The sequence below is a fragment of the Xenia sp. Carnegie-2017 genome, unplaced genomic scaffold, assembly GCF_021976095.1.
Source record: "Xenia sp. Carnegie-2017 unplaced genomic scaffold, XeniaSp_v1 HiC_scaffold_14, whole genome shotgun sequence".
In the NCBI taxonomy this organism is placed as follows: Eukaryota; Metazoa; Cnidaria; class Anthozoa; order Malacalcyonacea; family Xeniidae; genus Xenia; species Xenia sp. Carnegie-2017.
The window spans coordinates 6450443-6580111 of NW_025813447.1; the positions used below are offsets into that span (position 1 = coordinate 6450443).

General features: G+C 35.9%; 10 protein-coding genes and 7 long non-coding RNA genes across 18 annotated transcripts; 5 read left to right on the forward strand and 12 right to left on the reverse strand.

The window, feature by feature from the left end:
* Window positions 1-6398: 6398 nt before the first annotated feature.
* Window positions 6399-6783, reverse strand: LOC124434685. The gene is made up of 2 exons (XR_006944861.1): window positions 6657-6783; window positions 6399-6567 (listed from the first exon to the last, which is right to left on the reverse strand). It is a non-coding gene; the product is annotated as an uncharacterized LOC124434685 (long non-coding RNA).
* A 15441-nt stretch (window positions 6784-22224) lies between these two features.
* LOC124434512 lies at window positions 22225-23641 on the forward strand. The gene is made up of 3 exons (XR_006944805.1): window positions 22225-22390; window positions 22476-22689; window positions 23238-23641. It is a non-coding gene; the product is annotated as an uncharacterized LOC124434512 (long non-coding RNA).
* On the reverse strand, window positions 22529-22926 carry LOC124434513. Its single transcript, XR_006944806.1, has 2 exons — window positions 22714-22926; window positions 22529-22637 (listed from the first exon to the last, which is right to left on the reverse strand). It is a non-coding gene; the product is annotated as an uncharacterized LOC124434513 (long non-coding RNA).
* Window positions 23642-32104: 8463 nt separating the features above from the next.
* On the forward strand, window positions 32105-46588 carry LOC124434511. Its single transcript, XM_046984402.1, has 11 exons — window positions 32105-32202; window positions 32349-32418; window positions 34447-35586; window positions 37041-37208; window positions 37330-37409; window positions 37543-37615; window positions 37931-38070; window positions 44001-44187; window positions 44641-44833; window positions 44903-45078; window positions 45308-46588. The coding sequence occupies exons 3-11, from the start codon at window positions 34480-34482 to the stop codon at window positions 45464-45466; spliced, it is 2283 nt and encodes a 760-aa protein (XP_046840358.1). The 5' UTR covers window positions 32105-32202; window positions 32349-32418; window positions 34447-34479; the 3' UTR covers window positions 45467-46588.
* Window positions 46589-48246: 1658 nt separating this feature from the next.
* LOC124435374 lies at window positions 48247-49515 on the forward strand. Its single transcript, XM_046985313.1, has 4 exons — window positions 48247-48320; window positions 48411-48584; window positions 48686-48899; window positions 49046-49515. Exons 1-4 carry the CDS (start codon window positions 48275-48277, stop codon window positions 49347-49349), a joined length of 738 nt encoding a protein of 245 aa, XP_046841269.1. The 5' UTR covers window positions 48247-48274; the 3' UTR covers window positions 49350-49515.
* A 12357-nt stretch (window positions 49516-61872) lies between these two features.
* Window positions 61873-62155, reverse strand: LOC124434472. The gene is made up of 2 exons (XR_006944777.1): window positions 62057-62155; window positions 61873-61928 (listed from the first exon to the last, which is right to left on the reverse strand). It is a non-coding gene; the product is annotated as an uncharacterized LOC124434472 (long non-coding RNA).
* Window positions 62156-68013: 5858 nt separating this feature from the next.
* LOC124434754 lies at window positions 68014-68835 on the reverse strand. The gene is made up of 3 exons (XR_006944877.1): window positions 68825-68835; window positions 68348-68470; window positions 68014-68107 (listed from the first exon to the last, which is right to left on the reverse strand). It is a non-coding gene; the product is annotated as an uncharacterized LOC124434754 (long non-coding RNA).
* Window positions 68836-72215: 3380 nt separating this feature from the next.
* Window positions 72216-75690, reverse strand: LOC124435052. Of its 2 annotated transcripts, none has more exons than XR_006944978.1 (7): window positions 74863-75690; window positions 74722-74783; window positions 74245-74632; window positions 73994-74168; window positions 73645-73773; window positions 72858-73044; window positions 72216-72770 (listed from the first exon to the last, which is right to left on the reverse strand). XR_006944978.1 is itself a non-coding variant. In XM_046985002.1 (7 exons), the coding sequence occupies exons 3-7, from the start codon at window positions 74272-74274 to the stop codon at window positions 72596-72598; spliced, it is 696 nt and encodes a 231-aa protein (XP_046840958.1). In that variant the 5' UTR covers window positions 74275-74315; window positions 74661-74783; window positions 74863-75690; the 3' UTR covers window positions 72216-72595. The 2 variants fall into 2 exon arrangements, 1 of the variants encoding a protein (XP_046840958.1); XM_046985002.1 differs by having other exon boundaries at window positions 74245-74315; window positions 74661-74783.
* A 1091-nt stretch (window positions 75691-76781) lies between these two features.
* On the reverse strand, window positions 76782-79122 carry LOC124433832. Its single transcript, XM_046983630.1, has 2 exons — window positions 78679-79122; window positions 76782-77268 (listed from the first exon to the last, which is right to left on the reverse strand). The coding sequence occupies exons 1-2, from the start codon at window positions 78788-78790 to the stop codon at window positions 76841-76843; spliced, it is 540 nt and encodes a 179-aa protein (XP_046839586.1). The 5' UTR covers window positions 78791-79122; the 3' UTR covers window positions 76782-76840.
* Window positions 79123-79402: 280 nt separating this feature from the next.
* Window positions 79403-80516, reverse strand: LOC124433833. The gene is made up of 4 exons (XM_046983631.1): window positions 80290-80516; window positions 79928-80090; window positions 79854-79885; window positions 79403-79636 (listed from the first exon to the last, which is right to left on the reverse strand). The coding sequence occupies exons 1-4, from the start codon at window positions 80369-80371 to the stop codon at window positions 79410-79412; spliced, it is 504 nt and encodes a 167-aa protein (XP_046839587.1). The 5' UTR covers window positions 80372-80516; the 3' UTR covers window positions 79403-79409.
* A 2780-nt stretch (window positions 80517-83296) lies between these two features.
* Window positions 83297-92262, reverse strand: LOC124435139. Its single transcript, XM_046985087.1, has 2 exons — window positions 92136-92262; window positions 83297-83536 (listed from the first exon to the last, which is right to left on the reverse strand). Exons 1-2 carry the CDS (start codon window positions 92241-92243, stop codon window positions 83297-83299), a joined length of 348 nt encoding a protein of 115 aa, XP_046841043.1. The 5' UTR covers window positions 92244-92262.
* Window positions 92263-94126: 1864 nt separating this feature from the next.
* Window positions 94127-97702, reverse strand: LOC124435140 (kinesin-related protein 4-like). The gene is made up of 3 exons (XM_046985089.1): window positions 97577-97702; window positions 96016-96123; window positions 94127-95767 (listed from the first exon to the last, which is right to left on the reverse strand). The coding sequence occupies exons 1-3, from the start codon at window positions 97700-97702 to the stop codon at window positions 94127-94129; spliced, it is 1875 nt and encodes a 624-aa protein (XP_046841045.1).
* A 2355-nt stretch (window positions 97703-100057) lies between these two features.
* LOC124435141 lies at window positions 100058-101029 on the reverse strand. The gene has a single exon (XM_046985090.1). It carries the CDS (start codon window positions 101027-101029, stop codon window positions 100058-100060), a length of 972 nt encoding a protein of 323 aa, XP_046841046.1.
* Window positions 101030-101566: 537 nt separating this feature from the next.
* LOC124435142 lies at window positions 101567-102121 on the forward strand. Its single transcript, XM_046985091.1, has one exon. The coding sequence runs from the start codon at window positions 101567-101569 to the stop codon at window positions 102119-102121; it is 555 nt and encodes a 184-aa protein (XP_046841047.1).
* An 18485-nt stretch (window positions 102122-120606) lies between these two features.
* On the reverse strand, window positions 120607-121653 carry LOC124433834. The gene is made up of 2 exons (XR_006944625.1): window positions 121384-121653; window positions 120607-121067 (listed from the first exon to the last, which is right to left on the reverse strand). It is a non-coding gene; the product is annotated as an uncharacterized LOC124433834 (long non-coding RNA).
* Window positions 121654-123332: 1679 nt separating this feature from the next.
* LOC124433831 lies at window positions 123333-125713 on the reverse strand. Its single transcript, XM_046983628.1, has 6 exons — window positions 125340-125713; window positions 125100-125200; window positions 124878-125004; window positions 124241-124791; window positions 123936-124119; window positions 123333-123850 (listed from the first exon to the last, which is right to left on the reverse strand). Exons 1-6 carry the CDS (start codon window positions 125697-125699, stop codon window positions 123515-123517), a joined length of 1659 nt encoding a protein of 552 aa, XP_046839584.1. The 5' UTR covers window positions 125700-125713; the 3' UTR covers window positions 123333-123514.
* A 1166-nt stretch (window positions 125714-126879) lies between these two features.
* On the forward strand, window positions 126880-128554 carry LOC124434449. The gene is made up of 2 exons (XR_006944772.1): window positions 126880-127192; window positions 128396-128554. It is a non-coding gene; the product is annotated as an uncharacterized LOC124434449 (long non-coding RNA).
* The last annotated feature ends 1115 nt before the right edge of the window (window positions 128555-129669 follow it).

The window sequence follows — 129669 nt, forward strand, 5'->3', positions numbered from 1 at the left end:
ACGGGTTCCTGCTTAGACTTTATAGTTCCTTCTACGGTTGCAACTATTTGTACCAGGCCCAATTTTTGAGAACTTTTTCAGCTTATCAAGAAACCCGTATTCCCATTAACAACAAAAAATGTCTCCAACCCATATAGTTTATCGGTTTCGACCACACACTGACATTTTCCTTTAATTGATAATTGTTTTTTCGACCCATAAGGAAAGATTTTCTCATTTGCTTCCTGCAATATTGGCTTTTTCTTCAATTTGTTAAAATTCCCTTCATCCAAGAGATTTACGCTGGAACCGGTATCTGCCATGACTGACACAGGGTACCATTTATCTTAACTTTAAATTTCGGCAGCTTTTGTTGTGCCGTCAACGTTGAAAATACATATTCATCTTCCATACTTGTTCGGACGTTATTTCTTGCACCGTATTCACTTGACGAGGTCTTACTTGATTACGTTTTATCTGTCCGTTTCGCTTTGTTGATTCAGCGCGAGAACTTTGATAATTGTCTTCCATCCGCTCTTTGCCTCTTCGATTCTCATAGCAACAAACTTGAAAATGGTTCCACTTTAAACACTGTCGACATTTCTTTCCATATGCCGGGCAATTTGTTTTCCCTGGACGATATTCACGAGCACAAAATTTGCATTTGATCTTCAATGAATATTCGGAAGCATTTGAGGTTTTATCCGTGGGCGTCTTGAACTGCTTTCTTTTATGCCAAATTCGATTCGTGCTTTCGATGCATTCTGCTTGTGTTTTTGACATCTCCATTGTTTTTCCCATTTGTATTAATTTCTCCATCGTTATTTCGAAGTCTGCTAGCGCTTTTCTCCGCAATTTTGAAGACGAACCATTTTGTATGATCTGAGTTTTTATCTCTCTGCTTTCTTCATGAAATTCGCAGGATTTGGCAAATTGTTTCAATCTCGTATAGTTCGCGGATATGTTTTCTCCTGGGAGTTGTTTCGCTTGACAAAACTTATAAACGTTGAATTCTATATTCTTCTGTGGAGTGAAGTAATTTCGTAACGCTTTCTCCGCTTTTCTAAATACATCTTCTTCTCTATCTGGCTAGTCAATTTCTAAAGTTTCGAATATCTCATTAACTTCTTCACCGACATAGTGCAGGAGCATCGCCTTCTTTCTTGCGGCGCTTGTGATGTTCATTGCCAACAACAAATCTCCAATCTTGATACGTATTTCCCCCAAGCTTCTCTAAGGTCTGGTTCTTCTAAGTTGAACATCGGAAAGCTAGGCAAAGCTGTCATGTTCGAAATGTAGTATCTCTCTCAGGATCAAATCATATTTCTTCGTCTCTTCCTAATAACTATACTACAAACATAAAAAGAACTTTTACAAAAAAATCGAGTCCACCCCCCCTGAAAATGAAATTTTCATATTTTCATATATTCAACAAAAGACTAAAATTCATGCATTTGAACACATTTTCCACTTTAGAGAGGACTTTTACAAAAATAGGGATTCCAGCTCCCCTGAAAATAAGTTTTATCATAGTTTCATATTTTCATCAAAAGACTATAATTCATGAGTTGAACACCATTTCTACATCAAAAAGAACTTTTACGAAAAAATCAAGGCCACTCCCTCCTGAAAATTAATTTTCTCATATTTTCATATTTTCATCAAAAGACCATAATTCGTGCATTTGAACATATTTTCCACTTTAGAAAGAACTTTCACAAAAATAGGATTCCAACTCCCTTAAAATAAGTTTTATCATAGTTTCATATTTTCATCAAAAGACTATAATTCATGCATTTGAACACATTTTGCATATCAAAAAGAACTTTTACAAAAATAGGGATTCCACCACTCTGAAAATGAATTTTATCCAATTTTCATATTTTCACCAAAAGACAATAATTCATGAGTTGAACACCATTTCTACATCAAAAAGAACTTTTACGAAAAAATCAAGGCCACTCCCACCTGAAAATTAATTTTCTCATATTTTCATATTTTCACCAAAAGACTATAATTCATGCATATGAACACATTTTCCACAAAAAAAGAACTTTTACAAAAAATCGAGTCCCCCAACCCCCTGAAAATGAATTTTATCATATTTTCATATTTTTACCAAAAGACTAAAATTCATGCATTTAAAGACATTTTCCTTATCAAAAAAACTTTTACAAAAGTAGGGATTGCACTCCCACTGGAAATGAATTTTATCATATTTCCATATTTTCATCAAGACTATAATTCATGCATTTGAACACATTTTCCACATCAAAAAGAACTTTTACAAAAATAGGGATTCCACACCACTGAAGATAAATTTTATCATATTTTATATTTTCACCAAAAGACTAAAGTTCATGCATTTGAACATATTTTCCACAACAAAGAGAAATTTTACAAAAAAATCGAGTCCAACCCCCCGTGAAAATGAGTTTTATCATATTTATTCATATTTTCATCAAAAGAATATAATTCTTGCATTTGAACACATAAAAAGAACTTTACCACATAAAAGAACTTTTACAAAATCGAGTCCACCCCCCCCCCCTAAAAATGAAATTTTCACATTTTCATATTTTCACCAAAAGACTAAAATGCATGCATTTAAACACATTTTCCACTTTAGAAAGAACTTTCACAAAAATAGGGATTCCAACTCCCTTGAAAATAAGTTTTATCATAGTTTCATATTTTCATCAAAAGACTATAATTTATGCATTTGAACCCATTTTGCATATCAAAAAGAACTTTTTCAAAAATAGGGATTCCACCACCCTGAAAGTGAAGTTTATCATATTTCCATATTTTCATCAAAAGACTAAAATTCATGCATTTGAACACATTTTCCACATCAAAACGAACTTTTACTAAAATAGGGATTCCACTCCCCCTGAAAATGGATTTTATTATATTTTCATATTTTTACCAAAAGAATATAATTCATGCATTTGAACACATTTTCCACATCAAAAAGAACTTTTACAAAAAAATTGAGTCTACCCCCCTGAAAATGAATTTTATCTTACTTTTATATTTTCACCAAAAATCAAAATTCATGCATTTGAACCCATTTTCCACATCAAAAAGAAATTTTACAAAAATAGGGATTCCACTCCCCCTAAAATGGATTTTATCATATTTCCATATTTTTATCAAACGACTATAATTCATGTATTTTAACACATTTTCCACATCAAAAGGAACTTTTACAAAAAAATTGAGTCCATCCCCCCTGAAAACGAGTTTTATCATATTTTTTCATATTTTCACCAAAAGACTATAATTCATGCATTTGCACACTATTTCCACGTCAAAAAGAACTTTTACAAAAAAATCGAGTCCATCCCCCCTGAAAACGAGTTTTATCATATTTTTTCATATTTTCACCAAAAGACTACAACTCATGCATTTGCACACTATTTCCACATCAAAAAGAACTTTGAAAAAAATAGGGATTCCAACTCCACTAAAAATGAGTTTTATCATAGTTTTATATTTTCATCAAAAGAATATAATTCTTGCATTTGAACACATTTTCCATATCAAAAAGAACTTTTACAAAAATAGGGATTCCACTCCCCTTGAAAATGGATTTATCATATTTCCATATTTTCATCAAAGACTGTAATTCCTGCATTTGAACACATTTTCCACAAAAAAAAACTTTTACAAAAATAGGGATTCCACCCCCCTGAAAATGAGTTTTATCATATTTTTTCATATTTTCATCAAAAGAATATAATTCATGCATTTGAACACATTTTCCATTGAAAACCATTGAACACTATTGAAGAAGAAATCAACAACAGAATGAAATACATGGCTGCGTTGCCGCCGAAGGTAGCACAAATCTGGACTTTACAGTTATTGCTTGGTTTCATTTAACCATACAATGCTTCTCTCCATTGCAGTCGGTCTCATTGTCCAAGAAATTATGTCGCTCAACTGAGCTGGAGAAACTTCACGATGTGAATAATAAAGAATGCGAACTGCTTGCTCAAAGATGGCTTACGGATGAATGCGCGCAGGCAGTGATGACTTTTTTACAACGCAAATTAAAAATATAGTTGAAACATTAAGTCGATTTCTGTTTATGAAATGTTCGATGTATTTTCTTTCTGTGTATTTTATTCAGTTTGATAAAAACCATTTACACCAAAGTGTTAAGCGTACAAAATCATCTGCGCAAACATCTACTTGATGTCACGTGACAATTTTTTTCCTCCAAAGTAAAGATTTTAAAAAATCGTGGTTAAATGAACGAATAGGTTTTGTTATTCAACTCAAGTTACGAATGATTTACACCAACAACGCTACAAATTCCGCTGCGTAACGGTTACAAACGGATCATTGGGACACAATATCCTATTTGTACAATAAATATTAGCACGCGCCATAAATCTGATCGCAAGTATACCTGGATGGTAAGTCATTCCTGTAAGCTCGTCCATCATCTTCTTACGATGCCATCCAAAATATCATCGTTGCTGATGTACTTTTGAAACAAATCGCATTCCTCGTGATTTTTATCCTCAAGTTCTTGTATATTACCGCTGACCGTCAACGTCTTTGTGTCTCGCAGGCACTACAATATTAAATATGCTGCTTTACTATTTTCTCACATAGATTTTTTAAAAGTTCGAAACTGTAAGAGTAATTGAAGTGAATGACAGAGGTGGTAAAGGGACTTTCACAACTCCATCCATGTGGGATCTACAATATGAGAAAATATGAAATAGTGATATGCAAAGTAACAATGCATCAGCAAAATTAATTTATCATGTAATCTCATGCATTTCTTTCATATTATATTACATTGAATCCCAAAGACTATAGTTCCTGCACTTAACACCATAAGATTAGAGTTGATGAACATAACTTCTGACTGTTATAGTCTATGCCCCTAAATCACAAATATTGTAATGAACCCACCTAACTCACTAACACTATACTTCCTGCACCTAACTCATAAAAACTATAATTCACACAATTAGCTTGCAAACACTATATTTCATGCACCTCACACTCAAAAACTATAGTTTATGCACATAACTCCAAAGATTACATTTCACACACCTAAGTACCAATACAATAGATTTTTATTAGATGACTTTTATCCCAATATATTTTTAGACGTATTCCTTACGTTAGCAAACGTGAAAATCAAGTTGTTGGTGACTATATCTGCTAAATATGATTGAAGAAAAACATCGAGCCAAGAATCATCTAAAGATATAGAAACATAACACAAACTTATCACATCGCTTTTAACTTCATTGAAAATGGCTTCTTCACCAAACCTCAACAAACGAATTGTGACCTTGCCGAAATATAAATAGCGTTATGTTGCAAAGGAAGCAAAACGAGAAATGTCCGACGTCAATACATCTCACATTTCAAATTTACTTTACACGATTTTCTGCCAAAGCTGCGAGTCGCTCTTTCTTTTCTTCATCTCATTAAGCAAACACTAATTATAATTTTGAAAACAGTAATTCTCAGTTTTCATGTGTGTCTTAAGGGAATAACAAACAAAGAAAGGGCATCCACCATGTCGCCTAATAGCAAAGGGAATCCAATGATATTACATCGTAAAGAGTCATCAGCATGACGCATATGAAAACCACCAATACTTTCCATAAACTAACAAATTCACAGTTTGAAAACGGATCGCTTTCTTCTATGCCAATTGCATGTTAAAAGTTCATTGCTAATGGCTGCTTCATCAAACTAAATATAAAAACTGTTATGTTCAAAGGAAGCCAAATGTGAGAAGTCATTATCTCACAGTCCAAATTTACTTTAATTTACATAGATATGATGCGAACTGTAGAGACAACGACACTTATTACTTTATTATAAAACACGTGTAATATAGACAAAAGAAACAGCCACCATGGGGTTGCTGCAAAATTGCAACGTCAATTTAAATTGATTGCAAAACCAATCAAATTCATTCATACTCATTACACTAGTATAAATTCTTCAATAAAATTTAAAATTTTTGATCCGTGCCACGCCTTAACAGCTTTCTCTAATCTTCCAAGTTGACTTTTTATAAAGCATTGATATGTGGTTAATCTCTTTTACAGCGAATTTTGTTGTAGATGGACAACTTTTCGCATTAGACAGAATATTTCACAATAAAAAAAACCGTCTGTGAAAAACTATACTTTTAAAATTGTAGTTGTTCATTCCTTTTTATGCAAGAGAAACCGCAAGTTATTAGTAGCCTTACAGATCTCCTTTCTCAATCAGTAAACCATAAATTTGCTTTTACTGCTCAACATTCTTTTAAAAAAAAAGGTGTGCGAACAGCAAGCAGTTTTAGATTATGTTCTTAAGCCATGAAAACCGCATGAAATCTTTGTGACTATCTATAAACATCTTCACACGTTTCTCAAGATCACATTCAGTTTCAGTTCCAAAATTTATATTTTTCTCGTTATTATAAAGCATCTTGTAAGTTGCGCTATTCATAACAGCTTAGCTTTCCGCTAATAAATAAGTGATAATGAGCAAAGTACATACAACATGTGACTTTCAGCTTCGTAACATTATTCTTCGTTTGTGGCGTTGACAAAACTAAAACGAGAATTTCTTCTTTTAAAGTACATATTATTACTCCATAAATCTATTTATTGAGGCTTAAATAATCGCAATGATTGTACTACCTTGAAGCAATTGAATGAAAATTGATGAGAAACGTGCGGCTTCTTTCGAGATGCGGCCCCTTGCTGCATAGTATTTGTCCTTTGTAGCATATTTCAAATGGTTTTGAATAAACGGAACTTTTAATAACTGAACCAGCAGCTGGTGGAAATGTCGAAGAAAATCTTCCACCAATAATTAAATACAATAGATTTTTGTGAGATGACTTTTATCCCAATATCTTTTTAGACGTATTCCTGACGTTAGCAAACGTGAAAATCAAGTTGTTGGTGATTATATCTGCTAAATATGATTGAAGAAAAACATCGAGCAAAGAATCATCTAAAGATATAGAAACATATTATAAACTTACCACATCAGTTTCAATTTCATTGATAATAGCTTCTTCAACAAACTTCAACGAACGAATTTTGACCTTGCCTAAATGTAAAAGGAGTAATGTTGCAAAGGAAGCAAAACGAGAAATGTCCGACGTCAATATATCTCACATTCCAAATATATTTTTCACGTTTTTCAACCAAAGCTGCGTGTCGCTCTTTTTTGTCTTCACCTCATCAGGCGAACATTAATAATAATTTTGAAACAGCAATTCTTGGTTTTCATGTGTGTCTTAAGGGAATAATCAACAAAGGAAGGGCATCCACCATGTCGCCTAATAGCAAAGGGAACCATTAATATTATTTTGTAAGGAGTCCATCAGCATGGTGCATATAAAAACCACCAATACTTTCCATAAATTAACAATTTCACAGTTTAGTTTGAAAACGGATAGCTTTCTTCTATTGCATGTTAAAAGTTCATTGCCAATGGCTGCTTCATCAAAGTAAATATAAAAAGTGTTATGTTCAAAGGAAGCAAAACGAGACATGTCGGACGTCATTCTCTTTAAGTCCAAATTACTTTACACGTTTTTCTGCAAAAGCTGCTAGTCATTCTTTCATGTTTGTTTATCTCGTCAAGCAAACATCAAAAAAACTTTTCTCCACGTTTTCCATAAAATTATAGATTCGTGGTTTTTACATTCAAATTGTAATTGTACTTCAATCTCAACCAAACATTAATGGTATCTTTTACAGTATATAGTTTTTGAATAGCATTTTTATTACGTATATGTATTTGATTATTATTTATCGTAGTTTTTATTTGAATTTTCTTGTTAACATGTTGCGAGGTTTTGTATTTTTTAGATATTACGCAGGTTACAAATAAGTTATTGTATAATTTTCTCGTCTATTTTATAGGCTTCCAAAGATCAGTTCTTACAAAACTGGAAACATTGGTCGATAAACAAGAAGAAGCGTTATCAATACGTTCAACTTTTGCGCTATGCAAAGCTCACCTTTATAGGTTCTGGTGACTTTGAAAAACAATCCATACAATGCGTAACCGTACATCCTGTGTCCCAAGTGCATGAGTCACCATTTTACTATGGTGATAGCCGGGATTGCACATTGTTATACACTTTATAAACAATATTTACCGCAATATATACATATATATATATATATAAAAGATAAAAGTTTCTCCGGATTTTAAGTGATTTTTATTGAGCTTTCGACTCGTTGCTTCGAGCCTTCATCAGAATGACGATATTTATTTACACGTGCTTTTAGCTTGGAGACGTTTAGAGTGTCTAATTGGATTAGTGGGTGGATTAATGCGATTGGATGGGGTGAAATGCGTTGCTATGGGTTTTGGTGTATTGTGAATATGATTGGTCTTAATAATACTAGAGTGTAGTGTTTTAGTTTTGGTGTTGTTTGTAGTTTTTTTGTCCTTTTTCTTTAGTTGTGAGTATATGATGGGTATGTTGATATGTCTGTTTATTGTGTCGTCGTCTTTACTGTACCAAGCTTCTTTAAATTCGCGTGCGTGTTTAGTCTGTGCGCGTCCGAGTACTTTAGTTTCTGTCCAGTCGAATGTGTGGTTGTTTCCGTGGGTATGTTTTGCCGGTAGTGAGTTCGGATCTTGTCGTTTTATGGCGTTTTTGTGTTCTGTGAGTCTTGTTTCAATTTTCTTAGATGTTTGTCCTATGTATTGCTTTGAGCAGTCTTTACATGGTATCATGTAGATCGCGTTAGTTGTATCATGAATTGTTGTTTTGTCTTTATGTTTGGTGAAGCATGATTCGAGTTTTTGTGTAGGTTTGTGGGCGACGTAATATTAAATGGTCGAAGAAGTCTGGCAGTCATTTCTGATGTTCCGTTTATGTATGGTAATGTGACGATTTTTACTGTTTCGTCCGGTTTTTTGTTGCTTTTGTCGGTTTGTGTTTTGTTTCGTATTTTGTATATAGCTTTGTTTATGACGTTTCTAGGGTAATTGTTTTTAATAAATGTGGAGTATAAGTAGTTGCGTTCTGCTTTTTTGGCTTCTTCAGTATTACAATGAGTGTTTATCCTGATGAAAAGTGTTCGAATGCAGCTTATTTTGTGTTGTGTTGGATGATTGCTGTTGAAATCGAGTATTTGGTCTGTGTGGGTGGTTTTGCGGTATACGTGTGTGTTTAGTGTGCCGTCATCTGTTCTGGTTAGTAGGATGTCGAGGAAAGTAAGTTGTTTGTCGTGCTCTTCGTCTTTAGTAAAGGTAATGTTCTTTGTGGTATTGTTTATGGTGTGTAGGATTTGTTCAGTTTTGTCTTTCTTGACTATGGCAAAGATGTCGTCGACATATCTTTTCCATAGTCTTATGTTAGTGTTGTTTGTGACTGATTGTGTTTCGAGGTGTCGCATGACAGCTTCTGCGAGGAAGGTGGATAGTGGTGATCCCATTGGTGTGCCTGAAATTTGTCTGTAGTATGTGTTTTGGAAGGTGAATTCAGTGGAGAGGCAAAGGTTGAGTAAGTCTAGGATGTCATTTTTGTCTAGTTGTGTTGTAGCTTGCCAAGTTTTGTCGTTTGTGAGTAGTTTGTTTGTAATTTGTTTGGCGATGTCTAGTGGTATGGATGTGAAGAGTAATACATAGGACAAACATCTAAGAAAATTGAAACAAGACTCACAGAACACAAAAACGCCATAAAACGACGAGATCCGAACTCACTACCGGCAGAACATACCCACGGAAACCACACATTCGACTGGACAGAAACTAAAGTACTCGGACGCGCACAGACTAAACACGCACGCGAATTTAAAGAAACTTGGTACAGTAAAGACGACGGCACAATAAACAGACATATCGACATACCCATCATATACTCACAACTAAAGAAAAAGGACAAAAAAACTACAAACAACACCAAAACTAAAACACTACACTCTAGTATTATTAAGACCAATCATATTCACAATACACCAAAACCCATAGCAACGCATTTCACCCCATCCAATCGCATTAATCCACCCACTAATCCAATTAGACGCTCTAAACGTCTCCAAGCTAAAAGCACGTGTAAATAAATATCGTCATTTTGATGAAGGCTCGAAGCAACGAGTCGAAAGCTCAATAGAAATCACTTAAAATCCGGAGAAACTTTTATCTTTTATGTATCAAATGCCTGGATTACAAATTTTCAAACTTATATATATATATATATATATAAAATGGTCAAATTTTTACTCTCGCAACTCGGAGTTTTCATTAGCGATACTAACTGTTTTTCAGTTTTTTAGATACCAAGGAATACGACACAAAATGGCGATGGTCTGTATAAAATAGAAAAGTAAAATATTTCTTCCCTTTCCCATTTTTTACTTTTTTACTACTAACTAACTTTTTTAAGTTTTTAGGAAGAAGAGGCGGACAATGATCGTGGTCAGGGGCGGATCTAGGATTTTTCAAACATCAGTCATAAAACGTCGAAGGCGCTCCGCACCTGGGGGGTCTGAGGCATTCTCCCCTGAGAAATTTTGAATTTCAGAGCCTTGAAAATGCCATTTTCAGCGTTTTAGAGCTATACAAAATGTATTTGTGGGCATCGTTTTTGCGTAAAAACAACACATTTTGCTTACGTTTTTTTCAAAAAAAAAAAAAATGAAGTGAACAATACTTGAATGTTTTGCCAAATAGTTAGGCTCATTATCATGCCAAATATATGGCTCATTAGCATGTCTAGGAACGTAAAATTTATTTTACAATAATGCTATTCAAAAACAGATATAGTCTTTAAAAATTTCTACCAAGTTGTCAGGCATAGACCCCCCTAGAGACCCCCATTCAAACCTCTATGTAACGAGTTTAGTTAAGTTAGAAATTTGGTACTACAAGTGACAGTTCATAGATATAGAAAAGCTCAGAATTCAAACCATGCAAGTTTATTGTAACCCTTTACCCATCTCCACATCAGTGCCAGCAAATTCACCTTTTGAGAAAAACTCAAAATTTTTTCTGCCAGGTTAAGCAAAATTATCAGAGTGAAAATTTGCAGTTAAGGACAGCTTAATGCCATAAATGTTTATTAGGCATTTCACTAGACTATTATCTCCTGTAAGTATATGCAAGGTGTGCTATATAGCACTAGTAGCATTGTATTTGCAAATACAAACAGAATGTAACCAACATGTCTTTAATTATATAATTACATGAATGTAAAAATTGGTTCATGTGTCATGCTTACTGGTTATGATAAATATCTTTTCATATGATCAAAGCTTGTTTAAATGTAAATCAGAAATAATTTAGTTTATAAATTATTGATCATCAGAAAAATTACCTAGTGATCATGAAAAATACTTTGCTGTTTTGCCAAATTTCAAGGTTTATCTGCATACATAGAAAGACATTTTACTTTATAGAAAATGCTTTTCATACATCAATAGCCCTTTGGAATTTATGGCAAACAATCTGGTATGAGCGATTAACACACCTTTACATCTCTACATGAGGTGTTCAGTTAGAAAAGGGACAATATGTGACATGGGACAACATTCCATGTATGTGAAATACTCAGGTTTAATACCATTCCAGTCAAATTGTCAAAATAAAAGCTTCATGGATCAGAAGACTCAAAATCACAGGTTATAGTAAACAGCTTCTCATGTAATCAATGTTAGTTTTCTCAAATCTTAAACAATATGTAGTATAACTGTCCAATGATTGAATGATCAATGATCATAAACTGAAAAACCCCAAACATTTGTTTATGATTAAGTAAATAATAGTATGGCGCCTTATGGCTACAGATTTTTTGTCCATTGAAATATATTTGCAGGAATGTAGGATTTCGCTGCCGTATAACGGCCACGATTCCCCAAGCACTAAAGAAATCATAGCTAAAAGTCTTTCGTCAACGACAATTGTAGAAGCATCGATCTGTTTACCATACGCCATATTGACATAAATCGCATCACACACTCGCATAATTGACTTTGATATATTACATTCATGCATACACTTCACTTGTCCTTTACTTACGATTTTGGATGTAAATTTCTGCTGATAAAACTCAAAACAATGTTGGCTTTCTTTTGAACATCAATGACTGAAATGTCGCTCGCGAGATCGTCTTTGCCAAGCATTTAAAATTTATCCATAAATTTCCACCCTTGAAAAATTCACATTTTGGACAGCAGCATTCATGTCAATATATGAATTTGTAAAGATTTCCATAAATTCCATCTGATTGTAGTTTAGTTTCTATCATGTAAAATTACTATAAAACGATCAAACATTCAATTCAGACAGTGAGCTTGACTATGTTAGTTCAGTTGGCTATCAGTCGAAATCCGTCAAACCAATCACAATAAAGCAAAATTCAAATGAACCAATTGTAAGATAGCAATTGGACTCCTTATACGTCCGGCCACCCTTATTATCAGTCGAGACCATTCCAGACTGTCCACTGATCTGGCTATTGACCAATAAAATAAGCGTTTTGACGTTCATAGACTCCTTTATCCGTCGAACCAGTCAAGCCACCCGCTTATCAGTCGGTTATTCCAGGTCAATTAAAATTCAACTGATCTGGTTACCAACGAGATATTCATTGGATTAGTCATTATTTCAATAATAAATAATGCGGATTTTTATCACGAAGTAAATGCGATAAGAAAATAAGAATAATTAATGAATTTTTAATTAATATGAATAGGTAATTTTTGAATTTCAAACATCAGTCGCGCGACGGATTTGACATACTCTAGATCCGCCCCTGATCGTGGTTGTCTGGATGAACAAGTCTCGTTTCCCAATCATGTCTCCATTTGCCAAACGAACTCTTTTTACTTATCCAGATGACGACAAGGCAGTTCCTCGTGGCGTGGATGAACAGCAAAACTGAGGCATTTTTTAATTTGTGCGGTTGTAGATGATCAGTAATGTCGGCGATGAAATTTATTTACACACTTCGTACAAAATATGTTTTTATATATTATGCATGTAAATTTACTTTTCATTATTGGAAAATCGTTTAAATGGATTCGCGCTCAGTTACAATTGGTTTTCTATGAAAATTAGATTGTCCCCCGCTTTCTAATTTGAATTAGAATTTTATTGTGAAGTTGTTTCAAAGTAGTTTGCCACGTACTTCGAACTTGAGCACAAAGTATTTTGCTATGACTGTTCATGCGTCTATTTCCATAATACTATCGTTCATGCGACTTAAACGATCTCATGACACCGTTGAAATAAATGAAAATGGCAATCGAGTTTCATCGGTTCTAATCGCTAATAAAGCGCTCGTAAGAAAAATGTTTCGTTGGATCATAGTGTGTGTGTGTGTGTCATCGTGGGGGTAACTTCATATGCTGAAAAGACAGTTAAATTTTCCTAACTCCCAAAGACTATATTTCACGCACGTAATTCGCAAAGACTATAAGATCATGCGCCTATTTCCCAAAGAGTTTAGTTCATGCAACTAACTTCAAAGAGAATAGTTAATGTATCTAATTCCCAAAGACTGTAGTTCATGCAACTTACTCCGAAGGACCATAGATCATGAAAGAGCTCCCAAAGACTTATTGTTCATGCACCTAACTTCCAAAGACTATAGTTTATGCACCTAACCTTTAAAGACTATAGTTAAAGCACTTAAATTCAAAAAATTATATTTCACGCACCTAAATCTCAAAGATTGTTCATGCGTTTATTTCCTACTTATTGAACTCACTTGATTGGTGAATTGTATTTTCCCATGTTTTCAAAAACTTTCTTAAAGGTCATACATTCCAATTCTTATTCTTAATTCCAGGATCACATACATATGAACTATCGACCAGACAAAATCATGATATCCAATTACAATGTGACATCACTCTTCACATCCATACCACTAGACATAGCAAAACAACACAACTAGACAAATGACATCCTAGACTTACTCAACCTTTGCCTCTCCACTGAATTGTTCTTCTAAAACTCATACTATCGACAACTTTCAGCGAATCAAATGGGTCACCACTATACACCTTCCTCGCAAAAGCTGTCGTGCAAAACCTCGAAACACAATCAGTCACCAACAGCACAGATGGTAGGTAGGTAGGTAGGTAGGTAGGTAGTTTATTAAAATATTAATTGCAGCCTTGCGGCTGAATTGCAAATATCTACATTAGTAAAATTATAATAGCAAATAAGTATCTAAAAATAAGTATCTAAAAATCTAAAAATAAGTATCTAAAAATGGTACTCGCTAACACCAACAGAGACAAAGAAAACTCCATACCTGGCCACTTTGTGTAACTTTATGTACACAAGGACAGGATGAACGAGTTCTTCGCTCTGTTGGTGCGAGCAAGCGGAACTATATATTTATGTTTACTTCTCAGGCTATATTTACAGTTATTTTTGTTTGGCAGTAAATTTCTTAATTTATGGCGTTCATTTGTTTCAATTGTCTGGAAATAACGTTTACATAAATCTTCATGGTGTAATTCTATTGGTGACATATCTAGCTTTTTCAGCCCAATTTTATAACTATTTTAAGGACATATTATTGATATCACTCTTTTTTCTACACGTTGGAATTCGTTTTTTAAGTAGTTTGGTAAGGAATTGTAAAAACTAACTACTCCATAATCCATAACCGATCTTATACAAGTTATATAAAAAGAGAGATCTTTAGGGATACCTTAGCTCTCTTTAATTGAATTAGAAAATAGATTCGTTTATTTACTTTTTTGATAATATTGTCAATATGAATGTTCCACGTCAAATCATTGCTGATCGTAATTCCAAGAAATTTTGCTGACTTAACAACCTCAACCTCGTTGCTGTTAATAACAAGTGGGTCAAAATTTGGTGTTTGTGTTGAGAAGGATATTCTCAGTTCTTTGCACTTGTCAGGATGTAATTGTACTCTGTTCTTTTTGGACCAATCATTTACATCGTCAGCTATATTTTGTGCATGACTCACACTGCCTTTAGGTACAATTTCGGAAGCAGTAGTGTCGTCGACAAATTTCCAAAAAGATGGTGCTCCGTGTTTTAGATCGTTTATCATCAATGCAAAAAGCCAGGGTCCTAGTTTGGTGCCTTGAGGAACCCCAGATGGAACAGAGCCCCAGTCTGAATAACAATCATTTGCTAATTTAACGCGTTGCAATCTGTCGCTCATTGGAATGTCCAGATTACACAGTTTGTCGACGAGTATGGAATGGTCTATATAATCAAATGCTTTTGGATAATCAAATAAAATCGACCTTACAGTAGACCCATTTCCATCTGTACCTAATGTCCAATTATGTAACATACTGATCAGTGCCATTGTTGTTGACGAGCTTGATACTACTCCATACTGGTTGGGATCGATCACCTTTGTTACTGCCGGTTTTATATAGTCTGATACTATAAAGTCTTCAGCTAACTTTGAGAGACATGGTGTGAGAGATATTGGTCTTAATTGTTTGGTAAGGTCTTGAACTGGTTTGGCTTTTGGGAGCGGTATAACATTAGCACTTTTCCACATTTTTGGGAGTTGTTGTTCTTTGTAAGATGCATTGATTATTAAGGTTATTGGTTGACCAACTATATCAGAAAAGTCTTTCAATAACCAGTTTGGAATCCCATCTGGGCCACACGCTTTGTGTACATTTAATGCGTTTAATGCCTTCTGGACACGTTCTACACTTACTGTAAGTATTTCAGGCGAACTTCGAGATGATGGTATTCCAAGGGACTGGTAAGTTTATACTCGTCGAGAGGATCCAAGAATGCAGCATTTATTAGGTCTGCTTGTACTTTGGGTGACAGTTCGGAGAAGCCATCGATGTCAATTTGGTTTACTAGATCACTGGTTTGGGCTTTCATTCCACTTAGGCGTTTAACCTCAGCCCACCATTGTTTAGGTTGTTCTCCCTTAAGGTGTTGAATCTTTGATTCATAATAATCAGATCTACATCTTTTCCTAACCCTGTTGACGAGATTCCGGTAGTATTTAAAGGACGCTGATTCGCTACCCTGGGTGTTAAAGGCCTTTTGTCTTTTCAGAATCAATGACTTCAGTTTTTGAGTCATCCATGGTGCATCAGCACTGCAGATTTTTGTCTTTTTGAGGGGCATTAGAATGTCTAAGCCTGTGTGTATTATCTTGCAGAATATATTCCACATATCCTCGCAGGAGTTTGAGGAGGGGCTTAGTAGGACATGCCAGTCAAAGGAACCTAGGAACTTCCTCATAGCTATTTTTGAGCTGTTCCTTAAGTCACGTCTCATAATGATCTTCTTCTCATTATCTGTACTTCGATCTCTAGTTTTAGGTGGTACTAGTATAGAATTGTGGTCAGATAAGCCAAAAGGAGGGTGTGCTTCGGGTTTGTTGTAAAATTCATGCATGTTGGTAAATACCAAATCCAAGGTTACATTCTTTCTAGTTGGTACTTTTACAATCTGCTTCAGTTTAAAATGGTTAGCTGCTTGTTTAATGTCTAATCTGTTAAAATCTCCCGTAATGAGAAAGCCACAATTTGGGTACTTTGTTTCTGCTTGTAGTAATGAAGTGAATAAGTGATCTCGTATTGACCCTTCGTCGGCACCGGGAGGGTGGTAAACAACAGCAGCAATAATACATGAAAAACCACGGGGCAATCTATTAGGTCTTAAATGGAGCCATAAAATTTCATGGCTTTTGCAGCACTGCAAATCTTTCAGTTCTTTGTACTTGCATATACCTTCCTTCACATAAGCACATACACCTCCATGGCTGTCTGATTGCCTGTCTTTTCGAATGACAGCAAAATCTGGGATAGAAATGACAACATCAGAAATTGACGGTCGTAGCCATGACTCTGTGATAAAAACGAGATGAATGTTGTTGCGTAAAGTGAATTCTCTGATCTCATCTATTTTAGGTACAAGAGATCTAACATTAGATAGTAATAGCTTTGGCACATTATAAGTATCTTCTGTAGGTTGTACATGAATTCCATTCGTAGAGTTGTTTATGTTGGCATCACAAAAGGTGTTATTTTGAATATATAATAAGTCGATTGAAGCATTATGCAAATGATTTCTTGTTTCTTGTATTTCTTCGATTTCTTGAGAAACCAAATAAATATCTGTATATTGAGATGTTGAAAGTAGATTAAGTGATGGAGCACTACTTCCCAAAGTATTGTTTGCAATTTGCCTTCCTGAACGGCAACCACGATGAGTTGGTCTTCCTTTATTTATCCCCAATTGAATAATGTAGCGCCATAATTCACAGCTGACACGACTGTTCGAAGATGAAGTTAAAACAGCTTTCAGAAACGTTCTTGAGTAACATATAGCCATAAAAGCCAAATTTAGTGATTTTAGAAAATAGATGTTGTAAATACTACCCAACAATTGAAAGTAAAATAGGTAAAATATAAAGTTTCTGAGGAGCATATTTTGGTGCTGCCGCTCAGGCGCACTCATGCGATTCTGATAAAACAGACAGACTATGTAATAGACGATATCTTTGCCTTAGTCAAGAAAGCCAAAACTGGACAAATGCTACACACCATAACAATACCACAAAGAAGATAACCTTCACTAAAGACAAAACACACAACAAAACTAAACAAACAAGTATACGGCATAAATACCCTTACAGACCAAATACTTGATTTCAACCGTAATCATTCCACACAAGACAAAATAAGCAACATTCGAACACTTTCAACAGAATTAATACTCACTGCAGCACCGAAGAAGCCAAAAAAACAGAACGCAACTACTTTTTCTCATTTATAAAAACTAGTTACCCTATAGAAACTTTATAGACGAAACTATAAGCAGATTCAGTCACACCTTTACTACTGACGGACACCTCCCGAAAGCAGACACAGCTATTAGGTCCCTGCCAATACTCTTACTATTAACTTATTTACAACCTCTCATAAGCAGACACCAAAACAATCTTGAAACAATTCTGTAGTGTTTATGGTGTTTCGAAAGTTCACTTTTATTCACTTTTAGGGATGGTCATGGGAGAAAAAATTTACATGAGTTTAAAGGGGAACTCCACCCTCACATAATGTTGGTTTTAAAACTTTGTCAGTCCCGTGAAAGTAAATATGCGGCAATTTTTTTGTTTGTTTGATTCAATATTTTCACAAAAAATTAGTTCAAATGCTGCAGCTAGGGCATCCGGTGCGTGGGAGCAGAAACATGTCAGCTTGTATTTGACGTCATATCGTCAATTGCTGCTCAAAGCTCTATGTAAAGTCATTGCACAGACAACAAACTTGCGTCAAAATGCTTCTCCTAATCACAAAATGTTTCTTTTCGAAACTTCAGAATTTTTTATTCAGAGGTATATACACAAGCAACTTTTATAGCTTACATGCAAGTATTGAGCTGGTTATTTGTATTCTGTTTTAATAGAACGGTTTCACATCCCTAAAGGCCATTATCGCACAGTTTCCGCACTACATTTAGAATTCAAATATCGATTAATATTATTTTTTAAAAAATACGAAGGTTTATTTGTGTGGAAACTGTGCTGTAATGCCGTTTGCTTCGTTTGCTTGTCCTCCGAATTCAACCTTAACAACAGTTTCTACTGATGTGAAACCAGTGTATTGCCATGAATAACATTGAATAATAATAAAACATGGTTGTGTAATTTAGATTCATTATGGTTAGAAAATAATCCTACATAAAACCATTGTAAAATTAGCCTTTCGTGTATAGAATTTAGGTGTAGTTTCCTTGACATAAAGTATGAACTTGTAGTTTCCTAATTATTTGTACATAATTTCCCTTTTTTAAGTCACATTTGGGACAAAAATTGCCAGTGCTATGAAAAACGAACACCCTCATATTGATCACCAATATGATGTGTGGCATTTGTCCAAATCTGTCACAAAAAAACTAACAAAGGCTAACATTAAGGGAAATGATGACTTGATCCATTGAATTAAGTCCATTTCTAATCATCTTTGGTGGTGCTCTGCAAGTTTTAACAAGAATGCAGAAGAATTGGTGGAAAAATGGAAGTCTATCCTTAACCAACAACAAGCATTTCTGGAGAGGAAACACATATTTACATCAATGTTGCTACCAACAATTAACAGAAAGACAAACAAGCAGAAGAAGTGGCTATCTCCTACTTCACAAGCATATATTGCTGCAGAGAAGGTGATTTGTGACAAGAGGCTTCTAAAAGACCTGTGGAAGCTATCTGAGTTTTGTCACACAGGAGAGTTGGAGGTTTACCATTCCCTTTTACTGAAATACTGCCCAAAGCGAGAGCATTTTTCATTTCCTGGAATGGTAGCCTGCACTCAGTTAGCAGCATTAGATCACAACAACAATATTAACCGTGATAAAGCAGTCATTAAGTCAGGGACAAACAAAGGGCAAGACCGTTACAAAATGATTTTTGCTAAAACAAGACGCAATGGGTTGTAAAAGCAATGAAAGAAAAGAAAGAATACCAGTACGTTGATATACTACTTCCCGAGGTTGTGAATGCATGCAAAACTGAGGAGATTGAACTTGTACATCATGGCGAGAATCTTCCAAAGAACATTTCTAAATCATGTCCACCCAGGAAAGAAGTACTTGTAAAGGAACATCAATCAGTGGTGAAGTTAGCTATGGCAATAGGTTTTGCCATGCACATATAATATGATGTTGCATCAGTGAAGACAACTTTTGTACATTATTCTTAAATATTAACATAGCAAAACCAACATAGTGGAAGCTTTCAAATTGAAATTCCTCCGCAGGGCCAGGTGGAGGAAATGTTTCTCTAATGCGAGTAACTGCACATGATGGCAAGACGACTCTTACTTCTCTACCCAAGATACCCCAGCACCATCTTGTCAACTGTCCATATGCAATATGGCGGTACAGTTTGTCTTCAGGCCTATCATATGCTACCTCATATTGCTGCTTGTACTGGTACCAAGCTGTTTGTAAAACCCACCTGTTAAGACAAACAGGCTCAAAACCAGGATGTTGTGTAATGCACAAAGGGACTTCGGTGATCTCATTCGTTTCTACTGCCTCTACATTTTTGTCACAAATATTGGAAATCTCTTTGCAGCTTAAACATTCCTCGTAATTGTCCATTATTTGGCAGTTACTACATTGACACTTGAATATGTTAAAAGAAAGGATCTTGAAAAGTAAATGTTAAAATTTCAATAAAGATTGTATCTTACAATAAAAACTTTAAAATCTGGGCCGGTTGTATAAAGCCCTTAACTACTTTTAAACTACTCTTTTTGCAGTTAAAAAGTAGTTAAATTTAACTATGCTATGGAGCATAGTTAACTTTTCAAAACACAGTTAAATATGGCGGCTTAGCTTCTCAAAGACAATTATGGGTAGATGTTGTTGATCAACAACGTTTTACCTTGAGTTTTTAATCACATGTGTATCTTCCATGGCAAAGGCTTTTAGAATAAGAGCTTTATGGACAATGTACTACATTCGTCAGTGCTGTAAAACATCCCAAGTTTTTTGTTGACGAAAAACAGCCAACAATTTATCCACGTAACAAATCCTTTTTTACACAATAGCAATTGCATTTTGTATTATCTTTCATGCGTCCGGTAGCTCTTTGCAACTTATAAGCGAGACTCTCGATTGAGATAGAGCCTCTTCTTTAAGATTAGTGCACATAACTCGCTGACATTGTCTTACAAATACGTACAATTCGTTCAATGACAAGAAAAACAAAGAATGTTATTCGAGCAATGAATCCTATAGCCTTGGATGTATCAAATATTCAAATTGCGGGTTTTTCCCTATGCATTTTGCTTGATTGAATATCATATGCATCATATAAACTCTTTGCTCTATGGAAAATAAGCTAGATTATGTTAAAACAAATAGGTACTACAGTATAAATGTTGTTCTAAGTATACCAATGATAATACATATAGATACATGACCTTTGCAACAGTTTTTATTCATGACTACTCTTTTGTGTATCAGCTGCATGAGATACAATGATTTTAATTTCTTAAATACATAAAACATTTCATCAGCATGCATGGTGAAGGTCCATGTTGCTTGATATATGTACATTATCCATTGCATATTGTTTATTACACAAGAAGAAAATATACATGACAGTCAATTAGTGGGTTTTATTGATATTTCATCAAGTATTTCCTATGTAAAAATTTTTATTTTCAATGTACATACAATCTTGCCTGCCACTAAAGATCTAGCTACTGTTTGATGATTTAAAAAGTAGAAAAAAATGAATAAAACTCCCAAGCTTTAGACAAAGATAGGCTAATAAATCACAAAGGCATAAATAAAAGTTTCATAGCTAAGGCTCATTAACAAATATACCCAATAGTTTTTATAACTCAGTTTTTGAAAGGTAGAATTAAGAACAAATAAGTATTTTGTGTATAGCTGTGAATATAACATGTCACAAGCCGATAAAAGAAAGTTGCTGGATTACATGGCTACTAACTATGACAACTCAAAGAAATGTTTTCTAATAATAAAAAAGTTCATCACTGTCATCTTTTACAAATATGTGTGACTTATGTCTGTACAAACACATTTCTTTCAAGCATTTTACTCAGCTGTTATAAAGAGAAACGAAACGACCTTTTCCTTTGTTACCCCCAATCTCTCAGTTTTAAATTCTGTAAAAGCGAGGCCATTCAATTATTTAAATCCTTGCACATAGAACACAATATGAATAATTTGAGAAGAGTTCATTGTTTCGTTTACCCAAGTCCGTTATATATAATTGGTATATGAAAGAAAGCAGTCCTTGCCGAGACTCATATCTTTCGTCAACATCGTACTGTATTACACAGAAGATAAGGGTCGATTTTCTTGAGAAAAGTCCAAAGTATATGCTACAATTTAATCCCGTTACCATGTCATCGTGAATCTTTTATTAAATTTTCTTTTCGCTTCATCAACATCCGTAAAAACGACAATAGTTTGCCATATTTTAAGATTTTTACATAAGCCAAGAGATTTTTCATGATTTTAAAGTCATTTTACAGTTCACTTGCCCGCCATTACAAAGCATAAATTGATGAAACTTTATGTCATTTAATGTAAACAAAACTCCACGCAATTTCCACGCAAGTTAACTACGCAGTTACTTAACTGTCCGACTAACTACGTTTTGTGCAACGCAGTTAAGTCGAGCAGTTAAGTTACTACAGTTAAGGAGTTAACTACGGTAGTTAGCGCTAACTATAGTTAAAGTTAACTACGTTTTTATACAACCGGCCCCAGAGCATTACGCTACACGGCGTACCGACAGTGGACGGCTTGGGTGCATGGCAGGTTGGGAAAAAAGTACCGACTACCCATACCTTCTTGTGCTGTGGACAAAATCCGGAAAGCATTTCCTTCGCCTTCTGGAGAATACAAAGGATTTGAATATGCTCAACACTACTGAATGGTAGGGCTTATGGCGTATGACAAAGTCTGTTCATTTGTAATTATGTTTATTTCATGTGGGACGTTATTTCTTTTATTTATTAAAGCGAGATTTATGTTGCTTAATGGCTTCAGCTTTGCTGATTTTGATTTGTGGTGAGTCAATGGGACAGGTATTTCTTTCACTCCAGCGACATCAAGAGCTTTGGAGAGTGTTGGATTAATGCGTCTGCAGTACAAAACTTCTTTCATCAAGTCCTTAACATATCCTGAAAAGCAAATCATTATTTATGTTGGCTTTGCATTGCACTTTGAGAAAAGGTAAGTTTATTTTTCTGTGCTAACCATAAGTGCTGTCAACTTTCACTGGTTTGATGACACCTTGTCCTTCTTTTGACTTTGAATAAGCCACTCTCCAAATCAATGCCTCTTCTGCTTGCCCATCATTTTTCGTTTTCTGAGGTTTATTTCCATTCTCATTGAAATGAAGAGCAGCAATAAACAATCTACAAATGAATGTTAAGTTTATGTTTACAATTATTGCAACTTATTGCTTTTGCAATGACTTTTTTAAGTAATCATACACTAGTCATAAATATATTACCTTGCTTCCATTGATCTGTAGAAAAAATGAGTATGTTTTTGTGCAAAAAGAATCACCACTCGGTGGAAACCTTCGATGGATGAAGTCTGCTTCTGATAACTGAGTTTTCCAATATCTCTCATGAGATACTTGGACTCAACAATCGAAGACAGCTCAACATAAGCTTTTGAACCTAAGATCAGAAGTTAGTTACCAAAAAGAAAAAGAATGTTGATGTTACTCTGAAATTTATTTGCTTACAATACCTTTTTTATCCACATTCTAGGCTCTAACATATCATGTTCACATTTTGGGAATACATCACTATGTCCCTCATGGATGTCACATATATGATTGAGAACTGACAACCACTTTGCCTTGACAAGTTCTTCATCACCATTGCTGGAAGCAGCACACCAGTATACATGGTTGGAAATTGATTGGGCCCAATTCGACAATAATTTGCAACCACTTTTTTTTGATGCTGCTAAAATTTTCTTTTTGATTCCTGTTGGATTTTGATTGTTGATGAAATGTGTAAAAGGTTGGTTTGTTATGACAATCTATACCTTTTGCTACATGCCATACATCAAAGTAGTGCTCGATTTTTGGTCTTTGTTTTGACATGTAGGATTATATAGCTTAGTTTTTGATAAATGTAAACAAATATTGCTGACTATAACTATAATATTCACCTCTTGCCTTCGTCTCTTCTCAAATGCAGTTCTAACATTTGTTGGCTGCTTCCTTTTAGATGCTACACTTGTGGGTTCCAAAGAGTATTCAAAAATCGTGGGTACAGCATCCTTCTTAAGGCGAAGCCGTCCTACTGTCCATCCTACTGATTGCATCGCTTCAAAATTTTGCACGAAGCACGAACTCTCGAAATGTTGCGAGCACAATTTTGAGCTCTTTGTTGGCTTCCAATTTTTGCGTCGGATTTTTTCAATCCAAATATCTCGCATACGCTTGTTTTCGGGAAACGAAAAAAAAGAAACCTTTTGCTGCGTTTCGTGGTTCTTAGAAGAACCGTTTTTACAATTAAATGGGGCACAATAAACCATATTTTCAATGCTAAATTGTCGTGTTGTTAAGAAGTTACCAATATATTTTGAACGAAGCGCGCAATTGACCGCGTTTAGCGAATGTCAACTATTACGTCACAACGACATCGGTAGCTGTCGCTAGCTCGTCGGGCATTTTCAATACGTTATCAGTAAAGCATCAACTTTAAACCTCCATATCTTCAAAAATATTTATCCCTTGAGTCTCAAACTTTGGTGAACTTTTAGTTGGAGCTATACCTTCATGTAAAGTACAAAAATAACAATCCGAATTTTATGTTGCATGTGTCCTTTAACTATAGTTAAAGTTAACTACGTTTTTATACAACCGGCCCCAGAAGTATTAGAGAGTTTACGTTCCACTGTTTTTCGCGACGGCGACGTCTTGTGTTTCACAACGCCGGTGCAAGCGTATTTTTAGTTTACGCAAATTTACAACGTCGCCTCAGCGGAAGAATAATTGGCGGGAATATAAATCAGAAAACATTGCTTTCAAAAACATTCAAAAACATGCCGAAGTGGAGAGCAATTCGAGAGCGTCTTTTTATGTCTTATTCGGATCAATCAATCGACAACGAAGAATTTATTTTGCTTTTCAACTTATATACTGCTAAAAGTCCGGATTTGCCTTATTGGAAATACGAAGAGTTTGATTAAGATAAATTAAGCGACGACGAGTGTAAAGCAGAATTTCGGTTTATGAAATCACACATTTATACTCTTGTGGATGCTTTGAGGCTGCCACAATTTATTACGTGTTGTAACGGCCTTAAGGTTGATAGAGTTGAGGCATTGTGCATATTTTTGAAACGTTTTGCCTACCCTTGTCGATACCTGGATATGTTGCCAAGATTTGGTAGACCAGTCCCTCAACTCTGTATGATCAGTAATGCTGTCATAAACTTTTTATACATGGAGTGGAACCGTTTGCTGTTAACATTTGATCAACCATGGTTATCTTCAGGCAACATTCAAGAATTTTGTAATGCAGTGTTTCAGAAGAGTGGTGCCTTAGAAAATTGTTTTGGTTTTGTCGATGGGACAGTACGCCCAATTTCTAAACCTGGTCAAAATCAAAGAGTTCTTTATAATGGCCATAAAAGAGTTCATGCCATAAAATTTCAGTCAGTTGCTGTTCCAAATGTTCTTGTGGCTAATCTCTTTGGTCCTGTGGAGGGTAGACGCCATGACAGCGCAATGCTTGCCCAATCCAGTTTATATAACAAGCTTCAGCAGCTGGATCATTTGTGCAACGAAACTCCTGTTTGCATTTATGGTGACCCTGCTTATCCTGATCGACCTCAACTACAATGCCCATTTAAAGGAGCAAGAATAACTCCTCAACAGCAACAATGGAACAAAGCAATGAGCAGTGTAAGAGTGTCTGTCGGATGGATTTTGGGGGACATAGTTAATTATTTTAAATTTCTTGACTTCAAAAAGAACCTAAAAATAAAACTTAGTGCAGTAGGGAAAATGTACACTTGTTGTACCTTACTTCATAATGCAAGATGCTGTTTTTATGGGTCTACAACCTCACAGTTTTTTGAACTTCAACCTCCATCTATACATGAATATTTTGTGTAAAAAGTTCAAAAATATTCAATTTTATCAAGTTGACTAATTGTTTTATGGATAACTTTATGAATGTTTCATCTATAATATCAATAACAGTAAATTGTATATGTGAAAAAAGTTTGGTCTACTCTCAAGCAAAAATATATGCACTGTTTTAATAAAACATTTCAGTCTTTTTTAACAATATTCTGCATCAATGTTAGTAAAGCAGTGTTTTTGAAGTCGCAGTTGATGCATTAGTTGCTCTTGCTGCCTTTGCTGAGCAGCAATGCTGTCAGTTAAGGCTTTAGTGAGAGCTTCCTGTTGAGAAATGATGTTCTTCTGTTGTTGTTTTCTTTCATCAGCTTCAGCTTTTTTCAACATCAATTCTTCTCTTTTAATTTCTGCATCAACTTTTGACTTTTGTTGTAAAAAGGCAATGATTTCACTTCCATTGGATGACATTCTTCTTTTAGGTTTTTCACCATCTTTACTTTGAGATTTTCTTTTGTAAGTTTCAGCTAATGTTTCCATTGACTGTTGTCTCATTTCCACAGCCTTTTCTACTTCTGCAACAGAGTTTTGTTTTTGTTTCTCTTCCAAAATTTTCTCTTCTTCATCTCTATTTCTGAACATTTGAATAATTTCCTCAATGGAAGTTTCTACTGCAGATGGCTCTGGAGAGGTCCCAGAAGCTTTTTCCTCCTCTCTTAATCTTTTCTTTTGTTGTTTTTGAAGTAAAGTGTAGTGGTCTCGAACAGACTTTTGCGTCACGTTAAACTTTGGGCTATCCATATCATTTAAGGAATCACTGATCATTTCCCATGCATTACCTCGTTGCTGTGATCCTTTTTTGAAGTTCCATGGTTGGAATAAATACATTTCACAAACTAGAATTTCATTATGTTCATTTGTCCAAGTCATTGCTTTTTTGCTAAAATTACAAAAATAATTAAGAATGCAAAGAAAACCAAACAAATAAACTATTTATAAATATATAATATTTCGTGCATATAAAAATATAATAAAATATTAGTTGAGTTGTAATATTTGAAAAAAACAATCAATTTAGTACTCTGTGTGTTAAATAATTTACCCTTATCTCAGTACAAACTGAACATAACAATAACTTATTGCTAAAAAAGGCTTTAAACACTTAAAACTGTTCGATTCCTACCTTTTTGTGTTTTGGTGTTCATCCGCCATCTTGAACATGCAGGACGCGTCCAAAGAAGACGATTTCACGGCGTCGTCGCCATTGAGTTTTTAAAGACCTGGAGGGGCAAAGGGGCCTGGGCCTCGTGGTCAAAAACATGGCGGTAATGGCGGATTTTGGTGGTCAAAACTTCCACTTTAAAATTTTTTTTCAATATTCACTCCCTCCTGATTTCTAATACTGTTTGTATGAACGAAAACAAGTGAGAAAAAAAAAACAATTACGATACCGACAGCATATCATGTGAAAATAATGCTTCAGCATTGCGTGAAAAACACAGTACAGACACACATCAAAATAAAGAAGATCGACGGTAGAGGAACGCATATTTTGGATGTAACATTTAAGTTATTTTATGACATTTTAGCCTTTTAAAAGTGAAAATCAAACGGCATTCTTTACTAGACCTGTCAATCTCGTCAAACTTATACATTATTTCATGCTTTTGTGTGTTTGACTGTTTGTCAACAGTTTGGTGCACCTATATATCTGATAAATCTGTGTAAAAATGCTCCTAAGGAAGCGAGAAAATGTTTGCTTCAGTCCTACGACATAAGTCAACTAAAAATTTACCATGGTTAAGTATCATAAGTGTATTGTCATTACCTGATAAATCTACTGAAAACTCATAAAGAAAGTATGTTGAACTAGAAGAGCTACAAAAAAGAAAAAAATTCAAAACACCATGACACTGTTGCTTGGTAATTTGTATTTTGTAAACAGCTTGGCAGAATCTTGGATCTATTACTGAACAGAACTACATTGATTTTCCATTGAAATTATAAACTTGGAAACTAAAGTGCATTGGTTTCTCTGACAAAAAAACTGTCTATTGCTGCATGAAAGCAAAATAGGTATTTGACAGTGTAGGTGAAGAAATTTATCAAGTTCTATAGATATTATTGTTCATCACTTACAGTTTTTTCGAATTGTGTAATATATGTCATGAACAAGATATAATTTTTCAAGAATGATAACCCCTTCGAGCACTACTACTCTTCTGTTTTGCTTAAACAACTTACAGCTACCAATACTAATTATTTATATGTACAAACTAACATTTGGGAATTAAATGATAAACAACTTGTTAAATCTTTGTATTTTACATCAAGCCTTTGAATTAGTTCCTTTTATCTCTTGGTAAAAAAATATTAATGAAAGACTTACAAATCAAGTTTCTCAAAAATAGTATTTTGTACAAAGAAACTAAATAATTGGAAAGGTCACATGTTGAAGACAGACTTTGCTTCTTTGACTAGGTTGCTTGACCATGAGCAAATTTAAATTTGTTTACAATTTGTTTAAAGAGTTCTTTTTATTGATTTCTACTAATTCTTCATAAGACACAAAGAATTTCTTCGCCATCTATTTTTGCTTCTTCTACATTCAACTTCATTGTAACCAATGCATCCAGGGGCGGATCTAGGATTTTTCAAACATCAGTCATAAAACGTCAGAGGCACTCCGCGCCGGGGGGGGTCTGAGGCATTCTCCCCTGAGAAATTTTGAATTTCAGAACCTCTAAAATGCCATTTTCAGCGTTTTAGAGCAATACAAGATGTATTTTGTGGGCATCGTTTTTCGGTAAAAACAACACATTTTGCTTACGTTTTTTTCAAAAAAAAAATGAAGTGAACAATACTTGAATGTTTTGCCAAATAATTAGGCTCATTATCATGCCAAATATATGGCTCATTAGCATGTCTAGGAACGTAAAATTTATTTTACAATAATGGTATTCAAAGACAGATATAGTCTTTAAAAATTTCTACCAAGTTGTCAGGCATAGACCCCCCTAGAGACCCCCATTCAAACCTCTATGTAATAAGTTAAGTTAGAAATTTGGTACTACAAGTGACAGTTCATAAATATAGAAAAGCTCAGACTTCAAACCATGCAAGTTTATTGTAACCCTTTACCCATCTCCACATCAGAGCCAGCAAATTCACTTTTTGAGAAAAAACTCAAAATTTCTGTCAAAGATTAAGAAAATTATCAAAGTGAAAAATTGCAGTTAAGGACAGCTTAATGCCATGAATGTTTCTTAGGCATTTCACTAGACTATTATCTTCTGTAAGTATATGCAAGGTGTGCTATATAGCAATCACTAGTAGCATTGTATTTGCAAATACAAACAGAATGTAACCAACATGTCTTTAATTATATAATTACATGAATGTTAAAATTGGTTCATGTGTCATGCTTACTGTTTATGATAAATATCTTTTCATATGATCAAAGCTCGTTTAAATGTAAATCTGAAATAATTTAGTTTAGAAATTATACTGATCATCAGAAAAATTACCTAGTGATCATGAAAAATACTTTGCTGTTTTGCCAAATTTCAAGGTTTATCTGCATACATTGGAAGACATTTTACTTTATAGAAAATGCTATTCATACATCAATAGCCCTTTGGAATTTATGGCAAACAATCTGGTATGAGCCGTAGATTAACACACCTTTACATCTCTACATGAGGTGTTCAGTTAGAAAAGGGGACAATATGTGACATGGGACAACATTCCATGTATGTGAAATACTCAGGTTTAATACCATTCCAGTCAAATTGTCAAAATAAAAAGCTTCATGGATCATAAGACTCAAAATCACAGGTTATAGTAAACAGCTTCTCATGTAATCAATGTTAGTTTTCTCAAATCTTAAACAATATGTAGTATAACTGTCCAATGATTGAATAATCAATGATCATAAACTGAAAAGCCCCAAACATTTGTTTACGATAAAGTAAATAATAGTATGGCACCTTATGGCTACAGATTTTTTGTCCATTGAAATATACTTGCAGAAATGTAGGCTTTCGCTGCCATATAACGGCCACGATTCCCCAAGCATTATAGAAATCATAGCTAAAAGTCCTTCGGCAACAACAATTTTAGAAGCATCAATCTGCTTACCATACGCCATATTAACATAAATCGCATCACACACTCGCATAAATTGACTTTGATATATTGCATTCATGCATACACTTCACTTGTCCTTTACTTACGATTTTGGATGTAAATTTCTGCTGATAAAACTCAAAACAATGTTGGCTTGCTTTTGAACATCAATGACTGAAATGTCGCTCGCGAGATCGTCTTTGCCAAGCATTTACAATTTATCCATAAATTTTTCACCCTCTTGAAAAAATTCCCAGTTTGGAAAGCAGCATTCATGTCAACATATGAATTTGTAAAAGATTTCCATAAATTTCATCTGATTGTAGTTTAGTTTCTATCATGCTTATAAAAATTACTATAAAACGATCAAACATTCAATTCAGACAGTGAGCTTGACTATGTTAGTTCAGTTGGCTATCAGTCGAAATCGGTCAAACCAATCACAGTAAGACAAAAATTCAAATGAACCAATTGTAAGATAGCAATTGGACTCCCTTATAGGTCCGGCCACCCCTATTATCGGTCGAGATTATTCCAGACTGTCCACTGATCTGGCCATTGACGAATAAAATAGCGTTTCTGGCGTTCATAAACTCCTTTATAAGTCGAACCAGTCAAGCCACCCCGCTTATCAGTCGGTTATTCCAGGTCAATTAAAATTCAACTGATCTGGTTACCAAGGAGATATTCGTTGCATAAGTCATTAGTTTTCAATAATAAATAAAGCTGGATTTTTATCACGAAGTAAATGCGATAATAAAGAATAATTAGTGATTTTTTAATTAATATGAATAGGTAATTTTTGAATTTCAAACATCAGTCGCGCGACGGATTTGACATACTCTAGATCCGCCCCTGAATGCATCCGATGTGAATTTGTGGATCATCTGGAATCATACCAAGTATGGATTTGATGAGATGAGACAATATTTCATTTATAGAAACGCTAAGTAGTACTTTAAAATTGTTTGCATAAATCCAACTTTCCAATCCCATTATAATTGTCTACACTATACAGTCAGTCAAATTGAGCATGCAAACAGTTTAATAGTTCTTTTTATTATACAACATATACCATAGTTCTCATTAATTTTGCATGGCACTGCATTCAATTTCAACACAACTCTGTTGTAAACTTTCCCTTCATCTTTTCAAAAAAAACATGAACAAATTATGCCCCATTTTTGGGAGGTAAACTCAATTCAAATCAGGAGAGTTTAGCTTGATGCCTTGATCATGATACAAGATGGATGCAAAACTCAATAAAAATTGACAGCCTCGACACGTCTGGCGAGCGATTAAATGAAGAACAAACAAGACTGGACCAAAATAACTTTAAATTAAAACTTAGTAGTAGAAACACTCTTCAAGTATCGTGTTAAAAACAAAATAGTAAAACTAATACTGTGCTACTTACCGGAGTCATGAAATGTTTCCTTTTCTGTCGCTATTTCAGCGTCCGCAAACCACAGAAGTTGGCAATTTAATAAATAAATTTTAAAAAAGTGTTTATGTTAGGAAAATAAAAAGTTTTGATATTTTCTATACTCGCAATTGTGGTGGTCAAATCCGGGTGGGCGACAAAAATTTTATTTCATGAGCCCGCGTCTCTCCGCTGACTTTGACCACCAAAATCCGCCATGTTTTTGACCACGCGGCCGCGCGCTAATAATTTATACTAATTTTGTTGACGTTTCCCCTCCAGTTATTATAGAACTCAATGGTCGTCGCCAAAGGAAGCAGCCAAAATGTTAAGAAGCATGCGCACTAGCATTAACTCCCGGCGTCGTCGTCAAAATGTGAAGTTTCGTAAACTCTCTATTATGTGTGTGTGGACGTGGTCAACTTCAAAAACGGCAAACGTTCTTTCGAGATCGAAACAATGGTCTAGAATAATATAACATTTTATTACTCACCATTCAAGATTGTCGCGCCGAGATTCATCGTCAATATACAAAAATTCCTGTTCTTCGTTATCCTCAAACTGGTGAGCTCTTCGTGTTCATCAGCCGGCCATTCGGGCTCAAACTGATATGGCCGAATATTGTTTGCTGGATTGTCTTCCATTTCATTATCGATTGGTGAATTAGGCCGAGGTTCTTCCAAAAAAGCCATTATTAGCGATTGTTTTGTTTTTTGTGCTTGGCTGTGCGTTATTGTTTCACTTTGTTGTAAACACAACTCCAAATCATTATAGAACTCAATGGTCCAGGCCCCTTTTCCCCTCCAGGTCTTATAGAACTCAATGCTTGAACATCAGCTGTGACGTCATGTGCAAAGGGCTATTGACTATTTTGTAAAACTTTTTTATTAGTAAACCAATAATATTTCTTTACATTGTCACGTGAAGAAGCATATCACATTACGGCCGATGGTTTTGGGTGGAAAATTTGAATTTGAAAATTGAAATGTTTGTTTTTGAAATTTTTCATGAATTACTGTAGTTTAGTACAGTTTCATGTTAGCTTTATTGTTTAATGGAAGAGTTAAAAGCCACCGTTCTTCCAGGTACGTCGATTAATAATCTAAACTTTTGAAATGCGAAAAAAGTTGAAATTTTGAGATTATTTAAGCCTAAAAATTCAAAACAGTTTACCACACCGACACTAAATTTTGATAGTTAATGTTTTTTTATTTGTTTTATTTTGTATCAGAATTTCACAATGATGTCCAAAATGAATTTGATGTGGTCTTATCACCAACAGTTGACGTGAATGAAATAAAGTAAGTGTAAACGAGATTATGAACGGAGTATTTTAAACGCATTCCACAATTTTCAATTGAGGAATTGCGAACTCGACAACGATATAAAGTGATCGGAGTGATACATTATTATTAACTGAACAATGCTTGAAGTTTCTTTAATTGTGTGATCGGAGATTGTGGAATCAACAAGATTTAATTTTGGATAATACTATTCGATCAATGTAGTGAAGACATGTTTGTTCTTTAAAGATGTTCCTCTTCCACAGTTCAGTCTTTAGAAGTGAGAAGGACTTTTGTTTTTAGAGTTGACTAACATCCTTTGCACAGTTCTTCTCAGGACTGCACTAATGTGGACGATCAACATCCACAAACATAATTATACTCCAAAGTTCAATTCACTGTTGTGAAAAGTGAAGACATGTTTAATTAACAATCTTTGCACAGGCTTTTGGAGAAAGTTGTCAAGTTTGATCCTGATAGACGTACAATATTATTTGGACTTATCAAATTGTCATGTGTATACAACATTGATGCCACATAATCTTGATGAATGTTTAATTTTTATTTTTAAAAAAATTATTCAAAAATTGCTTCAAAAATTGCTAGTTGTATAAAGAAGTTGTTCATTTTTAAGATCACAAATTCTATGGTGAATGGTAAAATTAGTAAGTTAATAGTTCTTCAAATATGTTTGTTGTCCTACAGGTAGCTTATGTAAGTGTTTGGTGTCTGTCCCATGATATGTGGTGAGATAAGCTTATATATTTATAGTAGAGCTTACATTTACATAAGCTTACATACATTTTTGCTTTTTCTTGTCTATGAACATATCTGTAAAGTTTGCCTTGCACAGCACTCAGTAACTATATGCAATGGACAAACAACGTTACTCTATGAACAATATATCATGAATCTTGTTCCAACCTTGATTATTGGAACACAAAGTTGCATTGCAGATCTTAAATTTAGATCTTAAAATGTTTTTGTTTGCATTAAATATGGGTACCACTTTTTCATCAACCTCAATAACCCGTCCTCTATTAATTAATGCAATTTTTGGGCATAGTTTGAAAGAGGAAGTATGACACCAGTGACTTAAATTAAATTTTTGCTAAAATTATTTGCAGTAGATACTTAAATGTAGTTCAAAAAGGAATAAGTACTCTGAACAAAAGCTCCATCCTGAAACAGTTATATCTTACTCCATCTTTGAGCTAAACAAGGGAATAGAACAAAGCTTTGTAAAGTAAGATTTTTATCTATTTGAAAATAGATCAATTTCTAATCATACATTAATCAATAAACTTTTTGATATTAGTTTTGACAAATGTGATAGCTAGACATAGTTGATTTAATGAAGAATGACATTTTCTAATGATATGTTTTGAGCATTAGCTTATTATGGCTCTATTTATGTAATGATTATTGTGACATCATCAAGAAGAATTGTCTTGTTAAAGAAGAATGAGATGGATAGTTCATTTGACAGGGAGGTCTGTGTTAAAAGACAACAGTTTTGTTGTTTCTGATTTGCAAATCTTTTATGAAAATGCTTCCACTTTGATTGAACAAAATATTTTGCATTTGTTTATAAACATATGAGGTCAGAGATGGGAGAATTCAACCTGTATCTGTGTGTTTTATGATGTTGTGTAGTTTTTTCTTCATGGATGGCCCAGAATTACTTTGTAGGAGGGATACTCTAGATCTTATTAGATTTAAATTGGTCAATTGAGTTTGAATTATATTTAGTTGGCTATTTTCTGGTTGTTGCCATGCCAAGTTTGGTCCTATGTTTGTAACTTTATAATTTGTACTCTAATTAATGCATTGCACATAAAACTTACTTTTTAGTTATGCGTTTTCATTGTGATACCTTTCCTCTGAGAGAGTGGTGAAGCCGGTCTGAATTTTTACTTTAGCTGTGTAGACCTTCAGCAAAATTATTATTGATCTCCTTAGAAAATGTAGCTACTTTTATTTATACTTCTATTCTTAGTTCATAATTTGAAGATAAAACAATGATTTATGTACATATTTTTATAGCGTCAAAAGGAACGAATAGATGATGACGAAGAAATGTTTTTTGCTCCGTTAAGCCTTCCCGAGAAGTGTGTTCCTACATCCCCAGGCTTGTCGGAAGAACATCGTATCAAAACATATAGCCCAGTAACTAAAGACCAATACGTTGAAATATTCCAAGAGGCGACAAAACTAGCATTACGCTTCAAAAAACTGTCGTCAAGCACAAGCACGTCTTGTACGTCTTCTCATCAAGATAACTCCCTTTCCTCTTCTATTCTGGAACTTTCAAGCACCGAATCCAATTCACCTACTTGCCTGACTGGAAAAGCGTCAAATGGAAGTAGCGAAAATTTGTATGTCTTTCAATTCAAAGACGATGCGACTCCCTCTACAATGACTATTCATGAAAATACAGAGACACAGTCACCGATATCACATGATGGGCAGCTAAGTGAAACCACTGATGACAAAATCCCCATCTTACCTCTCACAGGCAAAGAAAATTTAGAGCCTGGTTTTTTTGATGTCAAAAACACCGAGTTTGTGGAGAATCTGTTTCACGAATATGATGCTGATGATTTACCACACGTCCTAAAAGATCGTAGAAACTTGACCCCGAAAAGTTCGATAAAAAATCCGACGGGCTCGTTGCAAAATTGTGAAAAACATGCCAATGTCATTAAGAACAGCAGTATTTTGCGGTGTGGTAATCCATCAGACTGCCCCAACATTTTAAGAAAGTCTCGTAAAATTGGTGGAAAGTGCGATAAATCTAAAGACATGAATACCGCAATTGGTATAAATGTTGAGTTTGAAAGAAAGGATGGTATTTGTACTTCGGAGAGTATTTCCAAAGACAATTTGCTTACTGGCGAAAATGAAGGTTCCAATGAGTTGCGCCGAAAAACAGCTGCTGAAAATGGCGTGGAAAACGCTATTGTAAACAATTCAGAAGTTGAAAAAGTTTCGGTAGAGAAACCCGTCGAAGATACTGACATTATAAAAGCAGTCAATGTTGCTGTCAAAGCAGCTGGCGAGGCAAAGAATGCTTCACATGATCATGCAAATGAAGAAAAAGATGTGAAAAACCACTTCAAAATTCCTATCGCTGCTGCACCCAAGCCTGTTGCATCACTCAAATATGGGATGAAAAATGCAAAGGTGCGTAGCAAAAACCAATAATCTCACGTGGGGGCAACACTGCCACGATTTCTTTAATTAAGTGTGTATGCTATAAAGGAAATGGTTTGAACCCGTGAGTATCGTTACATGTTTGTAAATGTAGATCGTCCAGGTTGGTATAGTCCTGAGAAGGACTGTTTTTGTTGTTGTTGACTTACGTTTCGACAACCTTAGCAGTAGTCATCTCCAGAGTCAAAAATGAGTACCTTTGACTCTGAAGATGACTACCGCTGAGGTTGTCGAAACGTCAGTCAATAATAACAAAAACAGTCCTTCTCAGGACAATACCAACCTGGACGATCTACATTTACAGACATGTGTATGCTATAGTAGCTCTATCAATGAACAGTTAAACATCGAACGATTGGTTCTTCCTAGAACATGGGACTCAACATGTCAACTGTTTACCTTTCTCATTTAGTGGGTTATACTTGCCTTTCCTCGTTTAAAACTTCTAGAAACGATTAATTTAAGTGTTGGGTTGTCGTAAGTGAATCCTTGTGTGTTTAATTTTTCAACTTTCTTTGCGTCTTTACAAGTAAGATACGCACTTCTAAAATACACAATCATATGTATTAATTTATATTATAACCATAAGAATTTCACCAATTTCATTGGTCGAGATGTATGATCTATAAGAGAGAAGAAATTTCTTGTTTTTGAATTGCTGACGCACGGCGAAATTATTTCAATATTTTCCTGAACTTAGCCCTAAATGGGCAAATGAAGACATTAAGAACATGAAGCAGTTGACGCATTTAACCAAAAAGAAAACAAAAACAGGTTTTCAAACGTTGATTTGCATTTCGTCTTCAATAACACAATTTCAACATAATTGATCAGCCATTGCTTCTTTATTGTGTAAGCCAATAACATTTTACCACGTGACTTAAGATAGCCAATAGCATTTCTTCATTCCTATAGATCATGCACGCGTTATACTTGAAAAATATTGATTGTTTTAATTTTTAAAATGTTGGGGAGACCAAATACTACTTCATTGCCAATTCAAGGGGATTTTTTTTGGATTTAATATGTAAAACAAATAGATTACATTTAACTATTGTTCAGTTATAGATGCACAGGTAAGACGTCATTTGTGATAAGAAGAAAAAGTGATCAATCGCTTCGGCGGCTCGTGGCCACTTTTTTAGTTCTTATCACAAACGACGTCGTTCCCGTGTATCTATTACTGAACAGTCAACTCCTAAATGTTAACTTTGTTAACTTTGTAACAAACACATCAGAAGCATTGAAGGGATTATGGATATAAGTTATACTGAGTTTCTGACTCAAAGAAAGCGGAACCAACGGTCTCGGCGTTAACGTATATTGCGCGTATGTAAATGTATTCGATAAGAGACCTTTTATTAAGATCTCTCATTAAGAACTTATGCATGACGTTTTTTTTATCTAAGGTTGTCCTTGTTTAGATGTTTAAAAAGACAGAATCGAACATAAAGCACACTGAGGTGACTCGGTACGGGAACTCTCCTGTTGTGGAAAAAAAGAGTAAAATATTATATTCGACAGCACAAGAACAGCCTTGTCGTACTAAAGAAAAGTCCGATGACGCTAACAGGTCGCTCGATAGTAAATTAGTAAGTTCATTTTATGTTGCTACTTAAATCAATAGAATCTGCATGAAATATTGTGTCTATATAAAAGAAAATAAACAGATGGAAGAACGTTGCTAATGCATGTTTGCCCATGTCTTTTTAGCAAAGAATCGGGCTTGGGAAAATTGATAAATTGAAAGATGGCGAGGCGAATGGAGAAAGAGCCAAAACATTGGGTAAAAGGTGGAAGTACACTTCATTTTTTAAAACTTTATTGGCTTAAATTTTTTTCAGTAATTTTGGTGTGCAAAAATGTCCATGGTATAGCATGGTTCATACATTTACATCAATTACTGTTCTTTGTGCTTTTTTTCAGAAATATCTTCAGTCCGGAAGAATCCCTTACTACGTTAAGAGCGGAAAGATCTCGAAAAACTCAGAAACTAAAGGTTAACGTGCAAATATTTTGATTTATTAAGTTTTTGTCCTGCGGTTTTTGGTAAACTCTGTAGTTTAAATCTTAATCGTTATTACTACGTGATACCGTAGTTGATTTATATAAATAATATTGAAAATTTGTTTATCTTAATCCATGAACAAAGCTATGGGTCAAAACTTATTAAAGAATCGTATTTAATTTAAGGATGCAACGACAAGTATTGATACAATCGCACTTCACCACCAACACGTACCTTATGTTAACAATACGTAGTTTTAATTCTGTTCATTTTTTCAACGATCCCGGTTTTGCACTTTTATTATAGCTTGTAACGTCAAAGTTGAGTAAGATTCCTGGTCCCATTTGCCGTCTACGAAGAAGTAGTTCGTTGTCGTCTCTCGACTCGTACCAGTCCTCGTCGTCATCACAAAACTTGCAAGACGACTGCACCAGTACAAATATGGGGTACGGTGTCCACATACGTTATTAATAAATAATAATATTTCTGTTTACGTACTTTTTGTAATTAGCAATTCTCATCTTCTCTTTGACAAAAGTATGGCCGTAGCTAGAACGCTAGGGGTGTGGGTAAGGAGATTTATTTATATATTCTGTTTTGCTCGACCAATGTCTTTGAAAAATGATTGCCTTTTGAAGCAAATCAGTCGGGCACAACTGAATATATGATTTTTACCCCCTCTCCTCCCACTACAATCCCAATTTCTAGCTACGTACAGTACCGCTCGCGTATTTGTTAACATACGCTACGCGTATGATACGCGTATCATACGAAAAACATACGCGTATGATACGAGAACGATACGCGTATGATACGAGAACGATACGCGTACGATACGAAAACGATACGCGTGTGATACGAAAAGGATACGCGTATGATGAGCGTATAATGCGTGAACGATAAGCGTACGTATGATACGAGGATGAAACGCTGTGATACTTGATAGAACTTTGTTCATCGTAATGAGCGGCACTATGGTGACATATAGATGTCATCAATATACACTTAAGAAATTTTCACCATGAAGGAGTTAAAAGGAACAATAAAGCAATTGGGTTTTTATAAATGATACCATTCAAGTTCATGTATGTTATGCATCCATAAATTTTGGGTTGCTTTAGTTTCAATGAAATGTGTTTATCTCACGTCGTATAGTATACATATGACTCATCAATGACGTATATAGTTTGTGACACATCCTATGAAAACGGAAAGTCATTGTGATTAGTTTGTTTTGAGATTCATTCAAATTTGCGTGTGCTATAAACTACGGTGGCTCACAAGTACAAGCACACTTACAAATAACAGCATACGCGCACAAATTCGAGGATGCACACTTACACATAACAGCATACGCGCACAAAAATTGGAATACTAACAAACGTAAGTTCAAAATTAAAAAGGAAAAGCCGGCAGTCTATTACTTGACATTTCTTTCCGCTGCTAAACACTACTTTAATGACTTATGGAAGATATCATTCGCAACTATTTTACTAAAAACTACACGTATGATACAATCCTAAAGCTATTGCAAAAATATCATGGAATTCGCATCTCTAGAAGTACTTTGCTGAATAAGCTTAAGCTTTATGGATTGCAACGACGTGGAAATACCGTTGATAAAGACCACGTAAGAAGATGCATTGTTCGAGAACTAGGTGGAAGTGGTAAATTGTTGGGCTATAGAGCCATGTGGAGACGATTGCAGTCAAAATATGGCTTGCAAGTTCCTCGTTTGGTTGCTCAAACCACCCTTCGAGAAGTGGATCAAGAGGGATCGAAATGGAGACGGGCTAACCGTCTTCGTAGAAGAGCTTACATGAATCCGGGGCCAAATTATTGCTGGCATGCCGATGGTTACGACAAACTTAAACCGTATGGTTTCCCCATCCATGGGTGTATAGATGGATTTAGCAGGAAAATACTGTGGTTAAATATAGTTCCTTCAAATAATGATCCCCGCGTAGTGGGCAGGCTATTTTACGACTGCATATCTAATATGCAACTCTGTCCTAAATTCTTAGAACAGATAGGGGAACAGAAAATGGGATTATGGCATCAGCCCAGTGTTTCTTACGCCGAGATGGTACGGACACACATTCTGACGTCAATGCTCATCAATATGGATCATCACACAGCAATGAGCGAATAGAAGCATGGTGGGCCATGTTACGTCGCTCGTGGGCCTCGTGGTGGATGAATTTTTTTAAGGATTTGATAGCTAAAGGGGTTTTAGACACAAGCAACGTACTTCAACTTGAGTGTCTATGGTTTTGCTTTAGTCCTGTCTTAAAAAAAGGACTTGACCAAATCAAGGAATCGTGGAACAGTCACTATGTACGCAAATCCAGGTTTTACACTCATGCGGGGATTTCCAAAAAGGTTTTGAAAATTCTAGATGCCTCCCCCGAAAATGAGGCACAACGAAATGCATTTGATCATTTGGTGCGCTATATAAAGTCTTTAGGTGGCAACGTAACCGCGTTCCTTCAATTTACCACAGGTTCTGATATCATTTTAGAAGGTCAAAAGTTAAAAGTGTCATTTACAGAACTTAATGGTTTACAACGTCGTCCTGTAGCACACACATGTGGACCATTGCTAGAGATTCCCAGCACTTATCAATTTTATAATGAACTTGTAGAGGAATTTTCGTCGATCCTAAGAGAAAAAAGTGCCTGGTCGTTTGACATTGTATGAAAGTTCTATCACATGTTTTAGCACACTATTATGACATATTATATTGTGTTTTACATTGTAGAAACACTTTTTTTAGTTCACTTTTGTTAAAAAAGATTTTATCAATGGACAATGATGTGGTGTCATATGAAGATGGAGGTTATGGACCTTCCCTGAATATGAAATTATCTTATTTCTTTATAAGATTACCATATACGTTATCGTTTTGAGTTATTAATGTTAAATATGTTTTGTTCATTGCTATTTGCTTTAAGCTGCTTCTAGAAGTCTTTCATATGCCATTAAAGCTTCTTTCCATGTCTGGATCTGTCCTATTCGTAACACACCATCACTATACGAGAAGTATTTTTGATATGTAGAGACCTTTTCTGTCGACACATTAACTGAATTGCAAATCTCTATAAGATCTTCGTCGTCATATTTCTGAAAATCTTCAGCTCCAACTGCTTCAGGTAGAAGGTAAAGCTGATCAGGGATCCCCGCATGAGTGTAAAACCTGGATTTGCGTACATAGTGACTGTTCCACGATTCCTTGATTTGGTCAAGTCCTTTTTTTAAGACAGGACTAAAGCAAAACCATAGACACTCAAGTTGAAGTACGTTGCTTGTGTCTAAAACCCCTTTAGCTATCAAATCCTTAAAAAAATTCATCCACCACGAGGCCCACGAGCGACGTAACATGGCCCACCATGCTTCTATTCGCTCATTGCTGTGTGATGATCCATATTGATGAGCATTGACGTCAGAATGTGTGTCCGTACCATCTCGGCGTAAGAAACACTGGGCTGATGCCATAATCCCATTTTCTGTTCCCCTATCTGTTCTAAGAATTTAGGACAGAGTTGCATATTAGATATGCAGTCGTAAAATAGCCTGCCCACTACGCGGGGATCATTACTTGAAGGAACTATATTTAACCACAGTATTTTCCTGCTAAATCCATCTATACACCCATGGATGGGGAAACCATACGGTTTAAGTTTGTCGTAACCATCGGCATGCCAGCAATAATTTGGCCCGGATTCATGTAAGCTCTTCTACGAAGACGGTTAGCCCGTCTCCATTTCGATCCCTCTGGATCCACTTCTCGAAGGGTGGTTTGAGCAACCAAACGAGGAACTTGCAAGCCATATTTTGACTGCAATCGTCTCCGCATGGCTCTATAGCCCAACAATTTACCACTTCCATCTAGTTCTCGAACAATGCATCTTCTTACGGGGTCTTTATCAACGGTATTTCCACGTCGTTGCAATCCATAAAGCTTAAGCTTATTCAGCAAAGTACTTCTAGAGATGCGAATTCCATGATATTTTTGTAATAGCTTTAGGATTGTATCATACGTGTAGTTTTTAGTAAAATAGTTGCGAATGATATCTTCCATAAGTCATTAAAGTAGTGTTTAGCAGCGGAAAGAAATGTCAAGTAATAGACTGCCGGCTTTTCCTTTTTAATTTTGAACTTACGTTTGTTAGTATTCCAATTTTTGTGCGCGTATGCTGTTATGTGTAAGTGTGCATCCTCGAATTTGTGCGCGTATGCTGTTATTTGTAAGTGTGCATCCTCGAATTTGTGCGCGTATGCTGTTATTTGTAAGTGTGCTTGTACTTGTGGGCCACTCTCGAATTTGTGGGCGTATGCTGTTATGTGTAAGTGTGCATCCTCGAATTTGTGCGCGTATGCTGTTATGTGTAAGTGTGCATCCTCGAATTTGTGCGCGTATGCTGTTAAGTGTAAGTGTGCATCCTCGAATTTGTGCGCGTATGCTGTTATTTGTAAGTGTGCTTGTACTTGTGGGCCACCGTAATAAACATATAAAAAAACGACACACTAACAATTGCTTTGTAGCACAATGATGACATAAAAAAGTGTCAGTATACTCTTAAGATATTTTATTCACGAAATAGTTTAAAGGCACGATATAGCAAAAGAATTTTTTAATAGATGATCTTATATATACATGTATATGTTATGCATTAATAGATTTTGGGTTGCTTTTGCAATGAGCTGCTATTGTCTCACGTCGTTTCTAAGTATACATATGACTCATCAATGACATAGCTGCACAGCTTGTGACACATTCTTATATAAAAACGGAAACTAATTGTGATAACATAAGTCATGGTTTTTTGAAAAACTATATTGAAGAAAAACTTAAGCATCTAAAGGGTTAAGTTTAGGACATGGAAGCAACAACACTATCACAAATCGAAACCAAACTATATTGAAACCATATACGACAATATTAAGAAAGTAATACGGGTATGACACGAGAACGACATGCGTATAAAATGAAACGATACGCGTATGATACGAAAAGGATACGCATATGATACGAGAAGAATACGCGTATAATACGAGAGCGATACGCGTATGATACGAGAATGATACGCGTATGATACGAGAACGATACGCGTATGATACGAGAATGATACGCGTATCATACGCAAAATTATGTTTACAAATACGCGAGCGGTAGTGTACGATCTTGGATAAAACGACTTATCAGGTTTCTGTAATCCCCCCTCCCCATGTGTGTCTAAGAGTCATTTCAAATGACAAAGACTACTTGATTTTCGCAAATTGACAAACTTCTTTTGAGTTTGATAGTCAACTGACTGTTGAAATCCTTTGTTTGGCCTTCATATTCGTTCAAACTAAAACGATTCTACACATATATAGAGAGCTCACGAACGATCACTCCAACGTAACTTTTCTCCGTCGTGATATTGTTAGTGATGAATCCTCTTTTGAGAGCAAAAATCTATCAAATGCCATACTCTCTGTATCAAAATCAACTTATTCAGAAAATTCAATACTTGATAACTATGCTAAACCCACCCTGTTAGAAATTTTGAGTAGCTAAGATCCTGTAGGATTTATAGAAAAAAGTTTTGTGTGCCCGTGAGAAATAGATCTAATTTACCCACGTACCTGACAATGCTTTATGCATCTGTGGGTTGGTATAGTGATCAGACATTGAAATTATCACAATACGTACGTCAATTTCCAAAGGATTCCTTTTTTTATACACCCTCTAGAATATTATACATAATTGTGAAATTTTCAATGCCTGAAGTTATGCAAAGCCTACGGGTGCATTTTAGTACTTGCTGCTAGATGTCAAATTCCAGGGAGCAGAAAAACCTTTCTATCAAAGATATAAATGAAAAACATCCATGTAGCTGACAGTATTTTATTCACATTATGCTTAGCATAATGATGGGCATTGAAATTATAATACTACAACAATTTATAAACGTTGGCTGGTTTGATATAGATACGAAAAAGCTCGCCTCCTTGATAAAAGCTGACTTATTGCTTTTGTAGCCATAAATGATGATAGTAGCTATCATTTACTCTTTTCTCTAAACAATATTCAAAGTAAAGAAAAATCGAAAATATCGAGGAATTAAATTGATCATCGCTCTTACCTCCAGATGTTTTTAGCTCCACCTTTAAATTTTTAGGACAGTGAAAAAGTCAATAAATAACCTGTATATTAATTAGGTCAAACAACAACCTTTCTTTTTGAGTTGGTTTTTTTATAGCACTTTTAATCCAGCCATTGCCTTTTTAATGTAGTTTCACCAATATCCCATCTCTTTCCCAAAAACTTTGTGTTTTTGACAATCGATAGCAATGTATGAATATTGAAATACATATGTATGTTTTGCAGTCCGATGACAAAAATGCTTTCTTCAAAAGTTTGTCTTGCATCGTCATCTGGTCTTGCACGACGTTCCAAGTTACACGATCCAACTACTGACAATAAGAAAGCTACGTTCACGAAAGGAGGAATTCCTAAACCTGGCTTTAAGTCGAAAATGAAGAAAATGTCCGACACACAACTTTCTGTTAATCCGGTAGGTCATTCAAAATGATTTATTCGCGAAAAAATAAATCAAGCAGTTTATGGTTATCTTCAGTGTATCGTGCTATCTTCTGTGTATCGTTCTATCTTCTGTGTATCGTGCTATCTTCTGTGTATAGTACTATCTTCTTTGTATCGTGCTATCTTCTGTGTATCGTGCTATCTTCTGTGTATCGTACTATCTTCTGTGTATCGTGCTATCGAATTAAGCTAAAACAACTGTCAAGCAACAATTTCCCTGTATAACAAGTCAAACCAACAAAAATTTTGACATGTGAGTAGCATAACGACACCCATAGAAGAGTCGCCAAAATCTAATCCAAACTAGACTGACCAGACGACATCTTATAAAAACTAGAGCAACACCAACCACAAGAAGGAAATCGCCAAAAATTAGGTGTACACAATCTTTTTCTATATGACATTAATTCTTTTCACTTTACAGGGGAAAATAAAAGGAGAAACGTATGGCAAAGTTGATAATAGCACAATTGCAATGACAGCCACCCCTAGGTCATCGCAGCCTGTTACTTCACGAGGATCGAGCTTCAAATCGTCCTTCTGCAGTACCAGTTCTCGCGAAGACTCCAATCTGAAGTATGTAACTCCTCAAATGACAGGTGAATGTTTGCAACAAGGTAATCATTTACCATGTGCACTATTTAGAATGCTTTTTAGTACGCGTGTATCTTTTTTCTTCCGTTTAGATTTAAAAAGTAGCGAAAGGACAGTGACCAGAACAGCATCGACTTGTAAAAGACGATCAATAAATATTTCAACGACATCGCTAAAGGGGCCATCATCTTTACCAAGGAGGAGCTCAAAAAATTCTAACGATGATTCGAAATTATTTTTATCGTCGTCTGGTGTAAATCAAACCAAGGTAAGTACACTTGAATTGTATTGAGAGGGGTGTGTGTTGACCCACGTCCATTTCTCTGTGAAGTTCTTCCAAGGTCTTTGCAAATAGTGTGTCAGTTTGGGGAAATCGTGATTGTTTTAAGGCTTGTCTCTTGTTTCTTTTCTACATGGACTTTTCTTAACTGTAAATACAACAATTTTATGTTTATAACGTGTGATTGTACAAAACTCGTTTCTTCATCATCGTTTAGAGTTCAAGGACAACCAAGAGACAGTTGATCTCCAACGGTAAACTTTCCACCGGAGATAATCAAAGTGGAACACTGAGAGTAGATGATTTACTGGAGTGCAATGACTTTGGATTTGCCGACGTTGTTCCTATACAACCATTACACGTACAAAGAAATTAAGAGAACAAGGGCTGAGTAATAGAAGTGCTTTACTGTAAAAAATTCATCATTTATGAATTGACAGTAAGGAGGAGTAGTACTTAAGAATCCCCGAGACTTCACTTCCGGTTTCGGCCTGATGAGTCTGGCTTAGGCTTAAAAAATCCGCCTCGGCTAAAAAACTCCAACTTCTGATAAAACAAGCATCAGCTAGGTATTAATGTCACATGTCCAAAGATTCGTAAAATTTCAAAACATAAAAGAACTGTTTTTGTCGAAGTGGAAGAAATTTTTCTTTTGATTTCATTTGATTTCATCTTTTTGTTTTATGAATTGACGAAAATGTCGCATTATGCATAAAAATTACAGATGCAATTTCTTGTTAGATTAATAATTATTTTATGATAATTTCTGTTTTTGTATTTAGAAGGAATCTTGATAAAGGCAAACTTGCCGATGTTCATACCGTTTCTTATTAACAATATTAATGCTAGAGTCTCGTGCCGATGTCACTGATGATGGTGGACATGAGAAATTCTTGGTGTAAGTGTCGGCCATTTGTTGTTGTGATGGTCCAAATATTGTTCGGCCAAATATTGTCACAACGAAAATTGCAACTTTCACTTCAATTGAAGCAAAATTTTGATAAAAGACTTATGACATAAAAAAACTTATCACTTTAGGACAATCTCGACGGCAGAATTATTTTTGGGGAGGTGGAGGCAAAACACCCCCCAAATGTTACTTACATACATTATTATGTAACGGACATTTTCAAGTTACATATATAAAAACCTTATTGTAAGAAATATTGATGGGACAGTCCCCCTTTTTCCTGCGCTTCGGCTCGCTGTCAATACAACAAGGCATCATGTTGTCTGTCAACTTTCATAAAGCAACATGCTATACATTTCTGTTGAAGTTTTTTCTTTTTCTTATCAATAACTTCGGAAATTTGCTGTATTTTTTGTCATATTTAATGTACTTGGATGTGTAATGACCGGAGTTTTTGTTTTGACGTGAACTCGCGGCATTGTGCAGCCATGAGGAAGGAATTGAGAAATGTATCACGGTGAAAAATTCATCTTTATGCTGTGTGTATAAAAAGTGTCAAATTGTATAAATATGGTATCGTACATTGCATTTGATATTGTCTTCTACGCCTATATTTTTGGAAAGCAAACGAGGGGATCTCTTTAGCTTTCCAAATCACGATTTGTTTTCCTTTTCATAACATTAAAAAATGATCGAGTAAACTACTTAAATAGAAATTCTGTCTAAATAGAAAGTCCAAAAATGTATTTTTCTATGCAGTTTAGGAAATAAGTGAATTAAATTCGTCATTGTTGATTGAGAAAAAGAGAGAAATGAAAAATATTTCACAAGCAAAAAAATGATTAATGATTTAGATTGAAAATGATGAAGAAATTGAGATATACTTCATTTCTGAACATTTGTCATTAATTGAATGAGATAGAAAAGAAAGGCTGGAAATGCTTCATGATTATGAATTGATAATTTTTTAACTGAGAATGATGTTGACTGACGTTTCGACAACTAAGGCCCGTTTCTCACGTCGCATTCGACATGCGCCGAATGCATTAAAGACAAAAGAAAATCAGATAAAATTGCTCATGATCTTTTGTTTTAAATGCGCTCCACTCATGTAAAAAGCGACGTTTGAAACGGGCCTTAGCGGTGGTCATCTTCAAAGTCAAGTGAGGAGACAACTTGACTTTTACAGGCCCGTTTACACGGTAATCAATTTTGGCACGGTACTCCAAATTTTAGGTACGCGAACCTGTTTTCTTGAGTGCGGCTCTCCAAATTTTTCTCGTGTAAACGGGTAGCAGGCCTAAAATTTAAGGGCCGGGTGCCTTGAAATATTAGCGTGCCGGGACCTCCGAAAGAGGTAGTCTCGGCCCGTCAAAAAGCGGCACCGTGCCGAGTTTTTAGCTATATCAGCAAAATGAGCAATAATAAGCGCGAAAAGGAAATGGCGGGAATTAAAATAAACAAAGTTGGCGGCGACACCAAAATGCATGAAATGGAGTGATGATAAAACAAGAAGTCTAATAACTCTTTGGTGCGACGAAAATATACAAATTGCATTGGGTAATTCAAAAGGATCCAAAGGTAAAAGCAAGGTTTACAAGTCCTTACTGGTAAGCCATTTTATTGTGACATCAGACATATTGTATCAGCTTCGACTGTGAATCGACTCACGAGTATAGATTTTACATACGCTGTGCACTGGCGTTAGTGGAACGTTATTTGGCGGACCATATTCATGTATTCTGCTATGCCAAGCTCTTTTGAAAGTGGTATCCTATTCAAAAGAAATTAGCCAGGCATAGTAGAACATATGAATACTGCACCTTTCAATAGTTCATTGATGCCATTGAGGCTGTACGTTTGCGTAAATATAACCTTTATTGACAGTGCGTGTTATTGTAAGTTGTCCATTTACAACTTATATTTCCTACATAGTAGGAATAAATTGCCACGAACGCATTACTATTTTGCTTGGTTCAATGCATTATTGTTATTTAAAAAAGGTGCAACATGTTATTCATTTTAAAGGAGCAATTACAAGAAAGAGGCTATGAAGATATTACACTAAAAGAAGTAATTAATAAAATTAAGAAATTGAAGCAAAAATATAAAAGTGAAAAAGACAATGCTAAGAAAAGTGGAAATGGGAGAAAAAAGCCATGGAAATACTTTCAACAGTTGGATAGATTTTTATCCCAAAGACCTAATGTGACTCCAGTGGTTTTACTTGACATCATGGCAGAGGCTGATAGTCAAAAAAATAGTCAGTCGGACATGTTGAGAGATGATGTTGATTATGAAAATGATGACATCATTAATGGTATTATTTTGAAATGAAATGTTTTCACATTTTGCTTAATGATGATAATATGATCTTGTCACAAAACATTTTTTGCTTTTAATCTTAAAGATATTGTCAGTAAGTATGGTAGAGGTGATAAATCCATCAAAAAATGCCAGACATGTGATTATGAAAAAGTTATATATAGTGATGGAGCACACACAACAGAGAATGGATGTATGATGGTATACTGTGAAGAAGAACCATTTTCTTGCCCAAATTGTGACAGTTCAAATGAAACAGGTAATATTTGTATGGAAGACAATTTCTGTTTGTTATTTCATCAAAACAAGATATGTGCTCCAGCTATCTAGTAATTGTTTTTAAAATTAATTAAACATTAGTTAATGTGGAAGTAAATCAACAGACTGTAGCTGAGAATCGAGCTATTGAATATGATAAAAGGAATGACAAACCAAAGCCAGACTTAGGAGAAAAGAGTCTTGGAAACACTTACAAACTAGGAAAGAAACAAAAGAAAAAAAGGAGTTCTATTGAAAAGAGCATGGATGCTGTCCTGGAACAATTCAGGGCAATGTCAAATGATGATTTTGAAAGGTATATTCACCTTCTTTATATATTGCTTGTATGTTTTGCATTTTTGGTAAAAAATACCATAAACTTTTTATTTAGACATCTACCCTTCAGATGTATTCAGCTTTGACAATGTCTGTCACAATCATTATTTGATTAAAATTTTGTAGGTATAAAAAGCTTGAAGAATTTAAATTGGAAAAAGAGCAGCAATTTCAATTAGAACAAATGCGACTCGAGAATGAACGAAGAAACCAGGAAAGAGAGCATGAGCTAAAGATCTTCCAATTGTTATTTGGGAACCAGGCTACCCAGACCATCCAATCTACTGGCAGCTCATCACGAATGTTTGCCCAACCATATGTAAGTTTTCAACAACAGACATTTGGAAATGGCTGCACCAGTATCCAAACTCCAGGCTGTAGCTTCGTAGACAGCAATGATGATGAAGAAAAAACATATTTCAGGTTATGATTTAAAGTATTTGAAAAGTATTTATTTTTAAGTACTTATGGTCACTTGAGTCTTTTAGTTCTGTTTTGAAGTTATATTTGTGGAACTGTTTAATACTATCTGAACATTAAATACAATATTTGTACACTCATGAATCTTATGTTGTATGTTGCAATAATTAACTTAAATGTTTTGAATATTTCATTGTGAGTCAAAATAGTTAGCTAATATTTCTCGAATGTCTTCACCATCGTCCTCAATTACATCACTGGTTGGTACCACAAGTTCTTGGTCAACGTTTTCTTCCCATTGTGGCAGAAAGTTGTTATTTTGCACTTCACAAATATTATGCAAAATGCAAGATGCCAGCACAAGAATCACCAAATTCTTCACATTCATATCGACCCGCTTACTAAATCTGATAAATCTGATCATTCGTTTTGTAATAGCACGACTTACGTCTCTGATGCATATGCACACAAACGATCGAGAAACTCCAAATAAGCTTGCTATTGTTTTATATTCTGCTGTGGACGGAAGGTCGTACAACGTAAGCGCAAGTCGTCTCTTCGCCGTTATCGCATGGAAGTATTTTTGTGCAGTATGTTATGCCTAACTTCATTTAAAAGAAAATTGAATGTTTCTTTTGTTACTCTGAAATTTGCATACCAAAGGTCATCGTCAAAATCCGAATCAACCATATCAAACCAAGCAAGTGATCGTGGGTGCATCCATTGGAGTGTGCTTGTGTTAGTTGTGCTGGGAGTACGCGTATACGAGCGTGTTCCCGTTTATTTCTTCTTGAAGGAGTTTATTTTGGCATTGGCGATAAGCGCTAGAGTTTTGTAAACGACGACTAGCTACTTTGAACCACAGGAATCTAGGTATCACAAAGCGCTTTCTGCATGTCGTAAGAAAATCCAAGTCGAGTTTGCTTTTCCCAGCATGAGTTCAAGTCGTTTGAATTTTCTAAATGCTTCTAGTGCTCCATTATTATAGCGATGATTTAAAATAGTAGCGACAGACTTGCCGAGCGGAAATCGAATTCGTGTAATAAAAATTATCGCCCAACATAAAGTTCTGATTAGAGCCATAGAAATAGACAAAAAAAAATTGTAAGATTAAATTTATTGTAACGTTTCGTCTTTACTCAAGACATCTTCAGACAAATAATAAGTGGGATGTTAAGACAAGGTCACAATAGATACAACCAGAAGGGCCACTCCATTGAGTTCTATAAGACCTGGAGAGGAAACGTCAACCAAATTATAAATTATTAGCGCGCGGTCGCGTGGTCAAAAACATGGCGGATTTTGGTTGTCAAAGTCAGCGGAAAGACGCGGGCTCATAAAATGAAATTTTTTTCGCCCACCCGGATTTGACAACCACAATTGCGATTGTATAAAATTTCAATGCCAAGCACAAAAACTTTACAAATTTAATGTTTAAAACATGCTGCAAACTTGTTTGATATACGGATACTGAAGTAATGCCAGAAAAGGAAACATTTCATGACACCGGTAAGCAACCTAAGATTGTTTACTATTTAAACAGGGGCGGATCTAGAGTATGTCAAATCCGTCGCGCGACTGATGTTTGAAATTCAAAAATTACCAATTCATATTAATTAAAAATTCATTAATTATTCTTACTTTATTATCACATTTACTTCGTGATAAAAATCCAGCTTTATTTATTATTGAAAACTAATGACTAATGCAATGAATATCTCCTTGGTAACCAGATCAGTTGAATTTTAATTGACCTGGAATAACCGACTGATAAGCGGGGTGGCTTGACTGGTTCGACTTATAAAGGAGTCTATGAACGCCACAAACGCTATTTTATTGGTCAATGGCCAGATCAGTGGACAGTCTGGAATAATCTCGACCGATAATAAGGGTGGCCGGACCTATAAGGGAGTCCAATTGCTATCTTACAATTGGTTCATTTGAATTTTTGTCTTACTGTGATTGGTTTGACCGATTTCGACTGATAGCCAACTGAACTAACATAGTCAAGCTCAATGTCTGAATTGAATGTTTGATCGTTTCATAGTAATTTTTATAAGCATGATAGAAACTAAACTACAATCAGATGGAATTTATGGAAATCTTTTACAAATTCATATGTTGACATGAATGCTGCTTTCCAAACTGAGAATTTTTTCAAGAGGGTGAAAAATTTATGGATAAATTGTAAATGCTTGGCAAAGACGATCTCGCGAGCGACATTTCAGTCATTGATGTTCAAAAGCAAGCCAACATTGTTTTGAGTTTTATCAGCAGAAATTTACATCGAAAATCGTAAGTAAAGGACAAGTGAAGTGTATGCATGAATGCAATATATCAAAGTCAATTTATGCGAGTGTGTGATGCGATTTATGTTAATATGGCGTATGGTAAGCAGATTGATGCTTCTAAAATTGTTGTTGCCGAAGGACTTTTAGCTATGATTTCTATAATGCTTGGGGAATCGTGGCCGTTATATGGCAGCGAAAGCCTACATTTCTGCAAGTATATTTCAATGGACAAAAAATCTGTAGCCATAAGGTGCCATACTAGTATTTACTTTATCATAAACAAATGTTTGGGGCTTTTCAGTTTATGATCATTGATCATTCAATCATTGGACAGTTATACTACATATTGTTTTTAAGATTTGAGAAAACTAACATTGATTACATGAGAAGCTGTTTACTATAACCTGTGATTTTGAGTCTTATGATCCAAGAAGCTTTTTATTTTGACAATTTGACTGGAATGTTATTAAACCTGAGTATTTCACATACATGAAATGTTGTCCCATGTCACATATTGTCCCCTTTTCTAACTGAACACCTCATGTAGAGATGTAAAGGTGTGTTAATCTACGGCTCATACCAGATTGTTGCCATAAATTCCAAAGGGCTATTGATGTATGAAAAGCATTTTCTATAAAGTAAAAATGTCTTTCTATGTATGCAGATAAACCTTGAAATTTGGCAAAACAGCAAAGTATTTTTCATGATCACTAGGTAATTTTTCTGATGATCATTATAATTTCTAAACTAAATTATTTTAGATTTACATTTAAACAAGCTTTGATCATATGAAAAGATATTTATCATAACCAGTAAGCATTACACATAAACCATTTTTAACATTCGTGTAATTGTATAATTAAAGACATGTTGGTTACATTCTGTTTGTATTTGATAATACAATGCTACTAGTGATTGCTATATAGCACACCTTGCAGAAGATAATAGTCTAGTGAAATGCCTAATAAACATTTATGGCATTAAGCTAACCTTAACTGCAAATTTTCACTCTGATAATTTTGCTTAATCTTTGGCAGAAAAAATTTTGAGTTTTTCTCAAAGGGTGAATTTGCTGGCACTGATGTGGAGATGGGTAAAGAGTTACAATAAACTTGCATGGTTTGAAGTCTGAGCTTTTCTATATCTATGAACTGTCACTTGTAGTACCAAATTTCTAACTTAACGTATTACATAGAGGTTTGAATGGGGGTCTCTAGGGGGGTCTATGCCTGACAACTTGGTAGAAATTTTAAAGAATATATCTGTTTTTGAATAGCATTATTGTAAAATAAATTTACGTTCCTAGACATGCTAATGAGCCATATATTTGGCATGATAATGAGCCTAAATATTTGGCAAAACATTCAAGTATTGTTCACTTTTTTTTTTTGAAAAAAAAAACGTAAGAAAAATGTGTTGTTTTTACGCAAAAACGATGCCTACAAAATACATTTTGTATTGCTCTAAAACGCTGAAAATGGCATTTTCAAGACTCTGAAATTCAAAATTTCTCAGGGGAGAATGCCTCAGACCCCCCCAGGTGCGGAGCGCCTCCGACGTTTTATGACTGATGTTTGAAAAATCCTAGATCCGCCCCTGTATTTAAAGTGTTCAGTGTTTTGTTTTAAGTCAATACTTGAAGTGTGATGGTATATATTTTGTGAATGTTTTTACTCCTAAGTTATAATTTAAGTTATGTTTATCCAGTCTTATTTGTTCTTTACTTAATCGCTTGCTAGACGAGGCAAAGCAACCAGTTCTTATCGAGATATGCATATCGAAAAACTCCTTGTTTCAACTGAGTTGAAATGGAGGATTTTTTCATGATATTTTTCTGAAAATATGAAGCAAATATTAATGAAAGAGCTGTATTGAAATCAAATGCAGTGCAGGATTAATTAATGAGCTCTTTGGTACATGTCGTACAATAAAAAATACCTGTATTAAACAGCTAGCATGGACAATTTGACAGATTATGGACAATGATGATGATAGTGTGTAAAGGTTTGCTTTATGCTAAAAGTTTTATAAATGCCATCTGGTGTTTCTGTAAATGAATTGTTTGTTACACAGTGTAGTAAACAGGTTAGTACATCAAAATCAAGATAAAAACTACTTTGTTCAATAATGTGCCAAATTTTGCTCCTACCTTGAAATATTTGCTCAAGAAAAGCTTATCATGACATGCATGAAACATTAAATATAGTACTGCATCGTCTGACAAAATCCATGCGTTTTTCAATTCCAGGTGATTAAAAATTCACATAAGATGCATTGGTTGCAATGAAGTTGAATGTGGAAGAAGCAAACATTGATGGCAAAGAACTTTTTATGTCTTATGAAGAATTACGATATCATTTAAAAGAATAAGAGTTGCAAACTAGTAAAAGAAGCCACATCTGCCTTCAACATGAGACTTTTCCAATTAAGTATAATTACTTTGTACAAAATACTATTTTAGATAAACTTGATTTTTAAGTCATTCACTGATATTTTTAAGACAAAAAGAAAAATTCAAAGGCATAATGTAAAATTCAAAAATTTGTCAAGTTGTTTGAACCTAGAAAAAATTAGTATAGGTAACTGTAATTTGTAAGGACACAAAAGAAAAGTAGTGCAAGAAGGTTAGCATTTTTGAGAGTTAATAAGTTCTTGACATACATTACACAAGGCCATAATATTATAAATAATGTCTGTATAATAACAATTATACAACATGCTAAATATCTTCACCTACATTATAATTATTTAAACAGGTTTGCCTTCATGCAGCAATAAGAAAAGTGTTATGTCAGAGAAACCAATGCACTTTGATTTAAGAAATGGTATTTTCAATGGGAAATTAATGTAGTTCTGTTCAGTACTAGATCCATGGTTGTCAATAACAATCCAGTTTCTAATATCTTGGCTCAAAACAGAACCAGCAACATGATTATAGAATTTCTGAATTTTGTTCTTTTGCTCTCCTAGTTCAAGATATTTTCCTCATAAGTTCTCAGTAGATTTATCAGAATATCATAATACTTTATAAGACACCCAGAATCAATCCTACCAAAAAAAACTCAAAAAAATTACATACCTACTTATAATATATTTCCAGTCGACTTAAGTCGTAGGGGTAAGCTAACTTTTCTAACTCCTTTTTGGACATTTTAACTAAGATTTACCCATCAATTCAAGAAAGACAGTTGCACCAAGCTGTTTACAAACAGTCAAAAACAAGTAATGCGCATGGGATTATGCAACACATTACATAACATTACATTACATTGACAGTGTAAAGAATGCCGTTTGATATTTATTTCTAACATAGCTGAAGCATTACTTGAAAACATATACGTTATTTTACAGTAGATTTACCTCATTTAAATGTGTGTGTCTATTTCACAAAAACCTGAAGCATTATTTTCAATATTTTATGCTTACGGTATCGTGGTTGTTTTCGCTGGTTGTCATTACTATGAGCAGTAATAGAGATCCGTTTCGGGAGAGAGCGAATGTTAAAAATTTTTCTCAAAGTAGAAGTTTTGACAACCAAAATCCGCCATTACTGCCATGTTTTTGACCACGGGGTCCAGGCCATTGAGTTCTATAATAACTGGAGGGGAAACGTCAACCAAATTACTAGAGATTATTAGCGCGCGGCCGCGTGGTCAAAAACATGGCGGATTTTGGTTGTCAAAGTCGGAAGACGCGGGCTCATAAAATGAAATTTTTCGCCCACCCGGATTTGACAACCACAATAGCGATTATATAAAATATCAATGCCAAGCACAAAACTTTTAGAAATTTTATCTTTAAAACATGCTGCAAACTTGTTTGGTAGACGGATGCTGAAGTAATGCCAGAAAAGGAAACATTTCATGATACCGGTAAGCAACGTAAGATTGTTTACCATTTAAAGTGTTCAGTGTTTTGTTTTAAGTCAATACTTGAAGTGTGATGGTATATATTTTGTGAATGTTTTTACTCCTAAGTTATAATTTAAGTTATGTTTATCCATTCTTATTTGTTCTTTACTTAATCGCTTGCTAGACGAGGCAAAGCAACCAGTTCTTATCGAGATATGCATATCTTAAAACTCCTTGTTTCAACTGAGTTGAAATGGAGGATTTTTTCATGATATTTTTCTGAAAATATGAAGCAAATATTAAGGACAGAGCTGTATTGAAATCAAATGCAGTGCAAGATTAATTAATGAGCTCTTTGGTACATGTCGTACAATAAAAAATACCTGTATTAAACAGCTAGCCTGGACAATTTGACAGATTATGGACAATCATGATGGTGTGTAAAGGTTTGCTTTATGCTAAAAGTTTTATAAATGCCATCTGGTGTTTCTGTAAATGAATTGTTTGTTACACAGTGTAGTAAACAGGTTAGTACATCAAATCAAGATAAAAACTACTTTGTTCAATGATGTGCCAAATTTTGCTCCTACCTTGAAATATTTGCTCAAGAAAAGCTTATCATGACATGCATGAAACATTAAATACAGTACTGCATCATCTGACAAAGTCCATATGTTTTTCAATTCCAGGTGATTAAAAATTCACATAAGATGCATTGGTTGCAATGAAGTTGAATGTAAGAAGCAAAATTGATGGCAAAGAACTTTTATGTCTTTTGAAGAATTACGATATCATTTAAAAGAATAAGAGTAGCAATCTAGTAAAAGAAGCCACATCTGCCTTCAACATGAGACTTCCAATTATGTATAGTTACTTTGTACAAAATACTATTTTAGATAAACTTGATTTTAAGTCATTCACTGATATTTTTACCAAAAGACAAAAGAAAAATTCAAAGGCATAATGTAAAATTCAAAATTTGTCAAGTTGTTTGAACCTAGAAAAATTAGTATAGGTAACTGTAATTTGTAAGGACACAAGAGAAAATATGCAAGAAGGTTAGCATTTTGAGAATTAATAAGTTCTTGACATACATTACACAAGGCCATAATATTATAAATAATGTCTGTATAATAACAATTATACAACATGCTAAATATCTTCACCTACATTATAATTATTTAAACAGGTTTGCCTTCATGCAGCAATAAGAAAAGTGTTATGTCAGAGAAACCAATGCACTTTAATTTAAGAAATCGTATTTTCAATGGGAAATTAATGTAGTTCTGTTCAGTAGTAGATCCATGGTTGTCAATGACAATCCAGTTTCTAATATCTTGGCTCAAAACAGAACCAGCAACATGATTATAGAATTTCTGAATTTCGTTCTTTTGCTTTCCTAGTTCAAGATATTTTCTTCATAAGTTCTCAGTAGATTTATCAGAATATCATAATACCTTATAAGACACCCAGAATCAATCCTACAAAAAAAAACTCAAAAACAATTACATACCTACTTATAATATATTTCCAGTCGACTTAAGTCGTAGGTAAGCTAACTTTTTCTAACTCCTTTTGGACATTTTAACTAAGATTTACCCATCTATTCAAAAGACAGTTGCACCAAGCTATCAAACAGTCAAAACACAAGTATTGCGCATGGGATTATGCATTAAAGCTTAACGATACATTGACAGTGTAAAGAATGCCGTTTGATATTTATTAGATAGCTAAAGCATTACTTGACAAAATATACGTTATTTTACAGTAGATTTACCTCATTTAAATGTGTGTGTCTATTTCACAAAACCTGAAGCATTATTTTCAATATTTTATGCTTACGGTATCGTGGTTGTTTTCGCTGGTTGTCATTACATAAGCAGTAATAGAGTTCCGATTCGGGAGGAGCGAATGTTAAAAATTTTTCTCAAAGTGGAAGTTTTGACAACCAAAATCCGCCATTACCGCCATGTTTTTGACCACGAGGCCCAGGCCCCTTTGCCCCTCCAGGTCTTATAGAGCTCAATGGTCCAGGCCCCTTTGCCCCTCCAGGTCTTTTAGAGCTCAATGGGCCACTCTCGTCGGAGCCTTTGAAGATTTTGTTGTCAACTTTTAGCCCGCAATCAGGCATCGCCGCCATGTTGGCAGCAAGATAACTCCAGCAAGTTCGTAGTAGAAAATATAGTAATGAGAAACAGTTCGGCGCGTCCTCGATAATTATATGGCTATTCCATTTTTGTTTTGTGTATGCCATCACGAGCAATGTCAAAGAAGGTAATTTTGACAACTTAGGTCGAATCGCATCGTTAGAATACACGTTTTAGAGTCAAAATTTGTTATTGTGGTCTGATGCTTTTGCCAACTTGCCAACATTCAATCATGGTTATGCTTGTATTGCGAGTTACAATGAAAAGGATCATCAACTTTGTCTATGGCATTTTCCTTGTAGTAAGTTTGTAGAATGTTACAAATGCTTGACTTTAATGTACTTTCGCGATCTTTTATTAGAAGAAGAAAACTCGCGATTTGCAAATTTGATGCCGTAATAAATTCGCATTCTTAAAAAAAGTTTGACCAAATATTGCAGTGGAAACAGTGAACATGTACGGAATGGCACTGGTATCATGTTAAGACTCTTCAAGATGCTCTTTCCAACATTCAGCTTTTTGGTTGTGACTGAGATATAGTGAAATACCTAATTGACAATTACCTATTTCTTCCTTGTGAATTGCCCTTCGTTTCTGGCCAACAGCACGTGGTGGATTTGGAATATTAAATAATGTAGGCTTAGCCAGGACTTTTAATCGTGATTTTTCAAAGTTTAGAAACATACACTCTTCAAAGTGCTCTGCACACAGTTTGCAGTTATTATAGAGATAATTTGCAGTTTTATTTAACAAGTCCTGGCGTCTAGTGTTTTGAACCCATTCGTTTGATCTAAAGGCATGTGAATGTCATATAAATTTGTAAAAGTTTATCTTTACATTCAAAACTTACTACATTTACTATTTTACCTCAATGGATCTCGCGGAAAACGAAAGAAGCTTAAGTCAGGTCGAGTTCTTTTGCTGTTAATGCAGTTTACTGCTGAACAATGAGTCCTTGCTCCACCTTTTAACTTCTTTTTGTCAGCCATTAGTGCGAATAAGTAAATATCAAAGACTGACTATTATAAATGTAATTAGTTTAGCGAAAATATATTATTAGTTAACTAGTTAATGATCTTTGTAAAATGCCTTACTCATACATGCATGTGTATGATAACCACAATAACAGGAAAAGCTTACGTATAGGACGTGGTCAACGTACTGACTACAGACAACGTACAGGACGTGGTTAATCAACTGACCACAGTTTACGTCATTGTACGATCACTTATAAGTGATGAAACGAAAGCTGTAGTTATGTTGGTGCTTAGTAGAATTCCACATCAGAAGAAAGCCTCATGTAAAAGAAAACGAACTATTTACGAAAACAACCAAAGAATCCAGATATATATCCAATCCATCAACGAATGAGTCACTGAAAGCAGTTGTCTTAGATAAGTTTGAACATTTACACATTTATATTATAACGTTTATATCAAAATTATTAGTATATTAAATATCTTAAGAATTGACAACCACTTCTCCACAAGGTTTTACTCCTTTTGTTACGAGCAATTGAGCCAAAAGCGGCCATTTTATTGTTAGTCGGGACGTTCGTAGCACATGACAAATATAAGGAACATATAGTTAAGGAACATATAGTTAAGAGCATCAGGAAGTTAGCTACAATCATACAATATAGGAATTTTCCTAACACAATATGGCATTGGCATTAAATACAATTGCATAAGTTTGCAATTTCTCAATGAACATTTATCGAGTGTTCGGGATATGACTAAATTTGTCTGAATTCTAAAGCACCAAATCCAATGTCATACGAAATATCTTTTTTAGTGTAGCCCGTCCGTTGATAAATTTCACATTGTTCCTTCTTGTTTCTGATTTAAAGACGTTCGTAAAGCGCTTCTCCGCTTCCGTTCTTTACAAATAAATAAATACGAATAACCTTGACCACACGGCCACGGCACAGCATTTATCATACAGGTCTCGATAGAATTGTACACATTGGTTGTACATGAAAAAGCATAAAAAGATGTTGATTGTATGTTCCCATCTCAGCACAGCTTTCATTTGGTCGTCTCAGGATAAATATTTCAACTTTTCAAGTAATAACACCAAGATTTTTGAGTTGTACATTGCTACCCTTATTTAGTGTAGCAAGTTTATCTTGCTGCCAACATGGCGGAAGTGGCGCATGCGCATTGAAATTTAAGACCGCATTTTTCGCGAAGTGGCCCTTCTGGTTGTATCTATTCTGTGACAATGTATTATATTTACAAAAAGGTGTTAAATTACTACTAAAGGAGGCGGTGTCAAATGGATATATGATAAGCAAGTTAGGAAGTAAAATAAAGAGAAATTAAAAGAGGTTAAGTGGACTGGAGTTTCCTTGCACATTAAGTGAAGGCTTGTATTTATTGATTAGAAGGCTTTCATGAATGGAGAGTTCATAAGAATCGTTAGAAGAGGAGATTATTTTAAAGTCGTCTAAGTTGGGGTGTGTCCAGTTGCGTTAAAGTGCACATACAGCCTTTCCAAATTCGTTGAACTTTTAAAGTTTAGACTGTGGAAAATATGATTTCGAAGAAAATTTCGTAAAAAAAATAAAAACAAAGTTTTTTTGGCGGTTTGAATTAGCTTGCTTTTGAGAAATTTCCGCACCTCTTAGGGGACTTAAGACGAGAGGTTTGTGACGTCATTTAAGGAACGTATGAATGCGCTGCATACAAAACAACACAGTGTGAAATAACAATTCTTTATATATTGCTTTGAAATTAATATAAAAATTGTACGAAACATGTCGACATCCGCTTCTGAGTCGAGTACAGCAACAACAGCGGAAAATATTGAATTGAACAGTCGGGAATTCGATTTAGAAGACGAAGATCAATCGTCATCAAATGCGCTCCGAGAAACACCGATGGCGATTTTGAGTACGGCCAAGCTGCAGCATATGGAAACGAAACACTTGCTGATGATGAGTGGTTAGAAAACTATAATAGAGAGACAGAAGAACAAAGACGCCAAACAGAAGAGCTCGAACGCAGAATGCAGAATGAAGTTCCTCTTGATTCTTGGTAAGAAAAGTTGGAAAATTTGTTTATTTATTGTTGCCGAAGCTTTTGACAGATAACTTTCTTAGGTGCAATTGTGGTAACTGCCGTGCTCCTCTCTTGGTTAATCCAAAAGAATGTAGATGTTGCCACGAAATTATCAATTGCATGATTGAAATGCAAGATCATTCGGTGGTATCCGAATTAGGAAGGCAGCCAAAATGCATCACAGAGCATCCAAGATTTAATGCCATTTGCCTCAATCGATGGGTATTAAATTTAGCTGCCAATCTTTACCAAAGACGAGATGGGGTTAGATATCGTAAAGGATTCTTGGAGCAAAGGTTTGTTACAATTAATAGTTAATGCTTCTGTCTGGGTTATCTATGAATGCACACTTGCAAAATTTGTATTTTATGGACTCCTACCTCTTTTAATGGACCTTGTGTATTATGCCTTTTCAGGTTTTTTCGAGTTGTTGCATATAGGCAATTTACAAGAATGGTACATGGCATTCTTCGAGACAAAAGAATTCCACTTTCAGCTTGTGCTTACCATGTTATTCAAACAACTTTTAATTTAAAAAAAAAAATGAACACTTTGCAGGGTATGAAGAGGACAATTTGTAAAATAACATAACATTATATATTATTTTAGGTGTTGTGTGCATGAGCCCAGCTAGTAGGGATCCAGTGAAGTGTGGAATGATATTAGCCACTCTTGATGTATTGCATCTTTGATTCACACTTTTTCTTGTTATACAAAATGTACAAAATTACAATTCCTTTTCTTTTTATTCTTTCCATGCAGTCATTTCACACTTCACTGAATCCCAACTAACTGGGCTCATACCACCAGCTTCTAAAAAAGTGGTTACTTTTGGTTTTTTGGACAGTTAACTACATTTTTATGGCCTTTCATCCAATTCTTGCACACAATGCATCGAGGTGCTGCCCTCTCATTTCTCTGATCAGTGATTTTTTCTTGGACAGGTGATACTTCAGCTATATCAAACAATAAAATGAGTCAGTTCAAAAAATAAGATTCAAATTCACTCAAAGCAAGTAATGCCTTTTTGTTAAGCCTGGCTTAGTTGGGGGAAAATGTACAGCTGGCATGCTTTGTCTTCTTGCTTTTTTTGAGATAGCTTCACTTCTTCACTTGCTTGTCCAACATGGAATTCATTGGCAATGGAGTCATTTGTAAAAGATCACCTTTGGCTTTTCTCTATGTTTCCTCATCAATGAGTGCAGAGCACAACACTTGATATATATCTTCAACATACCCTGGAGGAGCAATGTGCAAATTATTCAAAATTTTATTTTATGGTAATCATTTCTTATTAAGGCTTTCATTATTATGGCATTTAACACATGATATCAGGCAGTAGGAGAAATATATTAAATTACCTTACCAAAATCCTGAGCAACTTTTACATTTCTTACAACAGCTTCACCATTTATAAATTTTGGATAATGCACTTTAACCTGGGGAACTCCATTAACCTCTTGATTATCCCCATCCAAATTGCTTTCGAAATGAGTTACAACAAGGATATGCCTTCATGAAATATAAAATTGCATTTAATTTCTTGAAAGAGTTTAAACATCTGATGCGCGATATATTTTTTGCTACTTTGGCTAGCAATATTGTGATACATCACACAACATCACACTATCACACATTGTGATGTAGTGTGATGGATTGTGGTGCAATGTGATGCATTGTGATGTAGTGTGATGCAATGTGATGTAGTGTGATGCATTGTGATGCATTGTGATGCATTGTAATACATTGTGATGTCGTGTGATACATTGTGATGCATTGTGATGTAGTGTGATGCATTGTGATCAGTGTCTGGCATTTATTAATATGTACTGTGATGCATTGTGATAAAAAACGATGACGAACGCTGTAGTGTGACGTTACGTAATGCATCACAAACTTTTATACTGTTTAGCCAAAAAATATATCGTGCATGGTATAGCGGACATTACGTCATTCGAGTGTGATAGTGTGATGTTGTGTGATGTATCACAATATTGCTAGCCAAAGTAGCAAAAAATATATCGCGCATCAGATGCATCACACTACATCACAATGCATCACAATGCATGACAATGCATCACACTACATCACAATGCATCACAATCCATCACACTACATCACAATGCATCACAATGCATCACAATGTATCACACTACATCACAATGTATGACAATCCATCACACTACATCACAATGCATCACAATCCATCACAATGTATCACACTACATCACAATGTATCATAATCCATCACACTACATGACAATGCATCACAATCCATCACACTACATCACAATGCATCACAATGCATCACAATTTATCACACTACATCACAATGTATCGTAATCCATCACACTACATCACACTACATCACAATGCATCACACTACATCACAATGTATCACACTACATCACAATGCATCACAATGTACCAAAATGTATCACAATCCATCACAATGCATCACAATGCATCACACTACATCACAATGTATCACAATGCATCACAATGTATCACAATCCATCACACTACATCACAATGCATCACAATCCATCATACTACATCACAATGCATCACAATGCATCACAATTCATCACACTACATCACAATGTATCACAATCCATCACACTACATCACACTACATCACAATGTATCACACTACATCACAATGCATCACAATGTATCAAAATGTATCACAATCCATCACAATGCATAACAATGCATCACACTACATCACAATGTATCACAATGCATCACAATGCATCACACTACATCACAATGCATCACAATGCATCACAATGCATCACACTACATCACAATGCATCACAATCCATCACACTACATCACAATCCATCACAATGCCTCACAATCCATCACAATGCCTCACAATGCATCACACTACATCACAATCCATCACACTACATCACAATCCATCACAATGCCTCACAATGCATCACACTACATCACAATGTATCGCAATGCATCACAATGCATCACCAGTGGCGTAGCTAGCGGTCCCGCTACTCCCGCCCGGCGGGAGTAGAAATTTCCCAAAAAAATAATAAATATTCTATTTGGACATAAGATATACATTATTTCACGAACAATTTGTAATATTATGTTTTATTCGTTCATATTTACGCTTTTATTAGGTGGTTCGTAATCGTAATACAGCAAAATCTCAAGATTTGTTATGTAACCTAGCAACTGCCTTTTCTCGCACATTGCATACTCGCGCGATTCTCCACGTATTCCGCCCATCTTCAGAGGGCGGAACATACAATATAATTCTATATAAGAAGTTTTGAATTCTGGTTGGTTAAGGGACTTGACGCATGCTCAAATCTGCTGTTTTTATAGTCGAACTCCCGCTATTTTAAATTGGCGGAGGTTGTAATTATTCGACCTTTTAATACGAGTACAGCGAGTCACAATGAGTCCGAAGGTAGCTTGAACAAAGGTAATTATAGAGAGTTGCTCGAATGTTTTGCTAAGTTTGATTCTGTATTTGAGCGTCGACTGCACAGTAGACTAGCAGAATCTGATATAGTTGGTGACAGAAGATTTACTGGAGTCTCCCCAGAAATTCAAAATGGTCTTATCAGCTGTCTTGATTCAATTATTGAAGATGAAATCAGAAAGGAAATAAATGATTGCACATTTATGAGTATTCAGGTTGATGAAGCATCTGATGTCTCCACCAAAGAGCAGCTAAGTGTTATTGCTTGGTTTGACAAAGCAAGTGAAATTATGGAGAGGCAATTAGGATTTGTGGATGTAAGTATGAACAGAAATGCCACAGCAATATCACAAGTTGTCAAAGATAAACTTGGTGAGTATTCCAATATAAAAGAAAAACTGGTTTTACAAACATATGATGGTGCTTCTGTCATGTCTGGCCATATCAATGGTGTTCAAGCATTGGTTCGACAAGAGTATCCTTTTGCTCATTTTTTTCATTGTGCAGCTCATAGATTAAACCTGGTCCTATGCCAGTCAGCCTCATCAATTTCTCCTGTTAAAATCTTTTTTATTAATATAGCTACATTCAGCACATTTACAAGCAATGCCCCAAAAAGAAAAGCTTTTCTCACATCTAACAACCTTGAGTTTCCTGCCCTGGTGAAACAAGATGGTATTATCGCTCTAGATTAATCAATGTATTGCACAAAACTATGAAAAACTTTTAGATATTTTTGAGGGGTACTTGAACAACCAGCTGGGTGGGATGATGAGTCATTAAGTAAAATAAGTGGCTTACTGCATTATCTTGATAGCTTTCTCTTTTGTTTTCTAGTGTGTGTTTTTTACAGGATTTTAGAACAGTCCACAATTTTATATTCCATTCTTCAAAATAGGGAAACCCATTTTAACTATGGCATAAGCAAGATTGACAATTTCAAGCAGTTTATTGTGTCACTTCGCACAGATCAAGCTTTCACCGAGTTTTACCAAACTGCACTAGAAAAAGTAGGCCCACCAGCAACTAGAGCAGATAGTAGATACAATTACAAACAGCTATATTTTGAGATCATTGATTCCATTAAAGGCATGTTAAGTGAACGATTTCAAGATATTAATCAGTTCGAGTTTTTAGACCTTGTAAATCCTAAACTATTTACTACATGGAGGGGCATAGTTCCACAGGAGAAGATCAATCTTCTCAAAGATAAGTATAGTCCTCTTTTTGACATCCAAACTTTGAAGAGTCAACTTTCCTTCATTTACAACGACAAGGACTTTCACAAAGAGTGCAGTAATGAGGTTCTTAAATACATCTTCAAATTTAATCTCCAGTCGAGTTTAGGTCAAGTGGTAAATTTGTTAAAATTGAATGGTGTGTTGGCAGTGGTAAGTGCTTCAGTAGAGAGGTCGTTTTCTTGCTTAAAAGGGTAAAAGCTATTTAAGAAATAGAATGGGTCAAGGTCGGCTTAGCTCTTTGTGTAGAATATCTATTCACAAAGATATCATTGAAAAGAAAGAGGAATCAGAGGTGTTGCATAACGAGGTGGTTGAAAAATTTGTAGAAAACCCAGGAGGCTGGCCTTTCTTTATAAATGATGAGTATAGTATGTGTTTTGATATTTGTTCGTATAATACATGGTACTTCATTGAGAAAATTAAGCATAACTTTAAAGAATAAAGCCATCCCTGTCTACTTGCCCCAATCTAAACAAGTTTAAACTAACAAGTAGAATGCTAAGAAAAATCTCTCTCTATGCACTTTAGAAGTGTCGTATACTATATTATTTTTGTGCTAATACAAATTTCTTCTGTTTATGCAGGGGCAGTGATGAGTAAATTATGTTTTAGGGACAATTGTCTCCTGCGTAACGTTTCTCTGAGCCACCTTTAGTACCTTTTTAACTAGTTGCAGTTTCAACGACTGCCACATTAAGAATGCAGCTAACAAAAATGGGTTTTTATAAATTATTGTACAACAAATAATTCGCCTTCGAAATCGCAGGAAATGCTGTTTCCAAGGCTCTAGATTTCAAAATTTTCCGGGGAGCATGCCCCCGGACCCCCCTAGTGGGGTCGCGCCTCCGGCGCGAGATGGATTGGCGGGAGTGACTATTTTTCCTAGCTACGCCACTGTGCATCACAATGCATCACAATGCATCACACTACATTACAATGCATCACAATGTATCACAATGTATCACAATCCATCACACTACATCACAATGTATCACAATCCATCACAATCCATCACACTACATCACAATGTATCACAATCCATCACAATGTATCATACTAGATCAAAATACATCACAATTTATCACAATGTATAACAACGCATCATCTTTATTATTGCAATGTATAACAACATTACAATGTATCGCATTACATCACAATGGACTGTAATAGCGCATCACATGAGAATACAATATTGTGACTGATCACAGAACCACACTCGAATGTCGTTATGTCTTGTCATGGAATAAGCATTGCGATAAATTCATAAAATAATTGACATATTTATTATCAGAAATCATAAAGATGGGAAACTACAGTCTCCTGCCTTTCTTCAACAAGATGAAATGTTCATGCTCTCTTATGTCAAAAGCTTTATATTAACTTTTGACATTGGAAATTGCTAGAACACGTCTGATTAACTCAGAAATTTTCAATGATTTTGGACCATTGTCGAGGTATTACAGTCCAGTCGTTAGAATTGATTACTTTTTAATTAAAAATTTCGTAAAATTTAAAAGAAACTCACTAAACTATATTTCAGTGTTCGTCAAAAGTTCACTAATCTATAAACTTAATTTACGATCTGGCAACTGAACACCAATTGTCAACACTGCCTTCCCAAAATGAAACCCCACATAGATCAATGGAAACACAATGGCTTTGACTGCTTGAACCATTGGCTCGAATAGACTTTTGTCGGGCTTACTAGATTCAAGAAAATACTGCGTGCTATAAAACAAATACACTGTTAGATGCTACAAGTGTGGTAAAAAACCCTTTTACCCCTCATTCATATGACAGAAAGCTAAAATCATTTACTTTTGAGTTAACGCATATTTCTTAACAATCGAATATTAGTCGTTTTTAACATTTTGAGTTTTGTGGTTAATTCTATTTTCATTACTTTAAAGTTTTGTTTTATCACTTGACATCGCGTTTCGATTAACCTGTTTTGAATATGCAGTATGTTCGTTTGAAATCCTCCCCCCCCCCTTCAAGTAAGGTATCGTCGATTAATCGAGTTGTCTCATCTTAATTGGGTTTTGAGGTGTAGTCTGTTGTGTTGAAGTGCATTCCTTTGAACAACTTCATCACAATTCTTAGTTTTTTCACCAATTTATATTAAATAGAAACACACATCATTAGTATTCCAAAATGAAGTTTTATTAAACGTTCAATTAAATTATGTACATATATGCCAGTTACTGATCACTTGCTGTTAGTTACTCGGCAGCTGAGACAGAACCTTAAAAAGAAATCACATTCAATCCATCAGTTTGAATACTGTCTTTCACTATACGTAACTAATGTCTAATTCTGTTACCAAGGATCGGTGTCTGGTACAACTTTAAGTTTCAAACAGACCATGTGGTAATAATTGTTTCCTGGACACTAAAATTAAAAGAATACTATACATGGTACATCTACTAAACAACTCCAATATTTTATCTTTAAACGCTTTGTATTTTTTATTGATATAAGGCCTGGCTTTACAAAAGGAGCAGGAGGCGAATCAATTAATGAAACGATAAAAAATATTGGACCTTTCTTGCTTTTCTTTTTCTGTTTTCGCAAACAATCATTTCGTCTTCTTTGTCCTTTGACCTTTCCTAACGAAATGTGAAAAGTATGATAGTATATTATGATCAAAAGTACACGTTTATTCTTAAAAAACGAATCATAATTTTTCAAACCTTTTTGCAATAGCAATACTTGTATTTGGCTGCAAAGAAAAAAAAACAATTGTTTAGAGATATGCTTGTTGTTTTCTTAGAGAACTTCTGCCTTGTTATCATATTTCATATAATGAATGATGAAGGCAAACTGTCACATATTTTGTTTTGCTAGCCAATTAGGTAATCTCATGGCAGGATAACTCATTTATACGGTGAGAAGTTATATTTTTCATAACCATTTTATTCTCAACACGTTACACAAAACACAATACTTTTTAATTATATACCTTTGTTCTTAAACTTTTTTGTTTCAAACATGTCTCGTTCGCTCCCTATTTGCTTGCATCTCTTCTTCTTTGATGCACTAACTGTGTTTAAAACATCCATTCTGTCCACTTCTCCCAGCTCCACTAATACAAACAAAAACAAACAAACAACATTTGTATACCGGCCAGTATTAATCCCCGCCAGGGGGGTTGACCGGTCCATGAATTTTTCCACGCCAAACGTCTCTATCTCTCGCCATATCTCTGGTTATACCCATCGCCTTCATATCACTGTTCACAGCATCCATCCATCTCTTTCTCGGTCGACCTCGTTTGCGGACTCCATCAACATTCATATGCAACGTTCTACGAATTTCAGCACTTTACTATTAGCTCCACTAATACGACAGTATAAAAACAAAATGTTAGTATGATAAAAATTTTTAGACATGAGACAAATAGAAGAATCTTTAGCATAAGATTCATCAGTGTATTTACCTTCCAGATTAATACCACTATCATCTAAATTTGTTGATTCAGCACCATATGTTGATTGTGTGTAAGGTCCGTCAGGTGTTGTGCCACCATGCTCAAAGGGTGAGTTTTGCGTGGTGTTTGCATTTACGTCACGTGATGTGTTTGTTTTTCCATTTTCATTGTCGGATGTAGACGGTGTGTTTGATTCGTATCTTCTGGTTCTAGATGCTGACGGTCTGCTGCGTTGACAAATTTCCATTTCAGACGTAGACGCTGTGTTTGAATCATTTATGCTGGTTTCGGCGGTGGATCCCAAGCTGTCTATTGCCATATTTGTATCTAAGATGTTGAAGGCTAAAAAATAATGACTATTATTATTTGGATTTTCAATAACAATCACACGTTTAGTCAATATGCACTTGAGATTTCTTTTCCAATAGCATCTGCTCTTAAATAAAATTTTAAAGAAACTGATAATGATAATACTTTGAAACTAACATAACATGACTAAAGAATAGCCAGTCTATTCCATTTGTAATCCTTTCGCACTTGCTTCCATCTGTATAAAATTAGTTGTTAAAAATGCTAACCTTCCGAAAAAACAATCCAATTCTCACTTCCAAATGCAGATTGTTTTATAATTACGCAGTTTCTGGAAGCAGTTTCTACTCCATCTGAGCCTCTGCTGATCTTTTCACCATTTGCATTTGCATTGAAATACTGGCTTCGCCCATTGACCACCCCAATGTCGAGAGACTTCATTTCTTGTCTCACTCTTCATTCGGAAACAAAATACCGTGATCTTTTAGCAAGGCAAAAATCCATTTCAGTGCCACTGCTACTCCATTTAGTCTTACTCCACTTGAGCTTGACTTAAATGTCACTTTTGGATTCACGCAAGTGAGTAACTGGAAATGAGAAATGTCACAATTACTTTATGAATTTGGTCTATGGGCTATGAATTTATTACAAACGTTTTTGCAAGATATTTTGTGCTCTATTGACTTCATTATTAAGTCCACAATAATTGGCTGTTCTGTTTGAAGCATTGCATGAGACACTTGCGCTTGGTTGGTCTGGAATCGCTTCATCCACACTGGCAGGTTTGTTTGTTTGAAAAAAGCGATGGCATTGCTTGCATAGAGATCATCAATACTTGCCAGCCGTATTACCTATGTTATAGTTGTGCAAGTAGTTATTGGCTATTGCTCAATTTTTTCATGTTATGTGGTTAATAAGGCAGTTACCTTCTCAGCAAATGCTACCAAAAGTGCATGATTTCTTAAACAGCGGTCATCGATGTTCGGTGCTTCAATGGTAAATTGTTGACAGAGCTCATTAGTTCTAGTTATGCAGAGGTATTCGACAGATCTGCTGATTGCCACCATGGTCCCAAAAGCACTAGACCCTCTTTCCATTATTGCATTGTTTTGGAATTCTGCGTTCCGTTGATTCTCGATTCCGAGAGGGCTTCTTGCTCCTTCTTGAAAGGGAATTAGGACAAGCCTTCCAAGTACTCTACAGCACGTGAAAAATTACATTAGTGCAATAAAAAGCAAACTTCTTCCATAAATACGGAAAAATCTACCTGGGGTCATTGTTTAATCCCTATAAAGTGTCCCAATTGACTGTGAACATCGGAATCGTTCGAGGAGCTGCTTCGAAAACACATTTCCCGTCTTTGCCAATGTTGTAGAAAGAGACCGCAACATTTTCAATAACTGTGGGGCTCTTAACGTCGTCGAGCACGGGAGGCAAAGTTGACAACTCGCCATCTCTCCACACGCATCAAAGAACACACACATTCCGACAAAAACTCACATATTTATAAACACCTTCACACTTCACCACATTGCAAATCAAAATACAACCATTCATGTTTTCGCATCTTAGACACCGCCAACTCGCCTTTTTCTCTTAAACTGAAAGAAGCGCTATAAATTCAAAAAACTCGAACCAGACCTCAACAAACAAATCTACCACATTAATACAATATTTAACCTGTAATATAATATCTAACACTAATTTTGTAATTTACTACACTTAACGATAGTCACATACACATATATATATATCATGTAAATAGCATAATCACCTTCAGTCGATGTGCTGAATATGGCATAAGCATGCCGAAACATGTTTACGATTAAAAAACTCGTCGTCCATTTAAAATGTCTGATATCCATCGTGCTTTTAAGAAATTATGGCATAAAATGTTCATGTCATTTATAGCTGGTGCATGTTTTTCGTCAACATGTGACACTTTTGCACTATGACCAATATAAAGGAAATTCAAATGGTACTTCACTTGATGGACGTTTAACACTCTCAGTGTAAAAGCATAAAAATACTTTCAGTGTTTTATTTGTGCACTTCAGATTTTGAAACAATTCCTACTTACACTCATCTATTTGTTCAACATTTACCCTCAGAGATTTCGTCTAATTTAAAAGAATGCTTTTTTATGCATGATATACTTATCAATTTGACTAGTTAAGCAATCAACATTAATGCTTCATATTCCTGCATTGATTTGCAAACATCTTTTTTGTACATTATCATAGTGCTAGCTTGGGTTTTAGCTAATATCAAAAATTTGATCAAAAGAAAATATTCATGTTAGAGCTTGTGTATGTTTTTGAAAGATATGTTCAAATTATGTGTAATATGACCAATATAAAAGAAATTTAATTCAGTCTGCCAATAATTTTGATTTTTCCTGTCAATTAAAAGAGAAAAGTATTCAGTATGTAATTCACTCTAAATAAGAAAGATTGCATCACAGTTTAAAATAAGCTATAAAGTTTTGTAAATTGCAGAAGTATATCAATTTGAGTTAAGGCACCATTGACATGTAGAAGGTATTCTTTCAATTTTTTAATGTCCAGGAAACAGTTATTACTACATGGTCTCTTGATTCTGTTTGAAACTTAAACCTGTACCAGACACCTATTAATTAGACATTAGTTACATATAGTAATAGTTAAGGTTCTGTAGAAGTTTCGGAGGAACTAACAGCAAGTGATCACTAACTGGCATATATGTACATATTTTAATTGAACGTTTAATAAAACTTGATTTTTTAATACTAATGTTGTATGTTTTTATTCAATATAACTTGTTGAAAAAACTAGGAATTGTGATGAAATTGTTCAAAGGAATGCTTGATTATTTTTAGAGATGAGACAATTCGATTAATCGATGATACCTAGCGGGGGGGAATGGGGGTGTGGGTGATTTTCGAATGAACATTAATAGTCAAAACAGGTTAATCGAAATGCAATAAAATGATAAAATAAAACATAACTTAACATAAAAATAAAATAAGAATAAAGTGATAAAATAATATTTTAAAGAAATGAAGTTTGAATGAACCACGCAATTCAATACTAGTAAAAATGACTATTATTCGTTTGTTGTAGATAATCGACCATGCATATATAATTGCTCATCTCCAATTACAGATGCGTAAATAAAAAGGGAATGAATTAGCTTTCCGTCTTACGAACGACTGGTAAAAGAGGTTTTTTACCAGTCTTATAGCATCTAACAGTATATTTGTTTCTGTGCTTTACCATTCTATGTAAATAAAACAAATGATGCACTTTGGGCATAGCACACAGAATCTTCTTAAACCTGGAAAGCCAGACGAAAGTCTGTTCAGCAGCCATTGTATTTCCATTTGGGATTTCAGTTTTTAAAGGCAAAGGATTGTATTTCTCCAGGCATTTCTCGTCTTTGTGATTTTTGATATGAAGGCTATCAATTATTTTACGAATTGACAGCCATGCTTTATCCCATGGTTGAGACCATGGCAAAACCTTTTTTCGCTGCTTGTAAGCCATCTAGGTGGCACATGTTGTCATATGAAAAAAAAACGGAACTCGAATTCATTGGGTTGATTTCCTTTAACATAATGCGCAGCCAAGAAAGAGTTATCAAAAACACTTGAGAAGGGCTTTCAGATCTGAAAAAAATTAATTGTTATGTAAATGTATAATAAATACAAAGTTTTTCTGAAGATGCGCTTTTGTCAAGCATTCTCTGTGCTTACCTATAAAGAGGACTCCATTTATCGATTATTCCTCCTCCTCTAACTATAAACAAATGCCCTCTTGACCACTTTTGAAGTCTTTGTTTTCCCCCAGTTTCCTTATTGCATTTTGTTTTTGTTGGTTCAACACAATCTCTTAAAATAGCTTTAATTGCATCTGGCTCATTATTAACGAACTCAGCATTGCCTATATGGTACAAATTAGCGTTAGCACTAGTTATCAATTGTGTTTAGAAACGACAAACAATACACAGCTTTGTTGTTCCATGCATTGTTCAAAAAGAATAAAACACCTACACAAGGCTTTCTAAGTTCTAACCGACAAGAAATTTGTCAAGAGATTTGGTTTTCATTTACAAAAGAATGACTTTGAGGCTTGAGACATTTGACGCTACACTTTTATAAACATTGAAAGTGCGAGAAGGCAAAGAAAAAGCACGCAAAATCAAAATAATCCAAAGTAACAATTTCCCCACCATCACGCGTGCATGTATAACTATAATCCAAATGCTGTCATAAAAAGTTATTTTTCTATCTTAAAAAAATAATAAGTTATTAATTATCGGTACCAATGTATTGAAATTTCATCATATATATAATATGGATGAGGTTAAAAAAATTCAAATTCATGCCGTCATTCACAAACCTGCTTTATAACACACTGTCATTAACGACCACTTTTACGTTAGTAGGAAAACTTAGGTTTCACATATATATATTACTATATTAGCTACAATGTAAAATTGTTTTTCATATTGCGAAGTAAAGAAATTTTAGACAAATATACCTTGTGACTCCACAACACTATTTCCTACTGGAAAAGTGTCGTCATCTTTATCAAGCTTTCCCAGTGTTTCGTCCATTTTTGACACGTCATTGTTAGAAAGCAGACCTGTGTCGTCAATCAATTCTTCACCTATAAAATGGAGTAATTCTTTGTAGTAATTTTCTGTCAGCTCTGTAATACACATATCATTGAGATAAATTTAGAGAAAGGGGTACCAATTTCCCTGCAAAATACTATATACCAAAGCAAGAGCAGTTGTGATTAAGTGTAAAAGCTCTGTTAATATATCTCGAATTGATCATAAAAAATCGGACTTTATTCTCAAGCATGACAATTTTGGAGTACATACCTATGTTACTTGGCTTCACACCACAATATCTTAAAAATCCACGCACACTAGTGGGTACATTAGGGAAGTTTTTTTCCAAATATTGCACATGCTGTTCGCAGAATGCCTTTCCATGCTGAGGCGACTCAGTGCATACATTGGGATAGTTCAGCAATGGAATACCTTTTACAAAATTCTGAAAACAATTTCATATAATATTATTAAGTTACGAAAAGCAAAGGAGTAATGTTATATCAAACTAAGATAAGTACCTTTCTACGCATCATGCAATGAGGAAACATTAATTTCCATATTCCATCGGCAACCCATAGCCTTCCACATCCTATAAGTTTGATTACGAAAATATCTTAGCCTGATGAGAATCACAGCTATTTTCCAATAGAATACATTTATAGCTTTTAAATTAATTTTAAAATACAATTGCATCTAACTTACCACGCTCTTTGCAAGAATCAGAACAATCGTCTGATGTATGCTCGTACAAACTTCTCGCCCTAATTTTGTCTATTTGTTCTAGAACCCTAGAAGAGTCCCCATCTTCTTTAAGCAAACCAAATAAGTCCAGTTGCCCCAATTCCCTCCACTCATTCTCCATCTCCCCGACCCAAAATGAAGCAGCAACTTGTTTCTCTCCAAAATCTTTATATAAAACGCAAATAATGCTTACCATCAAAAACTGTAACAACGTGATAACACTAATACAGATCTACAACATATCGTTCTCTTACTGCCATTGTATACTTCATTAAACGCTTCAGAAAAACCGTTAAATGATACCCACGAATGACAACTATAGAAAACATGTTTCATTTGTAAAATCTACTTGCTATTTTAACATTCATTAATCAAGTGATTATATTGTAACTTACGCGAGTGACAGCTGCCACTGAAGCAAAGTTGAATCAACAAAACAGACATCCGTAGCCTCGATCATTTTTCTTTGTTCGGGATATAACATCCAGCCATCTTTCCCATTACCGTACTTGGAATATCCATAAAGCAAATTACAGCGATTGCATCTAAGCGAAACTTTCACTCCATCGGTAGTTCCAGAAAGATCGTGTACCTGAACTTTTACTGGCTTATTGTAGCTCACAAGATCATGGTTGCACTTAATACATTTGGAGCATGGAGGTGTAAATACATGCAACTTCATATCGGTTGTACTAGGAACTTTTAATTTAGAAGCGGACTGTAAAAGAACATTTCCATCTTCTTCTTCTAAATTGGGACATACCAAAGCCAACACTTCTTTATGTACATTCACGGGGAGTACAAGCAAGGAAGACGCAACATTGGCAATAGAGCACACAAGTGACAACCCATATTTCAAAACAAGAACAAACAGAATTACATCAACATTTAGATCATTGCAGACTTTCAAATTAATAGATTGGATATCACTTAATATCCTCGACCCCACATATTCTTGATGTAGTTCCTCGTTGACATCTTTTCGCAAATCGTCAACCGATTGACAATTGTTACGCCTGCGCTTCGACATATTTTCAGCTTTTCCTACTCAGAAATGATTTCGGCTTTCCCCAGTGATCCAGTGAGAAATGACCTTTGGCTTTTCCCAATCAGAAGTCATGGGAAATACTATTATTATGCATATTATGCAATCTCGATTGCAATTGGCTAAGAACCTACCTACACTGCTATAGGTGACATATCATATATTTGTTCATGAAAAATTGAAAATAATAAAGTATAATGACAGACTCTTGCTCGATATTTGCAAGCGTTTTGCAAACTTTTTTCGCTCGAATTATTGAGTATTAAGACGTAAAAATAAACGGAATGGGTTAAATTGTCAGTGAGGAGAGTTTTCCTCGAATATTTTCGGGAGAAAGATGAATGCGACACTGCGGACATTACGTCATTCGAGTGTGATAGTGTGATGTTGTGTGATGTATCACAATATTGCTAGCCAAAGTAGCAAAAAATATATCGCGCATCAGATGCAGAGACAAGTCCATTGGTGAATATATATTCTTTAGAAAGTCAAAACCAATAGTGCTTTTCTAATTTAAAATTAAGCAGCTTCAATTTATTTTGCTTGCTGCTGCTCGCTGTGACTACCCCTAGATCCGCTACTGTTTTGCAGCACAAACGATTGATGCCGGAGTTTGCCGGAGAAGAAAAAAATCTGGCTCTAGAAGGCAAAAATAGCCGGAGCTCCGGCCTACCTCCGGTGCACAGCACTAGCTGGCAGGTAGATTTATCACAAGACAGGTTGACAATAGTTTGCTGGTGTTGTCTAAAAGCACTCCCTTGACCAAGTCTTCATGCCAGCAAAACGTAAACAAGGCAAGTCATCAATCTATTAAACGCTTGGAAATGCATTATAAATGAGGAGGGAAGGAAAAAACTCAAATGGAAGTTTTTTATCAAAATTTCCTTGTAGCATCCACGTTTTTTTTGACAACATGTTCCAGACCCTTTTCCGCAACCGGTAATTTAATAGAACTCAAAGGGCCCGTCTCATATGAACAGGCCTTAAAAGGTAGAAAAAAGAAGTGATCTCTTCATTTATCTCCCTCTTTAGTAAATTAATAAATCACCAGGAAGTTGATAAAATCATCTAAATGAATTTATAACAAACTAATTAAGCTCTATTCATTGATACCAGCGTTAATAAATTTGAGTTTACTAATGTAAAAAATCTTTTTAAATTCAAGCAAGTGTTGAGTATAATAGTATTCATTGGCAATTTTTCTAAAAATTTATGTCCCCCCCCTCCTCGTATAAGCCTCATCCTCAAATTATCTCCCACTTTATGGGAAGTAAAAAAATCCAGGGAGCTAAATAGAGGAAAAACGGTATGAATAAATGTGCAATAACTTACCTGGCTGCTTCACCATGCATTAAATCAAAAGTAGATTCGTGATCGCGATTTTTTAGAGCCCTTATCTCAGCTTTGAGCTCGCTGCTCTGTCTGGCAAACATACCTACGTCTTTTTCCAAAGCACGTATCTTTTTCACGGCGATGTCAAGATGCATCGTCTTTTCTCTATCGGCGTTCAGCAACTCCAACTCCCTTTCTTGAAACGATTTGTTAGTTTTCTCGAGCTCTCCGATTGCACGGCGATTACGTTCCACATCGCTTTCCAAAGCGTTGATTTTCGCGCGCAGTATTTCAATCTCACTGGTTTTATCTACAGCGACGATCGTAGTTGCAGGATTGCCGTCTGTGTTATCAAGCGAAGTCTTAAGTTCTTCGTGTTCATCTTGTAGATCACGGAACTCAAACTTTATATCTTGTAATTCGTCTAAAAATTAGTCACATCATTAACAGAGTTTATCGCCCGCATAACAAATGAACGAGTTTCGTGAAAGCCTTTCATGAAGTTCATTTAATCTCGTTTATAAGTCTTCGTTTGAAACATGCGTAACATCTAGTGATGGAGCTAGTGTAAGTTACATTAAATTATAGTTGGTCAATTTTGAATTGGACAAACCTTCTGAACAAAACAAATGGTTATGAGTTTTTAAAGATTATGAATAAAAACAATAAAACGCGTGCGGCGATTGGTCTATAGCTGTGTTTACACTTTTCATTAGCCTGTGCAAACCGATTTGAGCTCAACCATCAAATCAATCAAGCAAAGAGAATTTCCAAATAGACCATGAATACATGTTAGACGAAATATTAAACATTTCTTTTAAATATTTTAATCTTGCATTATTGCTATTTCATAAAAGACACGAAAGAAAATTTTCGTGTTTGCACTGGCTTATGCTAACCTCGGAGACATTGTGAGAACTCTCGAGTAGGTGCAACCTTGCGCTGATCTGCTCTGGTGTTCTCCCAAAGGTCGCCTCGGTTTGAATGAGCCTGTGCAAACCTAGTAAACACATTTTATTTCTTAAATAAAATTTTACAAATTAAACAGCCTCTAACGTATTTGGAAATGGAAATACATTGTAATTTATTTCGAAAACTGGCAACACCAATATTTTTATGAGTTTCTCGTTGCATCATTTGTACCATCAGTAAAAGGAAACGAAAAACCCTTGTGAACGAAATAATTATTGCACCGCAAGTAGCAAAATTTCAAAACACGTGTATCTATGTCTGAACAGACAATGTTTAAGTGTAATCTATTTGTTTTACGCAAAATCGAAGGAATTCAGGCAAACAGTTGTATTTGTTTCTTTCTTTCGACGTTGGCAAACCGTTTTTTTCATTTTCTTTTTGTTCAAATACGTCAACCGCCTCAAGTATGTTTATTTTCAAGAACTTCATTTGTCCAGGGATAAATTCTCGTATAATTATTCGTATAATAATATACTTTGAGATATTTCTCGACTGTGATTGGATGATGGCAGTGCAGTTTATCTGCAATAGCACTGTTAAAATTTGTAATTGCACTGCTGAAAATCTCTAATTGCACTGTGAGTACTGTTTCCTGTTTGGCTGAAGAGCTGTGAAAGCCAAACATACTTCTTTTTGATTAAAAAGACATGGTGCAAATTGTAAGTAAACAAGGCTTTCCACATTGCAATCGTTTGAAATTCAAGAATTGCAAAAGAATGCAAAGAATAAAAACAAAACAGCAAGTACTGTTTTTTTTGGTGAACATTCCGTGCCTCTTTAGTAGATAAAATAAAATTAATGCTTAAACTCTTGACGTTGTCCTCTACAATATGCTGAAACACAATATGTTTTTGGATTATACCTTCGCATTCTCTTAAACACATATTTAGTTTGTAATTTTCTTTCTTCAGTTTGGAAATTATCTTACACTGTTTGACTGTTACATGATAGCAACTACTATTATGTAATATCATTTTTATATCATATTATAATTTCATATATAATTAATTAGAACGTTATCTAGAAGCTTGCTTGCATGCGCTAGAAGCTTGCTTACATGCGTAAACACTTTAGAACCGCAACCGCATCTGTTGTTATTGTGGTTAACTATATCTTGCTGTAACATACTGTATTGCGTATGGGATGTAGGTCACAAAACCACAATACTTCCCATTAGATATTATATATATATGAGTAGTTTAGACCACTGAGTACAACCTACGAGGACAACCTACGAGCACAAGCTACGAGGACAAACTTAGGAGGCATAGCCTACCGAAGTAGGTTGACAAGATACAATCTACCAGACAACTATCTTGGCTTCTGTGCCATAACTATCTTTTGGCTTCTGTGCCTTTAATCTATTGGAAAACTATTGTGAGTCATTGTTGGACTCACGAACGCTCAAGAATAAAGACTCGCGGTTGTACTCAGACAGAGGAGATAAGTTTTGCTCATACTTATTGATATAATTATTAAGACACTTATCTACTTTTTATATTTACGCGTTGATTAATAAGTTGTTTGAGAAATATAACTGGTTCACACTATCTTTGTTGCGTGTGGAAATAGAACCAAAATTAATAGTTATTCTTACGGGACCACGCACGTAACATTGACAACTTCATTATTCAGCTCGGCGATTCTTGCATTTCCTTCATCGATTTGCAGACGGTATTTTTCTTCAAGCTCTTCCTCCCTATCTCGTTGCAGTTGAAGACATTTCGCCACCGAGTCGTCAAAAGCAGTGGCAGATTTTTTTAACTGCATTTTAAGTTCTTTGGTCTCGTCTTCAAAATCTGCGCATTTCATCTTCAAATCTTGAATCACGTCTGCATGATGAACACAAAATTAATCGAATTAATTTTTTTTAGACTCAAGAACGTTCAGTAATTTACGTTTCTAGTTACGTAATTCGAATGCTTTGATGACGTAATTCTAACGCTTGAAGGACTGTATTTTGACTAATGACATAAATAACCACTGATGGAGCTTCAAACATATGAAAGTTGGGAAAAAATAAAAACAGAGACTTACCTTCGAATTCCTTTAAACCAGTGTTCAGTTTTTGATTTTCGTTGTTCAGTTTTACATTTTCGTTGTTCAGTTTTAGATTTTCGCAGTTCAGTTTTTCATTTTCTCGGCGTTTCTGTTCAAGTAGAGCAATCTCTTTTGTCAATTTCTCTACACTGGCACGCAAATGTGCATTTTCACATATCACTTTTTCATAGTCGACGACATCAGATAACGAAAGACGACGTTTTTCATCATTGACTAAAGTTCAAAGAAACATAAAAGGACGTTTGATCTTTGACGCTTGAAGAAAGTCAATGCAGTTGACTTATTAGATGAAAAACTATGCAAAATGTAAAATTCACATGGACTTCGCTGTGCGCATGCCTTATTATGTTGTTACCCCAAGGAAAATGATAAGTACGTTGCACATAAGATACTTTTACATAGCTTTCTCTACCATGCTTTTCCTTCAGGTTTCTAATGCCAATGAGATCCACCATATCATCATGATGTTCTGTGTCCAAAGAACTGTTTTTCATCTGTTCATCAGCTACCTAAAATATTCGGTTACGCATAACTATTGACTTTAATTAAACAAGTAACAGCGTTGCAAGTAGTTTTTAACTATAGCAATTAACATGACTAGAAAGGTTAGCACTATTTTCCACCCAGCAAACCGCCCTTTACTTTACACAATCGGAAATAAATTAAAGATGGCGGCTAGTGGGAAAGAACAAAAAGCAAAAAGGAAACCATGCATGCACTGGTGCTAGGTCGTTTTGAGATGGCGAGTAATTTTATATTTTTATAATACAGTTTTTAATATCAACATATGAAAATATTTACAGATAAATGTTGCAGTATAAATTTTCATGCAACCACCTTAAGTTATAAACTTATAATCCAGGCTGGAAAATACGTCGTTTTTCGACGATTGTGTAAAATATTACATAAAATATTATATTGTGTAAAATATTAGATTGTGTAAAATATTATATTGTGTAAAATATTATATTTCAAAGTAAAGGGCGGTTTGCTGGGTGGAAAATAGTGCTAACCGACTAGAAACTGGACTAGAAAGAACAAAAAGTCGGGAAATTGGGTGGTAAAATACCCGGATCGCCACCCAAAAAATATCAGCCCGCAAGCCCATGACTTATCGTGAATTTTAAAAGCAGTTACTCGAGTCACTAGAAGCACCTCGTTCTCATAGAAGCGATAACGGAAACTACTATCTCTAAGAAATCCATTCCTAGTCCAAGGTCCAGTAGTTTCCGTTATCGCTTCAATGCAATGTGTAGCCTTCCAACTGTTGCTTGTGTTTTCTTCCAAACTATCCGTGAGCTTTTTCAAAAAGTTCTTGAAAATATATATTTTATATGTTGTATAGAATATAAACTGCTTTGTATATCATTAATATTCATTCTACAACGAAGGTAACTAAAACTCGATTGTGATTGCCTATGAGAATACATATAATTCTCAATGTCTTGCCGTCAGCAAAAGATGTATGTAGGTGACGTAATTTTTTATGTGACAACTGTAAACCCAAAAAGTTAAATGGCGGAATCTTCCTAGACGTTTGAGAATCTTCCTAGACATTTGCCAAGGTTTACCGACGGATTTGGCTGAAATTTTTAAGGTTAAGGACGCAAAAACCCGAAAACAGCAACACGATCAGAAGTGTTTTTAACGATTTTTACGTGTGAGAACACAAAAGCAAACCATTAAAACCTCGTGAATAAATAGACAACCACGTCTAACTCATTACTTCTTTGCGCATGTAGATCGTCCAAGTTAGCAGAGTCCTGACAAGGACTATTGGTGTTGATGTTGACTGAAGTTTTGATAACCTTAACGGTAGTCATCTTCAGAATCAAGTCACTTATACGATACAAATACAGAAACGCTTTATATGGATAACATTTATCAAATTCGTGATATCGTGTTACATCGTGGCGAATTTTCTCACCTGCTTTCGCGATTGCCAGAGGTGTAACTAGAACGTTAAATGGGGGGTAAATATTCTTATAGTCAGTTTCGCCCGACTGATTTCTTTTGAAACTCAATTCAATTTCATCAGTAAAGAACAACGGATTTTATGAATATGCACCCCATCCCCACACACAATTAACGTTCTAGTTACGCCTCTGGCGATCGCTGCAGATCTGCGACAATGCAACTAAAAGTGTTTAAGCCTGGCCTCACTGGCGAGATAAGGATAAGCATAAATGTGTCCTCACTTTCAAACTGCAATAAGCACAATTATCAATAAAAATAACAAGAACAAAGAGTTTTGACAATCTTGTGCGTATGCAGCATGAATAAAGCATCGCCTCTAACTGGCCGATGTGATCTTCTTGCTCCTTCAAAACTTGCTTCAATTCAGTCATGGTTACTGTATCCATGTCGCAGCGACCTTTAAGGGTTGTGATCTCGCCTAGTTGAGAATTAAACGGCATAGTCATGTTTTGAACAACAACAGCTTCCCCAGGAAGGAAATCTTGAATTCTATGACAAAGAGCTCTCGATGAGCTAACATTGAAATAAAAAATTTACCGCTTTCACCGTTAATACGAGTAAATAATTACTTAAATAATAAAATTAGCCTTATGGCCCTCGTTAAAACTCACTTTGCATCTTTCAGCTGTAGCTGCATTTATGTTTCTCAAGTTCCGCAATTCGGTCACAACTTACTTTAAGTTCATCATTGAGCGATGTAATTCGTTCTTTGTTTATATCGTTTTCCCCATCGTTGATCATTTCAAGAAGCGCGTTCTTCTCGACAGTCAGTTCATCCAGGGAGCGTTCACGCTCGACGTAATTTTGTTTCATTTCATCCTCTGAATCAAATGAATTTGTTGATTTGTAAATGCCACTCTTTAATATGATAAGAATCGTACCCGGAGAGAACAATGTCCTAAATTGCGGATAGGGATAGGGGGATAGCGGTTGTACTCCACAGCAAATACACATTTAAATAAAACAAAGGAAAAAAAGAGTCTATCATCATATGCATTGCACGCGTAATCAGCAATTTTTTGAAGCACAAAATGTACTGGCAAGAGTATATTTGCGATTTGATTCTTCGTAATTCCTGTAGTCATGTAGCAATTAGTATAGGTAGTAGTAGTTTCGAGTTCGAAGGACGAGCGCTATTTTCAGTCTTTAAAAACTCAAAAGTGCATGTTTAGACGTAATTGCACGGGTAACTATACTACAACTTATAAATAATAACATACTTTAAGATATATTGGCTTTCAGTGGTTTTTAGCCAATCAGGTTACGGTATTTACAGGGCAATTATGCTTTTCCACAGTGCAATTACAAATAAACTGCATTACTATCAACCAATAACAGTCGAAAAATATCTCAAAGTATGCCAATCATTACATTTTTTGTAAAAGAGGAAAGGCGAAATTAAATTTCGACTTAAATTCAACGACATTCAAGTTTTGTACAAACTATGACATACAATCACGGCGGGTCATACCTTTTTGTTTAAAATAGGTTATTTGACCATTGGAATCAGCTATGATTAATTCATATTTTTTGATCAAGTCAGCATTTTCCGTTTCCAGTCGAGCAATAGCTTCGTCTTTTGCGAGTATTTCTATCTCCTTCTCGTCCAAAACGAACTGCTTTTGCTCCAATACGTCTTGATCAGCGATCAACGCATGTCTTAACTCCTCCACAAGCTTATCCTGAATAAACAAATATAGGCACGTCAGATGTATGTATCCACTCGTGTTTAGCAAGGTAAAAGCCGAGATCTAGACAATGTTCTTCCATCGTCTCCTTTTAGATGTTAATATACTCATTGGCCGTTTTTATGCTTAAAACTGTTAATAGACGTCTGGACAGATGATATTTAATGATCGTTCGGAATATATGCTCACAAATCTTTGGACGGAATAAAAACAAGATGTTTTCGCCTTCGATATGTATATTTCACTGACATTTGATTGACATGTTTTTCTTCTATTATGCATTTATAATTACTACTCTGATCTTTCTTACACTCCCCAGTGTTGACATAATAAAATGTTGTCAACAAACAAAACAAAAAAAACAAAACTATTTTTAGCTAAGAATGTACAGTTATTTAGAACTTGTTTGTATTCTGCAATCTTCGCAATTGTCCTGTTATTCCCGCGCTGCGTTGTGGTCGATCAGTTGGACGAAGGACTTGTTCTTTTTCGCCTTTCTTATCGTTCTCTACTCTTTCGTTAATGTCTTCTTCCTGATGAACCTCAATTGGAATAAGTTGCCTGATAGAACGTCGTAACAAGTGTGAATGACTAGAGTCTCCACGAAGGACTCTGACTTGTGCAGCTCGTGTAATTCCATCGTCACCTTGTAACAATTGTTCAACTTTCGCCACCTTCCAAAAGATACGTTTTGTTTGATCGTTGCGAATAATGACGATATCTCCCACTGCTATTTCGGGATTTTGATTACCTCTTGATTTTGAAGTGTATTGCTCTCGTAAGGCTAAAAGATACTCGTTTCTCCATTGAAGAGTAAAACGTTGCAGTAAATTTTTGTGATGTTTCGCCTTTCTCGTCAAAGATTGATAGGTGCTCTGAATTTCAAAGTGCTCACTGTTTGGCATGGTCGTTATTCGTCTTCCATACACCAAGTGCGACGGGCTTAGCGGAAGAGATACAGCTTCTTCATCATCGTACACGTAGGTTAGGGGTCGTGCATTTATTACGCCCTCGATTTCAATCACAATAGTATGCAACTCGTCGTAGGTTAGATTGGTTCTACCAACTACCTTTCGCAACGGACGTTTCACGCTTCGAATCAAACGTTCCCAGAAGCCTCCCACCAAGGGGCCTTTTCGACGATAAATTGCCATGTAATCTGATGGTTTGCAAGATAGCGTAACACTTCCTCAGAACGACATAACTTGCGAATTTCTAAGCATGCAGCTCGGAAAGTCTTAGCATTATCGGATATAAGAAGAGCTGGCAGTGCTCGTCGACTAGCGTATCTGCGGAACGCGCGGAGAAAGGCTGGAACGCTTAAGGAAGGAGTGAGCTCCAGATGAATGGCTCTAGTAGACGCACACGTAAACAATAGAATATACACCTTTGTTGGATTATTGACAAATTATTCCTTTCACAACTCTCTCGTACGAACAAAGGTCCGGCAAAGTCCAAACCTACGTTTGTGAAAGGGGGATCATCCGACACTCTGCTAACAGGAAGATCTGGAGGAGGCGTTCCCCCATAAGGAAGACCTTCGGCTTTACGACAAACGACACATTTCCTGACGATTTTCTTTACTGCTTCTCGACCACGGATTATCCAAAAATGCTCTCTAATGGTTGTTAGTGTATCACGAATACCGCTGTGCTTCACATTGTGGTGAACCTCGCATATTAATAACTCCACAAATCTTGATTCCTTTGGAAGCAATACAGGATTTTTGCTCTCCAGATTCAGCGATGAATTCTTCAGTCTCCCATGGCACCGCAGCACGTGATCACCGTCAAGAAATAGCCCAAATTGCTTAACATAAATGGGTATTGAAGAATTCACCTTCTTTGACAGTAGGAATAATATTTCCTTTTCAAAAGATAGTTGTTGAATAGACCTTATCCACAGCAGCTGCGCCTTCCTTATTTCGTCTGAGCTTAGTTCTTCTGAGGTTGTGAGTTTGTTTGTTGTTCGCTCGCACCGTGGCATCTTCTTTAACATGTTGATGAATCTCATTACATAAGCAGTTGTTCGAAGAAGTTGCTTCATGGAGCTATAACGACATTCGGATGCTCTTTCACAATTTCCCTCAGAACTTCGTCACTTTGTGAGAGGTTGCCAACTGGACGTTTTGGTCACTCTTCTTCGCCCCTTGCCAAGAATTTGGGTCCATTGAACCATAAGGAAGAATTCGAAAGTAGTTGCCCAGAAATACCTCGTGAGGGTAAATCTGCAGGATTAAGTGATCCACGACAAAAGTTCCAAGATTCCGTCAACGAAATACTTCGAATCTTGTTCACTCGATGCTGCACGAATGGTTTCCATGCTCGATCGTTTCGTATCCAGTGAAGTCCTGTCATCGAGTCAACCCAATAAAAAACTTCCAGACTCCACTTGAGTGCCTTTAACAAAGACTCTACTAACTTCGCTAGTACAGTCGTTGCCACCAGCTCTAAACGGGGAATCGTTTGCTTTTTCACTGGTGCCACCTTTGTCTTTGAAGCGATTAATTTCACGTCGATGGTACCATTCTCATAGACTGTTCTTACATAGACAACAGCACCAATTGCACTTTCAGATGCATCACTGAATCCATGAACTTGTGCAGTAAAGTATTTCGGTTGGAGTAGATAATAGCACCTCGGTACACGAACATCATTTAGAAACCTTAACTCTGACAATAAAACGTTCCACTGTTCACGCAGATTGCCATGCAGTTCACAGTCCCATCCCAGTCTATCCAAGCACATGATTTGAAACAGAATTTTGAGCCTTATCGTAAAGGGAGACAAGAATCCAAGGGGATCGAAGATTTTAGATGACCATTTCAACAACGATCGCTTTGTAACAGGTAATGAATTGGCGTACTCGATTATTTCAGTCAAATTGAATAGAAATGTGTCCTCCACCGTATCCCACACCATTCCTAGTACTTTGACTTGAGTGGGTTCCGTGAGCAGTGACTCTTTTGCAATTGTGAACTTTGTAAAGGACTGATCATCTTGAGTAACGCTTGACTTGTCACTAATCAAGCTCAAATTCTTTTTACCTTCTAACGCTTCGATAGACTTCACTACGTTACTGGAATTCGAGTTCCATTTTCGCAAGTTGAATCCACCCTTGGCCATCAACTGCTTTGTTCCCTTGTATATTTGCAAAGCGGTTTCATCGGTTTCAGCACCGGACACAAAATCATCGACATACAGAGAATTTTTCAAGTGTTCAACAGTTTCTGGCTCCTGCTTCTCGTGTGTCTTCAAATGATAGTTGATAGTAGCTCCTAGAATTGCTGGCGAAGGTCGTAGACCAAAAACCAATCGACAAAACCTTAGCTTTAATACTTCTGAATGAGGATCCCTAGCGTCCCTTAGCCACAAAAAACGAAGCATGTCTCTATCTTCTTTGTCAATTCCAATCATTAAGAATGCTTTCTCAATGTCAGCAACTAGCCCAATCTTGTTGTGTCGAAATTTGACGAGCAAATCAAAGATTTGTGGAATGAGGTTCGGCCCGGTCAGTAAGCAATCGTTTAGTGAAAAGTTACGCAAGTTCGTTGTAGCAGATCCATCATATACAACGCGTAGCTTCGTAGTAACCTTATCCTTTCGTATGACACAATGATGGGGAAGATAGTGAATTTTACCACGATCCTTATCAGATGCCGGAACCCATTTGACTATTCCTGCTGCCAATTGTTCAGTAATACCATTATTAAAATTCTTCAAGATTTTGTGGATCCTTTAGCAATTTTCGATGCAATGATCTCAATCTATTATGACAGAGTTCGTAATCGTCATCAATTTGCACATGATCATTTTTCCACGGCAGACCAACTTCGTAGCGTGTTCCAGCGAATTGAATATTTCGCACAAAATCTTGTTCCTCGGGTGAGTTCTCCGAGTCAAAGGAGTCAATGCCAACGTTCTCAGTTTCCCAAAAACGCTTCAATGATATTGTTAACTCAACCCTATCGGTTACGACAGTAGAATTATCAAGGCAGTCGGCTGCTAAAATGAGGCTGTTCAGAGTATGTCCGTCTGATTTTTGTGATGACCATCCAGACAAAAGCCATCCCAATTTGCTGCTCATCGCTGTTGGACCATTTTCTCCTCGTACGACATCACCTGTGACTACGTCCCAATAATGATCACCTCCTATCAAGATGTCCATTGAATCACAGCTACCATTGTTATCAGAAGAATCAAAGTCTGCAAGTTCTAAACCATGGAGATGTGGATATTCGTCTATATTTATCCTTGTAGGAAGTGGTGCACATATTGTTGGAAATGCGATTGCTATCTCTACTACCTCACCTCCACTCTTGTTTGCAATGCTCACCTTGAACACTTCGCAGCTTTCACGTTTACTCTTGCTTTGGCCAAAGGTATTTAATTGAAGTGTCTCCTTACCAATTGAATTTAACCATAACCGGCCTTGAAGTGACCTTCGAATGTAAGACCTTTGGCTTCCAGTGTCAAAGAGAATTCGTGCTGGAACCGATTTTGATCCATTTGATACGAGAGCTCTGGCCGTCTGCAAAAGAACACTTCCCTTGACAGTTCGTGTGACAGCTGTTGTGGTTGGAGAGTTTACACCTTCTGATACTTTCTGTGGATTGGTGTCATCAATTGCTTTCTCATTTTGGACACCCTGACTGTTGGTAGCAGGATTGCTGCAAATAGATTGGTGATGCCTCCCGGAACAATGTCGACATTTTCTTGTGACGATACACTTGCTTGCTTGGTGTCCCTTTTTCAGGCAAATAAAGCAACGGTTGGAGTCCCTTAGAATTTTAACTCGGGCTTCCCTTCCCTTTACATCTTCACAAGATGCTGAATAATGTGATCCTTGACAGTATACGCATTTTACCTTGAAGCTACAGGCACCGTCTTTATCATTTTTTGTCACTACAAATGTTCCAGCTGTCGATGGCTTGTTGGGCTTATCTTTGTTCTGGGGTTTTTCAATCGAACGCGATGACTCGCTCATTTCACGTGCCTCAACTTCAAACTTTATGGTTTTGAGCAACTCGTCAATTTGCCAAACATCACCAGTAGCTTTTCGTGCTACCTGCAATCTTATTTCACTCGGTAGTTTGGACATAATAATTGGTATTAGCAGACTGCCGTACTGGTTTGCAGATACCCCAAGCGAATCAAGTCCTCGCACTTGAACACTTATTTGATCGAAAACATATCTCAATTGCCCGGTACGATTTTCAGAACATGCAGATATTTGTAGGATTTGATCCATATGTGCGGAAATGACCTGTTGGGTTGGACCAAATCTATCTTGCAGAATCGCAATTGCTGCGTCATAATTTGCGGATGTTAAGGTAAGTCCCTTAATCGAACGAGCTGCACTACCCTCAAGTAATGAGAATAGGTAATTGAATTTGTTTACCTTAGACATACTCTCGTTGCTGTGAGTCGTAGCATAGTATAAGTCCCAAAAGGCGTTCCATTCTGTGATCTTTCCACTGAATTTTGGCAATTGAAGTTTGGGAAGCTTTGGCATCATTATCGCTGGTGTTGTTCTGATAGGGGCATTCAAAATCGTAGAATTCGTATTAATCACTTCATTCGTAATCGTATCAATAGCATTCGTGTTCGTATAGACCGTATTCGTGTTCGTATAGACCGTATTCGTGTTCGTATTAACCGCATTCGTGTTCGTGTTCACCGCATTTCGTGTTCGTATTAACAGCATCCGTGTTCGTGTTATTCTCATCGTTGCTTATCGTTGTGTTACTCGTGCGTGCTGTTTCTACCACTAAAGGAATCTGTTCGACTTGTGGTGTAGGAATTTGCCTTCTTTTTATAGTTTCTTGACAAATCTCCGGTTTTCTTGCTGCTTCGATTTTACGTCTAGTGCTTAGAATTCTATCCGAGACGGCGGCTGCTTCTTCAATTTCGTGTTCAATATCCGTTACATCGCATATCCCAATGATTTCGTCGTTTATTTCGTCTAAGATCTTCATCTTACTCTCGAGTTGTTCAGCGATGACATTACATCGTTCGATGTCTACTTCAGTGGTATCCAGAAGCTCGAGTGCTTCTTTTACAAGCCTTGTACACACGCCACGATAACCGCCTCGTTTGGCGCGAAGTCGTTCAATATTATCCTTCGACATTTCTTTGGTTTTCGAATGAAGCTGTTCTATAATACCGTCGTATACTTACTTACCGGCCCCACGTTGGGCGCCATTTAATGATCGTTCGGAATATATGCTCACAAATCTTTGTACGGAATAAAAACAAGATTTTTCGCCTTCGATATGTATATTTCACTGACATTTGATTGACATGTTTTTCTTCTATTATGCATTTATAATTACTACTCTGATCTTTCTTACATGATACGTCCAGTTATGTCAACTGTCAAGAATGAAGACGGTTTGACTCGTCTTGTGACCGTTTTTATCGTTCCGACAAGTTTAAGCCACGCACCAAAGAAATCCGTCTTACGTCGTCCGTCTTAAGACGCATGATATTAACTGTCTTAAGCATAAAAACGGCCATTGATTTCTCTCGTGTTGTATGCACTGTTGACCGGATGTTAGTAGTATTTCTGCAGCGTAAAGATGAGATCTCAATGTATTGTTCCTGTTGGAAAACTCCTCTCCGCTTTCCAGTTGCTGGTTCAATAACACTCTGGAGACTGTATCTTTCGACAATTTTATTGGACATACTCACAACTCTCACTCAAAAACTCTCTAATTATTTACATGTCTTTATACTGATTGCTTCGGGCAAAGTTCACAGCACTCCATTCATTAGGAACTAAGCTTGTGGGTCTTAAGGAAATTATGAGTACATACTACACCTACCGGGACATACACCTAAAATAGCTGCACGTAAATCTGTTCTTTTCAATGGTTTTAATTTACATATTTTTTTTCGATGTCATGCAATCTGAATAACCCCAACCGTATCTGTATTCAAAAAGAATTCCTTAACAGTTTCTCTTTCAAAAAGGTAGCCCCCAGTCTCCTAGATGTTGTTTGGTAAAAGAAGATCCTGATTCCCGGAACCTGCGTTTTGTTGTACAGGACCCTTCGACATCTTGGTCTTCTACGCATTTATATGCGCTGTGTCCAACCTTCATTACTCAGAGCAATTAATAAGCCCTTAATAACCGAGCGCGAGGTCTTTACGGAGAAATATCGGACCGAAGTTTTTCCGTACAGACCGAGCACGTAGGGCGAGGTTTGTACAAATAGACAGAGGTCCCATATTTCTCAGTTAAGACCGAAAAAGCGAGGTTATTAAAAGGTTTATTATATGGCATTATTTGACGTGAAATGAAGCTTGCTTTCTTTCTCGTCCTTGCTGCTTCATACCGGTTGGCTTTCACTTTTCTGATTTTCGTCCATAAAAAATAAATCGTTTCAAATTATATCGTCTGGATAGTAAAACTGTTTTCCAAGTGTTTTTCCTTCGAATCACATTCGTAAATGTTTCTTTGTTTCGTTTATTTTGCGTTTTGCAGTTTGCATTACGAAGTTTGTTTACATTTGACTGTAAAATTACGCGTTTTAGACAGTGCTCGATTACGGGAAAATAATGGACCGGCAAAAATGTTTCTGAGCCAATCAAAGCATGCATTTTTCCGGAAGTGACGCTTGCCATGTAATAATTGACCTTTTATTTCTTCATTTTTCTCTTTTTATCATCTGTTTCGCCGTAACGTGTGCACGAAGTGATCTGGTTTGCTGCGGGTACTTTAACATCGTACGGCAAATAACTAGACAGAATGTGAGCGTCATTACCAATATGCAATGTAAATATTCAAATCTCTTAAATTTGTGCATTTTCGCAACTCATAAAACATTATTTATTGTAAACTCAAACGAAATATTGATTGGACTAAGACTTTTTATCCACGTTAGAATGATATGAAATTTGAAGAATACAGAAACAAGCATGCAGCTGGTGTATGTTGGACGTTGAAAAAATGAGAAATCTAAGTGCCTGTATTGAAGAGGAATAAATGCAATTCAATCAATCTTTGACTAACAGAGTTATAGCAGTTTCAAAAGCAAAAGGAGGTCATACAAAATTTTAGAATGATGTCAACTTGTTCTAAATCATATAAATTTAGTGCAAATACGTATTGCATGCCTTTATATTGCTTTGGCAATGACAATGGGTTGAATACCAACCAAAGGTTGGACATTACTCACGACATACACAACGCAGACTTACAAACATTATGAAACGCTTCTGCACAGATATTGACATTCGACTAATTTTCACATCATTCAAAATCGAAAACCTATTCTCATTCAAAGACCCAATCCCTGATTCAATTAAATCTATGGTGGTATATGAATTCAATTGCGCAGGATGCAACACCAGCACAGAGGCCGTGCAAAGTCGTACTACTTGTAATACGACTGTTGAATTTAAATAGCTGAATTTTAATTAGGTAAATACGTTGTCAATTCGTCTTACTGAAGCAATAGAAATTGATGCAACAATGGTACTACCATCGTATTTTTATAAGTAAAACAAGTTAGGCACAAGAAAAAGACTCGTGGCAAAGAGCAATTGTGGAACACAACGGTTAACATGCAGCAACATGGGTCACAAACCTTTGCAACATCGTCAGTTCCAATCTGTTCTTTGAAATCGCCGAGTATCGCTTTGAATATTTCACTATCCCGTCGCTCGTTCCCAGCCTTATCACGCGCGCGGCACATTGGACATGAAACCTGTGTAAGTGACGGTGAATTGAAATGAAATAAGTAAATGACACGAAACAGATAGAAATGTGAAAATTATTACAATGATCTCAAAAACGTTTTGACGCCTCACAATTTTTGTGGTTGAGACCACGCGTCTCAGAGATGGATTCTGGATGATTTCGTAGAAAAGGTACTCTGGTTTGACAATACAGTTTTTTTACAAGTTAATTCGATGGTTCCCTTCATTTACGAGGAAATCAGACAGGCTAATAAGATAAACTGAACTAGTAAAACGGTGGAAAAAAGGTTCATTTAATGTAAACGACGAGGTTTTGAAAATAGACATGTTTCGACACGTCATGATGCCATCTTTAGTATGAGTGAAGAATTACATAACTAATACAAAGTTTATATAAATGTAAAACGATACAGTAACATAAATATATAAATATGGATAACTTATAACAATAATAAGGAAATGAGATAAATCAATGGGGAGCGTGTAACAAACTAAATATTGTGTTGAGTCTAAAAACTTGAACATTGAGGTCAAGGGTTAGTTTTGTTAATGTGGAGTGCTTCTTTGATTTTAAGGGAGAAAGAGGTGTCTGCAGTGTCGATGATATTGAAGCAGGAGGGTGAATAGTTGGTTTTACATGAATGAGATTTGAGAAGGTGCCATTTATCCACCAGAATCAGGGAACATACCACAACAGGCAAAAACTCTCATATCTACCGTTACCTTCCTAAATCTCCTTCATAAAACCAACTTTTAACCCTCTTGCTTCATAATTATCGACACCGCAGACACCTCATTCTCCCTTAAAATCAAAAAAGCACTCCACATTAACAAAACTAACCATGACCTCAATGTTCAAGTTTTTAGATTCATCACAATATTTAGTTTGTGACACGCTACCCATTAATTCCTATCATTTCCTTATTATTGTTATAATTTATCCATATTTATGTCACTGTATCAAATTCCTTTTCTATAAACTTTGTATTATTTATGTAATTATTCACTCACACTGAACATGGCATCATGAGATGTCGAAACATGTCTGTTTTCAAAAAACTCGTCGTTTACATTACAATCAAACCAAATGTTGTGTTCCCCTGAACATTGTAACATACCGGTCACTTTAGCAATACTGATTGGCTGATTCCAAACGCAACTAGCTCTAGCGAACTGCACCTTTCTTGCGCTGAAGTAGCTAAACATTCTCTTGTAGAAGTAATGGAAAACAGGTTTCAGATAGTGTTACCGTAATTAGGCGGACGCTATACTAGTTTTTTTTTTCCGAGAAACCGTTTGCATTGTTTCATGAATTTATATGTAAGATAAAAGAAGCGATTCCGTACATTCAAAATTTACTGAATGCAAAAATAAGAGTTGCATACAAAGACGTAAATCTTGTTTTGTTCATCGCTGTTCCTCCTAACGACAATCTGGTCATCTACAAGGCATTTCGAAATGCGTACGATTGTGGGGCGGAAGCATTCAAAACAATCGAGCTCGAAGCTGTATTTTTTATAATTTTCGAGGCTGTTCTGTTTCATATTCCCAATTAGGAAGCAATGCTTTTGAATGTTTCGCCTTGCCCCGATAAATCAACAACACGTTCTCGATTTGGTAAAAAAAATTGTTTAATTTTTTTGTGTGAATTACATGATGAGAAGTATCAACAGTACAGCACGGGAAAAACTTCAAATTGCAATTGTGTTTGGAATAAGCTAATGAATATTGCTAAATTGACAGGTATGTTGCAACGTTCAGTGGAACACAACATCCGATTTGACTGTAAATGCACATTAGCGATGGTGCTTTTACGAAATTATGGTAAAAAAAGTTCATGGATTATTACTTCATACCGGGAGGTCGTGCATAACTACTTTCAAATACCTAGGTAATAGCAATCTTCGACGGGGTTACATACTGTCTCCGAGTGGTCTTTTGTTTTAAGTATTCTTGCTAATGTTTGCAAGCACAAGTAATCAGAATAGGCAAAGAAAAAGCTAAACTGAAACCGCGACCGTGCCTCTATTGACTGAGTATCCAAACTATCATTTTTCATCTCATTTTCATCAACAGTATCAGAAGTTTCTCGTTTATTCATTTCGTTCAAAAGCTCGTTTTTTTGACGACTCAACACCAATTCTTTCTCGACACCACCCTTCTGCAAGGTTATGCTTTCCAAATCTTTTTTCAAGACACAAATCCGATTATTCAGCTCATCAACTTCAATTGTATGTTTGCTATTCATGCTTTCGACAACATCTTCATTTTTCGAACGCAACTCCTCCCTTACGCAAACTAATTCGTTTTGTACACGAAGCAACTCCATCTGAAGCTCATCCTTTTCCGCCACGAGTGTATCTTTCTCGTCCGTCGCATCAGACTCACCAGCACTGCCAATTTCCATCTTCAATTTTGATTCCAAATCAACTATACGTGACTCTTTTACGTTCAAATCGTCGTTCAAACTTTCCATCACCGACTCCATTTGCGTAATTCGTTCATTCAACTCCACATTTTCATTTATAATATCCTCGTGCTTTTGGGTCTTCTCCGCGACACAGTCTTTAAGTTCGCAAATTTGCGACGCGTTTTCTCCGATCAATTTGTTCAGACGCATTCTTTCTCTCTCGTTACTCTCGCCTTCCTCTTGTTTGTCTTGTAATTTGAACAAAAGCGCGTTCACTTCATCTTGCTGAACACGACTCAACTCTTTTTCTTTCTCGTTCACTGCTTCGCGAATGAATTCGATCTGATTGTCAAACTCTTCTTTCAACCGTTGTTCGCAGAGTTCATGTTTTTTGATCAACTCCTTTTTTGATTCCACCAACGTTTCTAACTCCGCGGTCTGTTTTATAATTAAAGATGATTTCTCGTCTATGAGCGCATCCTTTTCTTTCAAATTTAACAGAAACGTCTCCTTCTCGTCTGAATAACTATCTGCAGTTTTTAAATTTTCTTCTAATCTTTGAAGTGCTTTGGTCTTCTCTTCTAAAGTTAGTTGCGCATCTTGTAAAGTTTTCATTGTTTCCTTCAGCACTGCTGTGGTCTGCTCATAGTTTATAGTAGCTTTAAGTAAATCTTCCTCAAGTCTTACCCCACTAGATATACTAGATATACGATCTTTGATGTTGGATTGCTTTTGAATAAGCTCCGTGGTCATTTCAGATAAATCGCTGCTTAAATTTTCCTTTTCTTTCAATTTCTTCTCGCATTCTGCTTCGAGTTTAAGTGCACGAGCTTCGCTGTCTTTCAACATGCACTCACTTGACCTTAACGTTTCCTTCAACAGACTCATCTCCGATTTACACGTTTTAATTTCGATTAAAAGTTTTTTATTTTCAATTATCATATTTTCCTTTTCCGAAATAACAGCTGCAAGACTGTCTTTTAAGACTTCAATTTCTTCGCCCATTTTTCTTTCAGTTACTTCACAGCGAATGTCACTTTTCTTCAGCAAATCTTCCACGTCTTCCTTACCAACATCTTTATCCAAACTACCAATTTCCTCTATTTGCAACTAGTTAACACGGGGGGGGGAGAGGAAATAAAAGCAAAACGCTAAGATTATTTCATGTCAAAAACATTGTGGTTTTCGTACAAAATAGCTTGAAGGCTTCTGCATTTATCATTGTATGATACAACAATTCTTGAATTCTGCTTTTGCATGATATCAAGAACTTTGCTTCAACAGATAACATTAACCTCGGGTCTGAGCAATTCTTGATATCATGCACAAAGTCGTCCAATAATTATCAATAAACATACCAATTTAATCTTTTCATCATGTTGTTCGACTTCATTAAGCAGTTTCCTTTTCTCCTCTTTGCATTTTTTCACCTCATCTTGCAAACTTGAGATTTCTTTTTCATCATTCTATAACGCAAATAAAAAAAATACAGTTTTGAAACTTCACAAGAGTTTGAACATTCCGCGAATGTCAGTGACGGGGGAAAAAAGAGTCAAAATTATTTCGGGTCATCTGAAATTAATGGAGGAAAAGCTCGCTTAGCATCGTTTCGATAGCTTTTTTAAAACTCTTGCAAAGAGAAATTAAAGCTGGCTTAGCACGAATATCGTCAAATCATTCAACAACAAAATATTTGTAGATTTTACACTTCAGGCAAAAAAAAGTTTATTTTGATCCAGCAACTTTAAGAAACAAGAAGCACACACGAAAATAAAATAATCCATACCTCGGCAGATGATCGTTTCTTTTCAATTACAGAGCAAGAAATGGCGCTATAAAAACAAAGCGTACGTCAAAAGCATTCACGGACCTGCATACCATTTACCTAATCGTCAGCTATATTAAAAAAATATCTCACCTAAAATTTGCCGTATTTTGTAAAGCGACATTGACTAAATTTCCATAAGACTATACGCGCTACAAAATGTAGTAAACTGAGTGAGATGATATGTGCTGATATTTACAGGTCAGTGATGTTAATAAACATCGTTGCATGTTGCAAGCACACCGGTTTCCAACGGCAACAAAGCTGTCATCTTTTTATCGAAGTGTCCCCATTTCTTTTCGTCCTAACGAGTTGAATTTCATTTTCGGAAGAAATGAATTACCGATAATGAGACAGGGCAAAGGTTAGGTTGGATGGTAAACGATGGCATTAGCGAGCTATGACACAAACTGTGACTCGTTGTCGTAGTGGTACTCTTGCTAAAGCTCTCCATTTTCTCCCTCACGGAGAGTGGAGTCTGAACAATTTTTTTTATCGCTCACGACTTCAAATTAAACATTGCAATGCCAGAAGCGTAATGGATCTATGTAAATTAGAGTCGGTGTTTCGGAGTTTAGACCAAAAACCATGACCAGCCGACAATTTAAAGAAGTATAATATAAAACAAATTCCGAAGAAACAAGACATCTTGAGATTGCATCATCCAGACATCATTCTGTCTGAGGATGACTTTGAAATAAAGTCGAAAATTTACAGTTTACTTCTCGTCTTGTTTTGATTCATATTTTGCAATCTCAAGATGTCTTATTTCTTCGGAATTTGTTTTTGTAATGGATCTAGTTATCTATATGGGAGACTGGGATGCATCTATGATGGCAATTGGTTTAAAAGATCCAGCTACGACACAGCCCTCTCACCAAAATTCTGACTGGTTAGAGCTAAAAGCCTACCAAAAACATATCAATGCGTTGAATGGCCACAACTTTTACTGGAATCACTAGTGCAAGATGAACCATAAAACTTAAGATACTTTTTAGTAAAAACGCAGCTTCCTTGTTTCAAGACTGAAGCTAATATCATGGCGATTGTCATTCTAATGATTCCCGATGAAGCGCGTTTTAACTTAAACCCACGTTAACTATGAAGTCGCTATTACACAGGTTCACTCCATTTGGAGCGAACAAAAGCACTGCTAAAGAGGCAAACAAACCAAACGAAAAACCTTTTTTTTGTCCTGTTGTATAGCCATGAGCTGTCATTTAAGAGAAAAGGCCCTAGCAATAGAAGTAATCGAGCCGTAGTTTTACATCCTTGTTTTTTTTTGCACGCCACGTACTTTATAACGAGGAAAGAGTGATTTTTGAGTCAATTCAAAAAGTTATAGCACATGCATCAATTGACATGACTTTGCGAAGTAAAAGCGATAAGACATTTATCATCTTTCAATTAGCTATTGTTATGTGTAAGCAAGATTCATAGATAACTCCGAATGACCCATACAATACAAAGAGCACAATATATTAATAGCTAAAACTTGATAAATATAATGTATATTTGGTGTTATGTACATGCGTCATAAATTAATCAGTTGCTGGATGAGACAAAACTGCAAATCGGAGATAAATGTTTGCTCAAATGGGATAATACGGTATACCGAATGCTCTTTGCACTTTCCATAAACGCAGCAAAATACTCAAATCTCAAATGAAATTAGCATCGGAGATATTTATACGGTCGAGGGCCATTTGAGCAATTCAAGGCGCTGTTGTCATGCTGCACATTCTTGTTGTTGACAAAACAAGCCAAAAATGAATGAATCTACAATCTTCTTCGTGGGAACGAGAATCGTAAAGCTTACTGCAAACGAGATAAAACTGAAAAACTTGATGCAAAACGCATAACCTTCCTCCTAATTCCAATTCTTAACGATTTCATTATCTTTGTTCCTTCACGACGCAAATTTGAATTCATCCAAAAGAGCACAATGCAACTGAACGTTGAGCCAAAGCACACAAAACTCATAGACAAAAGGCCTAAATTGATCAACAACGTATCCTTAAACAAAGGCGTATTCGACAGGGTTCGGTAAGCAACTAAAGCAATTTTCGGAGCGGAAGAAACAAAAAAGAGTAGAGCTGTCCAGAAACACGTGGAAAAAGCCTTGGTGGATGAAATCCTTTTAGATTTCGCATACTTTAACATTTCATTCTTCAAATAGCACAGAAGAAGTAACGTTAAAAGAACAAACATGCAGAAAACACCCCACACCTTTTTTTAAAATCGTGGCCAAAGATTTCCCAGGCGGAAAGCGAATTTTCAATATGAACATAATAGCCCAACATAATACTTTTAAAAAAGCCATCACAATAATAAAATAGAGAAGGATTTATTAATTACGTTTCGTCTTTAACTTAAGACATCTTCAGATTAATTGAGTTAATATATATACACGAGGTTTTAAATACAAACATATATTATGGGGTGTTAAATTACATGTGAGAGGAGTAGGAAGTTTAGATGACGGAGTTAAGTGAGAATGGCGGTATATTAAAGAAGGTGAAGGGGGATTGAGTTGCCTTGGGTGTTAAGAGAGGGTTTAAATTTGGATATAAGAAGGCTTTCATGAATCATAAGGTCATAATTGTGGGAGGAGGAAGAGAGAATTGAGAAATCATCAAAATCGGAAGGGTGAGATGTATTTCTTATATGAGAAAGAACTGCAGATGGTGGTGGACATAAGGAAGGCTTCCCTGTTAAGGGAGAGATTCCCAAGTGTTCTGATATTCTGGTGTGTAAATGACGCGTGGTTTGACCCACATATGATGCAGAGCAGCATCGAAACTTAAATGAGTATACAACACCAGATCTCAGGAGCATGGGAACCCTATCCTTAAAAGGAATGAAGGAGGAGAGACACCTGGAAGAACGAAAAACAAAGCGAACGTTGATATGAGGAAAGGCAGCATTGCAGAGTCGAGTGATTTGAGTGCGAATCTGAAGACAGTGTAGGCCAATGAAAGGGAGACAGAAGTACATGATTTTCTCAGGAGCAGTGTGAATAAGATCTTTGGGTTCAAATGTATTGTTGAGGAAGCGGTGAACATGATTGTCAAATATGTATGAAGGGAAGTTGTTTAAGGTGAACAATTTTCTAACGACTTCTAGTTCGGTATGAAAGTGTTCATAGCTGGAGCAGAGGTTGAAAATTCTGTGAAGTAAAGAGGAGATAAAGGAGCGTTTGTATTGAATGGAATGAAACTATGGAAATTGGTGAAGAGACCAGTGAAAGTGGGTTTACGATACACGGAGGTGGAAAACTTGCCGTTTGAGCGAGTTATTTTTACGTCAAGAAAGGGGAGCGTGTTGTCTTTTTCCAGTTCAGATGTAAAGGAGATGTTAGGATGTTGGTGGTTGAGATAGGTAAGGAAAAGAGGTATGTGATCCAATGATCGGAAGAGTAGAAAGCAATCATCAACGTAACGTTGGTAAAGAAGGGGTTTGAAGGTGGAGGGACAGTTGTGAAGCCATGAACTTTCATTGAAGGCCATAAATATGTTCGCAAATAGTGGGCCTAGGGGGCTGCTCATAGCCACACCATCAATCTGTTGATAAACTTAGCCGTTAAAGAAGAAATGACAGTTTTTGACGGAAAGGGAGAGAAGTTGAGTGAATTGTGACCGGTCAAGGCCTTGAAAGGACGTGTTATTGGAGAAGATGTGATTAGTTATTATGGCGATTGTTTCATCCACTGGGATGTTGGTGAACAATGATTTAACATCAAAGCTCGCCATCACAACGTTATTGGCGTTAATGTCACTTTGTAAAAGATCTTGGACAAAAGAGAAAGAGTCCTTGATAACATGGGAGTTGGCGGAGATTAGTGTAAGGAAAGGAATAAAGAATTTGGCTAGCTTGTAGGAGTAGTGGTCAATACTAGACAAGATTGGTCTTAGAGGGATGGAGGATTTATGAATTTTAGGGAGTCCATAAAGTATGCCGATACGTGTACCAGTGGGATAAAGTTCGTTGTATGTTTTTTCATTTATGCATTTTTTTGCCTTTAGTTTTCTCAGCAACGTCTTTATTTGATTCTCGCGTTTGAGTGTAATTTTGATGGCATCATCATTTAGAAGTTCGAATTTCGATGTGTCCGTTAGAATTTCCATCATCTTTTTGTGGTAGTCGTTTTTATTCAGAATAACAACTCCGTTGCCTTTATGCGGTTTCAGAATGACGATGTTGTTGTCATTTCTCAGATCATTTAACGCGTTTAGTTCATTCTCCGTGTATAAGGCATTCGGTTGGCTGTAACTGCGAAAACCCGAGTAAGCTATGTCCTTTAGTTTTGCTTTAATTGAGTCAGAGAAAAAGCCAGAGGGTGTGTGGACGGGTTCTTGTTGAAGGCGATTGTAAAATTTCTCAAATGGTGTGAGGAAAGTGCACGAGTTTAGTTTGGCAGGTGGAACAGCAAAGTTGAGGCCCTTCGAAAGGATTTCTTTTTCTTTTTGGGTGATGAAACGATTTGAGAAATTGAAAACCACGTCGTCAGGGTTGATTGGGTTTGTGTTAATGCTACGACCGCACATTCCAGACTGGCATCTTTGGTTTCAAACCTTGACTTCATTCACCTAAAACATGTTTCTGATCGTGAGAACTCTAAAAAACTAAGCCATCAACAACGCACCCAAGACCGCAAGATATTTCGCCTTAGCACTGGACAGATTAACACAAACCCAATCAACCCTGACGACGTGGTTTTCAATTTCTCAAATCGTTTCATCACCCAAAAAGAAAAAGAAATCCTTTTGAAGGACCTCAACTTTGCTGTTCCACCTGCCAAACTAAACTCGTGCACTTTCCTCACACCATTTGAGAAATTTTACAATCGCCTTCAACAAGAACCCGTCCACACACCCTCTGGCTTTTTCTCTGACTCAATTAAAGCAAAACTAAAGGACATAGCTTACTCGGGTTTTCGCAGTTACAGCCAACCGAATGCCTTATACACGGAGAATGAACTAAACGCGTTAAATGATCTGAGAAATGACAACAACATCGTCATTCTGAAACCGGATAAAGGCAACGGAGTTGTTATTCTGAATAAAAACGACTACCACAAAAAGATGATGGAAATTCTAACGGACACATCGAAACTCGAACTTCTAAATGATGATGCCATCAAAATTACACTCAAACGCGAGAATCAAGTAAAGACGTTGCTGAGAAAACTAAAGGCAAAAAAATGCATAAATGAAAAAACATACAACGAACTTTATCCCACTGGTACACGTATCGGCATACTTTATGGACTCCCTAAAATTCATAAATCCTCCATCCCTCTAAGACCAATCTTGTCTAGTATTGACCACTACTCCTACAAGCTAGCCAAATTCTTTATTCCTTTCCTTACACCAATCTCCGCCAACTCCCATGTTATCAAGGACTCTTTCTCTTTTGTCCAAGATCTTTTACAAAGTGACATTAACGCCAATAACGTTGTGATGGCGAGCTTTGATGTTAAATCATTGTTCACCAAAATCCCAGTGGATGAAACAATCGCCATAATAACTAATCACATCTTCTCCAATAACACGTCGTTTCAAGGCCTTGACCCTTCACAATTCACTCAACTTCTCTCCCTCTCCGTCAAAAACTGTCATTTCTTCTTTAACGGCTAAGTTTATCAACAGATTGATGGTGTGGCTATGGGCAGCCCCCTAGGCCCACTATTTGCGAACATATTTATGGCCTTCAATGAAAGTTCATGGCTTCACAACTGTCCCTCCACCTTCAAACCCCTTCTTTACCAACGTTACGTTGATGATTGCTTTCTACTCTTCCGATCATTGGATCACATACCTCTTTTCCTTACCTATCTCAACCACCAACATCCTAACATCTCCTTTACATCTGAACTGGAAAAAGACAACACGCTCCCCTTTCTTGACGTAAAAATAACTCGCTCAAACGGCAAGTTTTCCACCTCCATGTATCGTAAACCCACTTTCACTGGTCTCTTCACCAATTTCCACAGTTTCATTCCCATTCAATACAAACGCTCCTTGATCTCCTCTTTACTTCACAGAATTTTCAACCTCTGCTCCAGCTATGAACACTTTCATACCGAACTAGAAGTCGTTAGAAAATTGTTCACCTTAAACAACTTCCCTTCATACATATTTGACAATCATGTTCACCGCTTCCTCAACAATGCATTTGAACCCAAAGATCTTATTCACACTGCTCCTAAGAAAATCATGTACTTCTGTCTCCCTTTCACTGGCCTACACTGTCTTCAGATTCGCACTCAAATCACTCGACTCTGCAATGCTGCCTTTCCTCATATCAACGTTCGCTTTGTTTTTCGTTCTTCCAGGCGTCTCTCCTCTTTCTTTCCTTTTAAGGATAGGGTTTCCAAGCTCCTGAGATCTGGTGTTGTATACTCATTTAAGTGTCGATGCTGCTCTGCATCATATGTGGGTCAAACCACGCGTCATTTACACACCAGAATATCAGAACACTTGGGAATCTCTCCCTTAACAGGGAAGCCTTCCTTATGTCCACCACCATCTGCAGTTCTTTCTCATATAAGAAATACATCTCACCCTTCCGATTTTGATGATTTCTCAATTCTCTCTTCCTCCTCCGACAATTATGACCTTATGATTCATGAAAACCTTCTTATATCCAAACTTAAACCCTCTCTTAACACCCAAGGCAACTCAATCCCCCTTCACCTTCTTTAATATACCGCCATTCTCACTTAATTCCGTCATCTAAACTTCCTACTCCTCTCACATGTAATTTAACACCCCATAATATATGCTTGTATTTAAAACCTCGTGTATATATATTAACTCAATTAATCTGAAGATGTCTTAAGTTAAAGACGAAACGTAATTAATAAATCCTTCTCTATTTTATTATTGTGATGGCTTTTTTAAAAGTATTATGTTGGGCTATTATGTTCATATTGAAAATCCACACCTTTTTGTTGAAACGACTAATTGTACAAAAAAAAACAAAAGCAAGTACATCGTGCCCGAGTACGAAATAAGCAATTCTTCTTTTAGTCGCCATTCTACGATGAAAAAAGTGGATACTTCAATGCTAAGAACCTTTCAAAATTAAGAGCGAAAAGTATGCACATTGCATCTATATATATAAAGAAAATAAAACCCCACCATAGATCTTTCTGTATTTCGGACAGCGTATCCTCGCTAAGTACGGTATAAGTAAACCACATGAGCAACGGATGAATAAAAACAACAACGGTCAAGTTCGAACAGGACAAGAGAAATATCATGAAATAACCAACTCTGCTTCTTAGCGTCGACGAATTCAGTACGCTCAAAGTCGCTGGCGAAATGCTGTGAAATTAGTTCATGTCAAATGATGTAGATGAAGAGATGCTGTCGGAAGCGTTTTCGTTTCCGAAAGCTATTGTTGATTCTATATATAAATACAGCTGCATGCACGCATTCTATAACCCGTTCTCGATTCATCTTTTTTTTAAAGGGCGAAACGAGATATTGAAGCCTTTAACAGATGGCCACACTAAGAAATCATCTATCCCCCACCCAATGTTTTGTACTCCAGAAATATTAAAGTGTTTATCATACCAAATTTTACAATGTTTTCTCATTTTACAGTGTTTTCTGTTTAGAATAACTCAATACTTATATTAATGGAGATAATACTTTTTCTTGAGATATGTAACTTTTCTTCATTATGCATATGAGATCGTTATCACAACCCGCTGCATAATTAGTATTGGTAAATAGTAATTTCTTCTATGCTTTAATTCACTAAAAGTAGAATGAATGCGACTAATTACCCTGCTACCAAAGGTAAGCCTGAGTTTAAAATTAAAATTTTTTTGGCATGTTAATGAAGATTGAACGTCAAGGTTTTGACGTACATATTCCTTAAGGTTTTGACCTATGTATTCTGCAAATACATTGTGAAACATTACGATCCACCTTTGCAAAGGAACTAAATCGATAAAAGACAAACATATCGTGCAAAACCAACAATTCCAGAACAACAACACACTAAAGCAACAAACCGATCGCAAGCTAGTTGAGAGTTGGTTTTTTATTTATGGCACCGGACGAAATTCGCTCGCTCCGAGTTTGAGAATTGAACAATATGACATTATTATTTGATCATGCCCGTACAGGGAAATATGTCGCTCAGCCTCAATACATTTTCCCATACAGGCCTAAATGCCCGTATACAACATAACTATCTATATTCTTGCAAATGTCACCCAACTGTCTTACAACAGGTGAGCTAAGCAAGCAGGAAAAACGCCAATCAACTAACCTCATTGCTACAGGGACAGCATTTACTTCCACTTCCTTCTCTTGAATTTCCTCTAAAAATCTCCGACGATTGTCCATGTTAAAATCAGCGTCACCATCTAAACCCCTGCTTGAACTACATGCAAAGGTCTGCTCCAGTCTCCTACATGGCTCAACAAACTTGCTTTCGAATGGAAAATTCATCTCCATTAACGGCTTACGAAGTGTGCCCGACGGGCAAACGGTCCAACGACGTTGCTTACGCTGAGAAAATTATCAAAGTGAAAAACTATATAAATATATTTGCCCTGAAATGGTGCGCGTTTTGTGCTGTTATCGGCGAAATTTTAAAAAGCAAAATTCTGAATTTTATAGACATGCTCGTGCGCAGATATGCACGAGAGTGAATTCCGTTCAGAAATGTCGCAAAATTCTGTTATTTTAGTGACCGATGTTAGTATATCTTGATCATGATAAAAAGTTTTTTCAAACCATTAGTATTTCGTGTATTATACCATACGTAGTTTATGCTGCTATGTAATTGGTTCTCGTTCTCTGTATTTATGTAAAGTACTGCAACCTCCAACCATACTTAGTTAAATACTGCTATGTAATTGGCTCATGTTGTTGGTATTGAAAGTGCTGCAACTTTAGTACAATGGAGCCAGAGACTTGGCAGTACTTTGAGTTTTTTTTGTGTGCAGCGTCTGCGGCGTCTTTAACACAGAATCTTCAAACAGTTTTTCGTTGCGAACTCATAAACAAACGCTGCATGCATGTCGTGTTGATTTAAAGAAAAATTCTTGATGAATTATCGAGTATCTGACTGAATTTCCTATTGGTCGCATTAAAATTTGGCTTTTGTTGTAATTCCAGGCCACAACCCACCACCATTGATTCACCAATCATAAAATGCCAGCAGCCAATTAGCATGGTGTTTTTCAAACTTGTATTAAACGCATGGCCTCCGACAGTGACTGCTTAATGGAGATGTCTACTTGATAGAGATTTCATTGCTACAAAATTGCTATTCGAGATTAAAATTGGGTCTTTACGAAGTGTCCGCTCAATACAGGATGTCTGCTTAATACAGGTTTCACTGTATACAAGATTTTCAAAAATCGACTACCCATTTGGCATTTTTAATGCAAACCGCTTGATATAACTTACTTGTTTTACATCATTTTCGTTTGGTTTCGAAGTACACAGGATGTTTGTGACTTTAATAAGCTTGATTTTGGTCTCCTCCTTTAACGAAAATATAAAAAGCTGTCTTCGACCTTTACAAACACGTAAGAATAGCAGGCTGTCCAAAATTGCGGTAACGAATGTAGTTGCAGGTAATTGTAAACTGCAGACATGTTGTTACTGTATAGTTGTAGACAGTATATGTTTGAATCAGCATTTTTTTTTTCTTGAAAATTAGCTCATCATTATTTTATTCAATAAATTTTTGGTTATGTTTACTTTTCAACGGCATTAAGGTACTAAATTCCTTTACAGTTTATAAAACACCTTCACAAAACATTGCCAAACTTTTAAAATTGTTGATGGTTTAGATATGGTACGTCCACCATGCACTTTTAATAATGTAATCTACGTGGAAAATTTGTGTGACCCAAATTGGCTTTTTCCGCAACATTAAATTTTGAACAGGCTGAATGAAGGTCGCTTGATTGTTTCTACACACGTTACATCAACAGAATTATCTCGCAAAAACTTACAGCAATCTTTCTCTGTTCTTCAAGTTCTTGTTCAATCTAAAAAAGGGCAAACACAACTTAAAAAAAATGTCGCGAAATCTGTTATGAATATCCACAAAGAAACGCGTGAAGCTACAAACTGTGAACTGGTCACAACAGCAGAAACTTATTTTTAAAAGAGTATTTGTCAGTGATTATCATTCTACATGCCTCTAACGGACCAAAGAAAGACCTGTTGTACAAGTTTAAGGAGATTGTTAGCTGAAAATCGGAAATTCAACCTTCCAACCCGAACAGTATGAATCGAGAGATTGCGTTCGTCGGCCTTTGAAAAAAAAAACACGTGGTGAAAAATTTATCATTCCTATTTGTTGAAAATAGCAATTGACTGTCCTGCCCTTATGGTTATCACGTGCTTCAGAAGATATGCGTGTCAAAAAAAATTTCAATTGAGTGGCCTTCTGCATATTCCTTTTTTGTAAAGAAAAACATACTATTATAATATTGCAGCAACGAGAAAATTGCAGTCATATATACTAATCTGACTAACGAATGTTACTACTAACCTCCATCAGAAAAGCACGAAGATACAAAAGAGCAAAATCATGAAAAATATTTTCATAATCACGAAAAGTCGTTATTAAGCAAAATTTTACCATCCAGTTTTCTGAGTGTATTGCACAAAACATTTAAAACGACTTAATTTCTTCATGAATAGATTATTTTACTTCTTTCTTGGGATATTTAACATTATTTATCATGCGAAAACATCACAGTCACATCGCATTGCGCGATAAAATTTTAAAGACCACCAATTTTTCGCATCTTTGAAACATTTAATTCCCATGAACAACACTTTAATAAATAAATGAGTAGATGAATATATACATAGATACCAAAGTTAGATATTTCACAAGACATTGTAGACAGTAAATTACTATGTTTGTAGCCATTTACTTTAGTAATTTACTATTTTACAAATCTTAATTATGTCTAGTGATGTCAGCGATGTTTTTGCAATTTACTAAAATTACATATCTCGATAAAGAAATGAAACAAAATAATTCCACTGAAGTAGTTGTTAAGTCATTTTAAATGCTTTGCCATGCAGTCGTAAAACAATGCGGTGAAAATTGGTTTCATTAGTACTTTAAATATTGTTATGCTCACGTGGAGCGAAAACTGACTTCAAGATATAACTTATCGATAAAGGTTTAAATCTTACTTTGTCCTTCTCCATCTGGAGTTCCATCTCTCTTTGAAGTGATTCTTCTCGTCCTTTAGTCTGTGAAAAAGCAATACGAATCACGCGTTATGCAACTACTTGCAAGGAATTTATCAGCAAAATGAGGGAATTTGTCTTGTTTATGGTTTGAGCTAAGGGCTGTTCACATGAGCCGGGCAGCCGGGATTTAGCAAAGCGTTAAATTATTTTAAATAATGGAAAAGATTAAATACTTCACAACAAAAAACTTATTTGAGCAATTTCTCTATACTGACTTTGCAAATTCACAAAACCTTTAAAATTAAAACAAATAGTTTAGCCTGATTTGAATATTACCACTAACACGACTTATGACGCTGAAGAAAAGGCGGTAAGTTTTCCGCTTGAAGTTTTTGCTTCCTTCAATGACTCAAAATCATTTCACGCCTCGATGAATCCCGGTTATCGGGCTCATGTGAACAGCTTCTAAGTTTGGCGCGTTTTCAAAAGTGTCCACTCTTCTCTCTACACGGCAAGGTTCAAAAAATCGCCCAAAATTTGTGTCGTGCAGCTAAAATCACTTAACAAATAACCCAACAAATCCACTCTTCATCTTTTATTTCATTTAATATGGCATACCATGGGCAAGTCAAAAATGATCTCCGGCAAGCAAGTTTTCCATTAAAGGCAACCAAATGTTTCAGAATTTTACACACAGCCAATGATTTAGAACCCAATCCTCTAGATATCTAATTACCCAGTCAAAGTGAGGCAACTACGCCATATTGAAGGTTGGCAAAGAGCGAAACTCAAATTAAAAATACGTTAAAAACCAATCCTATGGAACATTTTAAAAATTGAACTTAAACTATCAGCTTTGCAACTGTATATCAACTCAGGAAAGGCAAATATTAAAGGGCGTAAAGAGCATAAGTTTTGCAACCTTTCAAAGTGGCGGCTTGCCTCACTGGTAACTATAAAATTTTGGCGGAGTCAGATATCTAGTAGATTGCGTAGTAGGTCATTGTACACAGCACATAAAGACACAAACTTTAAGACTGTTGCATGAATACAAGTTTTGAAACTGATACTTGCTTAAAACCCGTGATGTATCTTTTCGTGTGTGCCGATGAATTTTCGCGTAATATCTGCGATTGTATTCAAATAAAATACACCCTACGATGAATACTCCACTGATAACCTTCATACCATACTTTAGCATGACTTTATTCCTTCGTGACACTGGTTACACTTAAGGATGTTAACGACCATTTATCGATGACACCATACCTGCTCTAACTCGTGTTTTAAAAGTTTTATTTGTCTACGACAGCGATTTAACATGATACCATCGTCCAACACCTGCAAAGTCGATAAAATCAAATGTCAAGATTGAAAAGATTGGTTCAACAACCAGCGTGACCATATATGCAAGTTTTTATATTAGATCTGGCCGAATCAGCTTAAATACTCACCCCGTTCTGAATTTCGCAACTAGTAGAAGGGACAGTCTAAGCTCATCAGACAAAATACAGCATAAATATGGCCTGTAGAATGTTTGCAGGGGTCGCCATGTTGGGGGGGGGGGAACCCATTTCTTTAGTGAAAAGAATTGATATTAATTTCATACTCTGTTGGGCATCGGCACTTCAATGTACTCTCCCCCAAACATGGCCACTTTGACGTCACATGCTCACACTCTATATCGTCACGCTGGGTTTCAGTAGAGCACGCAAATTTACATGAACGGCACTTGATCGAGGCCTCGTCCCACAATACGTGTTCCTTTTCACTGAAATCACAAGTCTACAATCTCGAAATATTATTAACGCCCATCACTTTCAAATTTAGATTTTCCGAGAAACTGAATGCATACACTATTCTTCATTCGGTTCATAGAAATGTTGCTGGACACAAATATGGCACAATTCATTGATTGAGAACCATAAATATTCGCACATCAAATAAAACGTAATCAATGACAATCAAACCACCACAATCCCTTCGCAAAACTGAACTCTGATGCTTTATCTGTTGAAGAGATATATGTAAGGCACACACTGACACACAAACATAGTTATTTCTTCACATCATTTCCGAAATAATTTCGCTATAGCAAGTATCTAACGAAACATTACCTCGTTCACTTCCGGATTATTTTTTATTCGTTTGGCTCGGCTCGCGAACTAAAAAAAGAACACGCTGTCTTCATCAAAAAAGTTCTCGGGGAACTACTACATTCTTAGAAGTGTTACAAGCTCTAGTTTAACATTATGGAGCTCAAAATACGGAAAAGGCAAAAACAATTCTCACATTTCTTTGAAATACGAATATTACAGGCAAGTGAGCCAACACATAATTTTCAATAGAGGCATAACGAAAAATTGTGGTAAGAGGGGTTTTTGACGTTTCATCTGTTTAAGTTTAGACATCTTCGAACAAATCAGCATGAGACTCAATTCGTAATTCAAAGATGACTTTCAAGTCTGTTTTAACAGATTTCGCTCCCTAAATAAATTGCTCACCCTTCTAAGAAACATTTTAACGCCCTCTCAACTTTTAGCAAATAAAGTCGGCAGGAAAGCTGATCTGATTTTTTTTGGGCAATGTTTGAACTCTCAACACTATAACCCACGGTAGCTGTGGAATCCGACCACACCTACGCTTCTTTACTTTGTCTTGAGTCTTAAGTCACTTCCTTACCACTTACCCCTCCACCAAAATTTTTTAGCACCACCCGTGCAAAAAACATGAAAATCCGTTCATGTGCAATTTTTGAACAATACAATACTTCCTGACTGGCTTAACAGACAATCATGTTCACATAAGTAACAAGCAATGATGAATCGGCATAACTATCATTATTATTCACTATATGAAAAATGTCAGTTTTGATTGATCAGGTCAACTACCTGCAAATAATTCTCGATATCTGTAATTATGTCGTCATATTTACAAAGAATTTATGATTTTTGTTATTATGACGTATTATCTACAAATAGTAGTTATTGAAAATTACTGATGCCATTAAAAAACAGTTTCGAAAAAAATCAAATAACAATGTTTGCCACAGTTTCTAAAAACGATATGCGAAAGTTTTTGAGCAAAAAAGATGCGGGATACACTAAGAAAGCAAGGAATCTTGCTTCGAACATATTTACAGCATACTTAAAGGAGAAGAATTTGAATGAACAGTCTTACAAGGACAAATCAGCGAAGGTTTGAAAAATGTTCTACATTGATATGTTATAATGGCTCTTGATATCATGTTCAACCTCAAGCTATTAAAACAATGTAATAAGAAGGATTCGTTATTTAAAGCCCGAAGATTTTGATTGTAAAGTAAACTGTTAAAATACCCACATACCTGCAAAGTTGTATGAGTTTCGTCTATCGACGCTGGGGTTATCGCACAGATGATTGACGTCTTGGCGTTACCGCCGAGGGAATTTTGCAAGATACGTGTCAACTTCGAGTTGCGATACGGAATAAAACCGCTGAACAAAAAAAGGAGCGGTCATTAAATATAAGAGCACAACAATCGTTGAAGAGCACCACAAATTGATTTAAAAATATTAGTTCACGTCAAAGTCTTCTTAAGGAAACTAATTCGAATTGCATTTTTGAACTCTTTATGTTTTCAACTTGCTAGCCGCCTAAGCTAGTGAAAAAGATTACAATGATTCGATTGGTTGGAATAAAGTTGAAACTCAAATGCGTGGGGAAAGAGAAAAATCCAAAGTTTTGCTATTTTGCAAGTTAAAACTGAAATATAATACCTCCAAATAAAACTAATGAATAAATGTACTACAATGTACTTTGAAGTACACGATTACGTACCCATCGCCGTCACTGAGCTTGTAGATCACATCAGCAAACGTAAAAAGACTTGTATTGATAAAAGAGCCCTCTTTAAGCCTAAGACCCTCCGCTCCACTAGCAGAAGCACGTTCGGAACCAGCCAAGTCGACTAGATTCTAAATTCAAGGAACCAGTGTCAAGCAGATACAAAGTTGCATCATGTTGATAAATATAAGTTTCAAACAGATTGGATTTTCCGTAAAATCTTTGTAGCCACCCTGGTTTCGGTTCTTTTCATGACTGCTGTGTCAGATGTCATGTTAGTGTATTACTTAACCTGCGCGTAAACCTGTTATGTGTGCCTTAAACATGAATTTTCCATTATACAAGAACTTTTTAAGCAGTCAGTATATAATAAAATATGGGTTTTTGGAAAGTGATGTCAAAGTACAAACCAAATGCGAAACTTTTACAGCGTCGCCTATCTCGCCCGGTTCACAGCTGTGTAAGGAACTTGGACTGCTTTCTGCAATCTAAAAATTTAAACAAGAGTTATCACTAATAAATGAACGAAAATAATATGGTTAGAGTTGGCGAATCACGAAAGGCAAATTCTTATCCAAATCAAAATCACAGAATCTAAATCTAAAATTTAGAAAAGTTGCTCTCAAAAAATATGTGTCAACCAAGATGCATTGCGCCTTAATCACAGTGTAACGGCCAATATTTGGGTCAATAAAACGGCGAATTTTGTTAATATAGTCAATGCAACTTAGACATACCGTAATAATTAATGTAAAGTAGAGTTTTAATCAATATTTCTTTGCTAACTTTCCAGATAAATTAGACGATGTAGTGACGAAATTGAATTCAATGTGCCGCAATATCAAAAACTAACGATGTAAACAAAAACAAAAGCGCGCGATGCATCTTGGTTGACATACATTCTTCAGTAGGACTAAATCTGCGGACCGGCTACGCCACTGCTACCGTTATCTAATACATTGAAGAGTGCGATAAATTTCAACGGCGATAACGTTCCACATCGCTTTCCAAAGCGTCAATTTTCGCGCGCAGTATTTCAATCTCACTGGTTTTATCTACAGCGACGATCGTAGTTGCAGAAATGGCGTCTGTGTTACCAAGCGAAGTCTTAAGTTCTTCGTGTTCATCTTGTAGATCACGGAACTCAAACTTTAAATTTTGTAATTCGTCTAAAAATTAGTCACATCATTAACAGAGTTTATAGCCAGCATAACAAATGAACAAGTTTTGCTAAAGTCTTTCATGAAGTTCATTTAATCTCGTTTATAAGTCTTCGTTTGAAACATGTGTAACTTCTAGTGACGGAGCCAGTGTAAGTTAAATTAAATTATAGTTGGTCAATTTTGAATTGGACAAACCTTCTGAACAAAACAAAGGGTTATGAGTTTTTAAAGATTATGAATAAAAACAATAAAACGCGTGCGGCGATTGGTCTATAGCTGTGTTTACACTTTTCATTAGCCTGTGCAAACCGATTTGAGCTCAACCATCAAATCAATCAAGCAAAAAGAATTTCCAAATAGACCATGAATACATGTTAGAGGAAATATTAAACATTTCTTTTAAATTTGTTGGTCTTGCATTATTGCTATTTCATAAAATACACGAAAGAAATTTTTCGTGTTTGCACTGGCTTATGCTAACCTCGGAGACATTGTGAGAACTCTCGAGTAGGGGCAACCTTGTGCTGATCTGCTCTGGTGTTCTCCCAAAGGTCGCCTCCGTTTGAATGAGCCTGTGCAAACCTAGTAAACACATTTTATTTCTTAAATAAAATTTTACAAACTAAACTGCCTCTAACGTATTTGGAAATGGAAATACATTGTAATTTATTTCGAAAACTGGCAACACCAATATTTTTATGAGTTTCTCGTTGCATCATTTGTACCATCAGTAAGGGGGTGTTTACATGAATCTGGAATGACTTTCAATCCCGATCGAAACGTGATGTCAATCCGTGCTTACATGAAACTAATTGTTGCATCATTTGTATCATCAGTAAAAGGAAGCGCAAAACCCTTGTGAACGAAATAATTATTGCACCGCAAGTAGCAAAATTTCAAAACACGTGTATCTATGTCTGAACAGACAATGGTTAAGTGTAATCTAATTGTTTTATGCAAAATCGAAGGAATTCAGGCAAACAGTTGTATTTTGTTTCCTTCGACGTTGGCAAACCGGTTTTTTCCTTTTCTTTTTATTCAAATACGTCAACCGCCTCAAGTAGGTTTATTTTCAAGAACTTCATTTGTCCAGGGATAAATTCTCGTATAATTATTCGTATAATAATATACTTTGAGATATTTCTCGACTGTGACTGGATGATGGCAGTGCAGTTTATCTGCAATTGCACTGTTAAAATTTGTAATTGCACTGCTGAAAATCTCTAATTGCACTGTGAGTACTGTTTCCTGTTTGGCTGAAGAGCTGTGAAAGCCAAACATACTTCTTTTTGATTAAAAAGACATGGTGCAAATTGTAAGTAAACAAGGCTTTCCACATTGCAATCGTTTGAAATTCAAGAATTGCAAAAGAATGCAAAGAATAAAAACAAACAGCAAGTACTGTTTTTTTTGGTGAACATTCCGTGCCTCTTTCGTACACAAAATAAAATTATTGCTTAAACTCTTGACGTTGTCCTACAATATGCTGAAACACAATATGTTTTTGGATTATTTCTTCGCATTCTCTTAAACACATATTTAGTTTGTAATTTTCTTTCTTCAGTTTGGAAATTATCTTAGACTGTTTGACAACTTCATTATTCAGCTCGGCAATTCTTGCATTTCCTTCGTCGATTTGCAGACGGTATTTTTCTTCAAGCTCTTTCCCCGTCTCTCGTTGCAGTTGAAGACATTTCGCCACCGAGTCGTCAACAGCAGTGACAGATTTTTTTAACTGCATTTTAAGTTCTTTGGTCTCGTCTTCAAAATCTGCGCATTTCATCTTCAAATCTTGAATCACGTCTGCATGATGAACACAAAATTAATCGAATTAATTTTTTTTAGACTCAAGAACGTTCAGTAATTTACGTTTCTAGTTACGTAATTCGAATGCTTTGATGACGTAATTCTAACGCTTGAAGGACTGTATTTTGACTAATGAGATGAATAACCGCTGATGAAGTTGTCTGCTTTCCAGCAAATAATTGATGATGGAGCTTCAATCATATGAATGTTGGCGAAAAATAAAAACTGAACACAGGTATTAAGGAATGCGACATTCCTTAATACCAGTGTTCAGTTTTTAATTTTCGTTGTTCAGTTTTAGATTTTCGTTGTTCAGTTTTTGATTTTCGCAGTTTAGTGTTTCAGTTTCTCGACGTTTGATCTTTGACGCTTAAAGAAAGTCAATGCCGTCGACTTGTTAGATGAAAAACTATGCAAAATGAAAAAAAAAATTCACATGGACTTCGCTGTGCGCATGCCTTATTATGTTGTTACCCCAAAGAAAATGATAATTATGTTGCACATAAGATACTTTTACATAGCTTTCTCGACCATGCTTTTCCCTCAGGTTTCTAATGCCAATGAGATCCACCATGTCATCATGATGTTCTGTGTCCAAAGAACTGTTTTTCATCCGTTCATCAGCTACCTAAAATATTCACTTACGCATAAATATTGACTTTATTTAAACAAGTAACAGCGTTGCAAGTAATTTTTAACTATAGCAATTAACATGACTAGAAACTGGACTAGAAAGAACAAAAAGTCGGGAAATTGGGGGGTAAAATACCCGGATCGCCACCCAAAAAATATCAGCCCGCAAGCCCATGACTTATCGCGAATTTTAAAAGCAGTTACTCGAGTCACTAAAAGCACCTCGTTCTCATAGAAGCGATAACGGAAACTACTATCTCCAAGAAATCCATTCCCAGTCCAAGGTACAGTAGATTCCGTTATCGCTTCAATGCAATGTGTAGCCTTCCAACTGTTGCTTGTGTTTGCTTCCAAACTATCTGTGAGCTTTTTCAAAAAGTTCCTGAACGAAGGTAACTAAAACTCATTCTACAACGAAGGTAACTAAAACTCGATTGTGATTGTCTATGAGAATACACATAATTCCCAATGTCTTGCCGTCAGCAAAAGATGTATGTAGGTGACGTAATTTTTTATGTGACAACTGTAAAAACAAAAAGTTAAATGGCGGAATCTTCCTAGACATTTGAGAATCTTCCTAGACATTTGCCAAAGTTTACCGACGGATTTGGCTGAAATTTTTAAGGTCAACGACGCAAAAACACGAAAACTGCAACACGACCAGGAGTGTTTTCAACGATTTTTACGGGCGAGAACACAAAAGCAAACCACTAAAACCTCGTGAATAAATAGACAACCACGTCTAACTCATTACTTCTTTGCGCATGTAGATCGTCCAAGTTAGCAGAGTCCTGACAAGGACTATTGGTGTTGATGTTGACTGACGTTTTGATAACCTTAACGGCAGTCATCTTCAGAATCAAGTCACTTATACGATACAAATACAGAAACGCTTTATATGGATAACATTTATCAAATTCGTGATATCGTGTTACATCGTGGCGAATTTTCTCACCTGCTTTCGCGATTGCCAGAGGTGTAACTAGAACGTTAAATGGGGGGTAAATATTCTTATAGTCAGTTTCACCCGACTCATTTCTTTTGAAATTCATTTGATTTCAATTTAATTTCATCAGTAGGGCACAAATGAAGATATGAGTATGCACTCCACACCCCCACAATTAACGTTCTAGTTACTCCTCTGGCGATCGCTGCAGATCTGCGACAATGCAACTAAAAGTGTTTAAGCCTGGCCCTCACTGGTGACAATAAGGATAAGCATAAATGTGTTCTCAATTTCAAACAGCACAATTATCAATAAAATACAAGAACAAAGAGTTTTGACAATCTTGTGCGTATGCAGCATGAATAAAACATCGCACAGAATAGAGAAAATCTAAACGTACAATTTACTAACCTCTTCTTTCGCCTCAAGCTTTCTACTCAAGTTTTGAATAAGTGTCTTGTGCTCTTCCAAGATTTCCGTTTTCTCATTCAAGACTTCAGCTCATAATGCTGAAGTCTTGAAGGAGAAAACGGAAATGTTGGAAGACACTTCAGGCTTCAGACCCCAAGAGACCTCAAGACTTCAGCATTATGAGCTATCTCATTTTCAAGTCCCTGGAGATTTTTCTGTGGTTCCTCGAGTTCTTCGCGAATGCCCTTCAAACGCTTTTCGACATCATCGCGGCCAAGCCTTAGATCGCCATTACACGACTCTAACTGGCCGATGTGATCTTCTTTCTCCTTCAAAACTTGCTTCAATTCAGTCATGGTTACTGTATCCATGTCGCAGCGACCTTTAAAGTGCACGTACAGTTATTTCCAAATTCGTTGAAATTTTAAAGTTTAGACTGTGGAAAATATGATTTCGAAAAAAATTTCGTAAAAAAGAAAAAAAAAGTTTTTTTTGCGGTTTGAATTAGCTTGCTTTTGAGAAATTTCCGCGCCGCTGAGGGGACGTAAAACGAGAGGTTTGTGACGTCATTTAAGGAACGTATGAATACGCTGCATACAAAACAACATAGTGTGAAATAACAATTCTTTATATATTGCTTTGAAATTAATATAAAAATTGTACGAAACATGTCCACATCTGATTCTGAGTCGAGTACAGCAACAACAGTGGAAAATATTGAATTGAACAGTCGGGAATTCGATTTAGAAGACGAAGATCAATCGTCATCAAATGCGCTCCGAAACACCGATGGCGATTTTGAGTATGGCCAAGCTGAAGCGTATGAAAACGAACCACTTGCAGATGAAGAGTTGTTAGAAAAGTATATTAGAGAAACAGAAGAAGAAAGACGCCAAACAGAAGAGCTTGTTGCATACATCTTATTGTATGATATTAAATCTAAAGACAAGGCAATAAATAAGAGATTATTAAACACATAATATTTCTTTTTAATAGCAACATGAATTTTTTTAGATTTTTTACCTTCATTTAGCCATTTGCGTGGTTTTATGTTGGAATCATGAGCACATTTACTCTCACACAGATTCCAGGTAAAATGTTGATATGCATATGTATAATTTTAACGTACTCACCATTTTGCGATCTCTTGTTGTAAGTTCATTGTCATCTTTTCGAGGATAAATGCTCGGGTAAGCAACGATTCCGAATTCATCTCGAATGAGTCGAGGTGCAAAATTACTTTCTGATTCAGAAAGCGAGCCGAATTGCCGAGAAAACGAATCTTTTGTGAAGTGTTCCGAGCAAACTGCGGAATTCTTTGTGGGGACCCACTTATTGCGAGTAGCTTTCACAAAGTTGACCCATCGCTTTCTCCTACGCTTAGCTTCGCTTCTTTCGTCGTTAAAAAATGGTATGCGATGAAGTGAAATGCCTTTCTCCAAACTGGCTACGTTAGAACAACCAAAAACTACACATCGATCTGGCATTTTTGTGTTTGTTCACATGCATAAACAGTGTAAGTTGTATTGGAAGTCAGTCTGTGTTCCTTAAATGACGTCACAAGTAAGTCCCATGCCACGGATTAGAGCTCTCGACATTTTTTACAAAACGTTGAAATTTAGGTTTTATTCGCATCTTTGCCGAAAGATAACTCAAAAACGAAAAAAGTTATTCAAATTCTGTAAACGGCATTTGTATTATTTATCCAAAATCTATTTGAGAATAAAAAACTAAAAATAACTGTATGTGCACTTTAAGGGTTGTGATCTCGCCTAGTCGACAATTAAACGACATAGTCATGTTTTGAACAACAACAGCTTCCCCAGGAAGCAAATCTTGAATTCTTTGACAAAGAGCTCTCGATGAGCTAACATTGAAATTAAAAATTTACCGCTTTCACCGTTAATACGAGTAAATAATTACGTAAATAATAAAATTAGCCTTATGGCTTTCGTTAAAACTCACTTTGTTGTAGGTCAAGCTCCATTATTAGTTCGAAAATCTTTGCATCTTTCAGCTGTAGCTGCATTTCTTGTTTCTCAAGTTCAGCAATTCGGTCACATTTTACTTTAAGTTCATCATTCAGCGATGTAATTCGTTCTTTGTTTATAACGTTTTCCTCATCGTTGATCTTTTCAAGAAGCGCGCTCTTTTCGACAGTCAGTTCATCCAGGGAGCGTTCAAGTTCGACGTAATTCTGTCTCATTTCATCTTCTGAATCAAATGAATTTGTTGATTTGTAAATGCCACTCTTTAATATGATAAGAATTGTACATAAAAAATAAAAGTTTCTCCGGATTTTAAGTGATTTTTATTGAGCTTTCGACTCGTTGCTTCGAGCCTTCATCAGAATGAGGATATTTATTTACACGAGCTTTTAGCTTGGAGATGTTTAGAGCGTCTAATTGGATGAGTGGGTGTATTAATGTGATTGGATGGGGTGAAATGCGTTGCCATAGGTTTTGGTGTATTCTTTGTTTGCAATAGACGTCACTTCCCGTATTTCCACTGTCATTACGTATTCATATTTCCAGCTGAAGGGCAGGTAGATAGATTATATCATAAGCGTGATTGCCCTTCATGTGTTCTTTATTCAAATATGCCGGATTGCTGTTCAGTTTTTACTTGCTCTAATCGAGCTAATTGAGAAAAGGATAAAGGCTATTATAGGATACTGAAGGAACATCTCCATAAAGGGGAAACATTAAAAAAACTAACAAAAAGACGTCATGAAAAGTGGCTCAGAAACCTTTCATTGTCATCGAAAGGTATCGAAAGCCCCCATGCTCGTGTATGTGGTGAACATTTTAGTGACCTTAAGATTTGACGACGCACTCATCTACAACGCGAGTGGAAATGAATTTTAAACCAATGCGTATGTGCGTGCGTCGTTGAGTTTCGTCGTGCTTCTACTACGCGGCGTCTTTGCTTAATCCCACGTCGTCCTACATCGAAGGTGGAATTTTGCACAAAAAAAAGTTTTAAGGTAAGTATTCAGCTTTTAATTCACCTGTTACAATTGTCTGTGGAGTCTGATATGTGATTGATGTGTTGATATTTGTCTGTGAGTAAAATATGTTTACATTTTTGCTTTTAGCAAGGCAAGAAAATGGCAGAACAGTTTTCATCAGCATCAAGTGATTGCTCATCAAGTACACCACGAAATTCATTGTGAGTTAAATTAATTGTTTAGCTAAATTAACATCCATGGGCTTTGAAATTTGTTTTACTTTATAATAACGGTTTGTGTTCCCCTTTTATGTTTGCATAAAAATACTATGCAACGGGTACTCATATATCAATTTTGGCTACTATATATTTCAAAATTGTTATAGAATCAGTTTTGTTATGAAGTGGACAGCAAAGCATGATGTCGAGCTGTGCAAAGAAGTTGTTGTGTCAAGACTTTTTGAAACAAGAAAAAAATCCCTTGAAAGAGGAAAGGTGTGGGAAGCCATTGCTAAGAAGTTAGAGCAACATGACCACCTTTGCTTTCGTGTTGACCAGCGTGCAGTAAGAGACAGAGTACGAAAATTGCTTGCAATCTATTGCAAGAAAGAAAGGGAAGAAATAAATGCAAGTGGCATTTCTCCAGAAGCAACTGAGCTGGATGATTTACTTGAAGAAATTCATGCTAGAGAAAAAGCTAGTGATGTTGTTGCTGCTGAGGCTACAGCTGCTGAAAGAATAAAAAATAATGCAGACAAAGAAGCAGCAGAGGAGATAAGGAGAAGGGCTATGGAAAACCTATCCGAAACCAGGAAGCGAAAGGAAAGCGAGCAAGGTGGTGCTAGAAAAAAAGTTAGGAAAGGAGGAGATTCTACTTTAGAGTTTCTAAGAGAAAAGGGGGAGAAAGAAAGAAAATTAAGAGAGGAAAGCTTAAAATTGGAAAGAGAGAAAATAGAAATGCAAAGGCTGCAAATACAGAATGAGAAAGAAAGTCAACAGCAATTCATGGAGAAACAAAATCAGTTGCTGCAAAACATGATTGAATTACAAAGGCAACAAAACCAGCAAATTCAAGCAAATCAAATGTTACTGGTTCAACAACAGCAACAACTATCGCAAGCCCTAGTAGCTCTTTTATCAAAAATTGCTGACAAATAAACCAATCATGTTTTTTTAACAAAAATTTCAGACAAATATAATAATTTGTAATTACAATTTATGAGAAACAAGAAATATTCACAAAAAAATTATGAGAAATACGTTTGAAGAGAGGGTGGCTCCAACTGAAAAAAATCACTTGTCATATTTGATTGAAGACAAGTTAGAGCATTTCTAAGCAGTGATGCAACTATATACATTTTGCCCACAGAACTTAAGCTAATTTTTAGATTCTTCTTAAAATCAAGGAATTTAAAGTAGTTTATAATGTCACCAAAAATCTACTCCACTGATATTCTCACAGCACTCATTGACTTATTGAATTCTTCCATTGGCATGGTTAGTGGTAGGTTTCGGTATGGTGCTTGCAAATGAATGCGCAGAGGATATGCAGGATCTCCATATAGACACATGGGTTTTCCATTCCAATGAGCAAACTCTTCAAGGTCATTCAGAAGTCCTGACTCAGCCAGCATGGCAGAATCATGCCTTCTTCCTTCTAAAAGAAAAATAACTCAGTTTGTTTTTCAACAGAATTTACCCTTGACATTGCATTTACCTATTGGTCCAAACATGTTTGCAATTATTCCATTTGGAAGTGTAACTGATTGGAACTTAAGAGCATGGACCCTCTTGTGACCATTGTACACTATTCGCTGCATTTCACCTGGTCTACAAATCTGCCTTACTGTCCCATCAATGAAACCAAAGCAAATATCAAGAGCTGCTCCTTTTGATGGATGGTTTAACCATAAATCTTCAGATTTTCTGGGCTGAGCAACTGGTGATTCCAACAGGTTATTTTGTACCCATACCTCTCAAAAATGTAGTCAACAGCGGTATTCATGATCATGCTGAGTTCTGGAACAGACCTGCCAAACTGCGGTACAAGATCACTGTATCTACATGGATAAGCAAACCGACGAAGGACAAGGCAGAGAGCTTCCAGCCCATCACAAACTGTTCCTTGTTTACATTTGAAACGATGAGGAAAATCTAACGCTTCAGCCAGCAAAGGAATTTCGTGTTTCTTAAAACGAAAGTCTACAGCACATGTAACTTCATCAATTTCCTCCAAATGAAAAGATGAATAGTCGCCATGTTTTAATTCTTGGTTCTTTGAACGCGAAATATCATACAAAAGTGCAAATTCATCTTCGTTTATCAAAGCGGAGTCATACGCAACAGCTATAGCATTTCTTGTTTTTTTGAAGGAGGCCATTTTTTTGAAAGAATAGGTAGTGAACTCAGAGCCCTCTATAGTATAAGAGTTGGGACAAACGGTCTGGGGCGAGCGCGGAGCCGCCATTTTGGTTCCTACTTGCAAAGTGATACTATAATAATACTATTGGAAATTGGGTTTATATGCAAAAGAAGAAAGCAATTTAAGCTTATTCCATGGTAGTATCAAATATATTAGGAATAATAGCAAGCTCTTTGCGTTTTTTTAACGATTTGCGGCAGACCTGATTTAATTTCATTGGTTTGAGCTTAGTTTGCAGTTTACTAGTTCGTGCCTCAAATTGATCGTGACCCATTTTAAGAAGTATTTTTCGTACGTGAACGTGTTTTCTCGGCTTATGTTCCGACTCTGTAACAAGTTTTCAAGATATTTAAGCTTGGTGGCCAGCGGCAATGTTATCCTGGCATCTAAAAATACAAAATACAACATGGAAAATCATAAGAGTTTCTGTGATTTGGTGTAGTTGTTTTAGTATGGAAGTGGCTGAGAATTGAGGTTTGTAGATTGACCAATTTCAGAACATGAGAAATAATCTTCGATTAAAAAACAAGCTTTGGAGTAAGAAAACTATTGAAACTGCATCAGCACGAACTTTGCAATGTTATTTGGCCCAAAAATGTTTCTCTACTTGAGTCAGTTAATTGAACCTTATATCAAAAGCAGTTCAGCACAACAATCACCATACGCAATCAAATTTCGTAAGTTCGACGTAAAGGCATTTCTTTCATTTTTTTCGTAATCCTCGATTTATGCGATATGTAATGACATTTGGTAGCCTTCAACAATCAATTACACACTTATCCATAAAAAACGCAATATTATCTCAAAATACTGTATTACTAGCAGCAATTGCTATATAAACACTAGCTCAAATTTCAAAACTAGGAACCAAAATGGCGGAAATTGATCAGGTGATGAATATTGCCCAATCAACGTAAGCTAAACGGATAACAATAGATGTCCCAACTCTTATACTATGGAGGGCTCTGAGTGAACTCACAAGTTCGCGTCGTTAAGGAAATCCAATCTTAATGACTTAACTTGCAATGACACGCGGACGCATTCGCACCAGGCCATGCGCGCCAAACTCGCGTCGTTGTAACGCGCGTCGTGAAATCTTAAGGTCCCTTTTGTTAAAGGTGCGTAGACGAACTTTGTGATTCAATATTAAAAGCAATTGCGAAAGAGTTTGAACTGAAGCGCCTTGCAAAATGTCTATAGACTCTATGAATATAATTGTTTACATTCATAATTTTTTTGTTTCCAAGGTCGTCCAAGTAATGTCTACGACTAACACGACGTTGATTGGGCTCCTACACTTAAATTGGGTCACCAGAAATTAAAACCTATTCGTGAAAGTGCCATTAAAAGAAACGATCGGACCAAAAAGCGAGACCTTAAACGACGCCATTCCGAAGCAGCCGTTGCCCTCCTTGATTTACAAAAGCTGGCTCGACTGGAGTCTAACGTCCATCAAGAACATGAACACCCAGGAGAAAATAACTTATATTTACAACAAGGTAAAAGTATTTTTATATTTGCTTTTCGAAAAACTTTGTACTTATTCATGGTTTTGCTTCAATAGAGTCATTTATCAACCCATGCTGAATGCCAGACTGAAAGACAGGTTCAACATGTAGAGTGCCAAACAGACCTAATGACTTTATGAATATAATGCCATCTTTAAGTTTATATATATCATATTAAATTGGAAGGGTGGGAAGTGAGTAGAGGCTTTGAAAGATGCTGCCCAAGGACTTCGGGTAGTATGCAATTCTTAAAAAAATATTCTGCCTTAACCACAATAGTATCCCACAATTCTTTGTCTGGAACAATTCTTTCAATGAAAATATCACTACATTCCAAACAATAAAATCACAGTAATCAAGTTCCATGATATTTACTTGTGCTTGGACTTGAAAGTAGTAGCTGTGTTTCCTGCTGAGTTGTATACCCTCACCTTCATTCTTTACCAGACAAAAGCCTTTTTCACCGGCACATTCTTCTATATTTTCTCCATCCTTTTTACAGTAAGGACACTGATAAACAATACAGACAATAAATGTGTCACTTCCTGAATCATGTTTAAATAACAACAGTAACTAATTTTTTTATTATTGTAACCTTTATCTCACATGCTCCCATGCCACAGCAGTTACAATTCACCACACCATCAGGTGATGCTCCCATGAATGGCCATTTAGGATTCATTCTCAGACCACTGTCACACAGTGAAAAGTTGTAATGACTTTTTCTCATGACTTTCTCATATTCTTTCCTCGCCTGTATTTCGTGTTTGCAACCATGCCTGTAATATACACCAAGCCAAAATATAATTGAGCATGAGAGCTTCATAAATTTTCCTTGACAAATTTACCATTTCATGTGATTAATTATTGACCTACTGGACAATAAAGCTCTATACTGACCTTGTTGCAGCAGTAGAAAATCTGTGGGCCTCGGGGTAGCATATGCATTTAATCAAACTTCTTGAGGGATTTTCAGGCTTGGTACTAAGCACAGCTTTCAATCTTGATGCAGTTATGCGGCATGCCCTCTGAGTAAACCATGTCCTGGAACCAGCCTGTTTTCGAGTTTGAACTTCAACAGCTCTTATTTGGTCTTTGCTTATTTGCAGCACTAGTTTTCTACATCGATCCATTAACTCGTCATAAGAAAGCTCTAGTGATGCATCTGATCTGTAGTTTATTAATGGCTTTGGGAGAATTTCTATAGATGATTTAGGAATGAATTTCTCATGATACAATTTTTGTGTCATTAAAACAGCACTCATTGGGTAGTTCTCATTCAATGCCTTTAAAAAATTATTATATTCCTCAGATCCAACAACAACTTTTGGACATGATGCTTTTGATTTTCTCTCTGCTTCAACTGCTTCACCTTTCATAGCACTATCAAGTCTTTGTTTTTTAGCCCTGGCAGAAGAGAAGTCTATGTTGGAAACTGAGGCAGCATTTATCTAAAAAAAATAACACATCTGTTTGCAATCAGTGTTCAAAGTAATGATAACTTTTATCAAATGTTGTAAATGTGCATGATAATTACCTTTTCTATATGTGCTGGCAACAGCCATTTACTTTTCTCCATTGTACAGACTACAGACTCCCGCATACGTACTGCTGATTCGATGAAATACAACAGGGCACCTACGTGAGAACACGATTCTGCCAGCCTACAACAAAAAACAGTATCTACAACAGTGCTTGATCTTTTTGTAATTCAAAACACAAATGCACGAAAAATTTGACAAACAAAACACTTTCTAACCCAGCCATGCAATTACAGTGAGCAGTGAGAACTTCGTCGTCATCTTTGAGAATGACCCAAGCTTTTAAAGGAGTTGCTGTTGATCTTTGTGAGTGGTTGATCTTAGTAAAAAAAGAATAGGAGTCCTAAATTTGTCTTAAAACAAATGCTAGATATATTAAAGTAATAAGAACAAACTCAAATCAACAACAAGAAGCAATCGTTTACTTGCAAATTGCAATGGAACAAAAATGTACTTACTCTCGCAAAAACAAGGCAATTGTTGTTGTCCATTACACGTCTTGATTTTACTTCATGGAGCCAACCACAAACAAAAATGTTGTAAGCTTCAAGACTTTTATATGCTTTCATTTGTTTCTTCGTATAAAATGAAGTTTGAACGACCAAATAATTTGAAATGTCAGGAAACTGCAAGTTAGGGAAATTGTTATGATCGGTTAAAAAGTCCCTCTTTTTTAGAGAATATGGATCCAGTCCATCACATAAGGAAAGCTTCTCTTGGTATCTTGACTTTGCCTTTGGTTGAAGAGATAAAAAGTACTCGGATAGTAAATTTTTCGTTGTTGCTGTTGGCTTAGTTATAGTAGCATTGGCCGCCATCTTAGTTCTTTTGCCCTTCACTTGAAAGCTGTAATAACATTTTGAAGCAATAAATCACGTGATTGCAAACAAAGAATTGTGAATATGATTGGTGTTAATAATATTAGAGTGTAGTGTTTTAGTTTTGGTGTTGTTTGTAGTTTTTATGTCGTTTTTCTTTAGTTGTGAGTATAGAGGGATAGGGGGATAGCGGTTGCACTCCACAGCAAATAAACATTTAAATAAAACAAAGGAAAAAAATAGTCTACCATCATATGCATTGCACGCGTAATCAGCAATTTTTTGAAGCACAAAATGTACTGGCAAGAGTATATTTGCGATTTGATTCTTCGTAATTCCTGTAGTCATGTAGCAATTAGTATAAGTAGTAGTAGTTTCGAGTTCGAAGGACGAGCGCTATTTTCAGTCTTTAAAAACTCAAAAGGGCATGTTTAGACGTAATTGCACGGGTAACTATACTACTACTTATAAATAATAACATACTTTAAGATATATTTGCTTTCAGTGGTTTTTAGCCAATCAGGTTACGGTATTTACAGGGCAATTATACTATTCCACAGTGCAATTACAGATATCTCAAAGTATGTCAGTCATTATATTTTTTGTAAAAGAGGAAAGGCGAAATTAAATTTCGACTTAAATTCAACGACATTCAAGTTTTGTACAAACTATGACATACAATCACGGCGGCAGGGGCGGATCTAGGCCATGGCGAAAGTGGCTTGAGCCACGGTCAGAATTCTGCCACTTAAGTTTTTCCAGGGTTGACTTTTTCATGATTAAAAATTTTGCTCAAATACAGCAAAATTCGATCAAAAGCAAAAATTGAATGAATTTTGTAATTTTTTGTCAAAATTTGTGTTAACAGAACAAAAACGTCAAATTAAACGTCTTGTTAAAATAGTATTATCATCCAGTTAAACTCTGAACTGTAAAATCACCGAAAGCGTCTCGAATCTTGCCAAATACGCCATGAATATGCTCGGAATATGTTTGTAAATTCGAGCCAGCAATCGCAGAATGAAGAGCCACGGTCAGCGTTCAAAAAATTTCGCAATGGTTGTTAAATATAGTAACCTTCAGCCACGGTGCAGCGTTGCAAGCCAATCACAGGGAACGTTTTGGTCATGTGCGCCACGGTGAGCCACGGTGAATGTATTTTGATTGCGCAATAAATACAAGTCATATGCAAAAGCTCGATTCTTGTCGACTTGAAAAAACGCTACTTCTAGTTCTACTCAGCAGTTAGGATCAATGGAAACTTCTAAAAAGATCGATGTTCTTGAAAAGCTCGTCCTTTCAGCAAGAGAACGCTGCTAAATGATTTCTGGTGAATTGTCTAACTTGAGACAACACTGTGTTAAAATAATCAACGAGGAAAGGCTTCGTCGTATGAATTTTACTGGCGATATTATGCTACGAACTTGTTCATTTTCAAAACTGCAGTTCCCTGAAAGCCAAATTGAAAGATCAGGACCCAATGTCCCTGTTAGGTAAGAATTTACATGTATTGGGGTTTAATTTATATTTTTATTTACGTTTGACATCTTGGCCTGAAATATATGATCAATCCGTTAATTTTCAGCTATTCATATTTAGTGTATCATGTAAAATATATATGTCTAAAGCTGTCATTATTTTGCATACTCAGTCTGTCTAATGTACGGCCTAAATAATTTTAATTGTTACTGTCTGTTAAATAAAATGTTTTACTTCAATATTAGTTAAAGCTAGTCTTTTTAAAATTTAACCCAATCAATAATGTATTGTCTTTGTATTCCTGGCATTTTATGTTATCCCCTGGTTAAAGAAACTAACATATCATTTTGAATAACTGTTACTTTCTTTCGCGGGTTATATAAAATATTGATGCTATAGTATATGGAATCAATAAGTCGTCTGAATCCTGTTCGACATGCCTAGACTAGTTCCAAATCTTAGACTACCTGCCTGTGACTTTGACTTTATCATGATGTTACCAAATTAACACAAAGAGAAAATAACTTTCTCAATTTCAATATTTTTAGTCTATCTTTAACAGTATTGGTTACCCTTATTTATTCTAAAGTCAGAGTCAGTCTAGCAGATTTGTTTCCAGGTATAACTTGGTATAACAAAGCAGCCATTGATACTTAAATACTAATTTTTCTTTTAGTACTTTAGCCAATGGGAATTTTCTGTTCAATGCATGTTCTATTGCATTAGTTGGGAATGAGACTCTCTCTATTTACATGAGATTCCTAACTAGTGTTAAATGTTTGAGAATGCAAAACACTATTCTACCCATCCTCTCATCGAGTCCCAGCATAAAAATGGTGCGTTCGCTTCACTTAAAAATGCCTTTGCCAAGTGTATATGCGATGCAGCTCTAACCTCTTTAGAAAATGCAAATGAAATTGCAGCAGTTTTACAAGAAGCAGTGGAAAGAGCAAATAATTACACCTTTTCACCCTTGATGTGTATGTTTGCTTTGTCCACAGTAATCCAGTGTGATCCAATTACTAATGATGCTGAAGTGAAAGGAAATTGGGATTCGTTGGCTAAAATGTTCAATTGTACAATATATCCAAGAGATTTTGTTGATGGGAGTGCAATTGACTATGTCCATATCTTTCGTTGTGCTGCGATGCCACCTTCTTATTTGGTAGACCAAAAAATCCCATCCACCAAAAATCATTTTGTTACTTTGTTTTTAGAGGAGCACCTTTGAACATTGCTTTTATTAATCTTGCCATCTTTACCATTGTTGGATAAACATCTTTGTCGCTGTTGGAAGAAGATCACATTTGAACATTGTTTTTATTAATCTTGCCAACTTTACGATTATTGGATAAACATCTATGCTGTTGTTGGAAGAAGATCACCTTTGAACATTGCTTTTATTAATCTTGCCAACTTTACGATTATTGGATAAACATCTATGCTGTTGTTGGAAGAAGATCACCTTTGAACATTGCTTTTATTAATCTTGCAATCTTTACGATTGTTGGATAAACATCTTTGCTGTTGTTGGAAGAAGACCACCTTTGAACATTGCTTTTATTAGTCTTGCCATCTTTATGGCTGTTACAAAAGGCATCCTCGCTGCTTTTCGAAAAAGACCATTTGATGGGGCAACAAAGATGGGGAATTATTTTTTTGTAGTGAAGTGTCTTTTGGTTATTCACTGAAAAATAACATGCTTCATCTTTCTCTCACTCCTGTGGCAACAATCCTGTGATTACAGAAAGGTATGGAAACTGTGTTGATTTTACATCAGACACCACAAGATAAGTAAAATTTTTATCCGAACAGAATTAAAAAAATGGCGATATTAGAATTTTTTTTAGATAAGATCATAACTAAAATATTGTTATATTCTACATTAAAAATGCAGGAATTTGCTTTTCCGAGAGTCTAGATTTCAAAATTTTCTGGGGGAGCATGCCGCCAGACCCCCCTAGCGTTGGCTCGCGCCGAAGTCACTCGCTACGTCATAGGGCCACGGTCAGCCCATAGGCTGGATCCGCCCCTGGCGGGTCATACCTTTTTGTTTAAAACAGGTTATTTGATCATATACTAGATATACTAGATATACGATCTTTGATGTTGGAGTGCTTTTGAATAAGCTCCGTGGTCATTTCAGATAAATCGCTGCTTAAATTTTCCTTTTCTTTCAATTTCTTCTCGCATTCTGCTTCGAGTTTAAGCGCACGAGCTTCGCTGTCTTTCAACATGCACTCACTTGACCTTAACGTTTCCTTCAACAGACTCATCTCCGATTTACACGTTTTAATTTCGATTAAAAGTTTTTTATTTTCAATTATCATATTTTCCTTTTCCGAAATAACAGCTGCAAGACTGTCTTTTAAGACTTCAATTTCTTCGCCCATTTTTCTTTCAGTCACTTCACAGCGAATGTCACTTTTCTTCAGCAAATCTTCCACGTCTTCCTTACCAACATCTTCATCCAAACTACCAATTTCCTTTA

Excerpts from the sequence above, each read along its gene's own strand:
- LOC124434511 (XM_046984402.1), top strand. The coding sequence starts at position 34,480 with ATGTTTTTTGCTCCGTTAAGCCTTCCCGAGAAGTGTGTTCCTACATCC. Across the intron at positions 35,587-37,040 it reads ATGGGATGAAAAATGCAAAG|ATGTTTAAAAAGACAGAATC; the intron begins GTGCGTAGCAAA and ends GTCCTTGTTTAG. Across the intron at positions 44,834-44,902 it reads AGGTGAATGTTTGCAACAAG|ATTTAAAAAGTAGCGAAAGG; the intron begins GTAATCATTTAC and ends TCTTCCGTTTAG.
- LOC124435374 (XM_046985313.1), top strand. The coding sequence starts at position 48,275 with ATGTTGAGAGATGATGTTGATTATGAAAATGATGACATCATTAATG. Across the intron at positions 48,585-48,685 it reads TGACAGTTCAAATGAAACAG|TTAATGTGGAAGTAAATCAA; the intron begins GTAATATTTGTA and ends ATTAAACATTAG. Across the intron at positions 48,900-49,045 it reads TCAAATGATGATTTTGAAAG|GTATAAAAAGCTTGAAGAAT; the intron begins GTATATTCACCT and ends AAAATTTTGTAG.
- LOC124435052 (XM_046985002.1), bottom strand. The coding sequence starts at position 74,274 with ATGTTTCCTCATTGCATGATGCGTAGAAAG. Across the intron at positions 73,045-73,644 it reads TAGTGTTGTGGAGTCACAAG|GCAATGCTGAGTTCGTTAAT; the intron begins GTATATTTGTCT and ends TGTACCATATAG. Across the intron at positions 72,771-72,857 it reads AAATGGAGTCCTCTTTATAG|ATCTGAAAGCCCTTCTCAAG; the intron begins GTAAGCACAGAG and ends AATTTTTTTCAG.
- LOC124433832 (XM_046983630.1), bottom strand. The coding sequence starts at position 78,790 with ATGATATTACATAATAGTAGTTGCTATCATGTAACAGTCAAACAGTGT. Across the intron at positions 77,269-78,678 it reads GTGTTTAAGAGAATGCGAAG|ACGAATTACAAGATATAAAG; the intron begins GTATAATCCAAA and ends ACTAATTTTTAG.
- LOC124433833 (XM_046983631.1), bottom strand. The coding sequence starts at position 80,371 with ATGAAAAACAGTTCTTTGGACACAGAACATCATGATGATATGGTGGAT. Across the intron at positions 80,091-80,289 it reads AAACCTGAAGGAAAAGCATG|TCAATGATGAAAAACGTCGT; the intron begins GTAGAGAAAGCT and ends TTTGAACTTTAG. Across the intron at positions 79,637-79,853 it reads TGGTTTAAAGGAATTCGAAG|ATTTGAAGATGAAATGCGCA; the intron begins GTAAGTCTCTGT and ends ACGTGATTCAAG.
- LOC124435139 (XM_046985087.1), bottom strand. The coding sequence starts at position 92,243 with ATGTGCCGCGCGCGTGATAAGGCTGGGAACGAGCGACGGGATAGTGAA. Across the intron at positions 83,537-92,135 it reads GAACTGACGATGTTGCAAAG|GATAAGCTTGTGGAGGAGTT; the intron begins GTTTGTGACCCA and ends TTGTTTATTCAG.
- LOC124435140 (XM_046985089.1), bottom strand. The coding sequence starts at position 97,702 with ATGACAGCTCATGGCTATACAACAGGACAAAAAAAAGGTTTTTCGTTT. Across the intron at positions 96,124-97,576 it reads ATAGCGACTTCATAGTTAAC|AATGATGAAAAAGAAATCTC; the intron begins GTGGGTTTAAGT and ends TTTGCGTTATAG. Across the intron at positions 95,768-96,015 it reads ATGATGAAAAGATTAAATTG|TTGCAAATAGAGGAAATTGG; the intron begins GTATGTTTATTG and ends CGTGTTAACTAG.
- LOC124435141 (XM_046985090.1), bottom strand. The coding sequence starts at position 101,029 with ATGTGCGGTCGTAGCATTAACACAAACCCAATCAACCCTGACGACGTG.
- LOC124435142 (XM_046985091.1), top strand. The coding sequence starts at position 101,567 with ATGATGGAAATTCTAACGGACACATCGAAACTCGAACTTCTAAATGAT.
- LOC124433831 (XM_046983628.1), bottom strand. The coding sequence starts at position 125,699 with ATGGCGGCCAATGCTACTATAACTAAGCCAACAGCAACAACGAAAAAT. Across the intron at positions 124,792-124,877 it reads TGCCAGCACATATAGAAAAG|ATAAATGCTGCCTCAGTTTC; the intron begins GTAATTATCATG and ends TATTTTTTTTAG. Across the intron at positions 124,120-124,240 it reads TTTTCTACTGCTGCAACAAG|GCATGGTTGCAAACACGAAA; the intron begins GTCAGTATAGAG and ends TGTATATTACAG.